Source organism: Pygocentrus nattereri, chromosome 12 (assembly GCF_015220715.1).
Source record: "Pygocentrus nattereri isolate fPygNat1 chromosome 12, fPygNat1.pri, whole genome shotgun sequence".
Classification (NCBI taxonomy): Eukaryota; Metazoa; Chordata; class Actinopteri; order Characiformes; family Serrasalmidae; genus Pygocentrus; species Pygocentrus nattereri.
Genome location: NC_051222.1, coordinates 13,864,024 through 14,008,202, shown reverse-complemented (window position 1 = coordinate 14,008,202; position 144,179 = coordinate 13,864,024). Strand labels below are relative to the sequence as shown.

Genomic DNA, 144,179 nt, shown 5'->3' with positions numbered 1-144,179 from the left:
CCAGCCACATTAAATTACATTAACTTCACTTTCCATAGAATTATGATTCTGCATGACATCACTATGTAAGCCTCTTTGTCTCTTTTTCTTTACTATGAGAAACCAAAGAGGAAAGGCCATGGTGTAGCAATGAGTCTGGCATGCTCTTCATATCATAGCCATCCTTACTTCTGTGACATAATGGACAATAAATGCGCTGAGTCAGTTTAAAAGGGTTCTTCCTGTAACCAACATCTTGCAGCAGGGGTCTATAAACAGGCAAGCAGGGTAAGCAAGCACATATCCATAATCAAACTTGAGATACAAAGGATTTAACCAGGTAACAGCAAGTATATGCTCATGCCATATGCATTCCCAGTGAATATGATTAGTATTGTACTGCAAATGTATTAAAGAATTGACATGCTACAAATGAACATGCTTCTTTAAATACAGTGTCCTTGAGTTCCTCAAGGCTGAATTTTTAATATTAGCTTTTACTTAGCACTGTTTTATCCTGCATGTAAACACAGTTACAAAAGTAGCTTTTTAACATTTGAGAAATATAGTATAGAAATAAAGTTTGGCCTTTTCTAGCCTGAGCAAAGCAGAGAAACTTGCTCATGCATTTAATTACAAGCAGAGTTGATCACTGCAATGCTATTTTTATTGGGCTTCCTAAGAAAACAATCCATCCTCGACAATTCCTGCAAATTGCATCAGCACAGATCCTGAAAAAAACTAAAAAGAGAGCTCATATCCCTTCCATTTTGAAAGAACTGCACTGGCTACCTGCATGTTTCAGGATAGATTTTTATGTTCTACTACTAGTTTTTAAGGCTCTAAATGACCTAGACTGCTTCCATCACAGAAAATCCGTCTTTTTATGTTCCAACATGTGATCTTATATCTATATATACTAGCCCTCTGCCAATAACTTCTGTGAAATACAGAACATGTGGAGAGACCTCTTGGTGGCCTATTATGCTTCTAAACCATAGAATTCAATTACACCTTTTATTAGACAGTCAAGCTCAGTGCACCCTTTTAAGAACATCTAAACAACTTTTAAATTATTATTTGAGGCTCAGTACTGCACATTCTGCTTTAAACTGATTGAATGTTCATCAAGCTATGTGCTTAGGGTTCCCGGTCATGTTCATTGTTCCTGCATGGGTCAAACCTCCCAAACACAAAACAGGAAGAATACTGCCTCCATCATGCCTTGTGATTCAGACAAGACACTTATTTTAGCTTCATTCAGCTAAAAGTAGGCTGAAAGCTTTGAACTGTGAAACCAAAAGATTGGTTTCAGCTTGACCTGGTCAAGTCACAAAATCTTGGTGGTTCCAGGCAAAAGTATCATGTGTACCATAGAAGACACCATTCATCATCTCACTGAGATCTTCCTCTACAAGGGAGGAATGAGGCCATTTCACAAGGAAGTTTTTGTTATTGCCTTTCAAATGAATCATACAACCACCAACGCATATTTGAGTCCTATCAGTCAGACATTTTCCATCTGTCTGTGGTGCCCAGAACCAAACTCATACAATTTCCTCAATTCTTTGACAGGCCTACAACTCCTTTTCTTGGATCTGTCTTGTATCATCCAATACGGAAGGATCTAATCGAGACCTTAATTTGATCGGTCACATATTAACCTACAGATGGCTTATGGGTGATTAATAAACATGGCAAATGAAATGAAAATCGGGGATAGGTTTCGGTTATGGTTATGTAAATAGCTCAAAAGCATGTAGTGAAGGTGGACATGGAGATGGTTGGTGTGAAAGTAGAGGAGGCAGTGGATAGGGCAAGATGGAGGCAGATGATCCGCTGTGGCGACCCCTAAAGGGAGCAGTCGAAAGAAGAAGAAGAAATAGCTCAAAAACATCAATTCATGTACATGAAACTGTGCAAAATTTCACAATTTATTATCTGTAATTGTATGCAGATGATATGTTGTGCTTCTCTGTTGTGATTGGTTTGATTATTGATGAAATAAGGAGAGGCAAGTGCATAAATATTGTGTGTACAATGTTTGTTTCATTCAGCTCCTCACTTCTGCTCTGACTGATTTCATTTGGCAATATCGGCCAATACCGTTGGAAAAGGCAGGCCTGGCTAAGTGATGCAAAATATCTCTTTTTTTGGCAAATTTAGCCACTACTACCAATTCCTACCCACTCACCTCACTCATCATACAATGCTACCAAGCTGGGAAGGCTAACGCATGCCTGCTCAGAGACATGTAAAGCCAGCCACCACATATTTTTGAACTGCTCCTGTGTCACTGGACAGCTTAATGTGTTCAGAGGAGAATGCTAACAGCCAATTCTGCTATTTCAGCTAACAAATGCCTGCATTTGGCCTTGCCAGCATCCCGCAAGAGATGAAGAAGAGAAAGGACCATACTACCCAGAAAGACCGAGGTCAATATCTTGGCAATGGATGGCTGACGCACCAGGGACCCAAACTGCAATTTGTATTGTGACATCTTCCCCAGGTTCCCACGGAAGGTCTTTTATTATGTATTATTTAAGGAATTGCTATTTTAACGTCAGGACATTCGTACATAAACTCAGGAAATTAGACGACGACTCGGTCTTCCTCAGCAGAAAAACATACCGCCTACACACGCGCATCCAGTGTCCACGCGCAAACCATTCACTCACTTTGTATCCAGCCGCTACAACCCAAAAACAACCTCCATTAATTAAGTATGTGTATTGATGCCGTTTACTCTGCTAATTAGTAGAGTTTACAGAGAGAGGTCTCACAGAGACAAACTGCAGGGCTGGAGGTCGCAATTCCGACACATATGCTGACCCAGGACCAATCATCAGCCAGGCAGACCATTAAGAAGTTTTATTTAAACTAGTGTGCACACAGACATGCATGACCATCCGCAAGCTCACAAGGGGACACTCCCTGTCTCTTTTCTCTCACACACACATATTCTCGTAATGCTTCCTTTATGGAGTTTTCTTCCTAAACTATGTCTGTGTTTAAGTAGTGCTTTGTCATGCTTACCCTAAAACCTAATCCTGACCCTAAAAAGATGGGCAATAATGACAAAAGCATGGTGTAATTCAACATTAATCATTTCTCACTTGTAAATTATTGCAGAAAGTGAAGAAATTCTGTTGGAAGATCCTGAAACAAGATTCAATACCACATTTGTATTTTTACTTTTCATTCTAATTTAAATTGAATAAAAGAAAAGTTATTATTGCGCAAATTACCACATTTTATCATTTCATGGCATTGAAACAAATGGAATGAGGTGAAGATTCAAGCCTGTGGGAACAGAATGTATATTAAAAGTAAATGTATTACTTGCCTTATCATTAATATGTACAAATCTCAATTGCAAGAAACGAACACAGTATATGAAATGCTAATAAAAATATTAGCAGTGATTTATAAAAGTCCTATTTGACTTGTATTGAAAACAGTGGAAAAACACAATATTTGATATTTTATCGTCCCAGAAAGTTGGGACAGGAACATGTTCACCACTGTGTTACATCGTCCAGCAACACTTAAAGGTTTGGACACTGAAGACACCAAACGATCCAGTTTTGAAAGTCAATTTCTAAGGAAAGTCCTCAGCAAGTTACATAAAGCAACACGTCACATACTTTCAGACAGGTCTGGATTTAGACGGGCCACTCTAACACATTTCTATGATTATGTAACAGTGCTATTGTAACACCTGGAAGGTTGACTCATCCAACCACAGAACACATATCCAATGCCTATTTCAGGAGAGCTTGAGCCCAGAGAAGTCCGCAGCATTTAGTTCCACTGTGCATTGGACATATTTAACTTGCATTTGCGATTGCAGTGATTAACAGTGTTTATTGTCAATGATCAAATGACAAAGTCCCTCTAAACCCACATGTTGATATCTATCACAGAAGAATGTCAGTTTTTAATGCAGCGCCACCTAAAAGACTGAAGGCCATGGCCAATCACAATCATGATTTTTAGCTTTGCACTTCACACAGAGAGATTTATACATATTTTGTTGGACTTTGTCAGATCTGTGGATAACAGAATTGACTCTTCCCTACTAAACTAAGAGTAAATAAAAGAGGACTAACTTTGTCATCCAAGTTCCTGTTATTGCTTCTTCTTTACAAAAGAACATCTTGTCAAATTCAGTTAAATGAAATTGTGTATTCATTCATTCATGAACTGTGATGAGCACAACACTGGGAAAGGACAATCACTGGCAGTCTCTGGAAGCATAACAGAATATCCAAATTACCCTTCATTAGAATGACCCACTGTTGCTGGATTGTAGATGTTTGACCAGTATGAAAATTCTCTGGATCCAGTAATCCAGTAGTTCTAATTAAACAGTGTTTTACTGGCAGGCATGACTGTCAGTTTCCAACTGTGTTTCCAACACATTTCCAACACATTTAAGTGAGGATACAACTGTTTTTGTTTTTCCACCCAAGATTGTCTTTTGGTGTAGAAATTCTCCAGTTCATCCCATATTGTTGTGAAATTAAGTTAAAAGGGTTGCTTTACATGGTACTCCCCAGGCCACTCTCTAAAGCAGGGGTATTCACCCTGTCTAAAGCAGGGGCATCCAATCTTTATTAAGTAGACCAAGCTAATTAACAAACTGGGTTTGATGGATCAGTAATGGAGGTGGGGAGTGTTGATGCCATGACACAGGATTAGCCTTTGTTTTGTTATTCTAAATGTGAAGTAAATGGACAGCAGTCCCAACAAAAACAATCTGATAATGCTGCCCGTTTCTTAATTTTGGTGATATAGACCAATTCGTTTAAAATACCAAAAAAGTCACAAACATTAGAATCGCAGTAAGCCTTAAACAAAAACACTATTCTAACTTCTATTTATTCAATTAATAATACGATTTCCTCCCAAGCTCATCATCGCATTGCTCTGGCCCTGTACATACATACATACATACATATTTATACACACACACACACACACACAGGGTGGGCCATTTATATGGATACACCCAAATAAAATGGGAATGGTTGGTGATATTAACTTCCTGTTTGTGGCACATTAGTTTATGGGAGGGGGAAACTTTTCAAGATGGGTGGTGACCATGGAAGAGGGTCGAGTGACACATCAAACTTACTGAGAACTTCACAAGAAAAACAAAGGTGTGCTTTTAACGTAACTTTATTCTTTCATGAGTTGTTTACAAGTTTCTGACCACTTATAAAATGTGTTCAGAGTGCTGCCCGTTGTGTTGGATTGTCAACGCAGCCCTCTTCTCCCACTCTTCACACGCTGAGAGCAACACCGCAGAAGAAATGCTAGCACAGGCGTCCAGTATCCGTAGTTTCAGGTGCTGCACATCTCGTATCTTCACAGCATAGACAATTGCCTTCAGATGACCCCAAAGATAAAAGTCTAAGGGGGTCAGATCAGGAGACCTTGGGGGCCATTCAACTGGCCCACGACGACCAATCCACTTTCCAGGAAACTGTTCATCTAGGAATGCTCGGACCTGCCATAATGTGGTGATGCAGCATCTTCTTGCTGGAAAAACTCAGGGAACGTGCCAGCTTCCAAAGTGGATTGGTAAATGATATACACACACACACACACACACACACACACACACACACACACACACACACACACACACACATTATACATACATACAGTACAGTACTATGTGAAAGTTTTAGGCATCTAAGAAATTTTTTTAACAATTTACCTCAGCAGTGAGTTCATCACAATATACATTAGAATAAAGTCATATTCATAATTCAAATCAACATAAAAACAATAAAAAGTAACAAGACATTTTTGCATCCATATTTTTCCTTGACACCTTCACAGCCACCACTGAGACTTGTTAATATCATCAATTACATCATGAGCACAATTTACTGAAGCACTGATTGGTCAAACCAGGAGTTGCTTTTTAACTACATATAATACTGGGCTTCCTCGAGGAGAGGCCTGAAAATGGTTAAACAAACGCACTAACATTTCTTTATTAATTATTATTCTATACATTTTGTTAATTCAAATATTAACAATTTTCTCAGCAAATAAACACAAACTACACAAATAAATAGATTTTGAAAGTGTATCTTGGGTGCCTAAGACTTTCGCACAGTACTGTACTTCTGTAACCGAAAAATAGCTCAACAGTTTGCATTGAGGTCCCTGTAGTTATTGAATAATAGGACTTCATGTGTAAGAAGCTTTAACCTTAATCCTAATACTAACAGTAACCATGAGCTACAGTCAAGGTTCTTAAAATGCTCTTGGTTTGGATGTAAGGCTCTAGGAAGAGAAAAAAAAAAACTAGGAATATTCCATTGTAACAAACCATTAAAGGATCTTTAGGGAGCCAAAAGTGGCACTTTTATTTTTAACAGTAGCTCCTACCCTAAAACAAACACCTTTGTTGTACAGATTGTACTGTATTACGTTTAAATATTTGTTTCACTGTCTGACCATCTTCAGACCATCTATGGTGGACCCTCCAACTGCAGCAGGCCATTTTCACAAAATCAAATGGAGATTTTATGAGCAGAGATGCAAAACAAAAAAAAATAAAAAAGCAGGAGGGTTCAGATTTTCTTTAACCCCTATGAAAGCCTCTTGCTTGTCAAGGGCAGTGACCTCTGACCCTCGCTAATCTCTTCACCACTGAAACTAGAGATCTAATAGGTTAGGGCCAAGGGTTAAAATAACTGTGGCTTGTGGGCTGCTAAGCTATGACCTGACAATATATTTTAAATAGACAATATACTTTAAAAATGCAGACATTAATATGGAAACTACTGTTGGATATTCAAGCATGTTTAGGTTTAGACAGTAGATGCTGTGTGGACGTACGGACCCTTTGAGTTTCTTTTCTTAGATATTTTGAATGCCTATAAACAAGTAAACATCCAGTTAAAGAGTGGAACATAAGCTGCATAATAAGGCGATGACAGTTTAAGTAGAGGATTTTTTTCCCCTTCCTTCCTCGCTCCCTCTTGTTGGGGCTACAAGGAACGGGTCAGGAGCTTGAGTGAGCATGGTAAATGAGATAATTGGCCCCCTGTGGATCAGTTGAGGAGGTGTGCGTAAGGAGGGGTGAAAGAGAGGAGGAAATGTAACAAGTCCAAGAATTTCGGCCTGAAATGCACGCAGAGTTCCTGTAAACTCTCATTTCTAAGTACAACAACATGCTGTGTGCAAACGTCTTGCACAATACAAGTTTATTGAGCTTATGCAATCACCTTTTCCAACCGTGGTTCTTTGGAGCGATGTCATAAAAGAACTACTACTGCTTGCTTTAAGGGACCTTTCAACGGCTCTTTAAAGAGCTACTTTTGTAAACGAGCTGTTTTTGTCCACTAAACGTAAAGGCGCCATATCAATACAATCCGAAGCAATAACCATGATAAAAAGAATAAAAGACCCTTTTTTATAAAGAAAGTAGAGCAGATAACCTTATTTAAAACCTGCTTAAAAATGCTCATTCTGTAACTGCGTCAAATTTATTAAAATTAACATCATGACTAAACTTTATTTTTATTTTTGCTATTTTAATGTGAAATATTTGGCAATTTTTGGCTTTAATTAAATTTTATGTGTGTTCAAATATCTATCCTGGGAGAGCTGATGAAATTTTACTAAAGGCCAATTCTAGGCAGACAACAAACTTTCTATACACATATATTAATCTGCCACTGTATATCAACCACTGTATATCAACCACATATATTAATCTGCCACTGTATATCAACCTTATACCACAGACAGTGATTTTTATGCTTTTTCTTGTTGTCTGCTGTGTCTTCACTTTTATTTGAAAAAGTGCTTCAAACATCCATGACCTTACCCATTCAACGAAACAGGCTACTTAATGTTTGTGTGATTGGCACTTTATCTGTACTTATTTGTGGCATATCGCTATAACAGATATGGTAAGACTCGCACCTGAGCATTTTCAACCAGTACACCGAGCATTGAAGTTGTTCTAGAAGAAATCATATGAATAAATAAATGAATGAACTTACTTTATAACCTAACCTTTGGGAGCTATGAGGTCCTCCCATATCCTTTCCTAAACGCACAATGATGAGCGTCAAAGGAGCCGCAAACAAAACTGCTTCCTCTTAACAGGGAAAAAACAATTTTATGATCCAAGAGTGGCCGGCTAAAGCCCGGAAAGCCCCAAGGGGTCAATTTGTCTAGTAATAAATCCATCATTGTCCATCATTATCATCATCCTAACAGGTAACAGGGTGGAGAGGGTGGCTGGGTGGTGCAATGAAAGACAAGCCTATCCATTGCACTAAAACTAATGGTACAAACGACGGTAGCAACTTGATGTCTAACGACAAACAAATGGTAACGATGAAGATGAGTCTTAACGGCAGGTCTATAGTACATGCTAACGGGATGAAATTGCACTCTATACACTACTGAATATGGGAAGTGGACACGTCACTTGGTCCATTAAAGAGCAGCTAAAAAGGGCTGCATCATGGACGATACGGAAAAGCAAAGCATTGAAAATTTCGGTTCTAAAGTATAAAGTATATGACAGGATTTAACAAACATTAAATGAGAATATCAAATGATGACTCCTATGAATTGCAAAGATTCAAAAAAATATTACTAAACAAGTGAATGAATGAATAAATGAATGGACAAATGAACACACTGTGAAAGAAAATATCAGCATAACTAGAAACATCAGTACAATTTGTGATCACCTATACAATCATGTGTGTGTATCAGGTACACTCTTAAAAATAAAGGTTCCTACATACCACAACTCCCTTTTTGGATCTCTAAAATACTTTACGATGATGGTTCTTTGCAGAATTATTGAGATGTGAGAGCACAAAGAAAAACGTAACTTAAAGAACTGACTGGTTCTTTAAACCTTAAGAAGGTTCTTCATACTCTTCATAAAAATCTGTTGATTCTTTTCAAAAAGTGGTTCTTTTATGACATGTCGTGCCTTTTTTTAAGAGTGTAGGACTTGGCCCATGGTTCTAGAGAAATCTTTAATCATTATAGAACCTTTACATTATGTGGAGGTTCTTTAGGCACTAAAAAGGTTTTCCAACAATGAAGGGTTTCATACATCTCCTTCACACAAGAAGTTGTTTGTATTTTCCTGTGGCATTGCTCAAAAACCTCTTGTTGGTTCCTTAATAAGGAGGGTAAGGCTTGGACCACAAACTTGCATCTCATTTACACACAAATGTTTCTTGAAACTCGGAAATTCTGATTCAAAAGTCCTTTAGGGAGTCAGAAGTTGGTCTCCAAAAAAACTTTATTTTTACGAGTGTATTTGGTTATGTTTTGTCTGAGATGTCTCCAGCCTTGATTTGACGCGTGCCATAATATCTCGGGGGCGTCCAACGCACTCTCCAACCACCTGCCTGTTTTCTCTCTCTCTCTTTCTTTCGGCTCTTCACCAGAGCAAAGATGTTAATTACCGAACGCCTCTCTAACACCGACACACTGCTAGAGGGTGTGTTGTATCACTCGATTGCCCACACAGTAATTACTCTATGCCTCGCCCTACTGACACATGATCACCAAGCAGCCATAAGGCACTGTAATTACAGCTAACACGTATACACACACACCAGCACACATGCAGGCTCCGTAATTACAGCTGACACACACACCAGCACACACACACTTAGACAATCACAGCATCCACTGCCTATAGGATAATTACAGACTGGCTTGCCTCCGTAACAAGAGCTAATCAGGCAGCTAGCAGGTGTGGAGTATCATGTTGTAGGAAAGTCAAGCTCACCGGCATTTCTCCTCAGTGGAGATCAGAGAAGAGACTGTATAGCAGAACACAGGAAACAGCACCTGCAAGCAGAGAAAGTGAAGAAGGAGCTGCATACACAAGGGAGAAGACAAAAAGTGCCAGGCCCATCTGTACAAAGCATCTCCGAGTTAACATGCTGGACTAGCAACACCTTTCTGCTGTCTGCTTTATTGTAGCTATCAATACTAATCAGTGTTCTAACCTGGCATGTCACTATTCATTTTATAGTGATTTTAGTCATCTGAAAATTCAAAATGTAGTGAGTTTGTGAATCAACAAGAAGAGGTAACAATACTATGCATAGAAAATAAAACATTCCAAATGAATTATACACATATAAACATATTTTCCAGAATTAGCAATATAATCACAAGCTTTCAAACATCTACAATCAATTTCTGTAATTTTATGCAACTATAACTTATACAGCGTAGAAGGAAATGATGTAAGCTAAAGCAGGGATGCCACAAGTTTTATGGGAACCCCAAAGAGTTAATATATGAAATGTACTGAATTGTACAGAATTATTTTTCTACAGTAATGTGTCGGGGATTTGATCATCACTTTTCTAATACAAGGCATTGTGGGGGTTAATTGTGGTATCACTTTATTCTCAATAATGCTTTAATTTTAAGGAATCATCTACAGGGTGGGTCATTTATATGGATACACCCAAATAAAATGGGAATGGTTGGTAATATTAACTTCCTGTTTGTGGCACATTAGTTTATGGGAGGGGGAAAACTTTTCAAGACGGGTGGTGACCATGGTGGCCATTTTTTTTGGATCCAACTTTAGTTTTTTCGATGGGAAGAGGGTCGCGTGACCCATCAAACGTGTGATCCAAACTGGCCGGCTTCAAAATGGTCACCACCCATCTTGAAAAGTTTCTGACATTATTTAAAAAACTAATAACAGAGATAATAAAGGAGATGTGATTTGTTGAAAAAGTAATAAGTACACCCCTGGCTTCAATAAGTGTTACTGCCCTCTTTGGTCGAAACTATTTTATATAGATGTTTTCTATAGGTGTCTACCAGTTTCTGACGTCTGCTTAGAGAATGTTTGGCCAAATCTTCAAGCAGAATTCTTTCAACTGTGAAATGTCTGAGGGGTTTCTTGCATGTACAGCATGTTTTAAATGCCCCATGACATTTCAAAGGGATTCACATCTGGGCTTTGTCCAATAACCCTCCATTTCTTCCTTTTGAGCCAGTCCTTGATTCACTTCTTTATCTTAAACTTTTTACAGGTCTCACATTTTCCTCAAGCACTCTCTGGTATAAAAAAAGAATTCTTAGTTGATTCGGTGATTGCAGATTGCAGAGGCTGCAAACTAGGCTTCCTGTTCATGCACTTGTCATATGGGTCACAGTTGTGTAGTTTTTTTCTAATGGTAGATGCATAACTTCTACATCAGCACTGTTCAACCCAATTAAGGTTCGAGTAAGACAGTCAGTTATCCTCAAGGAAGCAGACCAGTAAAAAGTTCTGCTACCTTGTGTGACTGGTTTTATGGTGAAAATCTTCCATCAGGTTACCAATCAATTTCTGTTTTTTTTTTTTATAACCAACAGAATTTTTGGGTCTAACCTGGCTATGCCTTTGAAAAGATTCTGACTATGCCCCTGATCTCCAAACATAAATAATGATAAAAACATCTTTTAATAACTGTATATATATTTCATTCGGTTACATATGCCATATAATATTGACATTTTATTTTTATTGATGACTTTTTTCATTTGGCACTGGAAGTTTAAGAAATGTTTGAACTACATAAAATGGGAATTACTATTTACACAGCCAATAAAAAGCCAATTTTCATTTCTATTCTGGAAAACCGTTGTACTCACATCCTGCCTTCCGCCTGATGACTGCTGGGATAGGCTCCAGCACAACATCCCCCCCCCCCCCCCCCACGCACACACACACACACACACACACACACACACACACCCCCACGCGACCCTGAGGGAGAAGCAGCTTAGAAAGTGTGTGTGTGTGTGTGTGTTGCAGTAACACTGACAGATACAAAACAAACTGCTGAAAGATGAATATGAAGGAGAAGATAGGGAGTGTGTTTTTACAGAATGGGTGTGTGTAACCTAGGCCATCTGATTTGAATACTTGACTAGAACAGAGAGGCAGCTTTGCGTAGTTCAACAGACAGTGTATTCATTTCAGTACCAGACTCACTGAACACACACTACTGCATTTCAGCAGTCCACCAAGAGTTACTGAGTCAACAACCTGGACAGAAATGCACAGTAATAACCCACTTTTAAGAACTTCGACCTGAGAGAACTGTTCATTAGTTAACAAAGATCTCCCTGCCAATGTGAATGAAAGCGTCTACTTATTGACAGAACAGACATAACCTTAATTCGATGTGAGCAGCCAAATGCAAGAGGTAAATACGTGCAGAGATGATGAGAGAAGTGATGAAGATCAGATAAGATAAGCATACCATCTTGTGAAAACTAACATTTCCTTCTTTGAAGTGCTGCATATTTCATGATTAGTGTAACAGTTTGCATGATAAGTCAGGGTATTTCCATCTGAACTCACAGACACAGGCTGAGCTTACACAGCTGGTTTAGGATCAGGTATGATTCGGTGTGAATTGTGGGGGTGGAGTGAAGCAGAGTGGCTAGTAAGGCTTAGGTCAGTAGGTCGGCCATTGTGAACCATTATAGCTGTCTTTAGGGGGCAGTTATTCCACATCTAAAGCAAGTAAAAGGGGAACAAAACCGCATAAATTCAAGGGGTTGGACTGTCCACAGGTTCAACACATAAGAAAGGAAAGAACATGTATGTATATATACTGTATGTATATATACATACATACATACATACATACAACAGCTAGTTCTGGCTATGCAAGCTTGATTGAGAAGCGTTCTAACCGTGCTGTTATTTTGCCATACCAGCAAAGGTTTTTCACAAACACCATCAGTCCGCTGAGATGCCATTGCTAAGCAATGACTGACAGTGGTAGAAGACTGTTAAGCCATTTGAACAGTTTTATTTCTTACTTTGTGCACAAAATGGATACATTTATCTAGCCAATATTTATACCTCGTCTTGTGTTATCGTAAACAACTCCCTTTCACGTTCTATTGCTTAAATATTTGGAAAAGTTAACCATTGGTGAACTCCAATAAATTATTTACGTTATTTAATAAAACTTTCAATAACGTTTGTTTGCAGAAAAAAAAAATACATGTAACAAATCATCAAACTGAGACTGTAGACTACTTGAGTGCAGAATGCCTTGAGAAGAATTCCAACCAGATTGCACTAAGGGTACTGTAAGCGCACAAAGTCTGGGGCTGTTTTTCTTACAGTGTTGGTGAGCTTGTGTTCATTGGCAGGATCATGAAGTCATTTTAGATGCAATCCTGCAAAAGTCTGCAAACAATAACAATCTGAAAAATATTCAGCCAAAAAATTTTGTTTCCTAACTCCTTACACAATTATCTTAAGCGCTACTACATTTCAAGTATATACACACTATATGGACACACTGCTCTATCATTAAATTTAGGTGTTTCATTCAGATCCATTGCCACAGGTTTTTAAAATCAAGCAAGTGGCCATGCAGTCGGTCTTTACAAACATTTGTGAAAAAAAGGGTCATTTAAAGAGCCCGCTGCATTCGAGCATGGTATTATACTAGGATGGCACCATTGCAATAAGCCAGTTCATGACATTTTCTACCCTCCTACATATTCCACAATCGACTTGGAGTGGTGTTACTGAAAAGTGGAAGTGTTTAGGAACCACAGCAACTCAGCCATGAAGTGGCAGACCACGTAAAGATACAGTATTCTGTGGAGTGATGAATCATGCTTCTCTATCTGGCAGTTTGATGGACAAGTCTGGGTTTAGCCAATGCCAGAAGAGAACATTACCAGCCTGATATATTGTGCTAACTGTAAAGTGGAGGAGGGTAGTTTGTTCAGGGGTCGGCCTAGGCCCCTTAGTTCCAGTGAAGAGAAATCTTAATGCTTCAGCAAACAAGACATCTTGGACAATTGTAGGCTTCTAACTTTGTGGGAACATTTTAGGGAAGAACCTTTTATGTTCCAGCATGACTGAGCCAGAGTTCACAAAGCAAGGTCCATAAAGGAATGACTGGGTGAGTTTGTGTGGACGAACTTGACTGGCCCTCACAGCATTGAGCACATTTGGGATAAACTAGAACAGAGACTGTGAGCCAGACCCTCTCATCCAACCTCACAAATGCTCTTCTGAATGAATGGACAAAGATTCTCACAGACACACTCCAAAATCTTGTAGAAAGCTTCCCTATGGATTTAGAATAGGATGTTATAGAAGCTCCTGTAGGTGTACATGTCACAATACTTTTGTCCATATAGTGTATGTATGTATGTGTGTATGTGTGTGTGTGTGTGTGTGTGTGTGTTTTATTTATAAATGTATGTTTTTGTTGTTTTAACAAGTACTTTTTGGAGCTAGTATATAGTTCAGCCTAGATGTGTTTGATGCTTGATGGTTGCTTTAATTTTGCACTGGAGCTACAAGGCTAATGTTGCTACCAAGCACTGTAAGCTTTCCACCAAGTTAGAAACCACAGAAGCAAATCTATTTGAGATTACTCAACAACTTGATGTGGTTAGATCATGACTTAGGCATGCAGTTTCCACATTGGTGGCTATAAGTTTCTATTATGAGTTAGCTATATTAGCCTTGCATTGCTAAAATATGAACTATTGCCAAATTAAGAGTTACACTTATGCTTTATGCAAAATAATTTATATGGAGTAAGCTGTTTGGTTACTTTATCACTCACATTTCCTGGTTTTCTAGATAGGCTCGAATACGCATTATGAGATACGGAAATCATTCATTCCGATATTTTCTGTGTCCTCTGAGGTATATGAGAAATGTTTTGAGTTTTAACCGGTGCACAAAAGTGTTGAATATTCTGCTTAAATAACAGTTTAGAGGAACATTAAAACCTTGTTTTGAACACTAGTTGGATTTTCTCAGGCTTGCACTCTTAACCTTGGCCTCTTTTTCATTATCTCTCTTGTCTTGTTCTCTTTTCAGTTACTATGAAACAGCTCACTTCCTCTTTCCACCAGCGTCGCATTCAACAGCCACTTTCATGCAAAGCACCTTCCAACTGCAGCCGCTCCAGAACAGCTTCAGCTCTAAAAGTGACCCTAAGCCGGTCTGGGAGAGTAATGTGTACTGTGTGAGAGTGGTGTCAAGATAAAAAGGCCTTATGGTGACCTCAAATCATTAGAGATAGCAGACCACTGCATTGAGTAATGATGGTTAGTGGTTAAGCCACTGGATCTTGGGTCATCTTGAGTACTGTACTAATTCCCACACATATACACATCTCTGTCTTTCTCTTTCACTCACAAACACACACACACACACACACACACACACACACACACACACACAGCAAGTAAGTCCAGATAAAGGACTCCAAAAAAGCGTCCAGTCAGCATTAAACAGCAGAGCTGAATTTACATCCACATGGTCCTGATCAACTAGAAAATCCACTATCTATCTAGTCTATCATTTTCAGACACATGCAATGGCATCAACATGAGGTGATGTCTGCATGAATAAGTGTGTCTGTGACTCAGTGTTTGACTATTGGAGCTCATTCTCCCTGAGAGACAGAAGGAGCAGTAACAGTCGGCACCCTAGCCACGTTGCGTCTCAAATACAGTAGCAGCTCGAATAGCCAAAGTAAACAGAAAAAGAAAACTTATTTCAAAACATTTCTACTATCAATATGTCTCCAATACAAAGTGGGTATTGACATACCTGCAAAGTTGCATATAATATAATAAAGTAAAAAGCTTACTTGAGTGCGTAAAATGGTGAATTCCATCAGATTTTCACCTGCATAAACAGGCTGCTCACATGTAAATACAGTCAGCCTAGTAGAGCTTGATGTTAAATGCTCCATTCTACAAAAACTCTATAGACATAGCAAATGAAATAGCTGTATTCGTGCTGTAGACTTCTAGTTTACCATCACTGTAAAGAAATCTGAGTCAGTAAATTTCTCTACAATGCACACCCATGGTTTCACAAATTCTACAATTTCAGATCAAAACACTCTGAATGACTTTGTTTACATCTCACTGATTGAATAATGGAGAAAAAAAATCTGCGGAATTCCTCTTTAACTGTAGCACATGGCGGTAGAGTGAAAATACACCAAGGTTCAATATACAATTCACCTGATTTAAGTATAATCACGTTGACTCATTTTCCAACCAAGCAAAAAGATTTGTTAACTGTAGGCTACACTCTTAAAAATAAACATTTCTAAATGTTTTTGGGCTTAGATTTATGTCTCGAGAAAAAAAAAAGTTGGGATAGAATCTTTGCATTACATGGAGGATGTTTAATCTTTGAAAAAAGCTCTTCATACTCACATATCTCATTTTAGAATATGTTCTTTAAAGAACCACCCACCTAAAAGGTCTTTCAAAGAATCAGAAGTTTGTGTCATCTTTCTGAAGTGTGTACAGTTGCCAAGTAACATGAAGATCACAGTTGTATGCAAAGGTTTGGGAAAATGACATAATTTGCTGATCTTTAAAAGGACTCAACCTTTGCAACAAATGAAGATGTTAATGCTCTTTGTTTGATTAGCTTAAATAGTAATTGAGGCATGTATTGAGAATGTAATGAACTTGTTAGACCTTAATTGACTCCTTAGGCAGTTCAAGAAATGTCATTAGGAACTATCAGCTAATGTCAATTCCTGAGCATAATGAATTCTCTTACCTCTTCAAACCTTCTGCCGGCTGGTGATCTGAAAATGAAGCAAACGGAAACAGAGGCATGAAAAGATGTCAATGTGCTTCCAGCTCGCAATTTCTAAAAAACCAACCAAAACGTCATTAAGAAAAGGCAGTTATGCCATTGGGGAACTGTGGAATTTACGGCAAGATCAGGAAGACCAAGAATATTCTCAGACAGAAATGCAAGGAAGACCTGCAGGAAGGTTTGGCTGTCACAGGAGTGGTGGTGCACTTTTCTACTGTCTATGGTGAAAAAGTAGAAGCATCTAATAAAAGGAACACCTTTCCAACTGTAAGGCATGGGGAGCATTTAAGGAAATGGAAGCTGAAGCTTTGGGAATGGCCCGCACGGTCCACAAATGTGTGGATATATCTTCAACATGCTGTACATGCAAGACAGCCCAAGAGCATCATAGAACTAGAAGCGTTCTACAAGGAATCGTGAGCGAAATTTCCTAAAATGAACAGACTACACAACTAAAAGCATTTGCAAGCTGTGATATCTGCCGAATGGTGTGCGATTATTGGCTTAGGATTTCCAAACTTTTGCCAATTACTTTTTTTTTTTTTATTTAATCAAATTTGAAGTAACTGTGCATAAACATACACAGATGAATGTTTGTTTTAGTAGTTTGATGCAGTGTTTACTGTTTTCCACTTAGCCAGGGATGCTCACATTTTTGCATTCAAATGCATTCCATATACACAGAATTCAAATGATGGCTCAACCATCAGCCATTTACAACCATGTTTTATAATAATTGTTTACATCTGACTTTTCACAGTTTCATCACTTTTCAGACAGTAAAGTCATGATGCCCAAGAGCACGAGGTTACAGCACCAAACCCTGATGCCAGCACTTCAGACTAAGTTTGATCTTGTGGTCACATCACTTGCCCTGTGGTTGAGTCAGAGACACAATACAGTTTATAGCATGGTTAACCAAAGACTTAGTAGTAAAGCCATGGTGGTTGATATGAATACAGACTCAACCAATTCAACCACACTGTTTTGTGTGTGTTGGTGGATTTCCTCTTGTGGTTGGCAAACAACAGTATATAGCGGGAGAGGATTGCTTCCCAGCATTTGCATCAGATTATAAATTTTACAGCAAAAGGCATCAACTGACCCTGACTTACAATGTTATGTGAAACACAAACCTACTAAAACAGCAGCAAAATATAAATCATCTTTGTAAAATAAGAGCTAGAGTGGTGATTATGTACATTGAAATGATGTTGCAGATGGAAGGCTGGCTATTGGCCCTATGAGTCGCATTACCGGAACACCGCCGACTCACTTCACGGCTCATAAATCAGTGCTTGTGTAGGGATCGACATATGATTGCATCATCTGCAATTGTGGAAACCTTTGTTTCTCCATACTGAAGTACCTTCTAGAAGTACCATCTAGAAGTCATCATGTATAAACAGTGATTCAGTGGATTACTCACTGAAGCAATTCCCTACTCTAAAGGTCAGGAGAAGAATAAGGAATTTATTTGGAGAAGAAGACTTGGAAAGTGTTGGTGGTGTGAACGTGTGCCGTTGAGCTCATATTTGTTAAGAGTTAGGACAGACACATTTCATCTGCTTCCTGTCCAGAGAAACTGTCAACTGCAGAAAGTCCTGAGCACAGACTGCCACCTATAGGTAACATATGGAAACACAAGTTCTTTGCAATTGAGAACTATTGCCTTTACCCAGATCTGCACCTTTTACCTAACAAGAAAACTAATTACCAAAGGCTTGAACAAACAAGTAGATTTTTAGCCTACACTTGACCACTGAGTTGAAAGCTGTTCCAAAACTAGGGGCAGGGTGCTGCAGTAATCCACTTTGAGGTAATGAAGAGGTTTTTCCTCATGCTGTAGGGATAGTGTGTATCTCCTTAACTTATCCATATGTTAAAGATGTATTCTAGTAAAATTAATTATGTGTTTATCAAAGAACAGACTGGAATCAATTGTCAAGCAAAAGCTTTTTACAGATGTACCTAATGCAATGGAAAAGCTACACTTAGTTTCTAGCAGCTTTTAGACTAAGAAGAAAACACTTTTTTGTCTGAGTTGAGTAGTAGGAAGTTGCTAAACACTCAAACTTGTATACAGTCCTCAGTCTCAATAAGTTTAAGTTCATCATCACGTTTGGCGATAAATACAATGTGTATTATTGGGGTAGCAGTAGAATTTGCCATAGTTGACCATTAATAGTACCCAGTGGTATGGTATATATAAGATATAATATATCCTAAACCAGAGCCTATATTGACAAACTGATAGTATTGACAAAGGTTCTTTATAAAGTGACAGAAAAGGTTCTTTATGAAGTGATTCTTCTATGGCACTGCTTCAGAGAGCAATTTTTAGAACCGACATTAAAACCAGATTGTACAGACAATTCAATGTGGACATGCCATTATTAAAAAAGTAAGGTATAACCAAATCCCAGGATGAAAAATGTTATGTTACATTTTTTCTCTTCCTGTATTGAGGTAAACTGCACTCCAAACCTTGAATGAATGGAATTTGTGCTCTTTCACTGATAAATTTACAAACTGAATCAAGGAAAAGGCTTATTAGTCCTGTGGTTTGGAGTCAAATCAACCCAGACCTTTTAAAACAGACTACTGGTTGTTTGCAGAGCACAGTGTAGTTACGTTCCTATGAGTGTGCGCTTTGGGCTGACAGTCTGTTGTTGATTAGAGGCTTAAGACGCTGGAAAGAACTTCTGGTAACTATGCTGGAGGAGCAATTTGCTCCTTTACGTCTGAGAAATCACATGGCTCGCATATCTGTCAGAGGGGTGTATAGTCACTCAACTATGATACATAGATGGGTGTGTGTGTGTGTGTGTGTGTGTGTGTGTTAATAGTTGTTCACATCTGGTCACACAATCACAGGAGCTATGGATGAGAAAAAGAAAGAAAGAGAGTCAAATGAACATCTGACAAATGAGACATAGTGTAATACAATGACTGGTTGCAATACACTATGTTAATAGTAATGTATTGAGCAGAACTTGGAAGAAGAGTCCACTGAAAAATGCTACATACAGTGAATGAATAATTATCATGGAAACCTAGCTGTTAGATTGGTTTACAACAGAAATAGTCAAATAATCAAATAAAATCAATTTTAATTCATTCATTTTCTAAGTCGCTTCTGCCTCAGCGTCGCGGGGGGGGGGTAAATAAAGTAAATGAATAAAAAAAAACTTTTTTGCTTCATTAATGCTTATTTGATTTTCATCAAAGCAAGTGATCAGTTAATGTCTGCAAATTGCACAAAATCAATCGATCGATCAATCAACCTTTATTTAAACTAGGAATACATTGAGGGAGACCCTCATTTACAATGTACTGAGTAATACAGGTATCAGTATTGAGACGTTGTACAGTAAAAAAACAAATCAAATGCTATAATTAAAAAATAAAAGTCATAAAAGTAAAATTGTATTAAAAAGGCATTCACAAGGGAAAAAAATACCAAAAACGTAGCCAAGCAAATGTATAACATCAAATTTTACAGCATTACTGAGTCCACACTTAGCTTTTATAGCCTCTAATCTGTTAGCCTCTAATCCTCTAATCTAAGACCTACTTTCAGTTAGAGAAATTTGCAGGGATATTTTTCCATACATCTTGTAAACACCTCTAAAGTTCTTTTAGTTTTAAAGTTTTAGAAGTTGGTTGCATTTTCTGCTTCTCAAGGTCCAAGTGGATTTTCTCATATCTGATCTGCTAAAATATGTCTAGAAAAATGAATAACGTCTACTTGCTAACCTTTGGAACTGGATGATGAATATATGAAGAGTGGTCTCGGACTTCTGCACAGTACTTATGGTGCTGCTAGAAGTAGTTTTGCAAAATTATTAACATGTTATGCTGGTCCTCAAACACACAGCCATTGATGGTTTAATAGTGTGTCTTGCTCCCTGTCCAGCCCTACCCTTCCATCTCACAGAATGAATATAGTTAAAGTAGAAGTAAAGTTAGCATGTTCCAAAAAAAAAATTGTTGTGAGGACCCCGAGGACCCCTGTGCTCTCCAGGCCCTAGACTGGAGTCTATGTAGCTTATACGGTTAAGTCAGCCTTGCAGGCAATTGTTGTTGGGCAGTTTGCATTCCATTCCATGGGGTAGCCAAATAACAAGCCTTAGGTTGTAATAAGCCTGGTAATTAATGCATTTAAACTGCATGACACTGCTTTTAGACACTCGCCCCTTTTTGCAACCTTAAATCTGCTGTTTTAAAAGTTGGAAAACACCTTGACATCTAGGTCTATACATTCTTGTTTCTACAAAAAAAAAGAAAAGAAAAAGAAAAACAGAAACACATGCATCCATTCCTCAGCTGGTAAAACCTCAAACTGCTCCTCACTTCTCATTTCACTTCAACATTTTTGACTTTTTTTCTTCTTCTTCTTCTTCTTCTTCTTCCAACTAACCACACACACGCACACACACACAAACACAAACCTCTCCAACACACAAACACACACACACCACATACACCACAAACCACAGACTGCCATGGAAGGGAGATTCTGTTGAGCCCTTTATTGCACCATCCGTCTTGGTGCCTTGTGGGGTAATAACTAAAGAGGTGCCATGATGTCAGACACCAAAGACATTGTGCAAACAGGATACACTGACCACTGTGGGCAGCAAAGATAGAGTAGATATTGCCAAACAAGAAGGATTCTTTCTAAGAGCAGAATGACCTTTTGTCTGTTATCAGATCCCCCACTCAACTTTAATAGCATACTAACATGAGGTATCCTTCCAAATCATCTCACAGCAGTTCCATTTCCTCACACCACTAACTGTCATTTAGATGGTAATCAGCAGCCCCCCACACATTTCTTCACCTGTCCAGAAGGCCCTTTCTAAAACAATAATATGCGTTTAGGGTCATCAGTTTGAACATGATGGTGTTCGCACTTTACCTTCCCCCTGACAAGTGGTCAAAGAGACTTCTCTGCAAGAAATGTGCCAGACTGATAAGCTAAAACACAAAGGATATCAGCCGTTTCTTCCTTTATATGAACATATTAAAAACTTCATCATCTAAATGATACAAGGCCTTATCAATCTATTGTTCTTACACTGCATAGGCTGAAACATACTGCAAATTGTTGAATGTGCAATGAAGAGTCAAAATCAAGCATAATCAACACCTAGTTAGTTCTGGGCATGGCAAAGACATGGTAATTAAGAATGTTAAAACAAGCCTAAGAATGGTGTTACAGTACTTAACAGGTAGACAAATATCTACAGTTCAACAACTCAGCATTACTACTATTAGCTGTTATTTTAAAGGATGGGTGTGAAATAACTTGTCAGTGGATTTAAAATGTTTCTGCAAATCAAGCATAGCCATAAATAATCCACTGACACTCAAGATCACAGAACATCAGTGAGAAACTTGTTAAGGTGCTGTAGGCGAGGGGCGTCATACTGAGTTCCTTCAAGGACAGTGCTTTGCAGAGTTTTGCGGTCTCCCTAAATATACCAACTCATCCGCTAATTAATAAGACTTTCCTGAGTTGAATTCAGAGTGCTGGAAGAGGGAAGATGTAGAATCTCCTCAGAGCTGTGGCCTAGAATGAATCCAGTTTGGTACTTCTGCTGCAGACTGTCACAAACAGCTGTGAGCACTACGCATGGCTGTACAAATGGCCCTCTGTAAGCTCAATGTAAGTTTACAATATTCATGCATTTTCTAATAGAAACAAAAGTCAAGCACACGCACAAAATAGAAAAACTGCTTTAAGTAAAGATATTTGTATTTATTCATAGATCTATATAGTAAACAAACTGCCCTGGGATTAGGTAGGCAAGTCATCAGTATGACATCACCTATATAGCATGAAAGGCATAGAGGCAAAAAGCAAGGGACTGTTTCCTAAAATCACTTGAGGGCATCTTCTAGGTATACTGTCTGTGTGTTTGCTGTGGTGCTTAACTGACTGAACTACCAGAAAGTATGTAAGAAATGAAATCATACAGTGTTATTTACTTGAAATTCACTCGCAACAACCTTGTATATTTTATACTTAAAACTCACATTTACTTCAGTGTCATAATTATGTACTTTATGCAATGTGTATCAATGTGTATTTGGAAAATAAATAAGTAAATGAAACATCTTCAATAGTAATAAATAACAACATCAACAGGATTCACATTCTGTGCATACAAGTGTGCCTAGCTGCTTAAGCACAATGCCCAGAAAAGACAGATGGCCAGACAGCTACAGAGGGCAGCAAAGGGTAGCAATTCCTTTAGAGGAAGCCCAGGCCAGGTAGTGTCAGGAAGAAGAAGGTGGGAGTGAAGTAAACAAGATGTTACAGCAGAAACTTCTGCATTTTAGCCACATTCTGAGAAACCTACAGAAGATGCCGGTTAGGAAACAGATGATGGACGAGAATCAGATGGTGAGCAAACACAGCAGGGTTCTTTGTTCAGTCACATCCCGAGAAAGCCACAGCAGACATTGGTCTCAAGCCTTCCTGTCAAAATTATAGTTCTCAAATACCCAAATGTTCTGTTTACATGTAGACACTCGACATCAAATTTTAAAACGTGTTCTATGTGTTGCTCGACCATAGCGCACAGTCTCAGCTGAAGTGTTACTATTTCATCTCAGTACAGGCAAATTAGTTTTAAATTGAATTGGTTTAGTGACATCACCTTGTCTCTTGGAACGCAAGGAAGATGACAAATCATTCTCAAGTCAGAATCAAGGTAGCTTCCATGAACTTACGTGACAGAACTGAAGTTAGACACCATCAGTGATGTCCAGAAAAGATCTCAAAGATGTTTAGTGTCTAACAGAACACAGAATGACAAGGTCAAAGTATTGGCCACATTTCCTAGGAGAGTAACAAATCAAGAACTCCAACATGCTGAGATATTCTTAGTTATACTGAATGTTCACTGAAAGCATCCAAGAGTATCATGTTTATGCAACAGACAAAACCAAACCAAAAGATAGAACATTATTGTGCTCTTTCTTCTTGAAAACAATAGACTTTTGGGTCTATGTTGAGAACTAAGCATGGGCAAGGACACGATGGGCCACAGATTGTGGGTTGGTAGTGCCAGACAGTCCAAGGTCTTTAAACACAAACCTTTGTGCACTGAAAAACTGCCTCACCTTCATTCCTGTGAAAAGCTCACAAAAGAAGCTCTCTGACACAAAGTTGCTGATGATGTAAGAATGTATCTCAATGCCACAGAGAGGCTACTGCTGCAAAGTAAGGTAAATGTTGTGGATGAGCATATAAACACGTGTACTTGCAGCGCATGTTCCGAGTTGCAGTTTGTATGCAGCATTGCCAGTTAGCCTCCATCAAAAATCAGTACATCACCTTTGTTAATTTGTTAAACGTTACTATCATTTGCTGACATCAAACTTTATCTGGTTGCTGTTCCTGCAGTTTCCCTTCTCTGTTTTTTTTCTTTTTTCATGAACAGATATTTCCGTAGATCCTATGAGGTGTTTTTCCTCCAAAAGGTACTGGTGAGCTCGTTATGTGACATTATAGCCTGCAATGGTGAGAGTTTAGATCAAGATTTGAGTCATGGCTTGATCTACTAGCATTGTGGTTCAAAGCAAGCTTCCAAATTTACAGAAAAATGATTCACTACTGACCACAGAACTGGGCTTTTGAAGTGGCCAGAAGAGTGGTAGTTCAAAAGAAGGAAGGAAAGGGGAGAGAAGGGAAGTAAGGGCTGGAGATGTCTAACATTACCGTATGTGTTATTTATTATAGTTAATAATATACTTCATGCTTATAAATGTTTAAAGCACCAGAGTCATCCTTTACCACTTGGTCAGTTCCTATTTAGTATTTGTGACAATGTACATCAGAATGTGTTTTGGCACTATTTATTAATGCATTGATTCATTTAATTATACATATATTTCAAACTTCTATGCCATTTTACTTTACTGGCTATAATAGCAAAGACTAATCAACCCTTTGTAATTCTGTCTCTGCTTTTCATAGATTTCTAGAACACAAAAACATCAGATTCATGTTTGCTTTTTCCACCAGAGCAGTCAGTATCAGGAACAAGGGATCAGTTACTAGGAAGTATTACGCCTGAATGTGTCTTTTCACACAGTCTTGTGGTTTTCATGCAGGGACTAGCGTGACAACTGTATGTTGTCTTTATGCTTAAACTTCTGTTTTTGTATATACTCTTACATCACTTTACCATTTAAGTCCACCAGACAAGGTCTCTAACTTCTGCTTTTCTCTTGAGTAGTAATCTACCAAGACACTGTTAAAGTTACATAGACGCAAGAGGACAGTTGCGTCAGTGAGAAATCAAAAATATGAGAAAGTATAATTAGTTTTGATTTGGTATGAAAAAAGCCATTAGATTCATTACAAGGGAAAGATCACCTAGACTGTACATTTGGCCTTTTGGACTATAATATTCACATAAGTGAGAATATATTACTGCGTATTGCATTCTCAGGTTCAAATTCAGGTAAAAATTCAGAATAAAAATGAATGGACAGTAGAACACAACCTAACTCAGTTTAAAACATAAGATTTTTTTAATATAGTTAAACAGATTCAATAAGTGCAGCATTGCAAGTGCAAGAGGCTTTTGGTCATCATGTCATATTTCCATGGCAATGAGATCTGCAAAGTGACTTTCTGACACTGCTTGAGATTCACTTTGAACACAAAAAAGTAACTTTTTAATTGCTTTTAGATAAGTAAGTTGTCTATATAAATCACAGAATGACTATCTATAATGGCTGCAACAGCACCACTTCAAAAACTATTGTAGAACACATTAAGGCCACTACACCAGCTGTGCCATGCCATGCAGTGGTGCACAGCATCACATAGCAGCCACAGTACAAAGCACTACCTCCAGTTAAAAAACAATGGTTTCGCACTTTGGGATGCCTGTGGGACACAGAGACCTTCACTCCCAGAGGTATGATTGTTAAGGAATTCTTACAGATTTGTTTTTTCAAGTAAATAAATATTATAGGAATATAAAAGCAGAGAAGGCCTAATGATTCCTCAAAAAAAAAAAAAAAACTTCTATAATTTTATTTCATATTTTTATTTAATCATCATTAATCATACAGACACTGCCAAACAAACCCTCCTGTTGATTAGGCCTTCAGGAGCTGAACAGAACACATTCTGATTAACCATGAACAAAATAAGCGAGGGATAGTTGAATCAACAGCATTTTGGAATATTCTGCGTAGGACCAGCTTTGCAAGAAAAAACACAGTTAATTTAGAGCCGTGTCCAAAACCACATTCTACCTTCTTGAAGACTGAGAATATAAGTGGTAACCAGACCATTACGTTTCAGTGATTTGTAGAAATTGGAACTGGTGGCAGGTGCTCTATGCCAGGGCTCTTTGCTACAGAAGTAAAAAAGCAACATACGAGGTAAAATCCATGTTAATATCTGTTATTAGCTTCAAATAAAACAAAGAATGTTATTTTCAAGCAAAATGCATATGTTTAAGCTAGAACTGGTAGAAATGTTCATATGCACCACAGTTAGCTTAGCACTAATTACCACATTATTGTCAGGCGTTTTTATTTTTATATTTATGGACCAATTGAAGGCATATTTCCTCTATATGTCCATCACGGATAAATGCAGGATAAATACTGAGAAATCAAAAAAATTGCTTTTTTGCTTCCATATAGAGGGTTAAATGGTGTTAAATTGTTTGTGCTCTTCTTTAAATGAGATATTTCTGAAGAAAATGCATTAAATATACACATTAAAAGAGCTGTCATATAGTTACCCCAGTCATGAAACATATGACAATATCTTTCACCCTGAAACCCCTTTTGCCCCTACCAATCCTCCGACAACCCAGTATACAGATAGTGACAGGCACTTGAGTCAGGAGCCCCTGTTTGAGAGAACATAATTAAAGGCAAACTCCACAAAGAGATACGAGTGGTAACCCAAAGCTGAAATATGTATCTGAAGCATATTTAATAAATTATGCATCCCTTATTTACTAATGGGCTATCGACTGCAGGGACGTTGAGCCTGATAGGATGTCAGAGTTGCGGAGAAAAGGATGAAGCTGTGGAAGAATGGAGGGAGGGAGAGACAGCACTTAAAAGGGTCTCACTTCTCCCTGGAGAGGAGAAAGTAATCTTTTTTTTTTTCCATGCTTTCTCTCAAAGTGCTGTTTCTCTGCATTCATGACACTCAAAACGCAACCAATGAGAACAGTGAAGCAGATCAGGCTAAATATTTATCATATTATTTGTATTATTTTGCATTCAAGAAAACATACTAATGAAAAATGATTAACCTGTGATTTAAATGTACTCAGCAGTTTTAGAATAAACGGTGTTGTCAATTATTTCAATATCATCCTATGTCCTGACCTTCTGCATTCATGAATAGAAGTCTTTTGACATATTGGGACCTTTACATCTTTAAATGGTGCTGTTGTAATGGTGGGTCCAAATAAAGGTCAGAATATATCAAATGTTTATATAGAGAATATGAATGGGTCCTATCAGGAGTAAAGTTAAGGAAAAAAAAGAGGCAGAATCCAAATTTGCGCTTTATGACTGATGCTTTTGTGGCAGCAAGGCATCTCATGTGACACTGCTACACCCTCTGCAGGTTTCTTAGGGTAACGTCATGCACTGTAATAGAATCTGACATACAAAATTGCGCGCAGTTACGAGAAACATCATGGTCAAATAATACTGAAAACTGCATGAGCTATCTTTACAAAAACATAACTTAATAGTACACACAAAGTCTTTGACATTAGAATACAGATTGAATGATAGTATTTTTAGCAATCATTGCTTTTGCGCTCTCCCAGACTTTGAGACGCACTTGGCTGTCAGACCAATGCCGACCAAAGGCAGAAGAGATGCTGAATCTGCCTGCATGGCCTTATCAGGAACAGGCATTTCAGCTGCTTGGCACTGCAGCTGGAAAATCAATGGTATCCAGGCCTGGAGTCTGGAGCGGATCGACACCAGCACCTCCAGGAACAGGACAGGATACACTACCCAAGGACTGCAGACACATTTTGAATACAAGACAGTGGACTTCACTCACAAAGCCCCCCCTAAATGTTAAACCTTAATGGCCCACATGTGAGCTCACATTTCAGTTTCTCACTCTCATACTTTTACTTCAATATTAGTTTCATAATACTTAAAAAAAATAATTCAGATTGTACTTTTAAAAATGAAGGAGTCACAAAAAGGTTCTTTGGAGCAATGCCATTGAAGAACCACTTTTGGGTCCTTGAGGAACTTTTCATTGGAATGAAAAGTTTAAAAGGTTCTATACCCATTTTCCTAGAACTGTAAATGAAAGTCAAGCAACATATAGAAACCTTCATCTAATAAAAGTGTTGTTATTGAATAATAAGAAAATAACTACCAAAGAAGTATTTAAAATTCATATATTGTATTGCTTTCTAATACATTATGACTATTTCAATTATTTTGAGTAATCATGATAAATCACATTCATTTTATTTGCTCACTGAAGGATGATTTTTTTTTTCCATTTAAAAAGCAGTGCATTTTGTTAGTGTTATAAGTGAACAACTTTAGCCTTCTAAGAATTTATTTATTAATTTCAGCAATTAAATAACATTTTCATCACATGAATGTAGAACATGAACATGAAAATCAAGTGAACATTTTTATCACTGATGTCTGAGGAAAGTAACAGTGCAGCATGTTCCAACCATCTCGTTTGGAGGAAAAATGGAGCTTTCCACTTTGCTACTAATTTTGTTAGTTTCTCTCCCACCATAGTGTATGCCAAAGACATCGTTCATTTCACCATGATAGTAGCTAAAAATTACTTTCATTTGATCTAGAAAGCAATCTATGGACATATGACAGAGTCACATAACAGCATACAGCTGCATAAACAGCTGGGCTTCAGGCTGGAACTGAGCGGTTTAACTACAAAACTATGAGGAGGTCTAAAGTATCAAACTACAACAATGTTGACAGCATTTTAAAAATTCTGTTTTAATGCAAATTTCATTTCATTTACAGACTCCGTGTCTGCTTCTGTGGATTCTAGAAAGAGAAGCTTTCTCTACTGTGAGAACTAATGGAAAATCTATACTGAAGGTCAGGCAATGGCATTAAATTAAAACTTTGCAATAACTGCACAGAACAGGGAAAAGAATAAAATTGGCACTGCCGGTTCCTGTTCTCACAGTGATCATTTAAAATCTACTGTCACAAAACATCCCACCTTAATATTTCATTCCCGTATGATTAGGGAAAGATCTGGATAGAAAACCACTTGGATCTCACTTCAGGACTTTCAAGCAGTTGTGCTCCAGTCCTGGAGGCACTGTAGACAGCTTATCTTCATGGTCCACTGATGCTGCAGTCCAGTGTCTTCCACCTCAGACTCTTCCTCACGACCCCCTTCCCCATCCATTTGCTTTTGCATGAAATTTTATTAAAATGTAATGACAGCTTAGGAAAATCAATCAGCAATCTGCCACTGGAGCCAAGAGGTGCAAGAACGCTTGCATATTCACTTCAGCTGACATCATTAAAAAACCATCCATTCTCGTCAGATGTGCCGACTTTGTTTAATTAGTTTCTGCAAAGATATTGAGCAAACATTCAAGTACTCACCAGAATAATGCTGATTTTTTTATGATTACCATAAAAATGTGTGCTGGGTGGGAAAGTTTTCCATCAGCATTATGGAGCCGAGAATTGGTTGCTGCAGTGCATTCTGGGAAGAATTGTAATTTTAAATATGTTAGAGTAAAATAGGTTAGTGCAAGGCAAGGGGCTACAGTGGAAAAAGCATGTAGTTTTAGGCTGTCGCAGCCCCATACCGTTCCAGCTCTCATCCTCTTTCAGTCCTCAATGCAATTAGCAACTAATGTGCCAGTAGACATTTACTGATGTGCACATTATGAGTAGCATCTCTTGACTGGAATAAGAAAAGTTGGAAAATTTCAGTGATGTATATAAGTGTCCATGCAGTATCCTGCACTGAGCTGCATCTCATGTGTCTCATTGACCCCCCCTTCTGCAGCCACAGCGCATCCTGGGAACCATTAAGGAAACCCGAGAACACCGCAATCACACAAGAAACACACAAACACAATCAAGAGGAGAGGATGGCTGACCAACACCCACAGGTCGACCCTGATGTGAAAAGAGAGTGCCGTGCAGAGGCAGTGGTGGGGATACAGCATTTCTATTGCTTGCATTTCCCCCAAGAAGCTCAGAGTTCTGCCCATGGACCAGAGAGGGCACCTTCAATCATGAAAGGCAAACATCCTTTCAGGGTTATAAACGCTTAGAAGCTCAGAAGGTTGATGCGAATGTGAACTTGACCGTGAGTCTGTCTGCAATCTTTGCTGTAATGACCAAGTTTTTGTCCAGTTGTACTTATCCATCTCCCTTGCAGAACCTGGTTCCATGGACCATTAGTGGTCAGGGCATGCTGGTCAGGCAGTCAGCGGTTTAGGGAACTTGTGGTCAGCCTGGAACGTGAGCCGGAGCAACTACAGATCGCTGACCGCAGCCTGCCATTGATCCCCCACTCAATCAGATTATTGTGGGCCCCAAACGGCCGCGCCTGCAGAATCTACAAGGCCTGCTGAGGAAAAAAGCGAGAGGAGCATCAGGCTGGGATGGATGCGAAGCAACAGGGATAGATGGATGTGAAAACGAGTGAGCGGAGTGACAGTCCAGGGACCGATTGATCTTCCCATCATTTCCCTTCCACTCTTCTACCCTCGGTTCTCTTCGCTCTTCACTAAGCCTCTCTCCACATCCAACCCCCCTCCCCACCTTCCTAGCCTGCTGTCTCTCAGTGCACAAATACTGTTGAGCTCCACTGTATTGGATTTATGAGTTAATGGGGATGTCAAGACATAACAGATTGGGAAATAAGGAAGAGGAGAAGAGGTGGGGGGAGCTCTGTCTTGTCTCTGTCTTCACATCCCTTCTTTCACCATCTCTCCTGCCTGGGTTGGGTTAGGCAGAGCATGTAAATGAGTTTTAAAAGGTGGTATATGAAGATACACGGAATAAACTCTTGCTTTTATGCTGTTTTATATGCAAGATTCTACAAGCTGTAACAGAGAAAGCTGTGTAGAGTGGTACTAAGCCCTGCCCTGAGGTCATTTGTTAGTATGTTAGTTCAGTTAAAATGATGAAAACCCCATACCATGCTTAACACTAATTTTTATTTCAAGGACACCTAAATCTAATCTCATAAATGGTAGGCATGCATAGATCTTACGTGCAAAGAACGCAAGCCACAGCAGTGATGCTGCTGGCCATACCCCATTTACTCTTACAATAAATAAATAAATCAATAGGCAATATAAAAATAAGTTCTCTGAAGTCCTAAGAAGAACCACTTGCAGTTCCCTTAAGGATCTTGCCAAAGAGTGTGAAAAATCGCTTTCAAAAACTTCCACATAATGCCACATTATAAACAAATTAAAAGTTTTTCAAGCTAGGATTTGTAAAGGTACTCCCTAGAAAAGTTTACTTATCTGTTTACTATCTAAATGTAGCTCAGTGGAATAAAAATATAAAATAATAAAAAGGGGGATACCAGGCTTCTGCCGCTCTATGTGCCCATCTCAATGAGAAGTGGGGTTGAGGGTCCTGATGTCAGGCACAGGGCTATATCGATTCCCCATCTGGCCAGATCTGGCAGCTGCAGCCCGTCTTGTCATCGGGAGAGGAGAGGCAGCTCCTCTTTCATCCCCCCATCGATTGCCACACAAACAGGCTCTATGTTTCCGGCATGCTAGCCCTGTGTGTCTCAGTACAACAGTATAGGTCCAGTCCAAGCTTCTGACTCCAGACCACCAATGAGATATCTGAACTGTTTGTATACTGTTTGTAAGTTGATTTCACCAGTGAAGTTGTGACTAATGAGTCTCAGGAATTCAGGAGCTAAGTCGGTTTGTGCTGAATGCAGGGTTTTGGCACTTTCTACCTCTCTAGCAGAGGACCACTAATGAATGTCAACAATCAATAGGTTAAAAATCCATCTATTGAATAATAATAGATCAAGGCTTTCATTAACAATGATCTTGGAATTCTTACCAATTCTCACTTTGTTTAAGACTGTATTAGCAAAGCTATTGTGAGTTTTAGTTAGGAATCTTACAGTAACTATGTTTACATGCACACCAATTGTTCAATAGTAGTCTGACTAAGACTGATACTCTAAGCTGTGATCATCTTAACAGGATGGTTTAACTGTCAAAGGCTTTAGTTAAGCCAATTAAGATTTGTTTTCCAGGCTGATAGTGAGATGTCCCTTATGTTAAACATTTTGTCAGAGACGGATATCATTAGTTACTTTAACAGAAGGAGAAAAATATGCTGATATGTCTAAACAGCAGGAAGTTCATGCTTGTATAAAGTTTGCTGCATCAAGAAGGAGGCATTTAAAATCAGTATCCTGGCATGCATGTAAACAGGACTTTAAATGGATTAGTGTTTTATAAAGCTCTTGTAACATCTTGAATCAGTCCAGTTTTTGACACATTTACATAATTTATCAAGAAAGTGATGTAAATTTAAATTCTTCACAAAGAGATGGGTCTTCAGTGAATTGTGAGGGAATTGTGTCCTGTTCTGTTCTGACTGCCACTGGAAATTTGTTTGTTCCACTACCTGGTTGTCAGGACAATTGTCATCAGGTAGAGAGAGGCTGGTCCATTTTTGGGTTTGTAGGCAAACATCAGGGTAGTGCAGGTGAAGGGAACACAGCAGTGGTGTGATAAGAGTGAACTTACAGACAGTGAAGACCAGTGTTGCTGTTGCATTACAGATAAGCTCCAGCTAGGAGTTGCAGTAGTCAAGCCTTGAGATGACGGAAGAACTTGGGAGAGAAGGGACAAATCCTCTGTATGTTGTACAGGAGAAAGCTTCATGAGTCAGGTATACAATTTGAACTGAGAACGACAACTGTTCATCCAGGTGTGGTCATCAACTGTGGTTCCAGGGATATACAGCATCTCCGTCTTGCTAGGATTTAGCTAAAGGTTGTCGTCCTTTAAGGGATGTCAGCCAAACAAAATAAGAAGCAACTGGAAAACTGAGTGTCAGATAATGCAAAGGAAACCCAACTTCAACACACTAGTGAGTGTCTAAGTAGGCCTTTCCTAGCAAGAGTCAGGCTATTTTGTCCATGTAAACATACCACACACTCTGTTTAAGGTAACCAAGTGCTGTTTAATATATTTTTCTCTAATCACATGCGTACTCATGCAAATACAATAAATACTGCAGACAAGTTATAATCTTTCAAACGGCACTACAAGGTCTTCACTACATCTGCAAGTAAGTTATTACCCAAATTGCTCTGTAAGATGTGACCTTTAAAATCAAAACAGTCTGCACTCATTCACAGACATTATCGTTCCCCGTTTTCTCATATTACATTTATTCTGCAGTCTTTGAAACATGCTTGCAAGATCACTCAAGTAGCTTCCTTATCCAAATGCCCTCATAGATAAGGAGGGTTTTCTACAGTGTAAGCCCAAATAAGTTCACATTACCGGGGTAAAACGCTTGCCTAAAAAAAATATTAAGCATTCGTGAACAAACCAGAAAGTTTAGCTTCAATGTTACTTAAGATACTAAACACTACATGTTATAATAACTAAAATTTCTGAGTAACTTAAACACGTTTCTCCAACTCATAAATTCTAAATGATTTTAATTTAACTTTTTGAGTTAAACCTAAAATCCGATTGAATTATATGTTTCAGTAGGTAATTAAGAAACCTTCTTCTGATTATGGGACATTGACCACTTTGTCAAACATTGAAGGGCTAACTCCTAGTATGAATGTGGTCAACCACCAGCACAGATGCACACTCAGCAGCAAAGAGGATGATAAATAAGAGGATTGAAGAAAAAAGAAAAAAGAAAAAAAAAAAAAAACACAAGGTCGGGCACCTGAGTAAAGCATATATGAAAAGCATGCATCTGAGGAAAGGTAGGCTAAATGGAATGAAAACACATTAATAATGAGTAAGGGAAAAAAACAGGGAAAAAGGGAAAAAACCATGCAATATGCAAACAGATTGAACCAGGAGCAAAAGGGGGAAAAACTCATTTTATCCAACAAGACTGAGGTAACAAAACAAACATGTCGCTGTATTTCACTTAAACAACACAGCTTACTAAGTTTTACTCAGCTATACACATTTGCTGAGTAACTTTAATAACAGAAAAAAACCAACAGCACTGCAGTTTCATTGTCTGAATGTGGTGGCTTCTAAGCTGCCATGGCAATAGGCCAAACTAAATTGTAACAAGATGGTTCAACCCAAAAATGTCATGTGAATGTACAAAATCATCAAAAACATTCCCTTAACTTAAAATAGTTGACTTATATGTGGAATATATTCAGTTTTATTTAGACTTTATCATTCATCTGAGTTAAAACAAAACGTCAGATGTAAGTTTTCATCGTATGTCAAGTCAAGTCAAGCCAAGCCAAAGTTAATTACAGAAAAATATAGGTACAAGCCCTCATGAGCAAGCCAGTGGTAACAGTGGCATGAAAAACTACCTTACCGGCAAGAGGGAAAAAACCTTGAGAGGACTCTTTGGTCGACATCAGAGAGCAAAACACTAAATTAGCTATTATATGCACCCACTGATGTATCTATGCCTTCCAGAAGGTTTGGAGTGATATTCTTTTCCTCATGATTGATTCCACCATCACTTCCTAATTATGCTTCTAACGACTGAGGTATTCTGTCCAAGAGTGTTAGGAATGCTAGCAAACACTTTTAGTATATAAAAAGGTTCCTAACTACTGGAAAACACACTTTAACAGGTCCCTGTGTAGTTTACAGGATATGTAGAAATGGCTTACACAGTCCTCGAGCACTTTATTTGCAGAGCCCATGTGTATAGTGAGACACAATAGCTATATAGCAACTATATATATGTTGGAAAGAACAATTACTGCTAGCCATCCTTCTGCTGTGGTCAGTTTCTGACCACAGGGTTCTCTTAGCTAGTATTTTTACAGGTGTTGAAAGCACACTCAGCCCAGCAGTGACACTGCAATAGGTAAAAACCCCAAAATGATGATGTACTTGCCACTACCATGTAAGTAGTTACTATTGTGTTGAGAATGGTCTGCCAACCAAATAACATCTAGTTAACATTGGTTAGAAACTAACCAATGATAAATGAGGTGAAGGTTGACAAACTGTGCATGATTACAGACAGGCTCTGTAATTGTGTAACTATATAGTGGACCTTTAATGTACCTCATAAAGTGCCCAGTGAGTGTAAGTACAAGGTAGGTGTTTTTAATAAAGTTATTTGTTTATTGAGTGTATGTCATAGTATCAATTTCCCCCCCCGAGAACTATAGGTGAATTATTTATTTTATATTTCAATGTCATTTACTGTATATGTATGTATATTTGGTAACACTTTATTTGAAGGCTACCTACATAAGGGCTTCATGACACATTCATAAGCGCACTAAACATATTTAAAACACTATACATAACTATTTATGTCAGCATTCTTAAGACGACATTGTATTAATATCAGGTGAAATATGCCTGGAAACCACCCCCTCTTCCCTCCATGGCGTGGATAAGATGATTGATGCAATTATGTACAGTGTTTTAAATGTTTAGTGCTGTAAATATGTTCAATGTTTATTCATATTATGTCAGTACAATGTCATTTATTTCATAAAACATCTTATGTCAGGTTGCGAGAACTGACATAAGCACTTAATAAATGTTCAAGTAGTGCTTCATAAACACATTATTCAGTGCTTATGAATGTGTTATGAAGCCCTTATGTAGGTAGCCTTCAAATAAAGTGTTACCGTATATTCTGATCTAGGCGTAATCATTGCTTAAGCCTATATGTGCTTAGGCTTACTGGTTATTTCAGGCAAACATGCTAGCTTTGTCCAGAACTATGAATATAATTACATCAAGGATGGCATATTTTTTGAAAGACCTTTCAGAATTATACAAGAGAATGACAAAGTAGTAGAGGGTTAAAAGACAGCTGAGAGATTGCAACGACTTTTTCATCAGGAGGGTCAAAGATGCTCACATTTGTAAGGTCCGGAAACACAATTGAAAATTCTGCAATATAAAGAGGCCTATCTGATAGTAATGTCACAAAAAAAGAAGTGACCAAACCAATGAAACGAAAGATAGGGTACAGTTGCCCTAGTATCATTTTCCAGGCACATTAGCAGTTATTATAGAGCTCACCTAAAAGATAACCGACTATATGCAGAGAATAGGAATAGAATTACAGATATCAGAGGAAAAGGAAGGATATTATAGATGAAGGTTACTGAGTGTTCAGAGGTCCTTGCTTTTATACTGGATGATTGTTGGATAGCGTCTTGCAACAACTGTAAATCTAGAACAAACTGTACAAGGGAAAAATTGTTGCACTGTACCTGCTGCAGACATATAAAAGGCAGTAAGATTATGCATGTACACTTTGCTAAATAGGTGCAAAATATGAATTCTGTAGGATTAATCAATACAGAATAATTAATTATTAATTATAATGCGGAATTTGGTAGGATTCAAGAATTCACAGAATTTGTGCTCATGTTGAATCCCAACATATACGTGTAGAACAGCAATTTGGCCATATCCTAGACCATGAACTACAGCTGGTATTGCAAAGACAGCTATTTACACAGTATGTCAGTGTAATAATTAATATCTAGTGCATGAACATCAGCAACTGCTCAGTGGTTTATGTCAAATTATTTGAATTAACCTGTTTTTCCTTTGCTAAGTACATTCAAATTAGAGTAGACTTAGAAGTAGAAATTGTTGTCTGTAGTAATCTAGATCTACAAAACTGAGGTAACGTATACAAATATTTATAGATAATTTGCTGTTAATTGAGATTATACTGCTAATTATTGCTGACTATTAAATGAACCAAATTTACTGTATGTATTAAAATAACTGTTTTATCAAAACGCCTCCTTAGGATCATGTCTTATTAAACAAAGCTTTTCGACTCTTGCATCCAATCCATCTTGCAAGACCAAGATTATTGCACCTAGCATGGTATAAGAGGTTCTTATCAGTGGAGTCCATGAGTCCATATGCAGATAAAGATAGTTGTTTTCTTGTCGAAGTCTGTGTTATCTGGCAGGCTGACTTGGCATAAGTGCAGTGCACATGTCACAAGTGTGTGACATTCATTATTTATTTATTCTTTTTTTCTTTAATTGTTTGGATTATTAAAAGTAAATAAGTAAGCAATAAAACAAAATCAGCCTATCTGCTTTGTAATTTAAAAATACCTAAAGTCCATTTGTCAGGGTACCAGCTCCTGCATATTCTTGTAGCAGCTATTAAGGGCAGGTTTTTGAGTCTTAGTACTACATCTTTCAATTCTGGCACTGACCTCCACTGACCCCATAGCTGCCTCGCTCCTTGAACCATCTATCCGTCTGTACATTTATCTACCTATGCATTTATACCACCAAAAAATTCTCCTCTCATAACATTCACCGGTCAATGCATTTTTTTCATAGAGAAATTAAAAATGCAAATCTAATCTGGTGGGGTCGTAATGTGATCAGTGTGACGGCCGATCAATGTGCCCTGCCACGCAAACTGGAGGCAGTGATGTATGTCAGAGCCGAGGAAGGAGGGGGTGACCACTCTCACTTTATCACTACTGCAGGGCCTTCTTTTGAAGATAATGTCCTGTACATCTTATCTTGCACTAGTCGGTATTTCTCAGGTTGGTGTGTGATCTCCACTCGTAAAACTCTGGTGTGTGTAAGCTCCACACAGCTGGCAAACACAAGAGGCCTGTAACCAGGCGAGGAAAATACTAATAAGTAAGTGTATACCATATAACATACTTTTTTGGCCTGAAATCTGTTAAAACATTTGTTTTTTACTTTTATATATTTTTAATGACTTAAGCTCCATACTCCCACTTTCAATTGATTTTAGCACACTGCCTATAATTTTACTTAAGCACAGTTTATTGGTACAGGTTTGCCTATTTAAAGTGATGATTCGGGCCAAATATCAAATTAAACTTTTCCCCTTATGCAAAATTATGTGATCAGCCAGGCTTCTTTGGTATCTGAAGCTTGCCTTTCTACTTTTGCAGTGGAGCTGCAGGCTAATGTAGCTAGTAATGAAAGTTTACAGCCACTCTCTTCAACTTCATGTGCTTTGAGACAAGAGTGTCATGACTTAAGAATGCAGTTTGCACAGCGTCAGCTATAACTTGCATTATTTACATTAGCCACATTACCAGGGACTACCACAAGCTGTCTAAATTATGTAAAATATGCAACTGACTAATGTGTTTATTGTTATCTATAGCATCCAACAAGCATTTACTTTGTCCCATGACGCAGTATTTCTTGCTAACCCAGCAGCAGAGCTGACAGTGTTGCTTTTTGCCATTATAAATACTTTACTTTCTACGTTTTTAGGTAGTGCGCTTGCTTTTTCCTTCTTTGGCTGATCCTCCTCATATTTCACACATTTGGCTATTCATTCTAAAAGTCATGCTTTCATGTGCACAATCTGGATTAACAGAAAAAAAATACTACTGCTGTTATGAAACAAGTTAACTGGGTCTGTGTTTCTTAGGTTTTGTAAAGCTGAAATTTAGTCAAAAGGCCTTTCTAAGCTTCATTAGACAAATCCTAGATCCAGTACTTCTTGTAATCAATCTAAAAATTGGCACAAATCTTAATACCAAATAAAAAAAAATCCCAAAACATCCCTTCATCTTTAATCTTTTTGGGTCCAGATGCATACTTTCTTTTTTGAGATGTGATTAACTAGTTTGCTTGTTTCAGAAGTTTGCTGTGGGAAAAAGGCTGTGGGGCTCTAAGCAGCTGCTCATGTCGGTTATCAGGTACAGCCAGCACTTGTTGATAGCTGTTAAATAAAGCTGTTGGATATCATGATGACGATATGAGAAGCAATACATTATTCTTAAAATAGTGTGCCTCTTAAAAGTGCTTTCCTTAAAAGTTCCTCATGATGATAACGCATATTTATTTTGAAAGTATTCAATGCATTTTACACACAAAACTGGGAGTGAAGTCACCATGTTTTAAGCATTTTTACAGGCTACTTGTTCTGGTTAGAGTAGTCTTGAAGCTGTGTTTTCTTTTCTTACTACATGTCTGGTAATCTAATTACATCACTAACTCTATATTTTATACTTGGATGAAGTGTGTTAGACCTGGACTGGAGCTGAATTTTGACGGAAAGTAGATCTCTATGAACAGAAGTAGAGCCCACTGGTTTATGAAATTCATAGCTACTACACTACACACACACAACGCTGTACTAAATCATACTGCATTCAAAGAGATACAGGGAGCTGAGCGAGGTTTGTCTGGCCCTTCTATCGTGTTGACCACCCATCTGACCGCAGTGAGAGATTTATTAAGCCCAAGCCGTGAGCTCTGAAAGCCGCATAGGCCGCAAGAACGGCAGCCCGGTACATCTTCATTAACAAGAAACATTTCTATTGATTTCATTTTTCCAGCGTTTCGAGTTACACATAAGAAATATGTATGGCGGGGTTAAATGAGTTATCCTGACCTGATTTGTATCGAGCATCGTCTTTATGATATTATCTATGGGATCGGTTAGTCAGTGGGTGTCAAAACTGTTTGGCAGTAATAGGATAATGCACAGCTGCAAGCTTGATGGCCCTGAAACACAGGGGAGGCTGCAATTGAATTGCATCCTGTAAGGCAATAGGCCAGGTGAGTATGGGTACAGGAATTAAGAGGAAAAAAGGATATTGAGAAAAAGATTGTGTATAGGGGGAAAAAGAGTAAAAATAGAAGAGAGAGAGAGAGAGAGAGAGAGAGAGAGAGAGAGAGAGAGAGAGAGAGAGAGAGGCAAGAAAGTAAAAGGAAGAAAAGAGGAAAAAGGGGGAGAGAAAAGAAAAAGAGAGCAGCAGAGTAAAACGAGGTGAAATCTTGAGAAACAGAAGAGAAAGAAACGGAAACATTTCTTTGCAAGCGCAACATGTTCCTTCAGTGAACGGTCAGTGGCAATGTTAAACTGGCTAAAATGCAGCTGCTATTCATCATCACTTTTAGTGATGAGACAAAACAGTCAACAATTCATTAACGACCACGAAGAGCCTGTCACAATCCATGACCAGCAGTCCTCCTTTCTTCTCTATTTCACCTTTTCTCCTTTGTTCACCTGTGTTTCTCCTTTTCGGAGATCTCCAGAGGGTGTGCTGATCAGTCTTTAAGCATAATGGCTACTTTGAGAGGAGATGGCAGGAATACACAGTAATAAATTTTTCTTTTTTATTCATCATTTACCAGTTGAATGCTTGTAGGAGCACAGCGTTATTCTTCAGAGGCCTATAAATGGGAAAATAACCAGTGTCGTCATTTAAAGGATGGGGGACCGATACTAAAGGTCCCTGGTGTATTACTGATCTCACTCTCTCTGCTCTCACAGAACGAATCTGTCTATGTGTATCTCACACACATGCATTCTATGTAGACTCCACCTTGTTAACCTTCTCAGCTGACCTATCCATGCTCTACCCATAAATGCATTCTTTGATGCCAACTGATGCCAAGTCACATACCTTTTACAGAAGGTTGGCAACAATTCCCCATTCACATAGGGTTTGTGGGTGAGGGGGCTTTGTAGGTGAAGGAGGTCTGTGTGCAGTTGAGTAGGCTTTGTGGGGGAGGGGGGTTTGCAGGGAGTTCAAGTTTGGGTGGTCTGCTTTACACAAGCTTCACTGCTACCTGTAATATACCACATATATATGGCTATTATAAACTACATGGAAAAAGTCATTGTTTTCAAAAGGCAAAAAGGCCAAAAAAATGAAAGAAAAAGCAAAGCAAAAAAAAAATCTAGTGCTTAACAAAGAACTGCAACTGTACATGAACAAGTCTAACCCCAATAGTAGCGAGGGATGACGTTATAAGCGATCCCAGCCACTCTTCTGAAAGATGAGATGACTGACTCTAATACAGATGGATGGATACAGCAGCCACTGTACGCATCCATCTTTCCTGGCGGCGTGTCAAAGCCAGCACAAGGCCCTTCGCCCGTCCGAAACAATAAACCTTCACATCCAGCTTCATTGGGCCAGAGCTAAAATCAAAGCGGCCCTGACATGCCTTCCAAATCCAATCAGAGGTCAATAGCTAGGATGATTGATTGGCTTCAAATCCAATTGGATCTCGACAGGCGTGTGCTCGGGATCCTATTAGGGATTGGCATTGGCAGGGCCTGTCTTGGGAACCCCCAACTCTGAGGGAGGTGTCTGCCTGCCAGCTCCCTCTAATTGCCTTGTTATGGCAGCAGAGAGACCCAAGCTGGACAGTACTTATCAGCCTGATAGTGCTGGTGCTGGGTAACTGAGCAAAACTTAGCTTAAAACTCCCCAGGCTTACTGAGCAAGCGCTAGAGGGAAATAACGCTACTGTGCAATAAGGGCCTAATCAAATATTGTGGAGTGCTGTGTACCTCAGAGAATTAATTAAAAACTGTGCAGTAAATGTTTTAACGAATATAATGTTTATTTTTTTCTTTTTAAAAGGCCCTTTTTGATGGGCAACACAAAGTTGCAGTACAGGGAGCAACAATTAAACAACAAAAAATGGTGTGCCACTGCAAATGGCCAACTATTACAGCTAGGCCCTCAGCTTGGAACAGAAATGTCAAAAAAAAAGAAGAAAAAAAAAGAGGGGAAAAAACACCTGTAAGATATCATTCCGCTCATTTCTGTAAGTGGTTTCTCATACTATGTTAACACTAAGCTAAGACATGATCTACATTTTAAAATAAAACACAGAAATTCAAAGCTTATAAACAGCATTCTATGGTTTAAGGCTTGTAACAGACATATACACAAACTTTACCTTATATGTTGCAATGTTCAGAGAATCTCTTAGTCAAGAACTCTAACACACAGCTGATCTCTAACTACTGACTACCACTTGTATTCATAGTCAATGATGCATTGAAGGATGTAGAGTCATGCCCCCCCCCCCCCCCCCCCCCCCGTTTCTACTCATTATAAACCAACACATAATTGTTTGATTCCATTGTCACTAATTATGCAGTCACTAATTAAATGACTAATTATGTAGGCAGTTAATCTAATGTGGAAGGCCTTCAGCTCAGCTCCTGAAGGCCTAATATAAATTCAATTCAAGTTTATTTGTCTAGCGCTTTTTACAACGATGTTGTCACAAAGCAGCTTTACAGAAGTTTGAAAGCATACAGTTATAACACATCCCCCAGTGAGCAAGCCAGAGGCGACGGTGGCAAGGAAAAACTCCCTCAGTCTGGAGGAAGAAACCTTGGGAGGAACCAAGACTCACAAGGGGAGACCCATCCTCCTCTGGTCAAACAGTGTTTACAATTTAATAAGCTAAATACCAAATAAAAGCTAAGAGGATCTCTGTTTGAAGACTGGATGATAAAGTTTTAGAAACTGGTAGAGGCAGTTTCTGACTGAGGCGGTCTCTGGCTGAGGCAGTTTCTGACTGAGTCTTTATGAAAAGTGGGAATTGAGCTGAAACAGTCCCATCCTATCTCAATGCTGGTACATCTGGATGGCACAGTGATGTAATTGAGGGTGATATAAAAGCTAGCTTGGCTGTATTTACTTAGACAACACTAGAAAAAGATATCACGATCGGACAATTTTTTGCTTGGCATTTCAAGATTCAGACCCATTTTTGGGATTGCACAGACATGTATTTTTTAGTTCCCAGAAGCCACTAGGTTTTTCCACTGACAAACCGCAATTCTATATCATCACAACAAAAGTTATGCAAGTTACGTATTTGTTCCCTAACAGCCACACAGAGGGGACAGGTGGTTATATAATATGCTATACCACAGATTGCTTATTATCTCCATACAGGCCAATCCTTAAGAAAGCAAAGATAGAAGATGCAAAACAGATCAAAGGTGTTCACAGCCTCATCTCAGCACAAGATATGGCAACATGTCAGAAAAGTGTGATAAGATCCTCAAGTTGGCAGAGAACTGTTCTGTACTTGTTCATAGCATGATTTTGAAGCTATAGACTGCAGCGCACTAGAGCAGTATGCATTTTTCCTTCTGATATAATCCTGAATGCTTAAGAATGGGGTAGATATATATAAAATTTGCACTGGCCACTGGCCAATGTGGCCACACATTGGCACCACAAAGACAACGTGTGGCCACATTGTGGCCAAAACAAAGAATTTCTGGTTAGAATTATACAAAACCTATTTATCATATACACATTAAATTTACAGTCAACAAGCATGTTTCAGTGCCAAAAAACAGGTTTTTCCACCCTCACATTCACTCCATTTTTCATTCTAACAGTCATACAGAATAAATAATAGACACTTGGTGGTGTCTACCTGTCATGGAAACTGAAGACGTGCTTGACAGAACATCAAAAGCTTAACAAAACCCCTCTAACCACGAGAATTCTTTGTTCCACTATTGATTCTTCCTAGTTTTTTCTTCATAGCTTTGCACCGAATTTTCTTCCCAAAGTTAGTCATGGTCAATTTCACCCGCTAGCTAGGTCTCCCCATCACGATGCTACCAAGCTGGCTAGCACATGCTTCCTCTAAGACAAGGCACCGCATCTTTTTGAACTGCTGCTAATGCAATGTAACTGGACATTATGCTCTACATAATTGCAGGAAAATGCTAACTGCTATTATCTAACCGACATCCACAGTAACTAGCATTACACTGCGTGATGGGGGAGGAGGGAGGGCCAGTCTACCCACTCTGAGAGATAAAGGCTAATTGTTGTCTCTTGGTCTCCTGGCCATAGATGGCTGTGGCATCACCAGGAATAAAACCTGTGACCTCCTGATTAGTCTAATGCTTAGACAGCAGCACCACTTGGGAGCCCCTGTGTGATTCCTTTCTATTTGTCAGCACTGCCACTGACAGTATAGACCTTTTTTAATAACCCAGAAAGTTGGCACTCGCTACAATGTTAGATATCCCGGCTGTAACATTTCAGCTGGTGAATACTAGCAGAATCCGATCTGATGCGATTAGTTCCATGTCTGACCACACAGGTACAGGATCAAGTGGGAGGGTGATGCTTAGGTGTTTTATAGATATTTATGAATGTGTGTGGGGTTCAAAAGGAAAATGTCAAAAGGACATTGCCACATTGGCTCTGCATTTTTAGGGGTCAAACTGAAATGCTGTGGCCAGGGGCAGTGGGAAACAGACAATGCTGACCCCTGCTTAAGTGTTTGTTTCCAATTTTGTCAAGCTGTGCTACAAGGAGTTAAAGAGAGCTTTAATTCCATGGCTGGTCAAATAGAGTAGTCTAAATTTGGTTTGCTTTGGACAGCCAACATGTTTTAGCCTGCAGCTAGGCACCTGAGAAAAATCAGGCAAGGTAAATAATTTATTTTGACAAATCTGTTTCTACTCTATGCCTTGTGATGGACTGGCGACCTGTCCAAGGTATATCCTGTCTTCCACCCAATGACAGCTGGGATAGGCTCCAGCACCCCAATGCGACCCAGAAGGATAAGCAGTTTAGATGATGTGCATGTATGTTTCTATTCTATATCACTGTGTATTTTAAGTGAGTACATGTAAATACTTACTATTTAATTCTAGTAAGTATAAGAACTATGACTGAATATTGTGTAAGCTACACCTGTGGATTGTTGCCATTTTTCATCCTAATGCATATAAATATTAAGGAGGGGGAATGTCTTATACTAGAACACTGAGAACCCTAATAAATATGAGCTCATGTCCAAACTTAGCTGATGTAGCCATAAATTAGAAAGCGTCCAGAAACGTAAATAAGTTTGCAGAGATAGAAACTAACTGTAGCACATCACTAGGAAATTCACAACGCACAGACATTCATGCTAACTTAATTTCCAGTGTAAAGAAAGAGGTGTAAAAAGATTAAGTAATGCCATTAATGGTTAACATGGCCTAGCCCGATTGGTGGTCTTCTTGGCCTGTAGCAGCTGTCATAAAGATAAGTGCTGTTCAGAGTACTGCAGTCCAGAGGTTGCCTAAGAATGTCAGTGAAGAACAGCATGTCACAGATCAGCTTTTAGTCCATTTGAATGGAAGCAGAGCAGAGAGAAAGAGGGGAAGGAATCAGGTGCTTACACATGTAATGAAAGGTAAGGCCTGAGCATCAAATCTCTTTTAAAACTGATACTACACTCTTCAAAATAAAGGCTCCTAATCAGCTCCTGGCTTAGAAATCCGGTTGTAGAAAAACCCTAGGACCACACTTCTCTCTAAAGAAGAGATGGTTCTTTAAAGAAAACATCCATTGAAATATTCTTCAGACAATCAACAGTGGTTCTTCGATGTTATTGCTCCAAAGAGGCCTTTTGCCACCTTTATTTGCAAAAGTCTGTAAAAGAATGTTTTATTTGTAAAAGAAAAAAATAAGACAAAAACAGCTAAATTGTTTTGAATCAATCAACTAATGTTTTTAATTAATAATTTTGGAAGGATGCTTTCCGTTTGGGTTCAAATTGAATAGTCTAAAGGCTGGTTTGCTTTGGAGAGACTCTTTGCTTGAGCCATTGACTTACACTTCGACTAGGCACCTGAGACAAATTAGACAGATGCAGCTACAGCACAGAGAGACTACACACTGTATTACGGCACAACAGAATGGCTACTAGTCAGTCTCACATAGAACAGCAGTGAAGCGCTCGAAATGTAAGACATGGCACATGAGCCAAATCCAATAGAGCCGGCATCCCAAGCAGACAGCCTAATAGCTCTGTAGCAATCCTGTGAAATTAACAGATCGAGAGAACATCTGTAATTAACCAGCAATTAACAAACTGGGGCTTAGTAATCTGATACAGACTGTACAAGCACGCAGAGAAAGAGTGAAAAAACAGAAATGAAGAGTGAGGTAGAGCAGAGGGAGAAATTAAATGAGCAAGTGAGGAGAAAGTAGAGGAAGAAGTCCGTCAAAAGAAACAGAAGCATGTAGTACAGCATGCTGATCTTAGTCCAGTTATAGAAACAACAATATAGGGTACATAAACATGAAATATGGTGATGAATAAACGGGTTAATTGCTTTATTCATTAAAACAGGCAAAAAAAAAAAATCTAATAAAGTGAACATCCACTATTGCACTCTTTGCTCTCTCTTCTGCTCCACTCAGCCAAGCTCTCACTGAGGTGTTATCTCTCTCTTAAGCGGGAGCAATTACTTGTCCCACACATTAATAATTAATCCCAGTGAGCAGTTAATTATTCATGTTAATTGCTGATTTAAGTTTCCTTCCCTCAACACAAAAACACAAGGGGAGGGTTAAAAAAAAACAAAAAAAACCAACAAGAGCTAAGGTCAAATGATCATGCAGTACCGTGGCAGACATTTCACTTCAACAGTTTAGACCTGCTTCGTTAAATAGCGGGGAATGTGCCACAAGGGACCAAGAGAACAACAGACTTACACCATTGATTGTACTGTACACTGTAAACTGTAACTGTACTGTAAATTAGAGTAACAGTTATGAGAATCAAGACAGAAGCTACAACATATAACCTGAATAGATGTGATGTTAATGAAACTTGCCAGAGATTAATTCAAGAAAGGGAGAGTTACAGAAGCACAGTAGGTTATTTAATTGTCCTGTTTTTCACTGCTTTGTTTTTTTCTTCTCTTTTGTAAGGTCATGGAACTCATCAGTGACTTCTACAGAATATTTGAACTTCTGCTGTCAGTAACAAGGATTCATCCTGTTGTGAAGCACAAATTCAACAGGAAATCTCTGTTACTGGGGGTAAAGGATCAGTGACTAAGACCTAATGGCTGACCAAACAACATGGCATGCCATGTTGAAGCAAACGTCTTAAACCTCTTCATGTAAAAGAAAGATGTCAGAAACGTTTACTTCTGGTTACCTAAATGAGATGTGCGAGTGCAAAGAGCACAATGCAAAACAGCTGCACAAAATTGGACTTATGAGAATATTTGGGGCAGTCGTGGGCTGGAGGTTAGGGATCTGGCCCTGTGACCGGAAGGTTGCCGGTTCGATCCCCATGGCCGACAGTCCATGACTGAGGTGTCCTTGAGCAAGACACCTAACCCCCAACTGCTCCCCGGGCGCCGTGGATAGGGCTGCCCACCGCTCCGGGCCAGTGTGCTCACTGCCCCCTAGTGTGTGTGTATTCACTAGTGTGTATGTGGTGTTTCACTTCACGGATGGGTTAAATGCGGAGGTGGAATTTCCCCGGTTGTGGGATCAAAAAAGTATCACTTAACTTAACTTATTTGATTCAGGTACCCTACCTCAATGAGAGAACGAAAACTTTTCGAAATTTATTCAAAATTTTATTCCTTAGTAAAGACACTGATCATCTTAATAACAGTGAATACTCAAAGTAAGATCTGAACGCATCAATGGTTCTTTGAATGATTAAACAGTTCTTCTCTATGATGGACAACATGTTAAACATGGTTCTTTAAAGAACCCTTCTTTAAAATAGGTTAACTAGCATCAAAAACAATTGTTATTAGTCACAGAACCCTTTTTCATATTACACAGAACTCTTTTTGTTAACACTGTATCAATAAACAGTTTTGCCACATTTGTATAACCATGCCAAGAACTGGACAACTTTCAAGAAGAGGGAACATTTCTAATTCTAAAAGAAACACCTCTTGCTGTGTAGTCATCACTTTATTCTCCATATTGCACCTACATCTCCTCTCTCAAACCTTCCCTGGTCTCACCCCACTAGTTCCTGGACAGGGTCGGCCCAAGAGAGGAGGCAATGAGGGAGAGAGTGTTGTTGTTTACCTGTCATGGCATTGCTGGCCTCCACTCTTCATCATCATTCCCTCGGGACCTGCTGCTCTCTCCTTCACGCACCATTCCCACTGTAACAGTCCCAGACCGCCTGCTTCTAATACCAGTGGTGGTCTCAGGAGGCTCTCAATTAGCTGGCCGAGTAGCATTCTATGGTGAGCAGAAGGCTATGGAATGGAACGAAATAAACAAAGACTATATTAGAGTAAGTAGCTGCAATATGGTAAACTTCTCTTCCCAAAGGATAATCAATGAAAGGTATACAGAGAGAGCAAAAAAGTATATAGCAAGTCTGTTGTTAAACACCAGCTTTGTTTCAAAAGGTTTACTTGAACTTAAAATTTAAATACATTTTGATTTAAAGGGATTTTTCTAAATCAGATTTTTTTTTCTGAGTACAATGACAGCTAGTTAGCGTAGCGTAAAAATGTACGCAAGACCTAGCAGAATGGGGGACACATCCCTGTGATGAACAAATATGAGGGAAGTGAAATGAACTGTTTCATTCCTGGTATCATATAAAATAATTAACAACAAAGGATTTAGCTATGCAACTACGTCTTAACTTATTATGTCTCAGACAAACACAAACAATCAAATTGTGATGTCAGATTACAAACTGTAAAAGACTATTTTTAAATTTAATTTTAAAGTTATTGTAGAGGAAATCTGATTTGATCCAAGGAGTAGGTTCCTGCACCTCTTTTACAAAAACAATGTTTTATGAAAAGGGTTCAGTTTGCACACTGATACAATAAAAGCTCCCCATACAAGTATAATCAATTTTACAGTAGCATATCACCCATAATAAAACAAACTGAATATCATTTAAAATTGTGACATATTGTTTTATTACATATTTCATATTTCAGTATATTACATATACAGATTTTTATTTTGGCTGAACTGTGCTGCAATTTTGTGATGTAAATGTGTGTTGTGTGTCATGTTATGCAACTAAGCAAAGAGTTTTCTTTTATTTATCTAAACTGCCAGACTGACCCATTAGAAAATTATTTGTGTGTGACATTAGCTAAAGAATCTGTTCATTTATCTTATACAATAAGAGTTTTGGGTAAAAAAGCTGGGTAAGAAAGTGTGTCCAATTTGGCTATAAATACATCACCATTATACATAAAAACTCATGCAAAATTACATGTTAGAATAGTTTAGGTATTTACCACAGGCCTCACTGTACGTTCACACCAGCAGGCCACAAGCCGCTTAGGTCGCAAGCTTGTCTCTTGTGGGTGAGGTGGAACAATAAGAACAATACCCCAAACTCATTGTTTCCCCAATTTTTCCTAAAAATATGTATATTTAATAGCCAAATTTAAAAGAAATTAAGTAATCAAGATAAATCAATAGAAATTAGATGTGGCGAACAGTCTAAATTATGTGTTTTACAGTTTGTTAAACACTGACCAGATCCCATCGGAAATGCATTTGGAGGAAAAGAAAAGGTAGAAATGCAAGGAAATTTCATTCAGCAACTAAATTATGACTTTTGTCAACTGTTTGTATTTAACTATCTGTGTTTAAAGACCACCCTTCCTACAGACTGGGAAAGGAAGTCTCTTTAGCCACTAAGTAAACAAACTAGCCTGTAAGTAGAGCTAACTAGTGAACACGTTTATTCGGCCATGTTAGTTACTTCAGCGTTAAATCGTTAAACGCGGATATTGTGGCACCTTATCTATACCCAGATATCAGCTCCTAGCTTATTCCTGAGACCCTCACCGCACCTGCAGTTCAGACTGAGGCGACTAGAAGCTTCGAGCTACAAACCCGGTCGATCCGTTCGAAGCGTCGCCTAGTGAAGCGGAGGACCAGCGGGGTGAGACGGTGGAGTGTTTACTGCAGCACTGCACTTTCGCGCTAAGCAAAGACATCACGAAATGCGAGGAATTCAAAAGGTTTGGGAAAAGAAAATTATTTTCACGGAAAACGACAGAATCTCACCCCTTTAATATGATATAGGATAGAATCGATTCGACGAATCGACCACTGCTCCTTAGCAGTGCACTATACAGGGAGCAAGGAGCCAACTGAGACTCAGACAGGATTTCACACGTTTGCTGACGGAAATGCCAAATTTCCCGTTTGTAAAATGCACGCAAACGGCCAACAAAACTGTTTTAAGAACTGGCGAGCTCGGGATGATGGCCTACACGAGTTTACGAGATATGACGTACAACGCGACCTATAACGTTACACCAGTGAAAAATGCTGCTGAATGCGTCACGTGACGCGCTTCGATTAGATCTGTGCGCTGTGAAACACAGCAAAGGAAAAGAAGCATCTAATTTTTTTATCCCCCTCGTGTCAAAGCTGCTTTACAACTTCGATGAGAGGATAAAGCGGAACTATCGATCAGGAAAAAAAAGAAGACAATGGCTGTGTTTACATGCAAAGATTTTTGCCAATCCGATTTAATACACCCGGATTACAGATTCAGACTGAGGTGTTTATTCTCACTCTGTTCAACAATCTGATGAAAATCCTCGTTTACAGCTCGCTGCAAGTAAGCCGATGCAGAATGACGCGCATGCGTAGAGCAGCGCTGAGAGTAACCGTTACCATGACAGCGAACATCACGTGAGGTGCAGTCGGCGTGAGACGATTTTCCAGTTGGTGCGTTTGTGTTTTTAACTGCTTTAAAACTGACGTCAGACTCAGAAGAACGTCCTTCACCTGTACTTATAAAGGAAGACGTCGTGCTCTGAGACACAGAAGCTGGTCGTCCGTCCCGCCGCCGTCTTTTAAAGCTCAGAGTATAAACCTCGTCTCCTCTGCAGACCAGCTTCTGCTCCGCCATGCTGAACGGTATAGACCTCTCGCGACACGCCGCGCATGCGCAGAACGGTCTCAGACGATCCGATTGTAGTGTAATCGGATTCAGGCGTTTACACGGATATTATTCTTCTATTTAACGGATTATTTAGAGGTTTACCCTCCTCGATCAATCGGATAGAGATTGTATTCCGATTGGCCTCAATCGGACTAGACTATTCCGGTTGAGGTGTTCACATGGACGTATTCTATTCCGATTGAGCTATTAGTCGGATTATTAACGGATTATCAGGCTGCATGTAAACGTGGCTAGTGAGGATGAATTGAAGGAATGGCAATCGGGTGAACTTGTGTTCTCTCCTCTCTACGTTTTTTGTCAGCAAATAAAAGTGAATGTGCATTTAATGACGCCAGCGGGCAAACGGGTTTGCAAACTGCAGTCAGTAAAATGAGCTTGCGCGAAATGAAACTGGCACTTTGCAGCAGCAAATGGAGATACATCTCATAGTAAATAATAACCATCAAATATGCAGCCGAACCATAACATAAGTAGTATTTTACATTTGAAAATGTATTAAGGGAACGGGCCTGATGTCGCTGATAAATTGAATAATAGTATTGTAATAATAGTAAACGTCTAAAAAAACAAAACGTTAACACAGTTTCGAATGACATGCCCAGAACTTTCCTATAATTTTAGAAAGTAGGATATATTTCACTGAAAAAAGCAAAGGAAGTTACCTGTATATTCGTTTTTTTCTACAGCAGCTGTTCACATTCGCTGAAATCATAAACGTACTGGCGCACTATTTTAAACTTCTATAAATCGAGTTTAAAAGCTCTCAAAATATAACAACAGCGTTAAAATGTTTCATGCTATTCTGTGTTCAGGTAATGAATGCATTCATTTACATAAAAAATGTTTAAACATTTACAAACTATGACTTTGCTGAAGTGCTCCATCTTAACCCATTCATTTTGGACTTGCTCGGGGGCGCCGTCTAGCGTTTGAGAAACCCAGAAGACATGCCAGAGTGATATTTTTCCTCTCTACAAGTTCTCTGGTGTGGCTCGGCAGAGGGTGACACCCAAAGGCTCATGGAGGCACGCGCCCTCCAATGAAGTGTTTTTGTTGTTTGTTAGTTTAACTATATTTCGTATAGTGTATTCTGCCATGTGCCTTCACACGCATATGAACTTGAGTGACGTCCCATTCTTAATCCTTAGGGTGTAATATGATGTAGGCCCACACTTTGCAGCTCTAACAGCTTCAACTCTTCTGAGAAGGCTTTCTGCAAGGTTTAGGTGTGTGTTTATGGGAATTTTGACCATTCTTACAGAAGTGCATTTGTGAGGTCAGACACTGATGTTGGACGAGAAGGCCTGGCTCACAGTCTCCGCTCTAATTCATCCTAAAGGTGTTCTATTGGGTTGAGGTGAGGAATCTGTGCAGGCCAGTCAAGTTCTTCCACACCAAACTCGCTCATCAATGTCTTTATGGACCTTGCTTTGTGCACTGTGGTGCGCAGTCATGTTGGAACAGGAAGCAGCTATCCCCAAACTGTTCCCACAAAGCTGGGAGCATGAAATTGTCCAAAATCTCTTGGTCTGCTGAAGTTTTAAGAGTTCCTTTCACTGGAACTAAGGGGCCGAGCCCAACTCCTGATAAACAACCCCACACCATTATCCAAACTTTAAACTTGGCACAATGCAGTCAGACAAGTACCGTTCTCCTGGCAACCACCAAACCCAGACTCATCCATCGGATTGCCAGACGGAGAAGCGTGATTGGTCACTCCAGAGAACACGTCTCCACTGCTCTAGAGTCCAGTGGTGGCGCTTTACACCACTGCATTAGATGCATTGCATTGTGCTTGGTGATATAAGGTTTGGATGCAGCTGCTCAGCCATGGAAACCCATTCCATGAAGCTCTCTACGCTGTACTTGAGCTAATCTGTTGTCACATGAAGTTTGGAGGTCTGTAGTGATTGACTCTGCAGAAAGTTGGTGACCTCTGCGCACTGAGCTCCTGAGAGTGACCCATTCTTTCTCAAATGTTTGTAGAAGCAGTCTGCATGCCTAGGCGCTTGGTTTTATACACTTGTGGTCATGGAAGTGATTGGAACACCTGAAATCAGTTATTTGCATGGGTGACTGAATATTTTTGGCAATATAGTGTATGTGTTACTTGTGTTGTTCAGTGTTGAGGGCTGTGGGTTTTGTTTGTGAGGGAGGCTAAACCCTGGGGTTAGAGTTTTTCCAAGCAGATCATGTCTAGTCCTGTTTTCTCCTATATCTAAAACTTTTCAAATGCTTTGCTTAAGTTTGCTTAAGGTGAGTAAATATTGATTGATTGATAAATATTTGTTTCTACCTCATTCTGTTCTGCAAAGTGCTACATAATCTTAGACCGACAGATGGAACAAACTGTTTTAAAGGAGGGAGGATTGTAGTGGGAGCACTGAGGTGTCAGATGTGTAGTAGCAAATGGTTTACCTGGCTTATGGATCAAGTAGGAGGGCCCCTTTGTGGATTTTTCCTGTGGGCCCCAGGGAGGACTGGCTCTGGGTGTTTGTATCTATGAAAGAGCAGCCAAACAGAGTTTATTTGTATTTGCATGCTTACGACATAGGAGATCATAAGTAGAGCTGCCAGGTTTGTGGTTTTCTTGCCGCTTTGGGTTTGTTTGAAAAAGTGAAAATGTTGAAGTCGCAGGGTGTGTTTTTCAGTTACTGTCAGAATAAACCATGACTCCCTAAAAGATTGATTACAGAGAGTAGGAGATGAAAACGAATAGTGTTATACTCATATACATTGTATATTGTTCCGGACAGGCAGGTATAGTAGAGTGCTGCATTTGATGGCAAATCATTGATTAACATTCTGAATTGTGTGTGGACATGCGTGTGATGTTAGGAAAACAGACCAGTATCAAATCGACCGATATGGGTTTTTTAATGGCCGATGCCGATACCGATATTTAGACGAAAGAACTGGCTGATGGCCGATATATAAAGCCGATAATACCATTTTTTTACAACAAAAAAATATAATAATAATAATAATAATAATAATACAACAAAACAGAATTAATGATCTTAAATAAACATTTACTTATCACTGTATACTCACACCCACCCCCAGCACAAGAACTTTCAGCTCACACCCACCCCCCACTGGTTCTTCTGCTGGTTGTCGTAACACCCCGTTCACACATTTGGGGCGGCAGCATCTCCACTGCAGACAGGCAGAAACTGGACAATCTGATCAGGAGGGCTGGCTTGGTCCTAGGGACTCCTCTAGACCCAGTGCAGGCGGTGGGAGAAAGAAGGATGCTGAACAAGCTTGCATCCATGCTGGAGAATGACCCCCACCCCATGCGTGAGACTCTGGCAGCACTGGGCAGTTCATTCAGTGACCGGCTCCTTCACCCCAAGTGTGTGAAGGAGCGCTATCGCAGGTCCTTCCTTCCTGCTGCTGTGAGACTGTACAACCAGCAGTGCTCCCAGTAAACCACACACACATGCAATATACACTTACATTCAGAATGCGAACATTTTTCATTGTGCAATATTTAGCAATACAATATTCCTATGAACTCTTATTTTATTTTATTTTATTATTATCCTTATTTTCCTGTAAATAGTCTAGAGATTTAGCTTTAATTTTTATTATTTATAATGTTGATAATGTTTATACTGTTCCTTATTTCTATTACTGAGTGCCTTACTCCTGTTACTCTGCTGCTGCTGTAATACTGTGAATTTCCCCGCTGTGGGACTAATAAAGGATTATCTTATCTTATCTCTTCTTGTTTGCTCTTTTGGCCGTTCAAAAAATTAAATAAAAAAAAAAAAACTTTAAATAAAATACAAATTATTTCAAAGGTTTCAGTGCACATAACATACACAAGCAGATAGCAGTATCTTTTTGTTTTTAAGAATGAACAAACATGCTTAGTGAAGACAGTTGCACATAGAAGAACTTCTTTTAAGGAGCCATTTTTTAAGCACCAAACTGTGTGTGCATTGTGTTTGAGCATTTAGATAAGTAATCAAAATATAAATAAAATATTAACAAAAATATTTGTGAATAAAAAAATAGTGAAGTTAAAGTTAAAGTGAAATATTTGAAAAAAAAAAGTTGTAAACTCTGTCCAAGTCAAGAGCAGCAAATTGTAGGAAACAGTTTCCAGTCTTGAAATAAAATGGAGATGCAGGCTTCTGCTTTGCTCATCTCAAGAGTCACCCAGTGTGTCGACCAAATTTGAGATGATATCCCATTGTTCTGCGGAAAGACTTGCAAACTTCCCATGTTCTCCTGAATACACACTCAGGGCACGCTTCTGCTCCAGCATCCTCTGCAACATGTGCAGAGTGGAGTTCCAGTGGGTGGGAACAGCTTGAATGATTCCATGCTGAGGGAGGCCAAGGTCTTCTTGAATGGCCATAAGACGCTGTTTTGCTAGAACCAGAGTGGCTGAAGTGTGTTGCACATGTCTTCACCTTGCTTATAATGTCTCCAACTGCTCTCTGACTGTTGATGCCCTCATTTACCACAAGCTGCAGTAGGTGTGCACTGCAGCTGAGGTCCGGTATCTCTGCCAGTCTGATACCTCTGATCATGTTTGCACCACTGTCTCTGAGCACAAGCACCACTCTATCTAGGTCAATACCCCAATCACCCATCATGTCAAGAAACAGCCCACAGATATAGTCCCCAGTATGGGAGCCAAACATGGCTTTGACATTCAAGACAATTTGTTTCCTTTCCCAGTCTCTGTCTATGAAGTGACATGTTAGACTCATCAGTGATTCAGTTTCTCCTGACCAACAGTCTGTAGTGAAAGACAAACGGGGGCCAGCATTGTCGGGTGCAGTCAGTGCTTTGATTTTCTTCACAGCCTTTGTATGCACACTGTCCAACATCTCTGTGCGGTAGTACTTCTCACTTTTGAGGTTATACTTTGGTTCCACTACAGCCATCCATCGTCTAAAGCCCACACCTGAAACAACTGTGAATGGCTGGTTGTCTGTGGTTATCATTTCAGTTATGAAAGTGTCGATTCTTTTTGACCTGGGATCTGACTTTATCCATTTTCTTTGAGCATCAGATAGCTGTGTTACAGTGGGCTGAAGTAAGTCTTGAGAAGCTGCATCTTCTTTTTTCTTCTGTGTCTCTTTATAAACAGGGAGGTGGTGATGCTTCAGGTGATTCCACATGTTTGTTGTGGGTTTTTTTTCCTTCCTTGTTTCAGACCCCATGCTTACCAATTCACTGCAGATATTGCACTTTGCCTTTCCTGGTGCTGGCTCAGTGAAATGCTGCCACAGAACGTTAGATTTCTGTCCAGCCATCTGAAATGATTAAAACAGAAATATTGAGGGTGAGTATTTGGGTAAAAAAATTTAGAAATCCTTTTTTCCAAACAAATTACAATTAAATATACATGGTTATCTGAGGATAGCCATTATAGTAAGATATTTAAAAAATATATTAAGATAATAGAAAAATACATTCAGCAACACTTTCAGAACTTGACTAGAGAGCAGAGTTCAGCACGGTTAGAAATTACTCAGCTGCATTATTCGACACGCAACAATACTTGATAGATTTAATACTAGCCAAAGATTGAGTAGTGATTTAGGATGGCAGGAAAAAAACTATTACCATTAAAAGATGACCATGGTAACTGAAAATATATTAAATTATTTTAACAAGGTGCATGGGAGTTACAGTACAGGGCTCTATAACTAACGTGTTTCACAATCTTCCCAAGACATTCCTAAAACAGATATTTAGACAGATCAAATCAAATCAAATCAAATTTATTTGTATAGCGCTTTTTACAACGGATGTTGTCACAAAGCTGCTTTACAGAATTTCAGAAAAGACAAAGTTTCCACAGGACTGTAAGAATGTACAGAATGTACAGAAACCCCCCAGTGGGCAAGCCGGGGGCAACAGTGGCAAGGAAAAACTCCCTCAGAACTGAGGAAGAAACCTTGGGAGGAACCAGGCTCACCAGGGGGGACCCATCCTCCTCTGGTCAAACTACCTGCAAGTGATTATACTACTAATATTATCAGCAGTAATATTGATATTAGGAATATCTAGGAGTCTATGAGAACATCAGCATCAGATATTCAGATTACAGATATTTATTGTTGAAGTTTATTTACCCATTCAGTTAAACACACTCACTCACACACACACACACATAGGGACAGGCTAGAGGAGGTGCTTCGTTTCCTAATGATGTCACGCTAGCTTTCGGACCCCCGTTGATGTAAGCTAACAAGTTAGCCATAGCAAGCAGAGCCGACTCGAAGTACTAAATAACGTTGGGTATCTTGGGTTATAACTACCAACTCAGTCCTTTATGATAGCAGCCTGTTGAGGTGAAAAACACTTTTGAGCCCTGTAAGCTAGCGCTGATTAGCGTTAGCTCGCCAGTTTAGCTGGTCAGAGGGTTGCTAGCATTTACATTTCCAAATAAGATTATTGGCATTTCCTCTCTACATGACAGAATAGCTCTAATTACTCAGACACTTTATATGTTACAAAGAGCAGACAGTAACAAGCGCTAACTAGCCGGTTTAGCTGGTCCAAGGCTTGCTAACATTACAAATAAGGGTTACAATTGGGAGTGACCAGGCTGGACAAGATTAGAAATGAGCAGATCAGAGGGACAGTGAAGGTGGAGCAGCTAGGTGATAAAGCCAGAGAGGCCAGGTTGAGATGGTTTGGACATGTGTTGAGGAGGAATAGTGGATATATTGGGCAAAGAATGATGGAGATGGAGCTGCTGGGAAGAAGGAGAAGAGGTAGGCCTCAGAGAAGGTTTATGGATGTAGTGAAGGTGGACATGGAGATGGTTGGTGTGAAAGTAGAGGAGGCAATGGATAGGGCAAGATGGAGGCAGATGATCCGCTGTGGCGCCCCCTAAAGGGAGCAGCCGAAAGAAGAAGAAGAAAGTTCTTGTGCATTCACTGATGTCTGCCTGGAGAGTGGCAAAATGGACACACGTTGCGCTCTAACAACGGCCAGACCAATACAGTCACTGAGCTGACGGAGGCAATGTTTAAATATCGGCCTTGTGCGCACGTATATCGGCCGGCCGATTAATCGGTTGATCACTAACTTAAACCACTATGAAAACTAGAATAAAGTTATTCACGAACTACGAACTGGCACCACCACTGTTCTAGAGAGAGAGAGAGAGAGAGAGAGAGAGAGAGAGAGGTGCAAGTAAACATCAGCTAGTAAATGCAAATAACTGTAAAGGTTAAGATTTAAGAGTGTAACTATGTCCAGCAGCAGTATTTTGACAAGTGGTATGTAGCCTAAACCCATAACCAAGTAAAGGATTGTTACTTTGGTGAAAGAATGAAGCAGTTCATGTAAAAGTGCCTTTAAAAAACAAAACTTTAGACAGCTGCGTACATTTAGCCAAATGCCAAATCTCTTTTTGATAGACATATTATGCACTGTTTGAGTAAAGGAGCTATACATTTTAATACATGCATTGTGCATTATGTAGGGAAGAGGGAGCTATTTGAGATTCGTTCTAGGTATTGGATGATAACTGTACATAATGAAGTTTCTTGAGACATGGTTAACACACTGAGACACAAAAAAGCATGATGAATACATTTGTATATAATTTTTTATTCTAACAGTTTTAAACAATTCCTAACCAGATAATGAGATTTCCCCCCGATTTCCTAAGAATTTTACACAGTACTGCATATATGCAAATTACAGTCTGTTTCTTTTGCCATGGAATATTTCAAATTTTGGACTAGTTTCAGCTTTTGGTGGACGAGTTTTAAGCACAATTTTGCCTGAAGAGTCACAACAACCACCACCCTGTGACCAGGTTGCACACATTTTTCTTTTTACATATTCAGTTTGTCATATTTGGCACCTTTGTGATCAGATTTCAAATCATTTTAAGAGGCCCTTTTCATGACATAGTGAGAGTCACGTTGTTAATTTGGCAGCTCGTGAGCAACAATCATGTCCTAGATAAGATAATCAATATATTTGTTGGCTTTGAGACTAAATGCTATTGTTTTTAAAGCTAAAGTTTAGACACATTGAATTGAATTGTTTTTCATTTTGATTGAAATGAAAATATCTGAAGGCTCACACTTAAATACCAATCTAAATTGTAAATTTGATGCATTTACATCCAAAACAACAGCAGGTACTCAACATATACTGCATATTTAGCATAAGAAACTTTAGTTCTGTTAAAAAAGCATCTCAGGTGGCTGCTGATGAGGATGCTGAGAGTGCCAAGAGTGTGCATCAAGACACAGGAGGATCCAAAAGTAGAAGATAATTTGGACATATTTAACATTTTTTGCTTTTTGATTCTAAGTGTTAATTTAGCTTGTGCCTTGACTATAATTATAAAAAATTGGAAAATAGTTCCTACATGTTTTTTATGGTAGTGTATTCAAGAACAGGGAGAACTTGGAGGCAGCAAATTAGAGTTATCATTCTGTATCAGTAATTATACTTTATTTAAAATATTATATTACTGAAAGTCCATAGTCTTAAAATGATACAGTGGTCCTATGTTAAATAGGTTAAATGAATACATGCAATAATAAGTCTAATTCTAGACGTATTAAGATCTGCATAAAGTCTTCATCCTGTTTTTATTAACAGTAAAAGCTAGCAGGATAGTCTAAGAAGTTAACAGGTGTTTAGTGGTCTGAACAGCCTTCTGGGAAGCTCAAAGTTTCCCTTGAAGGGAATATTACACCAAGCTTTATTAAACCAAAATGGCTGTTCATATCTTTTGCAAGTAAATTCCACTCAAAACACATCAACAGTTCAGGCTCTTTTTGGGCCTCCAGCTACAGGCAAGGCATAGACTACCGATGGTTTATTATTTCTATCCTTTTAAAAGCTCATGATTTGGATCCGAATTTCGGAAGACTTGAATGGGGCCTCAAGAAAACCACATATATTTCATATAACATTTCTACTGTTACACTTCTTGTGAAGTTTTCTTGGTCTTTTCTTTTCCCCCCAAGGTAGCAATGCTTTTATTACTTTATGCGTTTATTAGGGTGACATTGTGTCTCCAGCTCTTAGACGGCATGCTAAAGTGTATTGTTTCTGGAATTGGGCTTAACTGAACTCTTGGAGGTCACTCAAGTAGACCACATTCTTCTTTCAAAGTGAACCATAAATCAGAGTGGCGACATTGTCATCTAAATAGATTCTAGAATGTGTTCTTAAAGAAGCATAAATGCAAGCCATGCAGTCTGGCTATGACTGAGAGATATAGGGGGAAAATGTTGAGCGAAGCCATTTTTTGGAATATGAAAGTTTTCTCCCCTAAAATAGAAATAAGTTCTAACTTTGGAATATATACTGTATTAAGGCAAGTGTAAATACAGATTCTTAAATAAAAATCACTAATGGCTTGATGTAGCAACTGTATCTGCAATGATAATACATGCAAAGGGCTACCTGTTAAGTCATTGTCTGTAACAGCAAGATCATGTGGGCTGATTTTATTTTATGAATATATGATAGAAGGAGAAGAAGATATTGGAGTTGAATCGCTGCACACATGCTGGGAGGGATCTCCGGACATACCTTGTGTTATCTAGCGTACGTCCTTACTTGCCCTTTAAAGCGTTAGAAATACAAAGATAAATTTTTTTGAAAACGAATGCTAAAATAAATTATTCACATTTTCTTTATTACTTAACTGTCACATTGCAATATTAATAAAATTCAGTGTCACAATGTCTTCTAAATATATTACGATGATATGTGCATCATGTACATTTATATTAATAAAATGATAAAACACAAGCTTGCTGAACACTGCTTGTTTTCAAGCGTTTACATGCCAAATACAGTAAGATTTATTCAGACATCAGTCATTTAAAATGTGTACAGCTGATATCTTGCATATGAGACAAATTTTTAACAGCGAAAATCAGACGATTTGTTTGATTTTTGCAGAAATTAACTCATTGGACCAATCACTGTTTACTTATTTATTTCTTTACCATTGACATGTCGATGACCCAGATAAAGGCTTGGTGGTGTCTCGGCAACTACAGCTTTTTGGCAAACTTCAGAACGATTAGTTTGTTTTCTGTTTGTTAATATGTCGAAATGCATTATGAGTGACCGACTTCAGAGCTGTGTGTGAAAGCACTCGTGTTTCCTTCGGTTTCAGCTCCTAAAGTGGTGAAACTCTCTGTTCTCCTTTTGCTTTTCCGAAATGGAAAGTCGCCCACCCAGTGGCTATGTCTGTTCTTTAGTGAGGAGTGAAGGATGTCAATGCGTCACATTTTGACTGTTCATTCAGTGTTGTTGTTGTTGTTGTTGTTGCTTCGTGATTTGAACAAAGCAGTAAGAAAACACACCGGATGCAGTGTTTTGCTGCATTCAGTGTGTATACTCTTGGGTAAGTGTAGATTAAAAACTTCAGTTACTTGGAATGTTGCCATCAAGTCGGCTTTTACAGTAGTTACTGTTGGCAAATCCTGACTAAATCTGATTTGTTGCAATAGTTTATTGTCCAACCAAACAGGCGGCTCTGGATCTCGCTTAGGGGGGCGAATAGTAGTTGTTATTTGTTATTTATGATGAATATTTGTGAATGTGTGAAAATTCACCTGCTCTGGTGATTTGCCAAAAGGGGGAAAAAAATCTCAATGCCAAGTGACCATACAGGCCACAGGCTCTGCAGTTTTAGAAGCAAAATGCAAAAGGTTGTGGATGTGTGAGCTTCTAGAACACATGAAATGTGGCTGAGGTGCTTCTATCAACATTTTACAGTTCTAAATGTTTGTATTGAGTAGAAATATGTAAAATCTCACAATGTGATATAGAGAAATATGAAAACGTTGAAACAGTCTGACTGCTGTATCCAATGAATTCATCATAGTTCGGTCTGTGGTCAACTTCTAATTGTAGGTTTGAGGTTAATGGGTCTGAAAGCAATCGCTAAAGGATCATCGACAGGGTAAATTACTTTTGCTTCATCTCATTCTATCCACTCCATTTACAGAGTTGGGCTCACTTCAACATTAGGATAATGTTGTCATGTTGTTAAAGAGGCCTTTAAGTGCTTCAATGTCTTTGCAATTCAGCCAGTGTCCCCATTACCTTTCCCCCGACCAAGAACATGCATCAATCAAGATATTCTGTAATCAGTGGCATTAATGTCCCACCCGTTCCATTTTTCATAGCTGCGCCGCTCATTTGGCCTGCTGCTTTGCCAGCTGATATAAAGAAAGAGAGCAAGAGAGAGATAGAAGGGGAGGCAAAGAGGAGGAGCCAAGAAAAACTAAGCAAAAGACAGATAGAAAGAAAACATGGCATTAATTTCATTCTGCATCTTCCCTCTTCTATGTTTGACTTTTATTGAGGGGGATCAATAGTGTAGGAGTTCCAGGCAGCCCTGAGATGGAGAAGTCCTGTAATCACTGATGAAGTATATTGGCTGTCATCGTAGTCACCCACGTCAGAATTTGAGACTTATAGCCCAAGCAGAATGTTCCATCCAGTGCTTGCAAAGCAACCCAAAGACCCTGATCTTACATAAATTCAGTTATGTCAAAGGTAGTTGAGGAGACAAGCAGGGTTTTGTTCATATTTGAGAGAAGGGAGCTCACTGATTCTTTACAATTTGTTTGGTGAAGAAGAAACCCACCACAAGACTGGCAAAGTGTAGAAACCCATCACAGTCTGTCAGTCTTTCGTGACTCCTCCTTTACAGTGACCTTCTTTCCAACTTGCTTCAGTGTCCACTTGCATGTTCTTTACCCCCTGTTTCACTGTCCTTCCATCACTCTACATGTCTGTGCATACCGTTGTACTGAATGTATAATTCATACCTGCTAATGGGGGCCTAGTGCTATAGAACCAGTTCTCCAAGTATCAGATCTCATTCCTGGTCACCCAACACTGTGCTATGAGCAGTAAGATATACTTTAATTATGGCTCCAGTGGAACCAGCATGGAGTCTGATGTCCTGTGCCTTAGGGGCCATCTCAGTGGTGTGGGAGAAAGGATCTTGTCAGCTTGGATGGGTCCATGTGGATGACTATGTATAGCACCATTTACATTTACAGTCGCATTTATTGCATGTGGTAAATGCTCTTATCTAGAGGCAATTACAAGTTAATCATGTTACAGAGCTGTTTGAATATAGTATTAGCAGTCTTGCTCAAGGACTCAGTTGGGTGTAGCATAGTGTGCTTACCCAGGGAGTTAAGGTAACACCAGTTAGCTACTACAGTTTACTAACTACAGCATTTTCTGGGCCTTAATACAAATCAAATATTCATTGCTCTTCCCAGTGTGACTGCAATAATTTGAGGCCTAATTGAAATTTTCTATTACTCTTTCTGTGCTTCCCTCACTAATGTGTTTTCTCACAACAGCTGTTCTAAGTTTTAACAAGCTTTCCAAACGGCCGGCAAAATCCCATTCAAACTAATGGATTTAAGACTGGAGTTTAGATTGCTAGATGTTGAGGTTCCAGTTTAAAAAGCTACTCTACCTAGATGGACTGCGTTGTTGTAGTTTCCTGAAAGCATCTTCGCACATGATGATTCTTAAATGACAGAGCATGTTTCTCACTGAACACAAAAAAAGCTGGGAACAGGTCTTAAACAGTGAATTTGACTCCATGCTAAAGTTAGCTACACAAAAAATGAGTTACAGAAAAAAATTCAATTTGAACAACATTGCTTTCAGCTGTTGCTGACAGCTAATTGTAAGTATCTTGTCAAGAAAAAGGTGGAAGCCTAGTGGCATGCTCCTAATTTACCAGTAGTGAAATACCTTTACAACCCACACCAAAAATGACTCCCTGAGTTGCAGCAAATGCTTAATTTGGGGGCTTTGTTTGTTTATCTATTTATTTTGCTCAAGTATGCCTCATTTACAACAGACAGGGAATTGCAAACAGGATTGCAAAAAAGCATTTCAGTGTTGGCAGATTTGGAGCATTACAACGAGGAAGGGCATTTGAATTGAAAGAAGAATTGAATGAAAGATACTTTGCTTTTCCTTTTGAAATTTGGCACTCAGGGTGCACTGTTGTAAACAAACATGGAAACATAAATACACAGTTGTGGTGTGGTTTGATTTATGTCTTAAACGATGTGCATGTTAAGACATATTGATATCGACAGATAACTACTTGAAAAAATGTATGTCATTGGACAGGTGATTAGATTTGACTGATATTTCAAACTGACATTTGATCATGTATTTATTGACCTCCTGGAGATCAGAATGTTTAGGCCAGAGTTGTCCAGTTATATGTGCTAAGGGCTGCCGTGTCTCTGGCTTTTAATTCAAACAAAGCAGGAGCACCTGCAGCCAGACCAGCCCTTTATGGATAAGACTGGACACTCCAGGTTTGCTCAATACTGGGCTACTGTGCTAATATGGCTATATTTTTTTCATATATCTGCATCCCTTTTTGTTACCTTATAGATGTAAATGTTTTATTTCTCTCTAATGCTAATCCAGGCGAATCCATCAAATGTTTGTGAATTGGCATTGGCAGACATGACAAATATCAGAGATCGGCCTGGGCGCAGAAATACCATATTGGTGCATTCTTAGATTTAATTAGCCTTTTGAATAAAATCTGGAAAATACTGCCATAAGTATGAATGTTGAAGGCGATTTTGTTAACGACTGCATTTTTCTGTCTGAAAGAAATCTACCAAACATTGTCATGGCAAAAATAAAAAGAGTGAATGTATAAAAGTCCTTGAAAAGAAGAGCAAAAGCGAAGGAAGGAGGAAAAAGTGAGGTAATCTCTTTTTCTTTCTTGCATTCTTTTTTTCCGCCTGTTTTCTTTTTTAAAGCTTATTAAATATTTAGCGAGCTGAGGGAATCCAGTCCGAGTGCGATAATGATTGATGGCTGGACGGGAGTGCAGCAGTTAGCACTAAAAAACACGCGATCAAGTTACAGTCCTTATCGATGTCACACCCATTAGAGTCTGCTAATAGTAACCAATCACTTGTACTGTCCTCCTCGATTTCCTTCAGGACCCATCCACACTTTCAGCCCTCTCCTCAGTTCGCTCCTCTCCTTTCATCCATCCGTTTCCACTCCTCCTTGATGTTTTCTCATTGGACACCATCTTTGCCCCCTTCGCTAATCATATTCAGGTCAGAGATGAAAGACAAGCACCTATCATATTGTGGTCGGTTTGATGACTGCTCAGATGATACTGGCTCCAAAGGGAATGTGTTATTGTAGTGTATAGTGTACTTGAATGTGGCATGATGCTGTCATCACACTTGTAACGGGTAGCCATGATGACTTACGTCTTTGACTGATAGTATATAGAAGTATTAAAGTGGAGCACCATCTATGATGTGTACATTGGTCTTATCTAATCTCCATTCATTGTATAGCATTCTGATGTGAACAAGTAAGGCATGCTGTAGTGTAGCTGCACAATGTTATCATCATTGCATTTTGCAATGCTGATACGGCAGAAGGCCCAGTCATAGGTCTAGATGAGTGTTTATTTATATATAACTGTACTCTTAACAGTAGTATTTTGTCTATTTGCTATTTATTTATACATGTATATGTAAAATGTAGATCTGTCACGATTACTGGATTACAATAAATAATAATAATAATACATTGGAAAATAATACATTAAAATCGGCAGTGATTACTTGCCAGTTTACATGATTTTTAATTTTCATTTTTTTGCACCCATTTTTTTTATACAGTTTTTGAAAAATTTGATCACTTAAGTGTACCAGTGAAATTAACTGGTAGATTGCTAATTTTTTTGGTAGAATTGCTAATGTATTTGATAATTACAGTGCCTACTATGCATTTATATATTGTATAAAGAATGTTTGTTATGCTTCAGTGGTGGGCACAAGGTAGGACCAGTTTCCTTAACGTGTGATGAAACTGTACTATTAGTTGTGTTTCACCATTCAAAATCCTTTTTAGGCTTAATCTGGGCTGAAAAGGTCCCTCAGGCCAAGCACAATATTTTCCCAGGTCATTTTTTATTCAAAAACCTTATCTGCATGCTTTTTTGTCAATGCAACTTATGTTTTTCGCTGGCAAGTTACGTAATGATGAATTTTGAACCACCGTTTTTCAGAGCTACGATTATTTGCCAATATTTAGCAGTTCAGGTCGCCTTAAATTGCATGTGCATGAACTGTGAGATCATCTCTCTCACCACTTTCCAAATGCAATATGTAATTACCAAAAAAAAGCAAATTTGAAATAAATGGTACTTCACTTTGTAAATGTTTTTTAAAGACATTTACCTCTAGCATAATGCTCATTTCCACCAGTGCTTCTATGGGATGTCATGCTAGCATTATGCCAACAGTGGCTAACAGCATTGCAATAGCATAAAGTTCGATAGATCTAGAGTCTGTTGCACTAATGACGACAATAACTAACGAATGAGCCATTTAACAGTAGCTAATAGCTCTTCTCAAATCATCTATAAAAGACTTTATTTAATTTGTAAATTAAGTTTAAAAACTGCAGATTGTATTTAAGTGATATTTTTTTGATCCCACAACTGGGGAAATTCCACCTCCGCATTTAACCCATCCGTGAAGTGGAACACCACATACACACTAGTGAACACACACACTAGGGGGCAGTGAGCACACTTGTCTGGAGCGGTGGGCAGCCCTATCCATGGCGCCCGGGGAGCAGTTGGGGGTTAGGTGTCTTGCTCAAGGACACCTCAGTCGTGGACTGTCAGCCCTGGGGATCGAACCGGCAACCTTCCGGTCACAGGGCCAGATCCCTAACCTCCAGCCCACAACTGCCCAATAACGGATTACCCTCCGAGCTGAAGTCGCTCTTCAAGCCGAGCGTCCTTCTGCCCTCGCAGGAGTTATCCACCTACCGAAAGTGGAGAAAGGTAGGAGCCATTAACTTATCCATTACTGGAAAACAGCAAATGTGAACAAAAACACTCCCTAGAAAACACACATATTATCAACAGGTTGCTTTCTTACATTACTACAACTTTATCAAAAGGTGGTGCTGTTTACATTGTCAGAGCACGACTGTCACAATGTTGTCACAACCTCATTATTCAGTAATGTTGCCATATAGTGTAATTTACAATATAATGGAATGTATATAGATTCTAGGAGGTTGTGATAATGTGGCTGCTATGCTGTCATTTCAATGCTGTGGGCACCAAAACAATAGGTTATCGCAATGCAACTAATTTTCTGGGTCCTTGCTTCTTCAATGCGATGCACACAAGTCACTTCCAGTGTGAAATAGCAAGAATTGTGGAGACAGTGGAGACTTCTGGTGTATTACTCTGAATATTATTGGAGGAGCCTGTTAGGCTGATTAGCTATCTGCCAAGCTGGTTGTTAAATAAAGTCATATTCTTATCTAGGGTTTCAACATTGTTGAGACAACGTTGAGAAAGTCAACACTGTAGAAGGAAAGTATAAAACACTCATTTTAAGGACGTTTTGGGACATCTTTTGAAGGAGAGGGAAACAGTTGTATGAAACAGTTTGCTGAAATCTTCATTTCTGACAGAAATTTTGCTATTTTTGCTAATTGCCAAAAAAGCATGAGGTTATGGATTACATATCCAGCTAATCCCCATCCAAGAGTGATACTTTTTCCCCAGAGTCTAATGTAACGCTATGGTTTGTACAGTAGCTGCAGTTGCTCCGGCAGCGGGATGGCACAGTTCTAGCCTCTTTTGGCTCTCGCCCACGCTCTGACGGCTTGGGTGGCCGGCCTGCTCCTGTGGTTAGAGGTTTCAGACGTTTCCAAACCCTCGCTGAACCACACTGGCCTCTGGTGAGCCACAGCGTCCGTGAGGTGTAGAGTGACAACACACAGGCTGCCCTCAGCGCCCAGTGGTCGAGGAGAGAGCCACTCACACACACACACAAACACACAGAGAATGACATCAAATTTATTCACGCACATCAACTCCTCTTTCTATATATTTTTAACGTACAGTGGTAAAAACTGTGTATTCACATTATCAAAGTGGAAACATGTTTTTGTTATGTTGAAGTTTTTCTGTGCGCAGTTTCTGTGCGCACTCTCTCCAAGACTCTCTCTTGCTGTCTCTCTCTTTCTCTCTGTCTGCTACCCCTAATTATGTGTATTGTATAACTAAATATAACAAATTCCTGTGTTTAATTTGTACAGAAGAATAGTTTTTGACTTTGTTAATTAACAGTTTGGTTTGCTTTTGGTTGCAACCTCATGCCTTCACAGTCTCTCTCTCTCTCTCTCTCTCTCTCTCTCTCTCGCTGTCTGTCTCTCTCTCTCTCTCTCTCTCTCTCTCTCTCTCTCTCTCTCTCTCTCGCTGTCTGTCTCTCTCTCTCTCTCGCTCGCTCGCTCGCTCTCTCTCACTCACTGTCTGTCTCTCTCTCTCTCTCGCTGTCTGTCTGTCTCTCTCTCTCTCTCTCTCTCTCTCACTGTCTGTCTCTCTCTCTCTCTCTCTCTCTCTCTCTCACTCACTATCTCTTTCTCTCATTCTCTCTCTCCCTCTCTCTCTCTCTCTCTCTCTCTCTCTCTCTCTCTCTCTCTCTCTCTCTCTCTCTCGCTGTCTGTCTCTCTCTCTCTCTCTCTCTCTCTCTCGCTGTCTGTCTCCCTCTCTCTCTCTCTCTCTCTCTCTCTCTCTCTCTCTCTCTCTCTCTGTCTGTCTCTCTCTCTCTCTCTCTCTCTCTCTCTCTCTCTCTCACACACACACTCCTTGGGTCGTGCCCTTATTGTGTTGCATGGCTTGGGTTTCATCCTGACAAGTGGTAATTGATTCCGCTGTAGGTTGCGCTGGTGGTAAGTGGGGGTGGGCTCTCCAGTTTCACTGAAAACAAATCGCTCTTTTCTGGGACCTGACCTTCTCCCCACCACCACCACCCCACCCCACTGTCCATCCTGCTTCTCCTTCACTCTTTCATCCTTTCTTGATTTCTTCTGTTTCTTCCTGCGCCACCAAGTTAAGGTTAAAAGAGACACTTTATGTATGTAAGTAGATATCTACATATCAGCATGACGTAATCTTGAAAGCACAAATGACAAATGTCCAGGGTAATACTGCCAAGGAGAACCCAATTTAGCAGTAGTATCTTATTTTTCATTTGCATTTCATATGTATTATAATACATTACATTGTCTAAAGATTGTGAGTTGTATCCCTGGGAGAGGAAATAAAAAGGATAAATCACATATTTAGCGTTTTTAGAGTTGTCATGACAAATAACCTCATGCAAGTCCATCAGAGTGAGGTAAATAGTGCGTTGAGATAACTAAATATGAACTGAACTATTCAGATAGACAGTCACTAAACACAAAACACACATGTACACAGCAGAAACACTACTCGAGTCCTGAACTACTAATGTGTAAAAGTGCTTTAAACTGGATTCAAATGTAATAAAAATGTGTCATGAAACCTGCATCAACATAAGGATCATTTTAAGGAATTAAATATATGTGGAAATGTATATTTATACACATAGTTAAATACACTTTGATGGAGAAGTAAGATTTGTGTTAGCATCATACATAAGAAAAAAACAGGCAGCATCTGAATTTGAATTGAATTATAATTCATTATTTCTCATATCGTCATTGTAATACCCCAAAATTCAAACATCACATTTCATGTCCGCCTTGTGCACCCCTTATCCCTGGCCGTTTTTGGCTGTGAGCCCAAGATAGCATAATTGGCCTCACTCTGTTTGGGTGGGTTTTATGGCCTTCTGTCTTTACCCCCAGTCACTCAGAGTAATGCTAGTTGACACAACATAATTGGTTGTTAGCACTTTCTTCCAAGCCTGTTGACTTGACACTTCACCTGGTCCTCACATGTCTCTGAGTGAGCGTAGCCTTCACCCTTGCAGGTTAATAGAGTTATGTGATGGTGGGGACTTAACTAGCAAGTGGAAGTGGTAATGACTAACTTGGGCGGTACACATTAAAAGAAAATTTTAAAAAAGAAAAGAAATTCTTAAGAAATAGTTCATATACATAATTACTGTTGTAACACAACCGTCCCAAACACTGCTTTATTCACAATAGTGCATTCTCTTGAGTTTATGGTCATAACATCTAGGCTATGCCCTTGATCAAAGACATCAAAACGTCTCAGGGAAAAAAGCACGCCCTAACAATCATGAACTCATATTCCAGGGATTCGAGTTTTCTTCCAGCTATTTCCCACCATAGACAGGGCTATGCGTTTGAAATGTCATATGCTGTACTAGAACACCATCTACTGTCAGCTTTGTATACTGCAGTTTGAGTCATGGGCTGCAAAAAACAGTACTGAGAAAGATGGTAGGCACCTGACAAAAAGCCAACTTCAAACCATACTAACATTATGGTAAATATATATAAACAATTTAAAAATACATTGTGGTTTTACGTTTATCAGTATGTAAGCTTAACCCAGGAGTTATCCATAATCTTGTCCATAAATGGTGGTGTGGCTGCTGGTTTTCATTGCACGCGTGATCAGTTGTTTGGTTGAGACCTCCTGATTAAATAGGTAGAATCAGGTGACCTGCTATCTGTTTGGAATTAAAACCCACAGCCACACCAACACTTTGCAGATAAGATTGTAAACCCCTGGTTTAACCATTTCCAAAGATCTTGAGTCCTAGTTTATATCCAGTCCCTAATTTGGCTAATCAGTCCTTAATGACTGACAACTGAACTGAACACAACCATGCAATGACTGGAGCACTCCACAGAGGCACAGCCATGCCTGCACTTCTCTCCACCCTATTTACATAAAATGAGACGGAGAAGCGGCTTAGAAAATGGATGGATGGATGGATGGATGGATGGATGAGACCACCTTCATAAAGCAGTCACCAGAAAAAAAAGTCCCCTACCCTGTGTGAATGGTTATGTGGTGCAATGATTGAAGTAGCTACCAGTCAGTTATGAAAGTATGATGATGATGCATTTAATAATTACCGTTTCGTGCTGTGATGGGCTAACATGCTCATTGAATGTGCACTGGGTCAGCGGGGCTGCTGTGTGTTCATCCTGTTTACTTTTTACAGGTGAATACATGCATGTGTAGTAGGCTAGATTCCATCTGTGAAATAAGTTTGCGCTAAAGCTTGTCCAGCCTATTGTCTCGTTATTTTACTCCACACTGTCTGGCAAGCTTTTTAATGCCAATGACCTAAATGAGTTACTTCTATGGCCTATCTACACGAAGTGGATTTCTTAAAGTTGTGCACCAAAGAAAGTGATCAGTATTGTTGTTCATTTACTTTTGGTGGTAATATTGATGTTCACTGACATTTATTCATGTAAAAATGATGGCTAGATTTTGGCGTGTACAGGAAACCAACACATCACTTTTAATGTCATTTTATGCCAGTAGCAGTATTTTATTTAGTTTTTTGGTCTTGCAGAGGGAATGTATTTACAAGGAACATTTAATTATTTGTCATGCAATATACAACCCCAATTCCAATGAAGTTGGGACGTTGTGTAAAACATAAATAAAATAATAATCATAATAATAAAAACAAAATACAATGAATTGCAAATCCTTTTTAACCTATATTCAACTGAATACACTACAAAAACAAGATATTTAATGTTCAAACAGATAAACTTTATTGTTTTTTGTAAATATTCACTCATTTTTAATTTGATGCCTGCAACACATTCCAAAGAAGTTGGGACAGGGGCTTGTTTACCACTGTGTTACATCACCTTTCCTTTTAACAACACTCAATAAGCGTTTGGGAACTGAGGACACTAATTGTTGAAGCTTTGTAGGTGGAATTCTTTCCCATTCTTGCTTGATGTACAACTTCAGTTCAGCTCAACAGTCCGGGGTCTCCGTTGTCATATTTTGTGCTTTATAATGCACCACACATTTTCAATGGGAGACGGGTCTGGACTGCAGGCAGGCCAGTCTAGTACCCGCACTCTTTTACTACGAAGCCACGCTGTTGTAACATGTGCAGAATGCGGCTTGGCATCATCTTGCTGAAATAAGCAGGGACATCCCTGAAAAAGACGTAGCTTGGATGGCAGCAGATGTTGCTCCAAAACCTGTATGTACCTTTTAGCATTAATGGTGCCTTCACAGATGTGCAAGTTACCCATGCCATGGGCACTAACACACCCCCATACCATCAGAGATGCTGGCCCAGAGAAGCCGGTGGCATTTCTGGGTGTTGTTGCTATCTGGCTTTCACTTTGTATGGCAGAGTTTTAACTTGTACTTGTAGATGGAGTGACGAACTGTGTTCACTGACAATGGTTTTCTGAAGTGTTCCTGAGCCCATGTGGTAATATCCGTTACAGAATGATGTTACAGAATGAAGAATAATGCAGTGCCGCCTGAGGTATCGAAGGGATCTTCTTCACCTCTTTTCTACAATGTCCATTGCTCTGGATGGTTGACCCAAGATATTTGAAGTCATCCACCTTTACGACCTCTACTCCTTGCATCTTCACCTTTCCACCTGCCTCCCTCTCATTCACACACATGTATTCTGTCTTGTCTCTACTGACCTTCATTCCTCTCCTCTCCAGTGCAAACCTCCACCTCTCCAGATTCTCTTCCACCTGCTCTCTACTCTCACCACAGATTACAATGTCATCTGCAAACATCATGGTCCATGGAGCCTCCTGCCTGACCTCATCAGTCAACCTTTCCATCACCATTGCAAACAAGAAGGGGCTCAAAGCTGATCCCTGATGTAACCCCACCTTCACCTTGAAACCATTTGTCACTCCAACTGCTCACCTCACCACTGTCTTACTATGGACTGTAGATGATGATATCCCTAAATTCCTTGCAATTGCACATTGAGAAACGTTCTTAAACCGTTGGACTATTTGCTCACGCAGTTGTTCACAAAGTGGTGAACCTCGCCCCATCCTTGCTTGTGAACGACTGAGCCTTTCAGGGATGCTGCCTTTATACACAATCATGACACTCACCTGTTTCCAGTTAACCTGTTCACCTGTGGAATGTTCCAAAGAGGTGTTATTTGAGCATTCCTCCTTACTTTCCCAGTCTTTTGTTGCCCCTCCCCAACTTCTTTGGAACGAGTTGCAGGCATCAAATTCAAAATGAGTGAATATTTGTAAAAAACAATGAAGTTTAACCGTTTGAACATTAAATATCTTGTCTTTGTAGTGTATTCAATTGAATATAGGTTGAAAAGGATTTGCAAATCATCGTATTCTGTTTTTATTTATGTTTTACACAACGTCCCAACTTCATTGGAATTGGGGTTGTATAATATGTTCTAGAGTCATCACGATTACTTTTGACTTTTGATGTAAAGTATTGATTTATGTTAAAGTCAACCTGAAATCTGAACTGACTGTCTTTTTACCTTAGTTCATGTCCATGATTCACCATATCACATCGTTTAAATCACAAAATTATTTTTTTTCCTGAAAGAAAGCTTTGAGTCGTCCCTTGCCAACTGGCCAAGGTACTGACACCAAACCTTATTAATATTCATGACAAAAAAAAATCAAGCAAAAAAAATAAATTATTGGGAGGAGGGTGCCCTTTTTACATCTTTCTTTTCTAAATAATCTTTATCACTTAATAAATATGACCAGAAAGCTTTGAAGGAAAGAAGATTAGATGAGGGCTATATAGGGCTACATATGTGCCGCCTTCAGCCTGAAAAATCATAGACATGTCTTCTAATGTCTTCACCATCTGCATACTCCAAGCTGCAGCAGCCGCATTTGTAAAGGACTTTATTAGAATTTGTTGTGTGCATTGTCTTTTCAGTACCTCAGGGTTTGAAACACATCGCAGCTGATTGAGTAAAACCTCTGACACCCCCATCAAATAAGAGAAAACATACGTTGAATCCCAATTAAACAAAACATGTCATTCAACCCGGAAACTGTAGCAAAACAGCGTAAAACGTTTTGAGGTTGAACGTGCAGTTATTCTCCAAAATCTCTCCCTTAGTTTAGTCATGAGGCCATTTTAAACTCATAGCATGCAGAAATGAATCATTTCAATGTAAGATGTAAAAAAAAATAGCTTTGAGAACTGACTGAAAGACACAGTTAGTTTAACAGCTAGTTTAAACCTAATTGGGGCAAACTTTGGAGCACAGCTTTTATGCATGGATGAATGAATTAAATTTACATTTAATTTATTTGCTTGAATGTTTTGTGGAAATCTATGACATGACCTAAGCAGAGGTGTCAAATCCTGGTTCAGAAAGTAAAAATCCTTCCCAGGATTTTGTTCCAACAGGCTGGCTTCTCTAGTTAGATCACACCACCAGCAGAGCTGTCCAGCCTGTTGGAACAAAATCCTGGGAAGGATTTTTACTTTCTGAACCTGGATTTGACACCTCTGCCTAACAGGGCCTAGATGTGTAGCCATGGAATGACCCATCCACCCCCCACACCCCTTCAGCGCTTACAGGATACGCATCCAAGTAAAGTTAGAGAGCTATGGGCTACATTTCTGTGCTAGCTCCTTAGTAACTAAATGCCATTGCTGTGACCCACTATCACCTTGTTAATGTTTCAGTTAGTCACAGCTGCCCTTACCCGGGTTAACTGGCTTGTTAAGATCCTAGAAGGGCTACGTTCCTCATGTTCATCATCATTTGAACTCAAAAGAATCTGTGCTCTGTGTAAAATTAGGGGGCTCCGGAGAGAAGAAAATAAATAATCTTGCTGCATAGATCACAATAACAGCAAGCTAACAAAAAAACAAACAGTGGCACTTGGCAGACTTCGGCACACTGCCTCATTCTAAGGTATAGCTAGATCTAGCCTTGTCTAGGTTACCGTGCCAGGGAACTTGTAAAGAGAAGTCCGACTTTGCAATGTCTTCCCGTTTTCTCAAACGCTAGAGGGCGCTAGAGTCCAAAATGAATGTGTTGATATGGAGCATTTGAGCAAAATAATAGTTTATAAATGCTTAAACTTTTTTTAATGTAAAAGAACACAATAAATTCATGAACACAGAACAGCATAAAACATTTGAACACCGCTGTTATATTTTTAAGAGATTTTAAACTCGAGCTGTAGGAGAGTTTAGAACTGCGCCCCGTGTATGTTCATGACGTCAGTGAGCGCGAACAGCCAATGAGCTGCTCCGCTCGCCCATCAATCATCGCGCTCTAGCAGTAAAGCCCGCCTCCCGCAGCCCAAAACCAGTTTGCTGTCGAAAAAAGGAAATATATGGGTGAGTTTTCTTTTTTTTTTTTAGGGAAATACATCATTCTACTTTCTAAAATTAAAGAAACGTTCTGGGCGAGTGATTAGAAACTATTTTAACTGTTCGTTTTTAGTTATTGAGCGCCGTTTACTTCCATTCATTGAGGACTCACTCGCGGGCGCCCTCTGCCGTTGTGCAGTCCTGTTTTGATATAACGGGAGGAATAGGGTGGCCATGCTCCTCATACACCGGCTCTGACGGTACCTGCTAAAAAAAATCAATGATAAATAGTGTTACAGAAAAATGTTGAGAACAGTTAGCTAAGTAGCTAGTTTTTCAAACTTTTTCTAGTTTTTTTTCTAACTTAGCAACTGACAATTATCTTGATAAATCATCCAGAAAGCAAGAATATATCAGTCAACTAGTTTGATACGGTAGGCATCCCTCTGACTCTATGCTACTGCTGGTCCACCCTTGGGCTACTCATGTTATTGTCCTGCATTCATGATCTAAATACATTTAAATGTACACAGGCTTTTGTAGAATAAACTAAAACAATTATTGCAAGCAACTGAGAGAAGAAAAAATGAATGGCTAGTTGGCTGGTTGAAAATGTGTTGCTGAAACTGTGCTAGATTGGTTACAGTCGTATATCTGGCTTTAGAAAGGATAAAGAATGAAATAAATGAAGGAAAAATACACAATGTGGACTGTGGGTGCATTTTGCCACTCTGCTCAACTGCCAGTGAGCTGCCTGCAAAATGGGAAATTCCAGCTTCAATCAGTCAATCAACCTTTATTTAAACTTGGAGTACAGTGAGGGAGACCCTCATTTACAATGTAGCCAAGCCAATACAGAGATCAGGGATTAAAAAGTTAAATAGTAAGAACACAATAAATGCTAAAAAGTAATAATAATCATAGTAGTAAATGTAAAAAATGTCAATAAACCATTAAAATGACAACAATACAGTAACTTAATAAATATGATTGAATAAAAGGATAAATTTTAAAAAATAATTCTGAAATAAATAAAGAAATAAAAAACGAGTGATGGAGCATCATCCAACAGCTTTAGGATGAGCTTTTGTAATCCAGAACTAATCATCCAACATCAGTACCTAAGCTCACTAATGATCTTGTGCCAGTGAATGCAATCAAATTCGCACAGCAAAGTTCCAACATCTAGTGTACAGTCTTCCCAGAAGAGTAGAAGCTGTTATTGCAGCAAAGTTAGAACGAAGTCCCTTGAATACCCTTGATTTCAGAAGAAACACTAGATGAGCAAGTGTCTATAAACTTTTGGACATGTAGTATAACTCTACATGAAAGTGCACAGTGATCTAGCTTCGAACGACTCAGCCCCCAGTAAGTCTGAGAGATACCGATACCTTACTCAAGTCTCAGTAAGCCGCATCCAGCATTTTAGTCCTTTTCATATTAATAGCCTTACCTTGTATCGTATTCTTTTCATTTCATTGGGCATCTGTAAAAATACGACAAAGACCTTTTGAGTTTACTGTATTTCACCTAGTTCTGCTCAGAAGTGCTTGTCACTTCTCTGAGAATTACAGTCAATTGTCTTTATTCTTTTTACATTTTCATACAGGACCAAGCAACACTAATCAAGAATAAGAATGGGCTACACAATAGCTACGTAAACACCCACACATACCGCAGAGCGTGAGTTGGTATTCAAGTGTAAAAAGGCAATGAATTACTAAATACTCATAGGTTAAGTCTTGCCTTCCCAGCAACAGGCTTTCAAAAACTCCATTCATCCCATTCCGTTCCTCTGTCTCTTCTGTTGTCTGCTCAGCCCAGATTCCACATCCTTCTCTCCTGACATCAGAGTGCCAGCAAATAGGGACTGAGACTTCCTGTATAATAAAAACTTCAGTCACTTTCTCACCCATGGGTTCTAACAAATTTGGACCACTCTAAATCAGGGTTGTTTTGCTTTTACCAGGGCATTAGCATAGTCGGCCCCTGTTCGCTTTTTTTTTTATTCAAGGGTAATCACTGACTCTTCAATACTTGAAAACATATTTTGCTGCTGTGAGACGAAGAGGGCAACCTTTCTTCAATGATCATTCTTCAAGGATCAATTGGACATTTGCCAGTCTTTAGGCTGCATATTGGGCTCAAAACCAAGTCTCTAAAGCTACAAATAAACACCACCTCCCTGCCAACCAATAATTTGTGTGAGAGAAAAAAAGCCTTTGTCACCTACAGTACAATACACACCACTGGTACTTTGATAGGATGGTCAGATGGGAATGGTATGGCTTTCTGGCAACAAATGCCTAAGGTAAGTTTAGCATAAAATGAAGCATAGTCCTTGACATGAAGTTCTGTGGTGGATCTGTGATATGGCTATTCTTCTTCTGACGCCTTGTAGCTTGGGACTGTCATCTTGGGCTCTATCAAGATGTGAAAAATTGCCTAAATTACATTTACCTCTGCTTGAAGGCTGAAACAGGATATACTTAGATTCTTGAGCAGGACAGAAATCTATAATTCCAAATATAATTTCAAAAACTGAATCAAACCTTTCCATTGACTAGCATAGTCCTCAGTCCTAAACCTCTATGAAAACCTATGGGCTGAGATGAAGAGGTGATACCACCTAAGTTAGTACCAGTTTTAGTTTAGTGAAATCCATACACGTCAATCAGGATTGCAGGAGCATATTCAGCACCGTTATGTTGATATTTATTAAGTGTGCGGTACTGTGATTATTTATTTTAGTGTAGAATTTGAATAATAAAGTAACAGAAAGGGTAGATTTTAGTCATATTTTCAGATCAAACTGATAAATAAGAGTATACAACCCTGTTTCCAAAAACGTTGTGTAATGCTTTCCAAAATGTAAATAAAAACAGAATGCAATGATGTGCAAATCAATTAAGCCCTAATTTTTGTTAAAAATAGTGCAAAGACAACATATCAAATCTTGAAACTGAGAAATTGTATTTTTTTATTTATGTCCATTTGAATCTGATGCCTGCAACGCATTTCAAAACGTTGGAATGGGACAACAATGAGTGGTAAAGTTGTGTAATACTAAAATAAAGCTTGCAACATATCACAACTAACTAGATTCATTTGCAATAAGTCAGTAAAGGGGTTAGGTAAAAAAAGATTCTTTTAAAAGTAAAAATGAGGAGTGGTTCACCACTCTGTGAAAGACTGCAAGTTTCCCAAAATAAAATAGCAAAGAACATGGTGATTATATCATATATGCTATATAATATCATTAGATGAGTCAGAGAATTCGTAAAAATCTCTTTATGAAGAAGCCAAAGCCAACAGGCCAAAAAACAATATTGGATTGGGCCTCAAGTGGAAGTGCATTAAAAACAGACACAGTTCTATAGTGGAAATTATTGCATGGACTCAGGAACACTGACAAAAATGATTGTCTGTGAGCCCAGTCCATCACTGCATACACAAATACAAACTCTATCATGCAAAGAAGAAACCATGTATAAACATAATCCAGAAACACCGCTGCCTTCTCTGGGCCTTAGCTCATTTAAGATGGACTGAGGTGAAGTAGAAAAGTGTCCTGCAGTCCGATTAATTGGAATGAAATTCTTTTTGGAAATCATGGATGCCATGCACTCCAGACTAAATAGGAGATGGACCATCCGGCTTGACATCAGGACACACTTAAAAGGCCAGCATTGGTTATGGTATGGGGTGCACATGACATTAGTTGCACATCTATGAAGCCACCATTAATGCTGAACAACATATACAGGTTTTGGAGCAATGTGTGCTGCCATTCAGATGACGACTATTTCAGGAAAGGTCCTGCTTATATTATTAAGAAAACTCCAAACCATATTCTGCAAGTATTATTACAGTATGGCTCTGTAATAAAATAATGTAGATGCTAAACTGACCTGCCTGCAGTCCAGACCTGTCACCCATTAAAACCATTTGGCACATTACACAAACATTGAGCAGCTGAAATCAAGCAAGAATGGAGAAAACATTTTACTTTCAGAAGTATAAGAATTGGTCTCCTCAGTTCCCAAATGCATATTGTGAAAAGAAGAGGCGATGCAGCAGAGTGGTAAACATGCCCCTGTCTCAACTTTTTTTAAATATCTCGGTAGAATTACATTCAAAATATGCCTGTATTTTTCAAAATACAATAAAATCTCTCAGTTTCAATATGTGATATGTTGCCTTTGTAATATTTTTAATTAAAATAGGCTTTGAAAGATTTGCCCATCATTGTATTCAGTTTTGATTTACATTTTTGCACAGCATCCCAACTTTTTCGGAAAGTTTTATAATAGTGTACTTGTTTATTAGGTTTTGCCAAGCATACCACTAATGTGGAAGCACAAAAGCCAGACACTCTCAGTATAAACCCAAACAAACCTTATATGATCTCATGCTATCTCTACCACCAGAACCTGCAAACACCTTCTTCACAACACCAGAAGAATATGACCCTTCCTGACTGCAGAGACTGCTGAAATTTTTGTTGTTTTGAAAGCTTTTGTCATCTTCAGACTGGACAATTGAAATGATCTTCTTATAGGCCTTCCTCTGTAAGGCTTTCCTCATCTACAGAGCATTTAGTATGCTGCAGCTTGTATGGTTCATAACCTCTAGACGATGTCCTCTACTGAAACCACTTCTCTGGTTTTTCATATTCTTTGGTGCAGTGTAGGACCCACAGGGCCAATCTAAAACTTATTTTCATCACAGGTTTGGAATTTTACTAATTTTACTACATATAGCGTGTATTTAAGTCAATGGTAATCAGATCAGATCTTCTAGATGGGTGGAAGCATTTTATTTGCTGGACACATGCATCACACGTTGTTTGGATTTTGGAGGTTGAAGACTGAGTGGCCAGGCGCCCTGCTGTATAAGCAATGATAAGGCGCTTCTTAATGTGTTTGCACAGGGGCTGAAGGAGAAAGGGCCTCTGACGCAGAAGGGCCCGTTGCCTGCTGCCTTCTTCACAATGGAGGGCCCCGACGCCAAACACAGTCCTAAATGTCACACTGACGCCCAGCCTAAGCAGGGAGGGGCATATGGCCGGATTGGACGGTGCTAAGGCAGGTGGTAACTCCACACCCATGCCGTGTTTGGTTTAAAGTGCCTGATGGAGACTGCGTGATGATCGAGAAAGCGAAGTCCAACACTGACACATCCCCCACACTCGACAAGCCTTCTCATCGTAGGGGCGCATCAGCGTAACAAGTGTGGCAAGTGTGTGTTTCACACGAACAGATGAGAGATTAAGTATAGAACCTAGAAAGAATACGACTAAAATTTAGACTCTGCAGTGCTTTTGCTAGGTGTGAGGAAGCTAGAGGATCCTAAGTTTAAAAAGTTAGACTTGCATATCTAAACGACGCAGACATGCAGAAGGGAGAGATGCTGAAACTAATGACAGCAGTAACACTGTTGATTTCAGCTCCAGCTATGGATGCTGCACCATGGGTTTCAGAGACACCAGATCTTCAACAGGTACCATTGAATAGAGGTAAGTCGGAAAGATCTTAAGTTTTTTTTTTTTAAGTTGGAAAGTCTTGGAAACATCTACTAATACTTTTCTAGTACTTGTGGACAGAAGTCCAATTAAACATTGCCTACCTAAGTGATCAGTTCTCATCCTTAGTCTATTCAACATATGTGTTTGGAGTATTTTGACTTTCACATAGTTTTGTTGCCAGAGAGAGGCACAGGCCCTAGACATCAAATACCACTACTGGTGCCTGATGTTGAAAGGCCTTAAATAGCCAAAGGTTTCATTGTGGTGTGGTATCATAAATCTATCCAGAACAGGAAACGAGACTTCTTGACACAAACTGGCTAATTGATTAAGATTTGGAGTGGATTACATAATAGATGAATAAGACCACTGCAGTATGTCTTTCAAAGGCTCTCTAGAGCAGGGTTACCCAAAGGGTGGGCCAAAGCTGGACCGTGAGGATGTTTGATTTGGCCAGAAAGTTACCCTTCACTGAATAAGAGAAATGAACCTACCCACCTTCTTTTTGAATATTGTTTTGTCTTTGGCCAACCACAAACAACACATTTTGGTTCCCCAAGGCCAAATGTTTGGGAACGCTTGTTCCAGAGTATTAATAAGGAACTTAATGAGCTCTAAATTAAATGATTTGAATGGAGTAGTTGTAATGGTGATGCTGTAGATTGATGCACAAAGTTACACTGTACATTAGTATTCTTCACAAGTAACCGAAAAGGGTTCCCTCCAAGGACTGGCATTTTCAGCAAGAACAGGTTGTGATGTGCAGTCTTGACCACAAACTAGCCTGTGACGCCATCAGGTCCATCTTGCCATTTCCCATAGCAACTCCCTGACATCCTCTAAGCCACCGTCAGCAAGGCTGTATGTACATTTCTTCTTATGAGTGTGTACAAGCAATTTGTCTTTGTCTACCTCTAGTATGGTGAAATAGAAAAGGTTCAGAAGTTCTTTTGAAAGTTTACAAGACATTTTGGCGTCTGTCCCCATGTACTGAGCACCAGGCCTGTTTTTCTTTTTCCGGGTAAATTAGAAATCTTTTAAGCTCCAATAATACATATTTTGAATGTTGAATACATCATACATAATAGCAGAGAACGGTTATGTTCAATATAATTTAAAACATATCAAAACTACTTTGTTTGATGTTCTGTGATTTATTGAAGTTTTTTTTTTTTTTTTTTTTTTTTTTATTCAAAGGTGACCAAAAATCACCAGACCCTTGGACAAGTGGTCCAGATATCAAGGAGATGACGGCAACAGGCAGTTTTGCTAAGCTTCTGAAAACAGGACCAGTGATGATGTTTTCTAGTGGGCACAGAAAGACAGTAGGACCTTCACATAGATTAGACAAAACCACAAGGAGTCCAAGTTACATGGACAAAACCATGGTGGCAACTAATAATCTAGGCAGACAATTGAAAATTGCTTCACTGACAATCGATTCAGATGAACAGGAGAAGATTGTGCCAGCAATGAACAGCTTTGATGGAGGCCTTAAGATGGATGACCCTGAAACAAAAGAGCACACCACAACAGAAGGAAACCGTTTTTACAGACGACTGAAACTAACGCCTGTGACAACTGACTCGAATAAGCAAAGCAAAACTTTGCAAGCCACCAAGAGGGCGAAGATGAGTAGGGCCAGTAGCAGCCCAGATAGACGAGAGAAGATAATGAAGATGCTAAGTGCTCTTGAGGAGCTTCACAGGTCAATGAATAGCACACTAAGCAGCCGCATCACTATCATACCTAGAGGTAAAGAGAAAAGGGGGAGTTTGAAGAACAAAGCAAAATTTGTGACCATGTTAAAATAATTTTGCTGTACTAAGAATATATTGATAATAAAGTAACTAAACTGCATTAACTAATTTGCCATGTGACAAAATTGGAGCTCCAATGGCACCTCATCCTCACCAGGTACAAAAGAGTAATACTATCTTTTCTGGTCTGTTTCAAGGAAATAGTAATGGTCGAAGTTCAGGAAAGAAGAGTAAAATGGTATGTTCCTGTAAAATTGATTATACACATTAATGGATATGTAACTAATCTAAAATTAACTGTTATTTATATATATATATATATGTGTGTGTGTGTGTGTGTGTGTGTGTGTGTGTGTTTTCTGATTTTCTGTCACCATTACAGGTAGTGACGGAGGGGAACCTGAAATCAACTACTGTGCCATCTGTGGGCAGCAGTGGCACCTCACCAAGGACCAGCACTGACCAAGCCGATCCCAAACTCCTGAATGGGAAAACATTCAAAAAGTCCTTACCATCAACTCCCAAGAAAACCAACAAAAGGGGTGAGACACAATTAAGCTCACTGTTCAGGGTGTCGTTAAAGTAACAGGGTGCACAACAGAATAAGTTAATAACATAGTAGAGTTGATTTTTATGTCCACTTAATGCAAAATAATTATACTGACTTGTTATTCTTTTTTTTCCCATTTTACAGTTTGCTTCTGGAAGTACTGCTCTCAGAACTAAAGCTTCACCATTGTCCACACTTTCTGCCAGCATCTAATGCTCATAAGCAAGCAACTCTAAGGGCACTTTTCACTGACACATCAGTAACATGACTTAATCCTTGACCTCCCATGACGTGTGTATGCTTATTGCACGAAACCTTTTTAACCCCCTCCATCTGCAAGTGACTGCTGTATGACATCCAATAAAAATTTACAAGCATGCAAAAACAAAAGCCCTGATAATAAAGAGAATTTTATTTTTGTACATCCCTTTCTTGGTGATCATTGTGACATGATGAAGGAACTTCATGAGAAGTTCACAGAGGTCAGGTATGTGTTGTGTAAACTAAGTCTGCTCTTTTTCTCCTGTTCAGCCCTTTTTACATTTTCTAAATGTTTGCTCAAGCTCTAGCCCAGATTCTCTTCGTGGAGGTCTCTGTGGTGACAAAGTATATTTAGTAACCCATAAAGCCAAGCTGTTGATATTATGGCTTTAAAAGTGATTTGATTGTTCAGAGGACTGCTAACACGGTCACCTCGACAACCAGTTAACAAGGTTCTTCGAGTCTATGGGAGAGCCGGTCGAGAGGGGAAAAAAAGAGAAAACCAGCAGGATAAGTAGAGGAATGATGAGAGGTTTGGATCCAACGTGTCTGCCGACCTTTCTTCCCCTCTTTGTCCCGTCTCCTCTTCTCCTTTTCCACTCTTGGTTTGATACAGGCAGCATAAAAGCGAACTGGACTGAAGTGGGACTGAAATTTCAAGCAAAGCTCAAACTCTCAAGGAAACAAGATAATAAATACACAACGCTTTCTAAAATGTTTTGAATCGGTTTAATTAAAGTGTCAATTTCAAAGCTCATTCCAACAAGATTACAGACTTGAAGTAGGTATTAACAAGCATTTGCAAAGTAATAAAAAAGTATTTTTCTCTCTCAGCTTTAATAGACAAAACAGTAGAACACAAAGAAAGAATCAATTTTCAGAAACTAAAACGCAGTAGAGCTGTCACCTTAATATAAAAGAGTTATAAGGAAAATTAAATGAGTTATTGCATTAATGCATGACAATTATTATGTATGAAATATAAGTAGAAAACATACAGGACTATCCAGGCCTGACCATAGAAGTAATACATATACTCATCTCACACTTACATCTAGCTTCAGATAAAAATACGTAGACAAATACTAAAACACAACAAATAGTGAGACAAATGCACCAATTGGCTAGCATTATTGGTCATGAGAGTACTTTTGTACAGAGATCAAGGCATTGTACTTTGAGTTAGTACGTTGGAAGAAAAACAACAAAATGAATGACACTTGACAAGTCTTAGTACTATGCGCAAAACCTAATGTTTTTAACTTGGCCCTGCCATTAACTGAGGAAAAAACAGCAACCTCTCTACATAAAAATGCCTACAGAAACTAATCAGCACATGCAATATAGTATTTTTAACAATGTAACCCCACCAGTGAGTGCACTCTCTCCCTCTCGCTTTCTCATTCACACACACACACACACACACACACACACACACACACACACACACACACACACATACACACATGTACCAATTCACACAGTAATCTAAATTGCACATGTACACCTTAAAAATAAAGGTTCCTAAATGGTTCTTTGACATACAGGTCTGGGAAACTTTGTTGAAGACTCCTTACATTATGTGGAATTATGTGGTCTCATTTACAAAGTGGTTGTGCGAAAGACCATCACTTTAAAAGTTCTTTGTATGTGCGTAACAATTCATAGACTTCCCAAGGAATGTGGTTCGATATGAAATGGTGCCTTGATTTATTTTTATTTATTATATCAGCCTTGTCTTAGTGGTCTTCAACGTTCTTCCTTGAGATCTCCTCTCTAAGATCTAACATGCTGCTACCTCCCTTTCCAAACACTAATGCAGCTGACCCAGACTTCTGAAGAAATGAATTAGCTGGAGCAGGTGTAGCTGAAGGTACATTTCCAGGACCAGGGTTGGTGACCTCTGCCTTATATTAATATTATCCATTTTTAAACTATTAGAGCATTCAACATGATAAAACAACACTTGTGATTTAGAATGGCACTGTGGAGTTCGCTAGAAGTACAGAAACACTAACAAGAGCCCAATCTCACGCTCTAGCCACAAGTGAATATGTTAGCTAATACAGTAGCCACAAGCTAACTATTTTGTGTTGTTACACTAATTCTGGGGACCAAAAATGTTTTTTTTTTTTTTTGTGGCATCGCTATGAAGAATCATTTATGGCAACTGTATTTTTAAGAGTGTACATCTATTTATCACATTTATTTGATCTTTTTGGCGACGTCCAAGTAGGCAAACTCAATCTCTCGTTCTGCAGGGCAGGTGTTGATAAACTCTTCTCTCTGGTAGGCAGAGTTCAGGTAGCGCCAAATCCCTTTCATATCGGCTGGAATCTCGAAACATCTATACTTCTTCGCAACAATCTGAGACAAAGTATAATAACACAGTGACTAAGAAACATCAGAATTGCATGTAACAATTTCTCATATCTGAGGAGAGATGTGCACAAAAAAACATAAAACATATCTAAAACATATAAAGTCAACATATAAATACAACTGGAGACATCTGATATGAATTTGAACATGTTTCTAGACAAATCCCACATTTTACTGTGTCCACATCAAATACCTAAAACTAGTAACTTTGGAGGCAATGTATCCAGTGCAGGGCCTGTCAGTATGCAGTGCCCCTTGTAAACATGAGCACAACAGGGTGCATAAAAAACTCTTTATTGCTTATCCTTTTGATCTTTCATTTAAAATGACCAAAATCTAAAATCTAACATTTATTTAAAGTCCAGTGAAAGAAAAAAGCTAAATCTTTTTCATTCAATATTTTTTACCTCAAATCTACACGTGCCACAGTTGTTTATGCCCATTCACTCAATACGTTGTGTAGCCTCCCTTTGCAAAGTTAACAGCTCTGAGTCTTTTACTATAACGTTTCAAAACCTATAGACTCTGAGGACCATACTTCAGCTGATTCCACAGGGTTTCTATGGGGTTGAGGTCAGAGGACTGAAATAGCCATAGCAAATCCTTAATTCTGTGGGCAGTGAACCATTTTTGTGTTGATTTTGAACTTTTTGATCATTGTCCTGCTAGAAGATGGTCCAGATTAAGCTGTCTGAGGCAGGCAGGTTTTGATGTAATATGCTTGTTAACTGCTGGTACTTCATTCAGTCATTAATACCATGTATCAGAAGTTGTTTAGTGCCTTTGGAAGAAAAGCAGCCCCAGAACATCACGGATCCATCACCATACTTCACACTAGGCATGACACATAGGTATAGAGACAAATATGTATTTCATAACAAGATTTAGGTTGTTCTTTCTGTCACTATATGTCAAAAAGCTTATATTTTTGCTAGTATTTTGAATAAAAGATCAAAAGGACAAGCAATAAAGGATGTTTTACAGCTTGTTTTGCTCATGTTTAACAGGGGTGGCAATATTTGGGGAGGGCACTGTATATGTTGAACTTTTAAGATTCATACTTATCATAATTATACATCATTATTTGACACTGTATATATCTAAAAACATAGCAACAGAAGTACTGTAAATGGTGCATTAACCAGTCAATCAAATCAAAACGGTCACTCAATGTGTGGGAAGACGAAATTCATTCTGTAAAGACCTAAAAACAAAACAACTTGAAAAGTGTTCCATGATCCTGCTCCTGGCAAGGTCTCCCAGATTTGCACTATGATTTTTTTTTAACATTGATGGAATATACAGGTGCCCTGCGATGGACTGGCGACCTGTCCAGGGTGTATCCTGCCTTCCGCCCGATGACTGCTGGGATAGGCTCCAGCATCCCCCCGCGACCCTTACGGAGAAGCGGCTTAGAAAATGGATGGATGGATGGATGGAATATACAGGATGATTAAAAAAGATTCATCTGATTTCAAAGCACCATATTTTTACAACTGTGAACCTTGGAACCAATCACATACCAACTGAAGGACAGGGTCATAGAGTTTCTGACTGTCACTGGAAGACGGCTACCTCCAGCCTGTGAGGAGATTGCAACCCCTGGACAGAAAGCGTTTTGTGTTCTCCACTTCAATAAAACTGAATCCGTCATAACTATGCAACATGATTTTTATCGACAGTGAACTTCCAGCAGCTCAGAGCGTTTGTCATTGGTTCCACAACACTGGATGATCTTTGAATTCGCGTTGAAAGAGCCGTGAGTACAGTGACACCTGACCTGCTCAATTGAGTATGGGCTGAATTTGACTACTGCATTGATGTTGTCTGTACAGATGGAGAAGCTTGTATATTGTGCGCTTGTAAAATTACATAATACTTTCCATTGCTCACTTTCCATTTACAATTTAATGCATTGTTCTGTAATGATTTACAAGTGAAATAAATCATTTTGAAATCAGATTAATCTTTTTAATTAATCATTGTTTCGTATTTTGTATTTCGATGTAAATGTGTAAGTAATCTGTCAATCCATTTATGAATTAAATCAGTGGATGCTGGGGATTGCCACTTTACTACTCCGTGGTGTAATCACAGAGAATAAGATGAAATACCTTGATAATGTGTAGTTTTGGAAGTAGGTTACAGTCTGCCAGAGTCAGGTCTGGTCCATCTAGGAAGCTGCGTGTGGATGGTGCTGGGTCATCGGTGCTGTTGGCATCAATCTCCTCTGACAAAGGAGACTGTAAATACTCATCCAGTCTCTTCAGAGATTTCAACAGAGCCTTTTCCAAGCCTAAGCAATAATAAACAAGAATAAGACTCTAAAACATATCAAAGACATAAACAGTACTGTGCAAAAAGTGTTTGACCACTTCTCATTTACTTGATTTATCAGTCAAAATGGTTATTTTTTAGATATAGGGATTAGATATAAGATATTCCCCTTATATAAGAGAAGGAAATGAAAATACATACAATACATACAATATAAGGTAGCATAAATTATTAAAAAATACAGAGAAATTTGGATTCCTAACAACTGTACAACACCAAAGTTATATAAGATAAATAATACCTAAAGAGGGAGTAAATCAAACTACACACTTGCTTCAGATCCTTTCACTGAGACAAGACTGCTATGAGACTGAAAGGATGTGTAGCTGCCAAGAAGCTGATAGTGGGAAAAGGAAACAAACAGAGAACCTGCTGATGTTCTCAGAACATTGGGCTGTGCACCCCAGAGCCCAGACCAGAGCCAGCCCAGCCCAGATAACTGTAGGCATTTGGGATTTCTTGGATTGTGAGAAGAGCAAAATACAACAAACTTCTAAGGCTTTGTAATTGTGGAAAAAAAAACTGCCGATTTCTTTGAAAGCAAGTCTCGCAAAAAGTATGAAAGCTGCAATAAAACTAAATTCCTGCAGTCTGGATACTGAAGATTTTTTAAAATGATATTTAGTTATTGAAGCTTTCTGTTAAATATGTTAATTTCTTTTCCTAATGCAGAAAAACACATACCTTAATTGCAGTTTTGATTGGAAATTAAATAAATGAAGCAGAGTCTCTGATTTTTGCCCAGTACAATTTGCATACTTTTTTGAAAACTTTGAAATCTGGGCTATTAAAGATTACAAAAGAATGGCTAGCCATCTTGCTCATCATAATTATTTACCATCATTTGCTTCTTTCCGAGGGTTCTTGATATAGGCAGAAAACTTGGCAAATACGTCTATTCCTGCTGTGTTTGACTCTGGGTGCTTGGCAGCCAACTTTGGGTACCTTTAGAAGCATTGATAAGGCAAGAAGGCATTATAAGGTAAATCAGAAGACCGTAAAATTGGGCAATGATGTAGCATTCATTTTCATAACAACAGCACAGTAGTGAAAATTTGTATGAACAGGAGAATTTGGTCCAGTACCTTGGTGGCACAAGCCTTTCCTCAAGAAATTCCTCAATCTTGATAACATCCACCAGTACTTCACTATTAAAGGTCATAAACGGTGGATTGGTGCCTGGGGCAAGGTCCTGCAGGTCAGCTGGTTTCCTATAAGACGCACATCAACAAATCCGTCCATCAGCACATCTAACAAAGCTCTAACAAACATAATTCACCTCAAGTCACAGGATCTGCTCATGTTGCTGGGACAGAGTGTTCATTCTGAATATTCAATGGCAGATTTTTTTTAAATTAGAGGCAGTTGGAGAGAAAGTGAAATTACCTCTTGAGATCCACAGTAGTCACATTGAAAATGACTCCCTTTAGCCAAAGGATCATAAAGAGCCTCTGGGAGAAAGGACAGTTTCCAATACTTTCTCCATCACTTCCTGCCTGCAAAATGTAATACAGTAGAACCTCAGTGAAAAGGTTACCACGAGAAGTCAGTGCAGATCACAAGCTTTAAGGTTCTCAAGGTAATCTCAAATGTTAGTTCATAAACAGAAGATGACATTTTATTACGGTTTGAATTTGATGAAAAGTTTTTGTAGGTACAGTCTTGTAAAAAATGGCATAATTTACATGTTTGCAATGTTTTTGTCATGTCTTAAAGTCAACCTGAAATCTAAATGGACCTGTTTGTTCCTGTCATATTAAGCATGAATCACTATGTCATTGTAAAGACAAAATTTCTGGGTTTCCTGTAATCAAAAAGGAGCGACTAAAGGAAAGAAGTTTCACCTCCTCCTCCTACCACCCTGATATACCATCACGCAACAACACTCAGCTCAGAGAGACCTTCCCAGATACTGCATTTCAAGTCATGGGCAAATGAGCCTATATGCCAACACATCAATCAGTTCTTCATGCCCAGATGATTCAGTGTCTGAGTGAAAAAAATCTACTCTTTTGCTCAGTCTAGACATTTTGAGCCTTTAGAGATGACATGTTGTGTAGGGTCTCTGGCTATTTACTTAGGTTTATTTTGAGCGGTAACCCTTGTCAACCAAAAAAAGCACAGCTTCTTAAATTTCTTAAAACCTTTATGTGAATAGAGGGCTGTATAAAACAGCTTAGCCTCTTGTCAGACCACCCACTGACATAACCATAGGCTTATAACAATTAGCTTTATTACATTTTTCCAAATAACTGTCGGACTCTGTGTTTTTGAAAGAGATTTAGGTCAAGTCAAAAAAGCTAATTAATTTTCAAGAATATATATTGCCAGCTTGATAATCTAATGTTGTGTTAAAGTTTAATTCATTGTAATTCTACCCAGAAATGTTCTGTAATCATATCAGTCTAAACAGATTAAAGTCACACTGGTAAGAAACATTCAGAAAAAAGTTCAAGAACAAAATGTAGTGCATTTTGGGCCCGACTTGCTAGATGTCTCAATAAACTGGGGGTGAATGATTCTCATTAGAGCTCCTCTGATATCCACTTTATTATATAGGTTTAATGTGTATAACCATTTGACAAATTCCTGGGGAAAAAAGCATCACTTTCCACTTAAATTCTTGCAAACCATTTTTGTCCATCCTTTCATTTGAGGCAAATAAGCCTGTGCATGTCTGACTACATAAAACTGCATTTGATCTCAATGTTAAAACCCCTGCCTTACTGAATGTATTCAGTATAAGGAACGTCTTACCTTCACATACAGTTCAATAGTGGGAAATCCAAACTTTTTAGCTGTTATATCAAACCAAGCCATTGTTCAAGGTTTCAAAGTTAATGTCATTGGAGGACACATTGAAGTTGTTTCTTCCTCACATCAGACCTTTTACAGATCCCAAATTTTACCACTATCACATGGAATAGTTTTCTGGTTTGGAAAAAATTAAGACTCCCATCCTTTCTATGCCTTTCTATACTGTAAAAGATCAATGTCCAAAAAATATATTTTTCTTATTGTTGCTAGTGGTGTCTGTCCTCATGTTGTACTGCTTTAATGCTCTCCCATGTGAAGTGGACTAAAATATGCAGTCTGAGACAGCTAGATGCCTGGATAAAACACTTGGTCTTTGTTATTGCATACAGACATCAATAGTTGGCTTGTTTATGAGCTACAGTCTTGTGAACTTTTCATGTAGGCAAGTGGAATTCGAAGCTTGTTGCACTGAAATAGACACACAGGAACTCTATCACAGCTTGGTACTGGGCCCATTTTTACTACACTGCGTCACTGCAGTTTCAAAGCTACAGCAACTTATTTTTTATTCCACTGATTTTAAAACATTTCTACATAAACTGCTGAGATGTAAATATTCATAGTGTTTTGATGTGAAATGGTGCACTACAGAGAAATGTACCAACTCTAAAGGTTTCTTTACAGACGTGATGACAGGTAGTAGAAGTCACAACGTCTACAGCACAAGTATAGCCATTATAATTACTTTCCAGAATAGCAAAGCTACATGTCTTCTGTGACCATATACGTATGTAGCAAATCCCTTCAAGGACCTCTCTACAATGCAGGATTGATCAAAAATATTTTAGGCTAAAACTTTATATAATGTTTATTATTAAAGGGCCCGTATTCTATATTTATCACATTAAAGCGTAACATGTCCGCTTATAACGTTAGTATGGTTTTATATACCAAAAATGATAGTGATAATGATAATTATAAAATAATTAATTTTTTTTCTTGACCATTGTTACTGTGCCTATGTATGTGTAATTGAGCTCTGTTCTAACTGGCTGCCTTGTATTGTGCCTCATGTAAAAGCAGAAAGGCCTGAAACACTTGAGCATAAATGAGTGGGGCTAAACTCCTGTAGGCTGTTATATGTAAATACGTATGTGTGTGTGTGTGTGTGTGTGTGTGTGTGTGTGTGTGTGTGTGTGTGTGTGTGTGTGTGCGTGCCATATGCTTTTTCGTATCATATGTCACATCTTTGAAGTGGTGAAATCAAAATGGGATAATGTTTTTGCAGCCAGGCTTTCATACATGGACTGTATGGACTGATGAGTGAACGGTATGTTTTGAAAGTTGATGAAACACTTTAATATCAAGAAAGTGATCAAAAACGTATCCATTTTTTTGTGCTATGGGTCCTTAAATAATCATTACTGTAAGTGACATGTGCAAGAAATGTGTGAGGAATTATTTTAAAATATAATGAACATCCACATGATGTAGTTCGTATATTACTCGAAGATTTTTCCTAGAACCATACAACTAGGCCCAGTACCATTTAGAAAACCTGTTAGAAAGCCTGTTTGAGTATTTTTAACACGCCCTCGCCCACTTTTACTGACCACTGTGTGTCACACATTACACTCATGGCAAAAGGGGAGGATGGAACAGCGAGGAGCGGATTCAAACCGAGCGCTCTGGCCCGTTAGCCATGCAAACTTGCAGCACGAAACATTTTTTTGAGAAAATTGAACAGAACATACATAAAATGTGTGAATCATGTCTTTGTCTGTGAGGAACCTGGTGTTGAACTGTAGCGTAGCGCTTTTCTGTTTTCTTGTTGTTAGCCTTTAGCATGCTTGCTAACCAGCTAGCTGATGAATCTGATGAAGTTGTATCGGCGGTTATGTGTAAGAGATGGAGTAGTTTGTAACAAATGAAAGTTTTCTGTTTGAAATCTTAAGCATTTTAAAGTACTTTACTGCTTTGTCCTATAAACAGTTTTGTCCGCTATTACTTTCAGGTTTGAAAAGGGAAATGTGTCACATCACAGTGTTTTCTGGGCAAAGATCTGTTGCTGAAGTCGACACTTGTGTTCACTTAATCCCTCATCTTACACCCTTCACTTGAACTAATAAAGTAATGACACCCTTACGATGGCACCCAGGGATTCCCCTGAGGGGAAATGACGAGGGCAAGTGGACGAGGGCTTGTTCAAACTGAAATGGGCAACAGAAGTGTTTGGAAAAGGTCACACACAAGCTTACGATCACTGGAGGCTGAGGAAATGACTGTAAAGCCTGACACTGAAGGTTAAGCGAGCTGCAGTGACAGTCTAAAAATGGTACTCAAGACTGTACGGTACAGAACAGGTGCAGTGAGCAACGGGGGAGGGGAGGCTAAATGAGCCATTCTATGTCAAACCAAGGGTCACCAAATGGGGGCACTGGAGAGTTTATTTCCTTATCATTTTAGAATCTATTCTATGAAAGCATGCTTCAGATTCACTACAATACTATATGTTATGTATGTGTTGTGTACTTTAAGGTAACACAGGCTCATCATGGATCAGCAGCTTAACTCTTTCAAAACGCCTTTAACTCATAAGAGGCTGAAAATCTCAGTGGACTCAATCAGTGCCTGCTTGTCTGTGTGTCAGTGACAAGCTCATTTGAGCACACGGCAAAATCCTCAGCATTGGCTTAACACCTATAGTGTTGAATTAACACCTAAAGTGTTCACGTAAATCCAGCAGGACACAAATAAATACAGTCGAATACTGTAAAAGTTACTTCAACACCAGAGCCTTTCCTGTTCAATATAGCTGCTAACAGCAAAACTCACACATAGAACTTTGCTAGCAAGAGGTCTTAGGTAAAGGGTTAGACCCCACCCCCACAATCACCCACTCCATCCCATAACAGGTCCAGACCAGCAAACATCTTAATGAGATTAGTTTAGAGGCATGCAGAGCAATAGAGAGATTAACCCTGTACTCTTCTGAGCATTTTGCAAGGGACTCCTCAATGGCTGATCTTCAACAACCCAATCAAAGGCATAAAAATGAACTGTACAGATCTGCGCACAGTTCTTAAAGCAGGGTTCCAGGCAGCCAACATAGTTTCCAAGTTATGTAAATCCTCATATAATTGCATTGATTCATTGTTCATTTTAAGCGACACTACTTTGTGACCGTTGGGTGAGGTTGTTAAGTACATGATGGTAAACAGCTAACAGGTCTGTAAAGGAGGCCTTAATGTCAGTTTGGTCTCCAAGCTAAAATAAATAAGTAAATAAACAAACAAATTAACACAGACAATAGACGTCTTTGTTTTGGGAACCGCTTTGCACAGACCCAAGTTAAAGTTTCTTAGGACATTTTTACTAGGCTTAAAATCCTACTGCTCAGCCACTTTCATTTCACAGGAATTTAGCTCTCACATTTTTTAATGAGTGCAAGGAACCCCTACAGGGTGAAAATTAAATGTCATACTGTGTTTCCTTGAAGAGCATGTTTAAAGTGTAGAATGTACAATTAGTGTATTTTGAAGGAAACAACCATTCAAAGTATGCTTGATGTGAAATGCTCCGTTCCACAGAGACATGCTAATTCACAGTAGTTCAGAAATGTGGTGATCGCCTCTGTAATGGTACCTTGCACAAAGCTTTCACTTGAAATGCATATGACTATATTGCCTAATGACTGAGACTTTGTTTTAACAACAGTTTTGTGACAAATAGTGCCATTTTGTGTCATCATCAACATTACATATCAAAAATCTGTAGACACATGTAGGTCCACTAGTCATATTGTATAGTAAATGAAATGGCTATACTTGCATGCTAGACATTGTGACCCCTGGTTCCCATCGCCAACATTTGTAAAGAAATTTGTTTCATTACGTTTGTTTACAAAGCATCATTTCTCACTCTTTCTCCACTCTAAATGAATGTATTAACATTTTAGTTAATTAATTGTTCAGAAATTCAGGGAAATGCGAGGAATTTGTCTTCAATGAATAATTACTTACACTGCAGTACATTCGAATGACGGTGTCAAAAAGAGCTATTTGAAGTGATGCCATAGAAGAACAACTCAGTTCTTTTTAAACCGTTTTCCACCTAATGTAAACACTGCCAAGAACTTGTCTAAGACAAGAAACATTCAAGAACCTTGCAGAGGTTGAGTGTAGAACAACATTAGCTTTGATTTATTGACTACTTATAGCATAACTAGCCTTGCATTTTCCCTGTTGTGATATAAAGTTTGACCCAGGTAAACATCAGTAAACCATCAGCTAAATACTGTTGGTATTTGTGTGAATATTGTCAGATACAATTCAAAGCGCATCTTGGAAGAATGACCTGTACTAGTCATTATATTACAGTGTAAAACTCGTTATTATATATAACTTTTACATTATGACCTTAATGTTGAAGCCCATTCCTGCCAGGCAGAGGAGAAGAGAATTACCTATTCTTTTTCTCGTTCTGTTTCTGGCAGCAGCATGTCAAATGTTCAGCTTACTATCCTGAAATAATGACATACTATGTCAAAATAATGACACAGTATCATGAAATAATGACTTACTATGTTAAAATAATTACTTGTTTTCTCTAACTGTTGACTTAATTTCCCAAAATAATGACATACCACGTGAAAACACTATACTACTTTTAAAATTCAAAAAAGAAAGTAGTTATTTTGGGCAAATAAGTCATTATTTTCAGATAATACATCAACATTTTGACATATTGCTGCTGGAATCAGCATTCCTAATCTACCTAGTGGGAGTTGCTTCCATACCTAGCCCTCCCTACATGTTAATTAGTCAAAGTGGGCCAGGATTTGGATGGATGTCTTACCAAGATGAGATAAGAAGATTAGTATGAGATCACATGAAAATATACTCTCAAGACCTGCTATGCTGATCTGTGAACCATCACAGATCCTCCTTAAGCTTCTAAGCTTCAAACATTCATTGACTTGTGGTAACAGCTACACTCTGCCATATGCTTTTATTTACATTATGTGTATCACAACAATCATAATATAATAGCTGATTTCTAGTACACTTTTAGTGTATTTATTAAATCAAGTCTAACAAAAGAGGAATACGCTGAGTTCGCTGTTTGTTAAGTGACCGTGGAAAGTAACAGATTGCAGATACTATTATTACTATGATTGAGTAATATTTTGTATATTTATGACTTTCCATTCAGTGTTGTCATAAAAATAAAATACATTTAAAAACACTTAGAACAAAAGTTAGAAACTAAGCATATTCAGTTTCAAAGGTCACACCAAAACCAGAATAAACAAGGGTGCAGATAATTGGTCAGATACTCGATTCTATGGCTCAGTGCTGTTTAACATTTTGAAAATGTTGTATTAAAATTTCAAAATACAATGAATAACATGGTTCCATCTAAGGCAAATGATGCTCCATGATTCACCTAGATTTGTTATGCCATTATCCGGAACATAAAAATAAAAGAATATAATAGAGCAGATTATAAAGAATATAATAGAGAATATAATAAAGCAATCATCACATTTTTCAAACAGATTTAACTGCTAGTTGTTTTACACCTATTGTAGATTGTGTTTATTCTGCTTAGTATTTTTTTTTTATAGTTAATCAAACATGATACCTATGTAGAAATAGACGAAAATAAAAGCTACTATGAATGGAACACTGTGGCAGCACTTATGAAAAGTGCTTGGATACTAAAAACATTGAAAATTAGAGAACTGTCTCTGATAATATAAGACAAAACAAACACCTATGCAAGACTAATTCAACTGTGAATTTCTTAGTATTTAAGGAAAAACAGCAATTTTATTTAAATACTACTGACGTTCTTCCACTTGAATGGAACATTTCAGTACACGTTCCACTTCTGACTTCAAGGTTAATTCAGCTGTACTGCATCTGAATAATCTATGAACATATAAAGTTTTTAATAACACTTATGCACATGTATGAAAGTATGCATATAAAAAAGAAATGTGTAACAGTTTATATTCTATAATTAGCAAGATAATTTTATCTTGGGGAGCACAAGGCGTCCAAAATAATATGATATAATATACCTCACAACCCAATTATACACTTATTATACAAGGCCCAACTTTGAAGTGAGAAGCAATTCAAATGAAAAAAATGTTTAATTCTAAATAGCTTTTAACTTAGGCTATATAAAACAGCCTATCAGCTAAAAATTTAAAAGCTAGGTAATAATTTTCTCTTGAACTCTGGATGGAAGTCAAGCAACGACCTTATGTTATTACATTCTACTTAAAACTTAAACTACATATATTTCTCTATCTTTTCTACGTCTTCCTTAGTCTCTAGGCTTAATCAGGATCTGTGAAGCCTGTCACAGATGTATAGTTTATACTGGGGGTGTCCAATCCAATCCACAAAGGGCCAGTGTGGATGCAGGATTTCACACCTGACTCCACTTGTTTAATCAGTTGGTTCCAGTCCTTAAACTGAGATCCTGCTTTGTTGGAGTGAAAACCTGTAGCCTCACAGGTCCTTTGTGGGTAAGATTGGGCACGCCTGGTTTAAACTATGTAATTCAGGTTTTGTTTTTTGTGGCTGGACACCCCAAACCCCCATGGTACTTTTTAGTGTCTCACTCACAAATAAGCCATGACAACTGATCAAGACAGTAAGACAGTGTCAACAGCAATATCTCAATGTGTACTACTAAGTAAGAGGAACAACCAATACAACAAAGTAGTTGCATACTAATATGGACCCTAAAGACATAAAAAAATGATTTAGTTCCAACTAAAGCATGCTATTAAATGATTTTTGCACTGTTAAACTTTATGTCTATAAAACTGTATTTGACTGTTGCTGGGATGTGTCTTCTTGCATGTAACTGAAATACAAAATAAAAACCAGGCTTCTTTTCAGTTTCTCAAAAAATTTTTTGATTAACTTAGCAGGTATCATCAATGAGCTTAAGGGCTCCAGTGCAAAAGACAAAAGGCCCCTCTTATGAAAATGATCTTGGATTAATAAAAATAAATGTAATTTGAGTCTTCTTAACCATCTCAACCAAGTTGGTGCTCTACTATGGGCTAATGGTTGAAGTAAATACTTATCGGACTTACCTATAATTATAAAATTGTGTAAGTAGTGATATAAGGGGCCCAACTAAGACGTTACACAATACAAGCCATAGTGCAAATGACCTGCCTGCATTGCCAGCAGTTACGCCACCTTCCTCATCAATTTAACTCTATATTTTCTAAAATAAAGGTGCCACAAAAAGTTATGTGAGCGATGCCATAGAAGAACCACTTTTGGTTCCAAAAACAATTGTGTCTGAAATTGATGTGTGTGTATCAAGTCAGGTGTGGAGCTCTTCCTAGAACCTTTACACTATGTGAAGTATATCTAAACATTAAAAAGGTTCTTTTTAAAGTTTAAAATCACACAAATCATTTACAAAAATGGTTCTCTAAATTCTCTACACTTTGAAATGTTTTCATGGAACAAAACATTGTTCTTACAAAATAATGGCATGGGGCGAAGAACCCTATTTGGCACCTTTGTCATTAAGAGTGTATATAAGCAGGCTAAATTTTACCCTGATGATTTTACTCTTTAATTGTAATGTTTGAGAGTACCTTCACATAGAGAGATATCTCCCATTCAGAAGGATCAGTACTGTAAATCTTCTCCTCCACCCGCTCAGCTGGAGTCACCTTTGGAGGATTCATAAGTTCCTCTTGCATCACAGTTTGGGGCAAGTTCTTCAGCTGAGCTGCCTCCTTCACCAGCGCAGGCCCAGGGACCCCGTTTTCCACCATGACTTCTTGACCTTTAATCTTGACACCGATTTCTCCTTCACGTTCCATGCTAATGTTTCTGGGGCGGCTGCCAGTAGGTTTAGGTGGCTCCTGTACCTCTGAGGTCTCGCTGGCAATCAACCAAGCAGGTATCATCACTTTACGCCCTCCCTCTCGGCCTCTTTTCTTTGGCTCATCCTCGATGACAGCCTTCTGTTGGGGCTGTTCTGTCCCCTTACACTCGGCCCCCTGCGCAGCTTTTGATAGCACTTCGATGACTGGACTTGGCTGTTCTTTTTTTGTGCTCTCTCCCTCTGCTGCCTTCTGCTTACTTTCAATCACTCTCATCAGCTGTTCTAGCATTAGCTTGTTGCCTCTCCTCTCCACCACAGAGGCTAGCTCATCCTTCATGACCTGCCCTGGCTGTTCTATCTTCTTACACACTCCCTTCCCTGGCTGCTCTATCTCATTACACGCTCCCTCCCCACTGACCTGCTTTAGCGCACCTATATCCTCAGTCACTCTTTCCACTACTATGCCTATGTCATCCTCCATGTTTTTACAGTTTGCTTCCTCCTTACGTGTTTCATTATCTCTAACTTTGCCCTGTTCTTTCACTACATCCATCTCAACCTTCTCTTCCTCTTTTTCTTCTTCTGGTCGATCCACAGTTGGCGGTGTGTCTTCAAGTACTATTTCCTCACATTCTGCAGCTAATTCCAGACCAGTATCATGCATCTTTTCAACCACCTGTTGTGGTGGTTCTCCTTCATTCTTTGTAGCCTCTAGTTCAGCAACAGGACTAATGCTATCCTGATTCTGCTGAACTGTGACATTAGCTTCTTCCTCCTGACCAACCTTGTCCTTTACTGATACTTCACCTGTAGTGGCTAGTTGTCTTGTCTCAGGCATATGTCTGCCAACGCACTCAAAGGCATTATCATCTTGAAAGGTTTTTGGTGGTTTCTGAGTTGCTTGGCAGGTCTTTTCTGCTTCGCAAAAAGACACTTCTGGTATAGCTGCTTCTTTTCTAACTTCATCACATACAACCTCTTCATCAATCAGCTCAGTTTCATTCTCTTCAAGGTTTTCTTTGCCAAGACAACTAATTAAAGGTTGTTCAAAATCAGTTTCCACTTTCCCCTCTTTTGTTTCAACTCCATCACTGGATGAAGTTGGTTCCAGTCTCTCTTCTTTAATCTTTCCATCATCTCTACTTATTGCTGTAACTTCTTCTAAATCTTGTGATGGCCCCATTGGGATATCTCTGACCTCAACACTGGTGGCCAAATCAGGTTGCTTCACTAGCAGTTGTAATATTTCATTTTCAACGTTATTTACCTCGGTATTCAAAGAAACAGGAACATGTTTCTCTGGCTGTGGAGATTCATTATATTCCACTTCTTTTACATCATAACAGTGAGACTCAGCTGGTTGATCATCCACCACCACTTCATCAACCACCTTTACTGCAGGAATATTATATTGCCCTTCAGATTGCTCTAATTTATCCTCTTGTTCATTATCAGCAGTGGCCTCCGTCAGGTGCCCTTCAGCTACATTTAAACCATCATCAATTATCTGCATTGCTTCATCTACAGAGAACAAAGAATTAGGCCTGTCCTTTTTTTCTGGTGTCTGCTTCTCTATCATTCCTACCTCTAAGGATGCCATCACCTGTTCCATTTCTGTCTCTGCGCCAAGTCCCTTCTCAGCCTGCTCCTGAACACCTGACCTCTCCTCCATCTTCACCAAACCTTTTTCATTTGTGTTTTCACTGAGAATTTCTGAATTCCTGTCCTCTTGCTTTTGTAGAGGTCTTGGCTCTGCCTCCTGAATTTGTTGCTCTAGAACTAAACCTGGTTGTTCTTCATCTTCCCTGTTGGTTACAGGCAAAACCTCAGCAATGGTCTGTGCTTCATTTCGAGTTTGCAATGCTACCTGAGTGTATAGTTCAGTTGGAGCAGTTGGTTCAGTTTCATCTGTTGGTTCAGTCTCATCCTGTGGTTCACTCACTCTGTGGTCAGCTTGTTCCAGGTCTTTCTCAGTCTTTTCTACCTCTTCCTTCAGCTCCTCATTTGGAGCTTCTTCTCTGGGTTCTGCATCATTTGTGCTCTCCACATCCATTTTTCCCCAAGCGCCCTCGTTTTCATGCACTATGATTAGGGCCAGTTTAGGTTCCTCTGGTTGGCCAAGTGGAGACATTCCATTGCCACATGTCTGCTTTTCTGTTATGCCATCTTCACCTGCCATCCCAATATCCTCATCCACTTCCTCTGCTAGTTCAATCTCTTCCTCTTCTTCCTCCTCATTGCTTCGGTGGTCCAGGTCCGTACAAGGTTCCACAGTCGAGCGGATGGTTGTGTCATTGGAAATCTCAGAGTCAAGACCCACGTCACTTTTGGCCTGGGCCATAATGCAAACAGAGAAAACCTAGAGAATGTTGAGAATGCGCTAAAACTGTGTAACTTCAATCCTGTACTACACTATATGACTGTCTCTCCAGCCTACTCCTTCGGCCTTTCCTGCACAGACTACGGCTTACTCTCTCTCTCTCTGTCTACCTACCCCCCTTTTCTCCGGAGGATTATGGTGAATTTCGGATCCTGATCCCCACATGACTTGCCGGCTCTCCTAAATCCGCTCCACTGGGAGCCAGGCTGACCCAGGCTGATCGGTTTAAAGAGCAGGACACGCCTTCCACCTAACCAACTTGCCATGGTAGACAATCTGCAATCCCTCACTCTTTAAAGGAAATTTCTAGGAATGTCTCAGAGGAGCCTGATTCATTCTATTCACCCTCAAAGGTACAAAAGTGCTCTTAGGGTACTTCTTTTTTCCTGGAAGAAAGGTTCGTATTTGTATGTTTTCATAACCTAATACTTTAAAACAGAACAATAAAACAAAAGCTTGAAGTCAAGACAGTGTGTACAGAGTCCATGCATTTTAAAAAATGATAACTGAAATGAAATGTGGTACAATTATGTTCCTTAAGTAAACAAGTATTGACCACACAAGTGACGAGAGAGAGACTATCCCAGTAATAGTTTTCTGAGAATGTAGGGATACAGATTTGTATCAATCTCAGAATTAAACCACAAGACAACTCTTAAGTACTTGCCTGTTCAACTTTAGAAAGAAGTTGACTTTCAGAATAGTTTTCAGAACAAGGCTGTTTCTAAACCTCTGGAGGCCATAAACAGCATCCTACCTGGTCTGAGATTGATCTGAGAGCATGCTCCTTACCTAAAACCTAATATTTTTCATTAGAGTCGTGATAGAAACCAGGTGTTACATTGTCTGAAATGCTAATATACCCATTTTATTTATTTTCCAAATCGGGCCAGTGAACCTACACACATCTTCTGAGCTTTTATGTGTCATTTTGATAATAATACAATAGTGATAAAGTTTTCTGTGTGGACTATTTTGTACGCTGCATAAATATTTCTGTCAGAAATGTTTTTTTTTAATATATTTTAGGCCAAAACTGACATAAAACAGTATCTATGTATTTGCAAACATTTCTCATAATAGCTTTCTCTGAGTTCGCCTTTTCTGACGTCTGAACAAAGACTCAAAGTTTTTCTAGAATGGCGCATTTCCCATGAATTATTGTCTATTATAATATTGCACATTGTAATATTGTAACTACTTAATTATGCAGAAAAAGAATTGATATGCTTCAGTTGTGTCACCAATCTCAAGAGCACAAGCACAACTATCCTGTAGGCCTATTTGACTGTCCTGTTCAATCTGAGAAATAAGTTTGAGTTTCAGATTTAGCTACAAGGCAGCAATTCTTGTTTACTTGGTTAGTTATCCCTGTTGAAAAAAGATGCTTAGAATATCCACCAGTTTTCTGTCGGACATCTTTAGGTCCCATTAAGAAATAAAAGTAGAGCTGGGCAACATAACAATATTTATCATTATGGTGATAAATTAGGTCACAGTCGTTTTTTCTGAGAGACTTGTAAAGTATAATTTGGCCTATTTACACTGGATGTCCTGCAGTTTGTAAAAGACGGAATAAAAAACATTATAAATGTTTATAATTTGTTCCAACATATTAAATCTCAGAAAAATGAAATAAATATTGCGCTTCATTTCATGTAGCACGGTATTTTGCCATGTCGCCCACCTCTACATCAAAGACATCTGGATACCTATTAAACCATTATAATGCTTTACACTGTGATAACAACTCATCAGGAAAACACAAAGTACCATTACTGGCTAATGGACTCCACCAGGAGCCAACAGAAACTTTCAGTGGTTGCTATGATTTTTATTTTTTCCAGCAGAGATTGCGGTGCATAACAAATAACCACCGAAAGAGGGCGCCAGACAACCGCTTACTGAGCCACCGTCGCCTGACAGCGCTGAAATACTCCGGATAAACACGGTCGCTGTAGGTCATTCGCGCTGTCCGCCCAGCACCGGGCCGCATTCTGTCGCACTGGTCAGTTTGCAGGACCACTCGTCGTCCTTTTTTCATTACATCGAAAAGATAGACTGACCAACGGCCGCGGGCTGAGGGTGTTCGTACGTCAGCGGAAACCAGAACGTCATATCAGCTGTTTTCCTTCCAGCGTAGCAGGCGTCATTTCCGGTTTAGAAAAACGATCCAATTGGGCTTTGCTTTTAAGTTTGAAAACATTTCACAATTACACGCAAAAAAAGGGCAATAAGCGCAGCGACGGGGCTGCACTGTCGTCCCAGGCTGCATGGGCGTCCTGTAATGTGCATCAGTGAAGCTGATGTCGGACTGCTTTGTTGTCGCGCGACAACACCCCGGCTCCACTGCGGCGGAGGGCTGTGAGCGGAGGAGCAGCACGGCATGAGCGCAGCCCTCCGCTCCGTTTGACGCCACACATCATCACTGCAGCGCCCAGCGCGTCTCCATCTGCCATGCAGGAGCCCGAGAACGGAGAGGGAGAGGGGGCGGCCACGGCCGAGGTGCAGGTGAACGAGCAGCCCAACGCGCTCATCGCCTGCAAAGTCCCCGAGGAGGTCTTCAACGCCAGACATTTAAAGGTAAACATCCGCTGCCCTGATCCGTCTTTAGCGTTGAACCCGTGTGACCTGCTGCAGATCGCTTAGTCACCAAAACCTCACAGCCCACGAGGCAGTAGCTGGGTTTCTGTGACAGCTTCACAGGTTAACTGGGCAGTGAATCGTCATCATCTGTTCGTGGACAGAGGTGCTGGTAGAAATAGGACGCCCATGAGGCGTCAGGGGTGCACGATAATGTCATTTCACGATACACGGTATGTATCACGATATTTACATACTGAGGTTTGATAGGGTTGAAAATGCTCTCAGATTTGAATAAGACTTAGAGCTGGACTAAATCCAATTAAATAGGCCTAATTATGGTTTCTTCATAAAAATCATGAAAGCGTAATTGGACGTAAAATGACATACGTTGACACGATAATTATGAATATTGTCACACTGGCCCAACAACTAAGGTAACAAACAACACCATATTACTGGAACACAAGGTGCCTCATATTTTTAACCATTCTGTCTACCATTACAGTGAAGCTGGGGCAGAATGACACACATTGCTCAATAACAGACCAAATGAATATCAGTTGCAAAACGATCATAATCTCTACCCTTCTGTAAATTTTCATTTAGGCTCAGTTGAGTTTGTTTTCGTAACAGCCTTGACATGCAGTTAATCATCAAATGCCAAAAGTAAGATTGATCTTTCAGTACATTCAAAGGTGAAAAAAGAAGCCTGCAGGTATTCAAGTCGTTGAGCTTTAAGACAGGGGATGATGATGTGGACGTTTATAAAAGCTTCATTGTGTGGTAAGTCAACATTTGTGGATCTGGAATGCTTCTGATGATGGATTGATACCTCACCCAGATTCCTACAGGCCCCAGGATTGGAACTTCAGAATAGGGATGTGTCCAGCCTCCCAGCTGAAATGGAGATTTTGATTTGTCTTGCAAATGAGTGTGTGTCACGCTATTTATCCACAGTGTCACACGCTAAATTCAAATGCTTTTTGAGATGTATTTTATTCCCCAATTCATATTAACGTATGATTAAGTTTGACGGACTCTTCATCATCATCATCATCATCATCAGTTCCTAGCTAGCATCTGGACAGGGGCAATCTCGTACACAGTACGCTGCTGTGGGTCCCACATGATCCCGAACAATGTTTCTTCATCTTTTATGATTCATAGCTAACGTTCTTGTTTGGTTGAGATCAGGATGTTGGTTCTTTAGGTTTTCCTCGATTTGGTTATCCACATTTTCTTTGGTGCAGTGCGTTTGCATTGGATTCTCCGTTGAGTTTGATTTTCAGGTCACAGGTGTGTAAATAGTTATGAAACACATTAGTACATTAGGGCATTAGTGAATTACATTCATTGTCCTGTGTAAATGAATAGCTTACCATAAAATGCTTGAGTCTGGCAGTGGAAAAAATATAATGTCGCTAATAATATATTAATATACATAAAATATAATGCATTGATGTGTTACTGACACATTGTTCCTGTTGGAATAGACATGTTGCAGTAGGTCAGCTTATTCTGGAATCGCTTCATTATAACTCAAACTTGAACTTACACTGTGTGGTGGCAGATTGGCTCTTAAGGTAGCCACCCCGAATGTTTTGTACACAGAGTGTAGATTTCTGGCTATTCCTTTGGTGCCATGCTTTCTTTTTTGGTAGAAAGGAACATATAATTATAAGAATTATACATACCAAAGCTCTAGAAATATCCTTGGCCTCAATTGCTCTAGTGAACAAAATCCCCTGCTATGCTTTTTCCAGTCACAATGAGGTCAGTGGCCATTCGCTTTGCACCAAGCAAGCTCATATTTGCCCTAAAGGACAGGCTTGTGTGTTTTATAGCTTCTTTTCTTCTTCTTTCCGTAGTGTTTATATTGAGAAAGCCCTGATTTGTTATGCATTGAAACGTGTTTCATCGCTGATTAGGCTTGTGTCTGGCTCCACAGCATGGTGTTTTAGTGCTTTTCCTTCTGTAATGTGATTTCAGCTTATGAACTTCTTGATACGTACCTGAAAAGTTAGACTAGACTAGACTAGTTAGACTAAAAACAGGAGAAACACTAAAATCTGAAGTGCTGTGACCTTGCAGACCGAGGTGTGATGTCTATTGGCTAGTCTGCAATAGCTCAGGCATTGATGTTTGATTTCCTTTTCAGGATGCGCATCATGTTTAGCTTCCTTTCTGAGGTTTGTGGATGACTCCAGCCAGGCAGTCTCAGAAATAGATGGCTTGGACCTAAAAACATGCTGTAAAAAATCTACTTCAAAGAGAGCAGTTTCATTCTGAATATTGAGTATGATATAAGCAACACAGCAGAAAAAATTCAATTCAGGATTAAAGAGCCAGGCTGGGGCTGTGAGGACCAAGTGATACAGCAGTGTAAATGTGGTTACAGCCTATTTGTTTAAATCTTAAAGGTCCATTTCAGTCATGCACTTTTAAATACCATGTTAACAAGCTTACATGTAAACTGAGGCAGAGCTTCCTGTATCGAAACAAAATGTGTTTCCCAATGCATACAAGAGGAAAGACACAGCTGTCTGTTCTGGATTATGGTGGTGTGATTTACAGATATGCATCCACAACTGTTCTCAAATCTTTAGACTTTGTAGACCACTCTGCTTTGTGATTCATCACTGATTACTGGTGAGTCCCATTACTGTATGCTTGATCAGCTCTCTTGGTTTACTCTCTTTGGTTTTCACCAGAGTTTCTGGTACTTGACTCATCTGTCTGTTGAACATTGTGACAAAAGCCTTTGTCCTTGCCTAGATTTTAGCAAATTTTAGTCTTGCCCTGATGTTCTTTTTGAATAGCAGAGGCATCGTCCTGGCGCACCCCCCACGTAGGTAAAATTTGTGTAATTTTTTTTTCCAGTGGTGGACGCATCTACCTTTACTTCAATGGTGGCAAGAACTACCTACAGATCCCTTGGGGATCCAAGAGACTTCTTTTAGCATCTCATGCTCTGCTTTTGGGTTAAATTTGCTGGACTTAAGTTGGAAGTGGACTTAAATCTTCTTTTCTTGTAGATGGTCTTCCAGACAAAGGAGTTTACTTATTTTCATGCAAAACAAAATTGCATTACTGTTCATTTCAATGATGTAAAAGATGACAGAATTATGTTGAATTGACCTTTTATTTATCAACACTGCTTATCGGTTTAAATGAGGTTTGGTTTTGATATCTGTAGCACCAAATATGTTGAAAAAATGAAAGTATATTTACTTTTTCACATGACTGCTTGTATGGTTTGCTCCTGTTGAATTATGTCTCTTTAATTGTTTGGCCTCTTTAAATATCTAACTGCTGAAATCATTGTCTAAATAGATGTTATATTAGCAATTAAATCATTGAATCTTCACTTGTAGCCCTAGGCGGTAATGGCTAAAAGTGAAATCAGTAATCAAATGTACAAGTGGAGAAGACAGTGTTTGAGAAGTATGACAGTATTTAGTGTTATTGTAATTAATTATGTGACATTGTCACTGTATGCTTTTCTGAGAATATCAAAGTCAGAATGAAATAATTAAGACTGCTTGATTAGATGTTTAATTACAAAGAAATAATAAGAATTTCTGGTGCTGTGTGTTAAATAAAATCATAGTTTTTGATAGTGGCACTGCTGGCTTTTTTATTTTGTGGTTATGTGGACATTCCATGTTCTGTACCATGAAAACTTATCGAACTGTTGTGGAATTACACCAACTGGACACTTCATTAAGGACACCTTCATGTTTCTGCTCTCATTGTCCATTTTATCAGCTCTATTTACCATATTAGGTGCACTTTGTAGTTTTACAATTACAAACTACTTTTGGTATATTGTAGATGGTAACACCTGCCTTCTATGCAGGCCTTCGTCCTTGGCCTGGGAAAGCACTCTACACTATACCAATAAGAGTCCTTGGACAAGACTCCTAACATTGCCTTTGCATATCTATGTAAAACTATCAAATTGTAGGTCGTGCTGGAAAAGAGCGTCAGCCAAATGCCATGAATGTAAATGTTGTGTCTTGTTCTTCAATTGTCAGGAGTAGGTATTATTTGGTTGGTGGCCCATTCCATTGCAATTATTATCAGTGACTGGCGCAGCCTTACCTAACATCCTAAATTTGTCTCTCAGCTTGGACCCTGTTCCAAAGTTATTCAAACTTGCTGTAGCAAAACCTCTAAAGAAACCAACATTTGACCCCTTTTGACTTTTCTGTGCATAGGTTTAGAGAAAATTGTTGTCCAACAGCCCTGTTCTTTTCTAAGTAGGAATAAGATGCATGATGTGTTCCAGTCAGGCTTCAGGAAGTCTCATAGCACAGAATCAGCAAATCTGTTTAATAATCTGCTGTTGGCTTAAGACTGTGGCTTTATTCCTGTCCTGGTGCTGTTGGGCCTGAGTGCAGCATTTGACACTATTGTGCATGACATTTTAGTTGATGGGCTTAAAAAATTGGTTAGTTTGGATGAACAAGTTCTGTTTTAGACCCCCTCTACCTACAGTTCCTGGGGGATATAATCCATGAGCATAACATGACCCACCACCTAGATAACACCTGGTCTGTGATGGTCTATGTGGGGTCCGGAACATTGAAGAACAGTGTAAAGGGTAATTATACAGAGAAACAGATGGACTACAGTCTGCAATTGCAGACACTACAAGGAGTACCTATATAGTAAGGAGCTGATAAAATGGACAATGCATTTATACAAGAAGGTGTAGTAAATTAAGTGCTTGGTCACTGTGTATTTTTGTCATTTTACACACCCTACCAGGTGCTTTCCATATAAATGTTTACCTAATTATTTTTAAATTAAATATTAAATATATCTTTTCTCACTAAAAGCAAGGAAAGGCTCTCACTGTAAATCACCTGGGGTTTGTTAGCTGGTTATTCATTCCACATTTAAATCTACTTCCTCTCTGGCATCTCTTAAGGAAATGAAAAGCTTAAAACAGTGCATGTATAAACACTAGCATAACTCTTGTCATCATTCCTTCATTATGCTGCTAAAAAGGCTGGCCATATCACAGCTGAACTACTTGACTTGTTACTATCTTAGTTGTTTTTGAAGCACTAAGCATCTTTGTCTTTTTCCACTGCACTCTGGAAAAGCATGTCATGCATATCTTTGTGTACACAACATTCTTTTGAGTAGTCATGCATTTAGAACATGTTTTTCCACCTCGTCTGCCTGCTCTTAGCATCCTGATAGGACAGCTGGTCAAGAGTTGTGTTGCTGAGTGGAATAAATACAAAGCAGAGGCTTATTATATTAGTTGCGTGTGTATAGAGTAGAGAGATGGTTCAGGGGAAAGTAGCAGTTGCAGATATAAGTGGCAACATGCAAATGAAATGAATAGATTGCACTGTTTTAGATATGCTTCATGTTTGAACACTGGATAAAATCCAAGATTCTGTTTTCACCTCACGTTTAAGATGAAATATAAATGTTCTCCTCATTACTACTCCAGTTACTACTGTAACTTATTAATGATATTAAGCTTTAGGAAATGTAAGTATTTGAACAACAGTGAAATGTATTGGCTTCTTCATGTCACCTAATTGTCTTTTCTAAAATGACGATCAAAAATATAGTCAAAATATAAATGTACTACAATAATGTTGCTGCATACTGAGTGCTGGTTATTTATTACAGTTCCTGTAACACTACACCTTCGGCTCTGTTTCCAAATGGAAAATATTACTAGCCTCTGTTGTGTCCTGTCTCACAAGTCTAGGTTATGTTTGTCCTTCTGTGTGGAAACTTGATAGGCATCAGCTTTCACTCTCTACATTTTAATCTTAACTCATTTTTAATCTTAACGTGACATCAGCACTCTCGCACTTGTTCAGTGGGTGGCTGTGTTTGGTATAGCTGCCTTGTAACAGCAATATGAATTGAATTGAATTTATTTGAACTATAATAGGGATGTTGCTATCAATTATGTTTGTAATCTACTAAATACTTTGATGATTAATTCATCTGAATTTCTAAAATGACAAACAACAAGAACTGATTCACCTGAAGCAATAACAAGCCATATGTTTGATTAAAGCATTATATGAAAAAGATAAGGCCTGTGGATTCCCTGCCTTCTTAGTACTGTGCTATATCACGATGAATATTCGTTTATTAAGTAGTGACAAAAAACACACGTTGTTACTGAGGAAGAGAACGTTACTGAGACATAAGGAAGGAAGTGCCGATCTCTTGGGGTAAAAGTGGCCTTTAATCTTGGTTTAACCTGTAGCATACCAGCCTGCTCTTCGGGCTAGCCCCGCCTGCATCACGTACCAGCAGGGTCTCACGGTCTTTGAGAAACGACTCCACTGCTACTGCTGGCAGTGTGAATGACTAATATTTACTAAACTGCAGAGTTTTCACTCTGAGATGTAAGCACAAGTGTACACAACACACGTATCAGACAAATGACTTAAGAAATTCGGATGTTTTTACCGAGTCAGAGGAAATGCTGCATGCTTACACGTATAGACAGGTTTATCCATATATTGTTTTGTTCTGTCTTAAACTAATTTGCATTTACTTTAATTGTTAAATATGGTTCTTATTACTAATTATATGGTAAACAAGAACAGATTAGTCTGTTTTTTTTTAGTCTGGCACCTGGAATGGTTTTCCAGCATCGGTAAGGAAAAAGTGTAATAATGTAATAATGGCAGCCCTAAACTATCACGCAGATGGAGAAGATGACCTAATAGAAGTGGGAAATGGTATTTTCTACCAATGCAGTTGATTACCTGTGAGCAGAGAACATGTGGAAATTGTTCTACCTGTATGTTGTGTCTGATTGCCTTTTGGTTCTGACTGACTCAGTCCCACAAGCATGCATACAGCACCTGTTTGAATGCTGCAGTACTCTTAAGCTCTTTGTTCTGTATTTGACTTTGATGTTAGGTGAACATATGTGTGAAGTGGGCTTTGTAGTTGGCAGCAGCTGCTCATCTTACCTCAGTAGATTTGTATGGGTGTTTTGCTTTGAGCTTGCATACTCAAAGGTGCACTTTTTGTTGCACTTTGTATTTTTTAAGAAACGTTCAGAAATGTTCAGCAAAAAAGAGCATAGATGCTTGTAAGGTGAGGATGATACTATTTAGACAAGTAAACTTACAGAGGAATAGTAATATGGCACCATAAAAGTAGAAATGTATTTATTTGAATTAGTATCTCGGGTAGAACCAGCTTTACTCTTTAGATCTCAGTGCCAGACTAAAAGGGTTATTTACAACTTGCTTTTTCTCTGTTGATGTACACTGTGTGCACAATTATTAGGCAAGTGAGTATTTTGACCATATTATCATTTTTAGGCATATTTTCTAACTCTAACCTGGGTGTGGGTGTGGCCTAAGGAGGTTAACACCCTATATCAAGGTGTGCATAATTATTAGGCAGCTTTTTTTCTTTAGGCAAAATGGGCCAAAAAAGAGATTGAACTGACTCTGAAAAGTCAAAAATGACCAAAAGTCTCTCAAAGGGATGCAGCACTCTTGAAATTGCTAAGATATTGGAGCGTGATCACAGAACCATCAAACGTTTTGTTGCAAATAGTCAACAGGGTCGCAAGAAATGTGTTGAGAAAAAAAAGACACAAATTAATTGCCAAGGATTTGAGAAGAATCAAGCGTGAAGCCACCAGGAACCCATTATCTTCCAGTTCTGTCATATTCCAGAACTGCAACCTACCTGGAGTACCAAGAAGATGTTTAGTGCTCAGAGACGTGGCCAAGGTAAGGAAGGCTGAAACCCACCACCACTGAACAAGACACGTAAGCTGAAGCGTCTAGACTGGTCCAAGAAGAATCTGAAGACAGATTTTTCAAAGGTTTTATGGACTGATCAAATGAGAGTGACTCTTGACGGACCAGATGGATGGGCCCGTGGCTGGATCAGTAACGGGACAGAGCTCCACTTCGAGTCAGACGCCAGCAAGGTGGAGGTGAGGTACTGGGCTGGTATTATTAAAGATGAGCTGCTTGGACCTTTTCGGATTGAAGATGGGCTCAAAATCAACTCCCAAGCCTACTGCAAGCTTTTAGAAGACACTTTCTTTAAGCAGTGGTCCAAGAAGAATCTGCATCTTTCAAAAAGAGAATAATTTTTATGCAGGACATGCTCCATCACATGCATCCAAGTACTCCTCTGCATGGCTCGCCAGTAAAGGCATTAAAGATGAAAAACTTATGACGTGGCCCCCTTCCTCACCTGACCTGAACCCAACTGAGAACTTGTGGGCAATTCTTAAACGGGAGATTTACAGTGAAGAAAACGGTACACCTCTCTGAACAGGGTCTGGGAGGCTGTGGCTGCTGCTGCACAAAAAGTTGATCGTCAACAGATCAAGAAACTGACCAACTCCATGAATGGAAGGCTTATCACTGTTATTGAAAAGAAGGGTCGCTATATTGGTCACTTTTTTTTTTTTTTTTTTTTTTTTTTATATGTCAGAAATGTTTATTGGAAAGTTTTGAGTTGTTTGTTTATACTTCTCACTTGAACAGATGAAAGTAAAAAAAAGTGAGATGGGAAAATGTGTGTTTTTCATTTAGCTGCGTAATAATTCTGCACCATTATAGTTGCCCAATAAATGTGCACATATAGAAATTCTCCAAAACTTCACTTTATTTTTCTTAAACATTCATGTTTGAGGTTTATTAATATTTTGGATTAACCGAGCGCACTGTAGTTTGTGATTGATAAAAATAATCCTTAAAAATAAGACTTGCCTAATAATTGTGCACACAGTGTATTGTGAGAAGAATTAGGACTGTTGTAATTTATCTTTAATCAAATCAAATCAAATCAAATTTATTTATATAGCGCTTTTTACAACTGATGTTGTCACAAAGCAGCTTTACAAAAATGGGAATCACACAAAAATGGGAATCACACAAAAATGGGAATCACACAAAAATGGGAATCACACAAAAATGGGAATCACTTTAAAAGGGATGTCTGTTTAAACTAATAAGTATCAACTGTGGAGAAGGAAAAAATCAATGGCAATAATGGAACAGATTTTCGCTGAAGTGTTATGTTAAAATTAGCGTAACCTATTTAGAGATAAATGCTGCATCTCTCTGTTTTCAGTCATGTCCTTAACAATGCTTCCTTAGCAACATCCCTATGTTAAGGCGCTCCCATTTCACAGAATCAAAGTATAAAATACTCCCAAATACAAGCAAAACAGTTCAGTTAAGTATCACTTACATTCTTTTGACAGTAAATCCAAAAAGTTTTTAAAGATTAATAGAACCCAAACAGAAAGATTTTAAAGTACTTTATAAGGAAAAAGGATGCTTTAAAGTCTTTTAGCTGGAAGACCTGGAATTATTCCTTATCTCTCTACCAGTTTCTTGGGTGATGATTTTCTCCTCGACCAGTGGTGAATATTCAGAAAATATCCTTGCAATCAGAACAAAATGATACAATACAGTACGAAACAAAATAAACAAATCAATGTGAAGTTGCCGCTGTCATGTGAATTGTATGTACTCCCACTAGAAATCACATTGTGTGGGGCAATGAAAAGTGATGATACACATACAGTGATCCAGAGATGAATGCAGATATGATCATTTTATATATGTTTCCAACAGTGTAAATCTCACACAGTTTGTTATGCATTTGGACTTTAATGTCTTGGGTGTTTATGTTTTCAGTGGTTAAAAATATCCCAGAGCTTATCGAACAGCCAAACACCTTTTGTCCCATATCTGCTACAATTTGTTTAGCATCCATTTGATTCCTTTGCGACTTTGCATTTTTTTACGCCTCCTTATTTTGGTTTCATATTTCCATTTTTCCGTTTCCTCACAGAGGTGAGGGTTTGTTCACAATGGTCTCTTGCTCAGACACACACTCCTGCTGACACACTGAAGTTTAACTGAATGAAACATGGTTCTGCACTCACAAACTTAGACACACTTAGATATGTCCAGAAATATCTAGACTCCCCTTCTACTTGGTTAGTTCAGCTTCTATAAGGTGCACGTTTTGCTGACACAGGCATTCAATTGTGCAAACCAATACAGCTTGTATAATCTCTATAGAAAAGCACTGAGAGTAAAATTGGATGTGCTGGAGCAGTCAGCATAATCATGCCCAGTGCCAAGTGTCAGCAAGAGAAGTATAAAACTCCCTAGCATTTAGGATGCAGGAAAGTGGGACTGCATTCTCTGACATGATAGAGCATTGAATACAAGGTTGTTCAACTCCAGTCCTATCCTATCTATAGACTTCAGTACTGGTAGCAGTTTCTGATGGGGTAATTTAGGTCATCAAAGTATCCTACCTACAGTTTTATGTGGAGCGCTACCTAAAAATATGTGGTGTGGTAGGACATGTTGACAAGGTAGGACATTTCGTCAGAACACCGGTGCCCGGCAGAGTTTGATGATTTATCTACTCAAATACATGTTAATTGTTGTGGGTGTATTTGAGTATGTGAGTGATCAGTACCTGATTTGATGTTGATCAGTACTTGACCTTAGCAATGCTCTTGTGGCTGAATGTCATCAAATCCAAAATTCCAAGAGTTCCAAAATTTCCCCAAAGGGGAAGGAACCTGCCCGTTAACTACACTGCTCTAGAGTCCAGTGACTGTGCTTTATGCCACTGCATTCGACGCTTTGCATTGCTCGGCCATGGAAACCCATTCCATGAATCTCTCTGTGCTGTTCTTGAGTTAATCTGAAGGCCACATGAAGTCTGATGGTCTGTAGTTATTGACTCTGCAGAAAGTTGGTGACCTCTGCACACTCTCAGCATCTGCTGACCCCGCGTTTTTACATGGCCTACCACTTCGTGACTGAGTTGCTGTCATTCCCAGTCGCTTCCACTGTGTTATAATACCAGTAGCGAGGAAATTTCACAACTGGACTTGTTGCATGGGTGGCATCCTATCACATTACCATGCTGGAATTCACTGAGCTCGTGAGAGCGACCTATTCTTTCACAAATGTCTGCAGTCTGCATGCCTAGGTGCTTTGTTTTATACACCTGTGGTCATGGAAGTGTTTGGAACAGCTGAATTAAATGATTTGGATGGATGAGGGAATACTTTTGGAAATATATAAAGCTGAAATTAGCCAAACGGCAGCTTTTTCATTTGAATTTTCTGTTCCACCTTAAATGTTGCTTCAGTTACCCTGATGTGCCTTAAATGTAGAATGAATTACGAAAGTTGGCAAATACGACGCTGACATCAGCTCAATCAAGGCATTAATTACCACAGTAAATGCATCCTTAATCAACAATTACCTTAAACCTTTGCTTGGAAATGTTTAATGAGCAGCTGACCTGCAGCATAGCAGAGCAGCTGTTGAGCGTGTCTCACGGGCTGATCTAATACCGCATCCCAAGCCACACGCTTCTGGACTTTACCTACTACAGTAATGAGTGCAGGTAAATGAGTATTGATGCACTGTTTTTACACATGACATTGTAATCTGTGGTGAGAGTAGAGAGCAGGTGGAAGAGAATCTGGAGAGGTGGAGATTTGCACTGGAGAGGAGAGGAATGAAGGACAGTAGAGACAAGACAGAATACATGTGTGGAGCAGTTTGGAGATAAAGCCAGAGAGGCCAGGTTGAGATGGTTTGGACATGTGTTGAGGAGGAATAGTGGATATATTGGTCAAAGAGTGTTGGAGATGGAGCTGCCGGGTAGAAGGAGAAGAGGTAGACCTCAGAGAAGGTTTATGGATGTAGTGAAGGTGGACATGGAGATGGTTGGTGTAAAAGTAGAGGAGGCAGTGGATAGGGCAGGATGGAGGCAGATGATCCGCTGTGGCGACCCCTAAAGGGAGCAGCCGAAAGAAGAAGAACCACTAACACGGTGGGAAATCTCAGCCATTTAGATTTCAGCTTTCATTTATCACTACAGCAACAAATCAAATAAACTCAAGGCTCCCTTAAATAATGTGACAGTTAATAGCTTTATCTCATCACAGTTTGTCGCTTCTAAGTTTGTAGCTTTATCTCATCACAAACTGCCACAGCACTGCTGAATGAACCTGATGTTACCTACCAAAAGATGGATGGATGGATGGATGGATGGATGGATGGATGGATAATGCAGTGCAGTAATGTAGTAATGTCTTTTTAAGCAGACCTCATTTAATTTCTCTATTTCTGGAAAATAAAGGGATATGGCTCTTGGCTTTGTGTTCTCCCCATTCATTCTGAACTGGCTATCAGTACTGCCTGTTTATTGCACATGGAAAAAAGAGAAAAGTTGCACATATTATTCAAATTAGTTTACCTTCCACCCAAAAACAGGTGTGCAGGATGTATTGGCCAAAGCCAGTGAAAGATAAGAGTGAGGACTAATGGAAGATGGACAGAGAAAGGGTACTAGATTAAAGTGACAGATGCAAAGTCTAGATGATATCACAATGGTCTTAACCAATGTGAACAGTTCATAAGAAGGAGAAAAGGGCTGGCAAAGAAGAGAGAGGTTTCACTGGAGGATTTAGAGCAGCTGCCTGTTGCAGAGTGATGTCATTAGTTTCCAGTGGCTCACTGTCTACCACGGTTGGAGTAGTCAGATTCAAGGAAAGAGAGAGAGAATGGAACATATTGCAGGCATTAATTTCAGAATGAGTTTGTATTTATAAGAAACAATGAATTTGAAAAGGGGAGCTGAGTTTCCAAAACAGCAGTGCAAAAAAAAAAAGATTGAAAGATATAGAAAACTGGCATACCACCAGTTCTATCACCAGCTGCAGATAGTGTCTTTGAGATATAGGAGTAAGTCAAGCTTCCCTCTTGCTTTAGATCAGAAAAAAATCCACAAGTGTTTATGTCTATCCATCCACAGTAGGAAGACAACACTATGGGTCTGAAAGGATGTTTAGCTGCTAAGAAGCTGTTGAGAAATGGGAAAGAAAACGGAGAAAAAGAAAGAGAATGTGCAAAAGAAGCTGCTGGTGTTGTCAGAACAATAAGTTGGCCACCCTAGAACTTAGACCTTAATATTATGGAGCATGTTTGGGATTACTTGGGATTACATAAGAAGCACATTTAAGCAGCAAAAATGCAAAAGGCTAAAGAAAACCAACACAAGAGACAGTAGTGAAACGTACATGGATTTACATGGATTATTTAGTATGTTTCATATATGGAAGTCCTGGATACAGTTTGAAATTATTGCAGTATTCCTGAGTAAAAGAATACATTAAGTTTAGTCTTTAATGGAGAGTCCCATACAAGCCAAGAACATTCCGAAGTTTGCTGATAAACGGCATAATCATTTGCCGTCAAAGCCGTTATGCAGTATTCAAATTTCCCAGCCTGTTGAAAATAATGAGAAAAAGCACTCAGGTGCCCGTATTCCAAATATTGTTACTGTAGCCTCTTTGTGAAGCTGAATCATGGGTATTAGTTGGCTGAAAGAGGGAGGGAGGGCAGGAGGGAGTGAGAGGGGCGGTGCTCAACAGTATCAGCTCCATTATAAGCAGAGGCAGACACTACTAAGCCTGTGACCTACTACAGCAGCACATATCCTACAAGAGGTTTCTGTTAGCTGACATGTGGAGTGTGGGAGACCGTATGGATCTGAATACATACCGAATTTAGAATTGGAATAAGTCAGCACCAGCCTATGCCTTCAACTTAAATGAATAAAGAAGGGGAAGGATCAGGCTAAAAGAAAAGTTTCACTACTGGAAATAACACCTTCCATTACATTTGTGCTGGGAATCCTATTTGGCTTTGCCTTCCCCACTAAAGAAGAAATCAGTGTAAAACTGCGTTCCTTCAATCATGCACCTGAAGATAACAAAGTGCAGTCGTTTCTGTCTGGTGACTACACTTGTGGACATAGCTGTGTTCACCCAGCCAGAGACTCAGGTAAGATTATGTATGATAATGAAGGCAAGAAAGGGTTGATGTAATATTTTGATGCTTCTTTTTACATAGAAAGTGGCGAAGGTGTATTTCTTTCCTGTTTATTATGTGATTGTTTCTATGTACATTTACTTCTTTTCTAACCTATATTCTGTTGCTTTTGGAGGAAGCCCAAACATAATCACAGTCTGTCTTGTGCCATCATGAACACAATACATTTTGATTTGACAGTGTAATACAATGGAGAGCCTTTTTCACGTTTTCCACAGTTTAATGATCCTTCACATGATGTAAAAGTTGTACACCAATTAAAGGTTTTTCTCTCCAGTCCAACTTTCAAGCCGTGAACCACTTACGGAAGATAAAATTTCATAGTATTGCAACTGTAATATGCTTTTTGTCTTGTTCTTCAGGATCAATTCGAGGCGCTCTTTCGACAGTTTGATGCCAGCGCGTCTTTCCAGTTCTTCAAAAGCTTCCGGCGTGTCCGCATCAACTTCACTGATGCACTGGCTGCTGCTGAGGCCAGAGTGAAGCTCCACAAGAGTGATTTTAATGGCAAAGAGATGCGCCTCTATTTTGCTCAGGTATGCATACAATTATAGGGCTGCATTCAATATAGAGTATTTAATTTGCGTGAATATTGAAATATATCAGTATATAACCTTTTGTAATGTTATATATTAAAAGAAAAGAAAAAAAAACTAAATTGATAGGAAATAATGGAGTTAAACTCTTTCCTTTAAAAAGATGCCCCTCCCAAAAAAAATGTGAAGAAAGATTGTTACCTACAGCTACTTGTAACTTCAGAATCCCACCCCTTTTACCCAGAGCAATTGAAATTCTACTGCTGTGTTTTGGCTCTTAAGTCCGATATTTTAGATCATTTTAGGCTACAAAAACAACAGTCATTAATGCAGAAGTCAGATAGTCCATGGAAAGACACACAAGTGAAAATGAGTGATATTTTCCGCTTTTACTGGAGAGCTTTAAATGATTTATCTCTTCTCACTGAGACACTGAAGTGTTACACATAGCAGTGTGAGTCACGAGAGCTTGGCTACAGACAACACAACAGATGACAGAAAAGGAATATTGGCTCAGTGTCCTGTTTTTTGCATGGTACAGCTGAATTTTGCTTAAAGGAAACGTTCACTGAAAAACAAAATGTACACAGTTTTACATTAAATCTTTATATTTACATTACATTACAACTTCCATCACAAGTTAAGAATATTTTTTTTCTTCTTTTGGACCAGTGATCATTTAGGAGCTTTTGTTCCAAGAGCAATGAAATCATATTCGTCTTATAGTTCCAATACAAAACTGATAAAACAAACTTTCCAAACATGCATTGGTAAAATAAAAATGGAGCAAATTAGATTTGTTTATGACCATTTTTTGACTGACATATCCACACTTCACCCACAAATTAGTGCTGCAGCCTAATTATAAATTATTGTTAATATCTCATTTTAATATCTCCTATTGTTAATTCTCATTTATCTCATAATATCTCATTATTGTTAAAACACCTACATTTAGAGTGTGTTATTAGTTTCCAGTTATATTTATTTTGCACTTGTGTTATTGGGTGTGTGTGTGTGTTGTTGTGTAATTGAGCTTTAGTTAGTATGGTGTCAGATTCGTTGTTGTCATTTCCAGCCTTTTAAATTCATGTAGCAACTCTAAACAAAGATTATAGCAATCCCATGAGTTTAATTTACATGGTATGACCGAGGAATTGTGAGCTGCAACTTCTCATTAGGTTGAATGGGCTTTCTTTCTCTTCTCAGTCTGTGCATATAGGCAGTCCTCGACTAGAGCCCCCAAAGCCAGAGAAGCAGTTCCTCATCTCTCCACCTGCCTCGCCTCCAGTGGGCTGGGAGCAATCTCAGGACGCTACACCAGTCATTAACTATGACCTGCTCTGCGCTGTCTCCAAACTCGGCCCAGGTACAACACATAGTGCTATTATTGTCATGGGAATAATCCAGAGGTATTACAAAATAAGAGACTAGATTTATTTTAAATATCAGAATTGCTTGCTAAAGTGGTTTTATAGAGTTTAAAATATTTTGACAGGGTTAGGGTTAGTAATTGTTTTACAGCACTTCATGAGTTTCACACACACAAAAAAAAATGCATATGCCATGTGTTATTTAATTTCAGTGTTATTTGCATAGCACATTTAACAACAGACACTGCAGACAAGCAGCTTCACAGCAATCCAGTTTCAGATCTCTAATAAGCAACGGCTCCTTCTGACTGTAAATTCAGTCCATGGCCCATCTGCTGTTATGCACAATTCGTCAGCCATTCCTGCGTCATTGGTCAGTTTCTGACAACAGGACTGATTGTGACCAGATATTATGTAGCTTGACCGTTCTCAATAGAACACTGAAACACCCATAGCAGTGTCTTGCTGGCATAGTGTCCACCAGTCAGCCAAGAGCAGCTCTGTGGTCAGAAATTGACTCTTGAAAGGCTACAGGATAGAAAACAAAAATTGTGACTGGACAAAGATGAACTACAGTCTAATTGTACTCTTATATGGTAAATGCTTCTAATAAAGTTGCCAGTGAATTCTTCACTGCCTATTTCTGTATCATTTAAGTTGCTATTAAATTGAACATTAATCATGTTCATCAGTGCCGTTTACCCATGCAAGCAAAAAAGTAAAGTTCAGATAGGCATGGTTAGCTTGCATATAGGACATATCTAGTTGGCCTGGTCATTATCCAGAAATAAAGTGCACAATGTTTTGTAGTTTAAAAAAATACATCACACCATATAAGCTTCTCCAGGATATTCCACTTTTGGTGGCTAAAATTAAATTGCTGTCAGATGTGTTCTTCAATAGCACACCAACTTAAGCCCATGGTCTTTTTTTGTCATTTTTTTGGAAGCAGGGCTTGTGTAAAATAAAGTAGTTTTAAATAAATGATAAAATTGGTGCCGTGACCCTACCTGGACTAAGGGGTTAACGGATGATGATGATGATGATGATGATGATGATGATGATGATGATGATGATGATAAAATTGGTGGTATAATAATTTATTTTCAAAAATGTATTTTATAGCTTTACACTATAATTTGTTACTACAATATTTAAAATATTTAATTTTTAGTAGGAAGTGAGGATTTGATCAGTTTGACATAAGTATATGTTTGTTCTCTCATTGGGTGAGTGGGTGGGGTTTGGGTGATTTTTCTCGCAGGACACACTTTGAGCAGCCTTGCTTGAAGTTCTGCTGCTAAGTTTATGAACTCCTTTTCAGGTGAGCAGTACGAGTTGCACACTGGAACCACCACCACCCCCAGTGTGATAGTCCATGTGTGTGAGGATGATAGCTCGGGTGGTGAGGAAGAAACAGAGGGAGGGAAGCGTGCCCGACCCAAAATCATCCAGACCCGGCGCCCAGATTATGCCCCCTCTGTCAAACAGTGAATGAAGAAGTCTATGACATTTCATCTAGTTGACCGTCCTGGCAAGCTCCAGGATTTACAGTCATGCAGTTTGTCCTCCCTACTGCCAGGGGGCAGCAAGTGTCTGATAGGGAGTTACCCATCTTCATCATCTCATATGGGTTTGAATTCATACTGGTTTATTACAATGGAACCAGAGGTTTAGAGGTCTGACTGTTTTTATTTCATTTAACAAATGTTTCTTGGGTGTACTTAAACTGAGAAAGTGACATTTGGGTGTGCTAGCCTGTTTTTATTTTTTTCCACTTGAATTGAAAAATGTTTTTGTCTAGCACAGAGAACGTGCTCTTGTCTGGATGTTGACTGTACACTGTCAGGGGCTAATTAGTCCTGCTAATTGTCATTATCTGTATAGCCTGTTGTCTCTGTCTATGTTGACTCTTGTCTTTGCAAAATTGTTGTTATTGTTGCTGAAATTTCCACAATCTCCTCTGAATATTATGCACTTTAAGAATAGAGCCTTATAATGTGGTACACCTAACATTATTAAGTATTTGTCGCAGAGTATTGGCTATGTTATCTGCATTGCTCTGTTGTGCTTTACTGTCTGTAGAGGTTGCGTTTGTCATCACCAATGTCAGAGGATAAAGAAAATTTTACAATGGATCCTGTGATTTTCAGCAAAATTAGCGTACTGTATATACAGTATTTGTTGTATTTGAATGTAGCCCATATTTGTTGAATACGCTTCAGGATTTGTCTTGAATGAAGTAATCTCATTCTTAGGCTGCAAGAATATGAGCTAGAGGGAACATTAGCCTACTGTTAATAAAACAGTACTGACCAAACTGATGCTGATTATTTTTTTTAAGAATGATCTTGCTTTGTTGCTTGCTAATTGTTTGATAGTAACCAGGCAGGTTAAGCAGAGAGAATTAAGGGAGTAGCCTGTATTTTGTGCGTTGTCAGTCATGAGATTCCAGTGGAACAGATGGAGATGTTCAGTTTGAACGAGGATTAAATTGCTTGCCACCAAAACTGGTTCCTCTGCTCCATGTATAGTCAAGCTAATGTATTATACTGAACTTTGATATTAACATACATTACAATTTTTCCCCAGACAACAACTTATCAGATTATAACCTATGGCCATAATATAGACTGAGTTGTTTATTTATTAGGTACAACTCACTTTCACACAAAATGTACATTTCAACAAGTCATGTGCTACATGATGGCAGTGTGTGGTAAAAATCAGGCAGACCAGCATTTCTAGCATCAGTTAGCATTTAATAAGTTCAGAAATGTGCAAAACAAGTGAGGTAATGACTTTAAACCTGTCTTTATCACACAGGCAATTAAAGCTTTGTTGAGAATAGTGTAAAAAGCACCAATTACAAGTGATTGGGGACCCTGTGGACAATAAGAGCTTGGAGATCAAAGGAGAATGTCTAGAATTGTGCAAACAGGGCACAACCCTTTTTGTTAGAATGCAATCATCTTTCTAATCACAGAACCGTTTCACACCTTCCCTTTCTAGCTGAAGTAATGGAAAGAGTGGTTGCTTCCCAACTCCACACATTCCTCAGTAATGCACTCTTTGAGCCATTTCAATCTAGTTTCTGTGCTCACCACAGCACTTGGACAGCTCTTCTGTGTGTGGTTAATGATCTTCTCTGGTCCGCTGATAGTGGTTCTCTCAGTATTTGCCTTCTCTTCGACTTAAGTTTAGAATTTGATACTGTTAATCGTGATGTTCTCATTTATTGTCTTTTTCTCTATTGGTATCACTGATACACCTTTGTTCAGGTAGTATCTTACAGACAGACAACAGTTTATCACACTAGGTTCACACAAGTCCTCCACCTCTCCTGTTACATGTGGTGTCCCTCAGGGCTCAGTTCTTGGACCCCTACTTAATCTACATCTCACCGCTTGGCCAGATCATTCATAGCCATGGCCTTACCTTTCACTGTTATGCTGATGATACCCCCTCAGATTACCCTCCCAATACAGTAACTGTATTTCTGATTTAAAGCTCTGGAGGCATGTTAACTTTCTCATGTTAAACACTGATAAAACTGAAGACTTACTGCTTGGCCCTACTCTCACCGGCCACTTTATTAGGTACAACGTGCTAGTAAAAGGTTGGACCCCCTTTTGCCTTCAGAACTGCCTTAATTCTTCGTGGCATACTTTCAACCAGGTGTTGGAAACATTCCTGAGAGATTTTGGTTTGTTATTTGAGTTACTGTTGCCTTTCTATCATCTCGAACCAGTCTGCCCGTTCTCCTCTGACCTCTCACATCAACAAGGTATTTTCATCCACACAACTGACACTCACTGGATATCGGACCATTGCCTGTTACCCCTAGAGATGGTTGTGCGTGAAAATCCCAGTAGATCAGCAGTTTCTGAAATACTCAGACCAGCCCGTCTGGCACCAACAACCATGTCACGTTCAAAGTCACTTAAATCACCTTTCTTCCTCATTCTGATGCTCGGTCTGCACTTCAGCAAGTTTGTCTTGACCACCTCTACATGCCTAAATGCACTGAGTTGTGGCCATGTGATTGGCTGATTAGCTCTTTATGTTAACAAGCAAGTGAGTGAACAGGTGTACCTAATAAAGTGACCGGTGAGTATATCTTTACTATCAAAATCATCCAGTTTTTCTGTTAGTATTCATTGTCTTTTGTTAAACCTGCACCTGTTGTCAGAAATCTTGCTACTGTACTCGATCCATCACTAAATTGTTATCTACGTATCAGGTTCCTCACAAAGACTGCATTCTTTCACTTATGTAGCGCTGTTCCTGACTGCTGATGATGCACAAACTGTGGTTTCATCATATCCCGTATTGATTACTGTAAATCCCTCTTTGTTGGTCTTCCTGTAAAGTCTATACAGTACATTCAGAACTCTGCAGCGAGAGTTCTCACCCATGCTAAGCATATTCAGCTTACATTCTCTATTAGTTTCACTGGCAAAGCCCTGCATAACCTTGCTCCCCTCTAGCTCAGAGAACTCCTGACCTCTTACACTCCCTCTCACTCTCTCAGGTCTTGTAGTAACTTATTCACTGTCCCACGCACCACACTTTCCACTTTGGGAGGTAGGTCCTTCAATGCCATGACCTCTGGAATTCTCTTCCTCAATCTCTCTGTGACTGCTTTTCTTTTCCTACCTTTAAATCTAATTTAAAGGCTTTTCTTTCATGAACATCTTCCTCCTTCACTGCTTTTTTTTTTACCCCTTTGTTATGTAAAACGACCTTGGAATAGTGAAGGACACTGTGCATCTCAGAACGCATCAGATAAAAACCATGTCAGAGGCCGATGTTGCCAACAAAGGACATGAAAGTCTATTGTGGGCACGGGACTGGTTTAACAGTGGAAGTGATATCACCTCAGAAGCCTCCTTTCGCAGCATGCTTGACTGAGGCATCACAATTTGAATCCTGTTGTCATCAACGGTATAGGCCAGTGGTGGCAGTTTGGTGGTATGTTTTCCTGGCACACTTTAGGGCCAGTGATAGCCACGGAAGAACGTCACAGCATATATCTGGACATAGCTACTGACCAATTGTCTCTTTTCATGGCTGCAGTAGCATTCCAGCAGTATGATGCACATTTACATTTACGGCATTTGGCTGACGCTCTTATCCAGAGCGACTTACAATTTGATCATTTTACACAGGGAGGCCAAGGCGGTGTTAGGAGTCTTGCCCAAGGACTCTTATTGGTATAGTGTAGGGGGTTTGCCCAGGTGGGGATTGAACCCCAGTCTACAGCGTAGAAGGCAGAGGTGTTAACCGCTACACTACACCAACCACTACACTAACCAAGCACCGTCCTACAACGTGGTGACCAAGATGGCATTATGTATAATCTGCTGAGCTTGTGCAGTGCTCTACTCTGACTATACCAACAAAGGTTACTTTGGAAGTGTAGCAATAAGCCTTTTGCTTTTCTCCCTCTTTTTGTGTTTTTCTGCTGCACTTGGATCTCTTTATTAGATTTTCCTCTGAAATTCACACAAAAGAATTTCTTTTCCGTCATAACTCTGACCAGGAGGTGGGGCTGCACTGAAAAGACTGAAATTAGCCGGTAGATATTTTAGAACAGGTTATTTAATATGAGCACATACAGTATTTTGTATCTAATGGGGCCCATGGTTCAAAGTCCAGCCCTGAGCAAGAGGTAAAAGTGGTTAGTAGATAGCAGCAGCCAGCCCCCTCTGTTGGCCAAAACAGGCACAACACAAGGCGTCTGCCTGTCTGCTCTGCTGCCAGGTCTTTCTCAGAACTTTCCGGTGTGTTTTTAATTGACAGTTAAAAACAGGGACATATCTGGGCACGGCTCTAACCAGGGACATGTCTGGGCACAGCTCCAGCCAGGGACATATCTGGGCACAGCTCCAGCCAGGGACAGGCCACCAAAAAGGGGACTGTCCCCAAAAAACCCTATTTTACAAGGCATGTATTTGTGGTTTTAGTTCTCAAATAAGCCAGAAAGTTTGATGCAACTCTGCAAAGCCATAGAGAAATGATTGCATTGCGTAAGTGTATGGTCCAACATTCCTGCATCCAGCATCTCGCAGAATCAATGCAAGTAAAATTTACAATGTTATGAAAGCCGAGGCACAGACTGGTTGGTTTTATTGAGTCTTCCAGATTTATTGACAATGCTCTTACACACACACACACACACACACACCTTCTGATGTCAGTTGCTTTGACTCACTCTTTGCAATACACCTAATGAAGCAGCACTACTCCACAAATAATATATAGACGGTAAAAATTTGCCCTGTAGTGTAATGAAGATTAGGAGTTTGGTTGACAGGCCAGGAAAAAAAATCTGAAATGAACACAGCTTGGAATTTCAACTATTTCACATGCTAGCTTTTCATATGAAGTTTAAAGGAATTGTTTTTTATGCAATGAAATCCAAATTAACCATTTTATAAAAAAGAATGGGTTTGATTGGTTCAGATATCCCTCAATATTGGGACAAGTGGTTTTTGGTAAAGAGGCACTTTTTGTAGACATGTTTAGGAAGCACTGCAACATGATAACAGGTGATTAGGTTCGGTGGCTGCATTGACATCTACCTTACATAGCATTGTTAGCAAAGCCACCTGTCTATTTATTTTTTAAAAATCAGGTCAAAAGTCAGAGCATCCAGGATTTTACAGGGCTCAAGTGGCCATAACCCATAATGCCTAAGCTGGAATGTAAAGTGTCAAACTAAACAGTAATATGCCAAAGTGTGTGGAACAAAAGCATTACATACAGGGTCATGGTCACCGGTTTGATCCCCTGAGCCGACAGGACGTGACTGAGGTGCCCTTGAGCAAGACACCTAACCCCCAACTGCTCCCCCAGGCACCACAGATAGGGCTGCCCACTACCCTCTAGGGTGTCTTCACTAGTCTGTATGTGGCGTTTCACTGCACGGATGGGTTAGATTGCGAAGGTGAAATTTCCCCATTGTGGGACTAATAAGGAGCACTTAATCTTAATATATCAGTATTTGCACTGGGAAATCTAAGCAAAACAACCAGAATGGAAAGGAAACCAGGCACATACTCATACCGGTCAAAAGCTGTTCATTTCAAAGTTGTGATAATTCCAGCTGGGGCATTCAAGTTTCTAGGCCTTGTGCAAATGCTACGTGAGCTTTCTTCCCATCTTTTTTAAATGTCTGAAGATAACTGCATCAACTACATACAAACCCTTGAGAGTCTCCTCCATCCAGGGACCCTGGGTAGTAAGCCCAGCTATTCCAAAATACCACACTCCTGGCTTATGATTCAGGATTGCAGTGTTAAAAAGAACATTTTTACATTTTGGTTTTACATTTTGTAGACATCCATTTTATTCTCAGTACACAATTTGTTTTACCTGCTCCAACACATGCTTTAATGGAAGAATTGAAGATATGACCAGTTAAATCTGGTAAAAAAATAAACACAATTGTTGGGCTTGGAAAGACAAACACTGACCTAACACAAGACAAAGCAGTCTGCTTTATGTTGCCATCTGGTTGTAAAAATGTGTTTTATTAAGAGAGGCAATTTATGATAAGCTGTAAGTTATGATCAGCAAAGAATGGCCAAAGTTATTTAAAAGAGTGACTGCTGTGTTATGATGTATTTGGAAAAACAAGGTCTAACAACGAAACAAGATGAACATAGTTAGGTTTTCAAAATATAGTTTGATATATATATAAAATAAAATAAAATGTTAGGAGTCCAAACATTCATACATCCTAATCAGCATTCACTATTCAGCAGAAGTGTTATCTGAAGCCCAATGATAATTTAGGTGTACTAGATTTGATTTAGAAGGATAAATGCACAAAACTGGAGCACCTACCCCAAACCTTTTCACTGGAAATGTAAGCAACAAATTGACACACCTGTACAAAAAAAGTGTTTTTTATTTACAAAGATGAGGTATTAAATAGTATTGAATAAGACACTAAAAAAAAAAAAAAAAAAAAAAACCACACACACACACCACACTGATTAGCTCAGCTGCAGGTAAAGTAGTTAAAAGCTGCAGTCCTGTCTGCAGAATCTTCTAAAAGTTTGGCACCTTTGCTTTTGTGTGTAAGTGAAGCATGGAAACACGGGTAGGTGCAGATCTCTGGGAGGAAAAAAGAAAGAAAGAAAAGCTACTATTAGTGAGAGCAAATGCACAATTATTAAATTATATGCTATATAGTTTATTTTAAAAAAATGGCTTACTGACGACATTAATTCAGACATCTGAACTAAAGAATTTATACACAATAGATACTCATTTTCCTACTTTTCTGTCCAATGATGCTTGAAGGAAAAATATGAACTGAAAGCTTTAAACACATCAGTGTCACGGCTGGACTGAGGATAGTCCCAACCAAAAATATCCAGCCAACAACGTCCTGTGGGGAGCATCCTGAGATCAATGATGAAGGACTAGAGGGTGACCAAAGCAAACTGGCAGCAACAGGTGAGCTACTGTTTCTGACTTCACATCTACAAGGTGGCCCAACAAGGTATGAGAGTCCAACATTTAAAGTTTAGAACTCCAGCAGCACTGCTGTGTCTGATTCACTCACACCAGCACAACACACACTAATCTGCCACCATCACATCAGTGTCACTGCAGCGTTGAGAATGCTTCACCACTCAAACTCACCTCCTGACTATTAAAGAAGGGTGAAAGCGGGCTAACAAGGTATACAGAGAGGTAACATAGTAAAGGGACCAGATAAAACAGACAAAGATCTACGTAATAAGGTGACTGGTTTTTGTACGCATATACAAGTATGCATGAACTTTTAGCTGAAGATGAACGAATTTCAATTAACATATTTCTTCTGAATCCCAACTACAATAACACATTCTGCTAGTTGAGACAGACCCAGGATTGTGAAAGAAACAACGGTGAAAAATATCTAATCAGACGATTATGTAATAAAATTGACTGTTAGTTCACTCAAAGTTTGATTCACTTCAATAAAGCTTACAATGGGACCCATTTTCTCCAATGCACCCCAGCATTTAGTCATCCTTCTTGTTGTCAAGGAGTTCCTGCGTTTGCTGAGCGAGTTTTCTCTTCATCTCCATTTGCTGTTTCAGGGCTGCTTCTGCCTTCTTCTGCTGGTACAGCTTAGCTCCAGCAAAGGCAAGACACAGCAGCAAGGTCTTAGCTGCCAGGATGTATAAGAGTAGGGGAACATTGTCCAAAGCCTAAAACAAAAACAGCCAAAACATAAAGAACGAATACCAATATACTACTACAGGAAATGTCCTCTCTAGAAATATCTAGAACAGCTGAGGATAATATGACAGGGGGGTGGGGGGGGCAGAATCGCCACTAGAGGCACCTGAGCAACTACAGGCCTATGCATATTCAACCAGAATCAATTAATGATCAATATTCAGCTAAACTAACAGGTGGCAATGCAGTCCTGGTAGAATACGAAGCAGTATGCCAAGAAAGACACCTAACTGCACTGGGAATTAAAGTAGAAAACTCTCTTGTGTCTATATCCCTGCTGACTCTTGGAGACCCTCTTGAAATGTCCAGAACAGCTGAGAATATAATCTGAGGAGGGGGCAGGGAAGCGCCGTCCGGTATAGCACAGCAGCTGTTTATACACGTGTAATAAGCGTCAGAGGAGCCTTTTCCTTCACAGTCTACCGATATATGGAATTAATACATCTTCAGACATACAGACCTGGAGATATTTCAACACGTGATAAGGCACAAAACACTTCCCAGACCACATCGACCCTCTAATATCGATACAGTAAAGTCCGCCTGGGCTGTAGAGGGAGAAGCGAACTGCTCCCGTGTTCAACACGCTTAACCCAGTCGCCGAACCAGATTCTTACAGGACATAGGAAAACAGTCCTTACCCGCCAGTTAATCATATTGGCTCGCTATTGTCACGTCTTCCACAAGGACCAATCTAACATGTTCACGTTTGTTCCCAGAACTTAACTCCTTGAACTCGGTTCAGTGGGCGGGGAAAATGTAGGAATAACCAATAAGGAATAACATCCAGAGCACCGCGTCGGGTCGGACCAATCACAGCACACTTCACGATTAACCGATAAGGGATGACATCCAGAGCACATCGTCGGGTTGGACCAACCACAGATCCTTCTAGAAGTCTACTGATGATGGCTAGACCTGTCCGGCGTATGAGGAGCCTGGCCATTCCCCCCCTTACCCGCATATTTTCCCCTTTTACTACACTAAACGGGTTTTGAGCGGAAGAGCGCTGGGTGGTGATCCGCGCTCGCTGACGTCATGGACGTACATGAGGCGCCGTTTTAGTTTAAAAGCTCTTAAAATATAAAAGCAGTGTTTAAATGTTTAAATGCCATTCAGTGTTCAGGACATGACTGCATTCATTTACATGAAAAATGTTTAAGCATTTATAAACCGATTTAGCTCAAATGCTCCATATTAACCCATTCATTTTGGACTCACTCGGGAGCGCCCTCTAGCGTTTGAGAAAACCGGAAGAGTTTGCAGAGCGGTAATTCTCCTGTCTGCAAGATCTCTGGGACCAACCACAGATCCTTCTAGAAGTCTGCTGATAATAGTTAGATCTGTCTGGACTCATAGTTCCTGCAGGTCAGCTAGAGATGAATGACCACTCTGTAATATCTCCCACAGTTATTGAATGATAGAATGGGTGAATGAGTTAAGATAGAGCATTTAAGCAAAATGATAGTTTATAAATCGCTGCTGTCAGAAGAACACCTTGTATCTCCACTGTCCTTTTTCAGTTTTTGGCTTAATGTGAAAGTACTTGTTGCTCTTTACATTGCTTGGCAATGACTTGGCAGTAAATAGCAGTAATACCAGTGTTCTGCTGCCAAAAAAACATTTCCTGTAGAAAAATTAAACATAATGGTAAGTTTTCTTTCCTTTTTTTAGTGAAAGACCTCCTTCCCATTTCTAAATTTAAAGGTCTTGGCAAGTGATAAGAAACTATTTTAACTTTTCACTTTTAACTGTTTAGCTCCATCTACCCCATTCATTCAGGACTTGCTTGCGGATGCCCCCTGGTGTTTTGCAGTCCTGTTTCTTGATGTAACAGGGGAAATAGGAAGAGGTCCAGCTCCTCATGAACCGACTCTGCGCTGATCTCCAAACAATAAGTACCAGCATGTTTAACGTCTACTTTGTTTATCTCCCTGCTGTGGGTGTGACTGATCAGACTTCTAGAGCCATCCTCTACTCAAAGGGACCGCAGAACTCCAAGCGCTATTCCAATTTTGCAGTCATATTTGCAGAATTGCCCAGCTTGAAATATAGCTCTGTGCTGGCTTTTAAAAATATTTTTATATTTAGGGTTATATTTTTATGGTGGTTGGTTAGTGTAGTGGTTAACACCTCTGCCTTCTACACTGTAGACTGGGGTTCAATCCCCACCTGGGCAAACACCTACACTATTTAAGAGTCCTTGGGCAAGACTCCCAACACCGCCTTGGCCTACCTGTGTAAAAAAATGATTGAATTGTAAGTCGCTCTGGATAAGAGCATCAGCCAAATGCCATAAATGTAAATGGATCCTGTACATTAGTCTGAGAAATATTATCCAACAGACTGTGTACCAGTTATGCAATGATATCGGTACTATCATTATTGGAAGATGATTGCTTAAAAATATCAGCATCAGACAGATATCCCTACTTTATGAAAATGCCTTTGTACAGCTACCATGATCTAAAGGTTGGTTTTGTCCTTTCATATAGCCCAGAAAAGTAACTACTTAATTTGAATGATAATACTGCCGAGCAAACACCAGGGGGCACCAACTACCATCATAAGCAACGTTTACTTACTGTACAAAAGTATTTGGTCATGTGCCTTCACACACATGTGAACTTGAGTGGCATCCCATTCTTAATTCATAGGGTTTAATATGATGCCCCCCCCCACACACACATATATATATATATATAGTTACATTCCCACAAAAGGCTACGGTCCAGGGGAGAGTGTGGGGACAGTAACATGTGCGGTGTGAGTAGGTGGAGATGGCCAACCAGTGAGGAAACCGGAATATACAGAAAACAGACTTAATTCAAAGACATCCACATTGATACACAATAGTATACGAATGACACAAATTAATTACAAAACACCTCAAGACAACAAACACTAAGACGTTGAAGAACTGGACCAGTTCAACAATGACAACAATACAAGTCATAAATTTAACGATAACAGCATATACATATAACAGCAAAGAGCTAAACTGAGACACAAACAACTTTACAAAACAGCCTTATCTGAATGAGCAGCACAACATGCACTCTATGGGAGGCAAATCCTGCCAAAAAGGAAATGAAAATGAAAACAATAGAATGTAATTGAGTTACTGACTGTCCACCGGTCCGGCCCAATACTGATGGATGTCCCACCCTCAAGTCCCCCTGTCCCCCTGATTGACCAGACTGATGGAAGTTTCTGGAACGCAGCTTCTCCACTACAGATCACATCCAAATCTATATGAACTCTAATTGTTTCCACTGTTGATTATACACACCTGAATATATTAGAACTGCGTGGATGTAAAATTGACTTTTCAATGTTTAACTTATAAGTTGTCTGACCAGTGGTAGGATGGTCCCCCCTTTAGATGTGAGTCTTGGTCCTCCCGAGGTTTCTTCCTCCTCCAGCTCTGAGGGAGTTTTTCCTTGCCTCAGCGCTCACGGGGGTTCTGTATATTCTGTATATTATGTTCAGTGTTTTGTCTGATTCTCTGTGCTGTGATTCCCATTTTTGTAAAGCTGCTTTGTGACAACATCAGTTGTAAAAAGCGCTATATAAATAAATTTGATTTGATTTGATTAATAATATTAATAATAATAATAATAATAATAATAATAATAATAATAATGAATTTTATTTGTAATGCACTTTACATTTTAGGCAAATCTCAAAGTGCTATACAGTAGAAGTGCTATACAGTAGAAGCATTTCAATGAAATCAAAGAACTACTATAAATCATCTTTACACTCCATAGGAAGATTACGGGTTATAAGTTCTGCAAAGAGAAATGTTCTCACTCAACTGTGGTGCCCTCAGATGGTCAGGGAGAGCATTCCATAAGCGAGGAGCAGCAGAACAGAAGGCCCGGTCGCCCATGGTATGGAGTTTAGTTCTGGGGGGGAGGAGGCAATTTGTGTTCATAGAACGAAGGGATCGTGATGTAGTCAGTGGGGTGAGGAGTTCTTTCAGATATGTAGGAGCATTGCCATAAATGCACTGGTGGATGAGGAGGGAAACCTTGTATTCTATCCTCTCAGAGATGGGAAGCCAGTGAAGATAACAGAGGATGGGTGTGATGTGTTCATATTTACACACTCTCATCAGGATCCTAGCAGCGCTGTTCTGAATGTATTGTAGCCTCTGAAGACTCTTGCCAGGAATCCCAATGAGAAGTGCATTGCAGTAGTCGAGTCTGGAGGAGATGAAAGCATGAACCGGTTTTTCAGCATCAGATACAGTCAGAGTGGGGGCGAAGTTTGGCAATTTTTCTGAGGTGGTGAAAGGAGATCTTGCAGAGGTGTTTTATATGTTGTTATAAGTTGTACATCATCAGCATAGCAGTGGAATGAAATTCCATGGTGACTCATGACATGGCCAAGGGGAAGCATGCATATAGTAAAGAGGATGGGGCCCAGGACTGACCCCTGGGGGACTCCACAGGTCACAGTGTGTGTCTGGGATCTTGCCTTTCCATATGTTAAGTATTCTGTTCTGTCAGTCAGATAAGACTGAATCCAGTTTATGGCGGTGTCCATGAGACCAATGGTGTGATGAAGCCGATTGAGGAGTGTGCCATGGCTAACAGTGTAAATGTAAATGCAAACCTCTTTTTGCCATTTCTTTTTCCAAACATCAGCACAAATATCCTGCCAAAACATGAGCACGAGCCGTTTGTGACAAAAAAAAATTGAAAACGCCTATTTGTCATTTCATTTTAGTGGTTATTCTGGTTTTTCACGGTCAAATCTAAAATGAAAAACCTAAAAGACAAAAGAAAACACAAACTTAACTTTGGCTTTGGCTTTTTTTCATGAAATACGTGTCAAAACTAAAATCAAAATGCAAAGTTTACTTTCTTATTTCTTTTTCATAGCGATCGGCTGCAAATCTGACAAAATTAAAATTAAAATGCAAAATGGATAAATCAACAGCAAAGTGACAGTTCGTGATTCCGTTTTCTTCGTGGATGCGCTTTAACTGTCAAAATGAAAAGGAAAATGAAAACGGACATCAGCGCCACCTGCTGGAGATTCACTTTTCATTTTCCAGTTTTCTTTTTCTAACAGACCAACATGCAAATATATATTAATTAGCACTAGGCAGGGCTACGGGGCTGCAGGATATTTGTGCAGATGTTTGGAAAAAGAAATGCAAAAAAAAAAAGGTTTGCATTTACATTTTATTGTTTTCATTTTCATCTTCATCTTTCATCCTCGGCGAGGTCGGCAGGGAGAGCTGCGAGCGTGGAGGAGGCGGAGCGTAAAGCCCGAGCTCTGCTGCCCGAGCTGCCCTGTTACGCAATGAGACCCGCTTCACTACACCACACGTTCGACCCAGGCGGCCAAGCTGCCAGCTGGGGTGGTGAGGAGGAGGGGGATCAGCCAGCTCTCCTTCCCTCTTGGCTGGGGTGCTCACTTAATGAGAGCCAGCTGATGCTGATCTGGCTGGCGGCATGAGCGCCTTTTAAAAAGAGGTGAGGGAAGAGAGGGAGAGGGACGAGTATCACCACCAAGCGGCTGAAGGGCTGAAAAGCTTGAGGAAGAGACTTAAAAGTCTAGCTAGCTTAAGCCACTGAAAAGTGGCCAGCTTAGCTTAGCTTAGCGTTGGTTTTGTTTGTTGTCTATTTTGTTGTTTATTTTGTTGTCTTTTAAGTTGTGGTGAATTAAAGTAATGGCTGCTACAACTCTGAACCCTGCCTTTAGCATCCTCCTTGGGCCCGGATTAGCACAGGCTGTGCAACATATACACATCAAAGCAAATTAAGGGTCATTAAAGAGATCCTAAATTAATTGTGATGAGCCCAATTTTATAGCAGTGATATGAAAATGATTTTCCATGCAGAAGCTCCAGTTGACAGTATGATTGTGTCTGAAAACAGATATAGTGTGTGTGAGGAAAGCGTCCAGGTTTGTTTGTTTTGATGGGGGTTTTTTGTTATTGGTGGACTCCCAGGGATATTTTAAAGTGGAATCTAAATGGCCTGCTGTTAATGAATTGGCTTATTGTGATAAATTCAATGACTATAGTTAAAGCATGCAACAATCTGTTTATTACAAATTGCTCCATAGAGTCCCAAGCCCTATACTGTGCTTTAAAATGTCTTTTCTTGTTTCCCTAATTTTGTTAAATGCTTGCATACCTCCAACCTTTTCATTTTTATACATGAAAGAAAAAGTGTGTTAACCAGCAGGGGGCATGATAGCCCAGATATTTATGATGAAAGGGTTCTCTCTCTTTCTCTCATGCTCAGCCTACACACATACGCACAGAGTCACATGCCCAAATAATCAGCGAGTTGTGACTGAGTTTAATCTCATTTGTTTAGGCGGAGAGTGATTGCACACATGCACAGGACTCAATTGTATGTGGCCTACTCATCAGTTTCTGACAAGTAAGATCCTCCTGAGGAGATAAAAAGCATAACTAACAAACTTTTAGCATTCCACCTGTATGATTAATCTGGGAAAAGTGTTCATTTTTATTGATAGGATAAACTATGATTTAATTCATGTTCAGCTTGAGTAGAAATTGGTCAAACAGTGTGACTAAAATGTCATTTAAATAAAAAAATAGGCAGAATCTGAAATCTCCCTAAATGTGAATGAAAGCTCCTTAGTGTTCACAGTCTTCTCAGCATAGCATCTGACAAACGTCAGTGTCAAAAAATGCTTAAAACACAGATTCGTTGCTTGAAATTCAGAGGAACAGAGGTCAACAGGGTCACCCAAGTCATCTCAGCTGCCACTTCTTGTGGTGCTTGCTCAGCTGCATCAATGCAATGAAAAGTGCCAAACAGTCTTAGGGATGGGGGTTTAGGGATAGGGGTCGTTTAAAGGTCATGGCTTGTCTTCATGCTAAATTTAACCAAATTCATCTGGCTCGTAATTCATACAAAATGTCCTTGTGATCGAGTCATCTTGAGCAGTAAGTGTTAAAGTGTCTTCAATGCTTAAAAATTATGCCACAAAACATATACACATACATACACTGCTTATATTCATACATGCTGCTGTACAATGTGGCCTCTACTTATTCCCAACTTCCCTTGTTTTACACTTTTTTTCTAAACAGCCCATCATAATTAGTCATGCTCCTGAGTAAGTTTCTATAACACATCACCTGATTGGCCGGTTATAATTTATTATAATAACTACTTTCATAACACTGATACACTTTTAGTCTTTCCACAAGCACTAGTGCTCACATTTTCAACACAGCATGGCTTAGCCTGCATAGAAGGCAGAACCATGATGTGACAAGTGGGCTGATCCCACAATAACATTTCCATGATTTCATCTTTGGTCTACAATATGCATTAGATAATTACTTGGAATTATCAAACTGTGACAAACACGGATAGATTTGATTCAATGGAACAACAAGGCCAGTGATTGGGTGATAATTAAATTAATTTACAAATATAAACAAAATTATTAAGGGATTTTCATTAAGCAATATGCATTCCTAAGAGGACAAGCCTTTTTTACTTGACTTTTTTTTATACTGCACTGTAAATAGTGTCATAGAATTATTTTAGGAACATTATCTTTAGACTCATGTAACATGATTAGCAGAACAAATGACTCCTAATGAATACATTCTTAAAAATAAAGGTGCCAAGAAAGGTTCTTTAGATTCCCACCACAGAGGAACCAGTTTTGTTTTATACAGTGTGTTGGATGGATAGGTGAAAGAACTTTAAATTGTGTGATGATGGAGAACCTTACATAGTGTAAAGGCTTTATATACCAATTAAATAGTCTTCTTAGAACCATCTGTCTAAACCAGAATGGGTATTCTAAAACAAATTAAAAAACCATCTAAACACAGTTGGAGATGACTGTACATGTGTTATAGCTCTCTTGTGAATCTAATTTAATCTGTTTCCACTTATGACAGGGGTCAAGCTGCTTCGTAGCTCATGGGAAGTCAGGGTGAGTGAGAAGAAGAGTGCATAACTCCATCTGAACAAACACAGGCAGAGAAGTGAGGTGCGTGTGGAATGTCACGCCTCCTCTGCATGCTGGCCCTCCCTGCTCCCCTCACTCCACAGGCCTCCTCTCCCAACTGGAAGACTAAACGCTCAGCCTGCTGGGTAAAACAACACTGGATTCTGGGAAACTGGGGCCTTTTTTGGACCTTTCGTAGAACAACACCAGCAAGCTTGTGCAGCTGAGTAATTGTGTTTGTCAAGGAGAGCAGTGAGGGGACTGGAGTTTGGAGTAGTGGAGTTTGTAGTGTGGAGTAGTGTACTAGTTTCGCAGTGGGTGGGAGGAGAGATATTATGTGTTACATTGCCAAACAGGCTCAGTTGCTGGTGGTAGACCAGACATTTCACATTTCTTGTAGATAAGAAAATGTGCTACAACTCTGAAGAGCATCATTTGGATTTGCTGCCAGTTGCATTGCTGCCAATTGGATGTGTTAATGCTGAAAGTCAAACAATCTAGGACATTGGTAGTGATGATCATCCAAATAAATTTTCCTAAATGGTTCTTTATTTAGACATTGATTCTAGGAAAAGGGGTGTCCAGTCTTATCTGCAGAGGGGCCGGTGTGGCTGCAGGTTTTTACTCCAACAAAGCCGAGGTCACTTGATGAAATGTTTGAAGGCTAAGGCCAACTGATTAAACAAGAGGAGTCAGGTGTGCTTCAGCTTGTTTGAGTGAAAACATGCAGCCACACCAGCCCTTTGCGGATAAGATTGGTCACCCCTGCTTTAATAGGTATAGAACATTTATGTGATGTAAATGTTATTTCTGAGAGTTTCTTAACTTAACTCTTATTTATAAAAACATCCATTTTCTGATTAGATTCTGGATATAATTAGTACCTACAGAATACAGAGAAACTGCATGTTTCATTAAAAAAGAGAGCATAATTGGTTCTGTTTAATTGGTTTCAGTTCAGTACAGAACGTGAAATGTTGAACCAATCAATCAATCAACCAACCTTTATTTAGTCTTGGAGAACATTGAGGGCGCCCCTCATTTACAATGTTGCCGAGTTAGTACTGAGTAAGGGACTGGTGATGTGTAAGAACGTATCAGATGATAAAAGTAAATTTAATAAATGAAAACTCAGATCAGGTAAGTATAAAAAGTGAAACATTAATAATAATAAAAAATACATAAAAATATAATAACCAAATAAATAAAAAAACAGAAATTAAAACATACATAAGATGTAAAGGTTAATAAAATCAAGTTAAAATAAAACTAGGAAGATGAGATAAAAAATAATTTAAAAAAACAACAAATGTATTAAAATGACAAATATTGATAAAACAACAATTAAAATAAGAATATGAATAATAATAATGGATAAAATAACAAATAGATAATAGAATAATGAAAATAAGATAAAAATGGTGAAAAATCAGGTAAAACAGCTGCAGGCAGAGTGGAGGTGGTTAGAGCATAGAAGTTTAAAATGACCAAGTGCTCTATTATGTTCCAGTTCGCTGGTGCACTGTAACTCAATGCAGATTTTCCCAGTTCAGTAAAAACCCTTGGTACCTGGCATGTGATCCAGCCACTGGATCGAGTCTGATAAATATCATTATTTACAGATATCATGGAGGTAATATATTCTATCATAAATGAAAATAAACCAGTGTGTTTCCCGCCATGTTGCTAGTGAAGGCCAACCAACTTTCTTATACAGTCTGCAGTGATGAGTGTTATAAGGGTCTCCAGTGATGAACCTCAGTGCCGAGTACTGGACTGAATCCAGTGGTTTGAGGGAGCTAGCAGATGCATGTTTGTAAAACATCACTGTAGTCCATGTCAGATAGTCAATCAATTGTTTTTCTAGCATACACAGGGATTTATTTCTATATAGGTAACCAAGCTTCTGCCTACATTTGCTAACCACTTTATTAATATGGGATTTAAAAGTGAGTTTATCATCCAGACATATGCTAAGGTATTTATACTCTGTGATTCTCTCAATGTTGGATCCTATCAGGGTAGTGATATTTACAGAATTAAAATCTGTATTAGTTATCTGGAATTATCTGGAAAATTGCATGAACCCATGCCCATGCAGTGATTTTCTCTTCAGGTCAGTGCTGCCTGAAGGCCCAAAGGTCATAGCCAGTAAATACTGGTTTTTGTTCTTGTCCCTTTCATACTGAGATTTCTCCAGATTCTCTGCAATCTTTTAGAAATATTATGTACCCTAGATGATGAAAAGCAAAAGTTCTTTGCTATTTTACATTGAGAAGCGTTATTCTTAAATTGTTGCACTATTTGATCATGCAGTCTTTCACAGAGTGGTGAGGTTCTCCCCATCTTTAGTTCTGAAAGACTCAGCCTCTTTTTATACCCAATCAGGTCAATCAACTAACAGATGTTTTTTTCTAGCATAGCAACTTTACCATTCTTTTGTTGCTCCTGTCCCAACTTTTTTGGAAGGTGTTGTTAGCATCAAATTCAAAATGAACATATATTTTTCAAAAAACAAAAAAAGTTTCTTAGTTTCAACATTTGATTTGTTGTCTTTGTACTAGTTTCAAACAAGCCTAGGGTTTAAATGATTTGCCAATTGTTGCATTCTGTTTTTATTTACATTATGCCAACTTTTTTGGAAATGGGGTTGTATATATGTATATTTGGTATTCAGTCAATTTAAAGTTAAAATAATCAAATGTTCTATTTTTTTATGACAATGTTCAGATCGACAAGAAGGGACAATGTAGTTTTCACGATTGGCTCCTCCCAGTCCTGTCCATGTGCTTGTGTTTACCTTCAAGTCCTGTCCATGTGCTTTTGTTTTCATTGAGTTCTTCCTGGTCCTACCCCTTGTTTTCAGGCCCTTGATTACTTCCACTTGTGTCTGGTTAGCCACCTGTGTCTTGTTTGCCTGTTGTATTTAAGCCCTGTGTTTGTCCTAGTTTGTTGCTGGTCTTTGTATTCTCGTGTGGTGTGTTACCTTGTGGTCTTTGTTCTGTCCTGTGGTGTTTTGTTTATTTCAGGCCTCTGTGGTGTTTCCAGTCTGTGTTTAGTTAAGTTATGTCTGTCCCTCGATACCCCCGTGTTGGCTCCTTGACCCTGGACTGTCTTGACCCTGAGAATATATTTGCTCATAATAAATCTCGCTTATCTCAGCATATGCGTCCACCTCATCATTGCTCCACAGCGTTACAGTAGTTGAATGATAGTCCAATGTTATTTATTAATGCTTTTATGTCCAACATTCTGAAAAAATATTAATCTAATCTTGATCTTGTCTCGGACTGGGCTAAATCCTGGTTTTGGCCTGGACTTAATGTGTTCAGGCTTTGACTCAATCTCCCCTCTAATAGTCTCTACCACAGGCTTTATTGTTGCCAATTCCCAATTCAATCAGTTTGTCTCCTGCTACAAGCGCCAAATTGAGAGTGCTAATGCACACATTTTCATAATGAAAGTAATGCTGGCCATCACAAAAAATATGCCATGCAGCATTGCTGAGCTCATCAGTCTGCATGAAGGGTACTGCTGAGTGCTTGAACTCATATTTGTAGACACATGATTTATGATGAGGAATGCTCACTGAACTGGTTACGGATAGCACATGTCACAACTGGGATACAAACCTGAATTCCAAAGGTAAAGGTTTACATTTAAGCATGCTGTGTCCACCATCCTGGTGCCATACTTGAGCTCTAAAAGGTGAGATATTGCGAAAGGATTCTCAGCGATCCCTGTTCTTTTTAAACTACTCTGACCTGAATCTGTCATAAGCCCCTCAAGAGTGCAGCAGCTTATTGAATGATCTGTCTGTGTTACTGTGTAATAACTCCCTGGTGTTTCCAGGGAGGAAGTCATTTAAGGACTGCTTTTACAATGTTCAGATTTTGATTTTAGAAATGTATCCATGACAGTTTTTTTTAAGTGTAATGGGAATTACAGGAAACCCAAATGTATATGGTTATCTGGCTTAGCTTGTTTGTTGCTGTAAAACATGGAGGTATAGGACTTGGAAATGATTAGCATTAGTATTCATTTCAATGGGATTTTGCTCCTCGACCCCCATTATCTTTGCTTCTCAGGGACTTTCTACAGGGATCAACATTTATGTCAGTGACATAAGTTGGAAAAATACATGTGACTCATGAATTGACTAAATTGACTGATGACATCTTCATGACAATAGTCAAACTTGGTTGCAGGAACTGTGCCCTGTGCATAAGTAGTGACACAAAAGAGACAGATCTGAGCACTAAAGCTAGCAGGACACATTTGACAGGCTAAAACCTTGGTAATCTAGTCTTGTGGAAATATATAATAATGCACTTTTGAGATTTTCAAATTTTATTTCTTGTAAAAAAGCACAATTATTTTCCAGTGGACTAGATAAAATTACTTAACACAAGTATGAAATGTCCCAAAATAAATTCATGTAATTCATGTAACTTAGCCTAATAATTTTATTACATATATATGATTGCATCTATGATGATTTCACTTACCAAGATATCATTTTTGCAGTGCTGGTGCAAAATTCTGCCCTTTCTAATGTTTGAAGGCTTACTTGGTGCTTAATTAATTAGCTTCAGCAGTTTCTTCTTGACAGAGAAAATTCCCGAATGTCTGAGATTCTCAATAAGTCTTCCAGTCTTCCATCACACAAATGGAATTTTAAAATATTATTCCAGTGCATCAATGACATTTGTCTAATTTACTGTCCAGGTTGAAAATACCACTTTAATCTGAGAGAATAAAAATATGGCCTCAATTATCAGAAACTAAATAAAATCCCAGTGCACTCCAGTGGTCTGTGAAATAATAGATTAGAAATAAGGGTGTATAGGTCTAGACTGTAAACTACCATATATTCATATATTTATGTCTTTTCATTGGCTTTCACTGTAGAACCCTGAGGCTTGATAATTCAGGAGCACATACCATATGTTACTGCTCATTCACATCCTCACACTCCACTCCACTTCACTGCACTTCAGTCATTTTCGAAATCCATATGCAAATTAAAATCTAACCATTTACTATGCCTACCAAAACCAGCCTCGGATTAAATTAGGGGCACTTCAGAATCTGGAAAGCTCTTAATATAGTGCTGACTTGGTCATGAAGAGTAAAGCTAAGCCCTGAGGAGCATCAGTTGGTAATGTATTCATCCAGCAGGTGTACCATCAAAATTAAGTATGAAGAAGAGGAAGTAATGAAAAACAAATCCAGAGAGGTAGTGTTCTAGCCTCATTTGGAACATGTTCCTGTTAAGCCTCATCTTTTGAAATCAGATTTTTATTTATAGTTAGATACTACTTTCTAATAATTTAACCTATCCGTGCTCTGCCCACAACTATGTCTTTTTATAGCTGATCTTGCTAGTCGACATGTACCAGTATTCTGTAATTTGGGAAGGCACAATGGCGGCGCGGTGGCGTGGTGGGTAGCGCTGTCGCCTCACAGCGAGGAGGGCCTGGGTTCAATTCCCCGGCTTTGTGATCAGGGTCCTCTCTGTGTGGAGTTTGCATGTTCTCCCCGTGTCTGCGTGGGTTTCCTCCCACAGTCCAAAGACATGCAGTCAGGCCAATTGGACAAGCTAAATTACTCCTGGGTGTGAGTGACTGTCTCTGTCTGTCTGCCCTGCGATGGACTGGCGACCTGTCCAGGGTGTATCCTGCCTTCCGCCCGAAGACTGCTGGGAAGGCTCCAGCGCGACCCTGACGGAGAAGTGGCTTAGAGGATGGATGGATGGGTATGGCACAATGTTAAACAGTCACAGTAACCATGACATCACTGCAGTGTAGCCAAATAAGTTTGCCTTTCACTGGAGATTTTTTATGCACAGATCAGTCCTGCTTTCACAAGCTTCCACTGTGCTTTCTTGCTTTGATCATGTGATATGCTCCCTCATTGAGTGAAACTTGCAAACAGTCTGCAACAGCATAGCAGAAGGAAGAGCAGACAGAATTTTTTCTCTCTCCAAAATATGAAAACTCATGTCACGCTCAGCTTGGAGAAGGAAAACAAAAGCTTAATCTCACAAATAGGTTTGTCACAAACTGTGTGTGAATGGAGTAAATTCACAAACAAAGACTAAACAAAGTAAACAAGAACTTACCTAAATTTTACAAACTTGGTTTGCCAAAGTTTCAGACTCAAACTCTAGTTTTGAACCCAGTGTGGGAAAAACACTCGCATATACCAGCTATCACATGTGTTTTTAGATAAAGAAAGCCTACAAATTGGTTAAGATTCTCCAGATTTAACACTGTTATCTACTGAGATGTGTGGCCTGTTCATGAAGAGCACAGGTTAAGGCCTTTTCATGGAGCCTTGAGCCATCCATGCTCATAAAGGACGAGGCCATTCCTGGATGCTTCTTTTATACCTGTTTAAGATATTTTATGATCATTGCACAATGTTAATAGCCTTAAACTGCCCATGTCCCAATGTTTTTGGAATGTGTTGCAGGCATTCATTTCAGGATGAGCATATATTCACAAAAATCAATGAATTTGAAAAATTAAAATCTTAATTATCTTGTCTTTGTACAGTTCCTGTTCAAATACAGGTTAAAGTACATTTATAAATCATTGGTTTCTGTTTTTATTTGCATTTTACCTCCTGTTTTGGAATTGGGTTTGTATGTTAGTTCAGATTCACAGGTCTTGGTAAAGGGCTGAGTACTGTATGCCTGTCACAATTGGCCCCTCCCAGTCTCCTCATGTGCTTTTGTTTACCTTTTAGTCCTGTCATGTGCTTTTGTTTTGGTATCCCTAGTCCTGCCCCCTTGTTTTGTGACACCACCCCTGATTGTTCCCACCTGTTTTCCACCTGCATCCGGTTAATCAGAAAGCAATTTAATCAGAGAGCACCAGGTATTAAGAACTGAAAAAAACTCCATTGTGTTCTTATTTTACCTCTATTGTCAATGTTTTGGTTCAGTCTGTTCTGGCTTTGTTTACCACTACTTAAAATAAGCTTTCACTGGTGATTTGATGTGAGTTATCCACTCAAAAGTATAGCTACCATTATGTTTACAAACATTTTAATTTGGTCTATATGAAACTTTTCAACACAGTTTTTGTTAAAATACCTACATTTACATCAGACCAGGTTTTCTTGTTTCAACAACGCAGTGCAGTATGGTAACAGCATTACATAGATCACTTATTAGACAGTACTTTCTGACCATTAACTCAAATCTAATTTTAAAAGGTGAAGATGTTACAATAACGTACACCAAATGTGACTAGATCACTTTGATAACTGATGGTCTTTCATAACCTATGTACTTGCATTTCTCCATTTGACTCACTTTGACCTCCCTCTTCTTTGGTACAATTCCCAATGCGCATCAACAGATGGTGATCCGGGGTATGACCGTCTAATTATGAGTCATGGCCAGAGCAAAGTATATTGGTACACTAGCCTTTCTGATTATTGAGTGTACTGAGTGTCAAGTGACTTTATTTTATGTTTAAGATTTTTACCTTCTGTCTGCAGAAAGTCTTTTGGTGGTGTTTTGTCACTGCTTGAGCTATATGTATGTGTGAAAACCTGGTGCAAGCTGTATTCAGAAGATGAAGAGCTTAATTATTCAGCTTTGACAGTTTTTCTTTAGGCCACAAGCCCCTAATTAAAGTTATGGAGTGGAGTCTAATTAGAGCTGTGGAAGGCAGACCTTCGTTACATGTGCGAGTGATGCATAGGCTCACGTGCCGGTGCACCAGATGCAACTCGACAGCCCCTTCTGCTGTTGTGGCCTCTGGTGTTGTAGCGCTTAATTAGTGATTGGTTATCCAAGTCATGTCCAGGAGCACCCAGAGGGCTGGTCTGCAAGACTATATGATATCAGCGATCAGGTCACTTCAGACCACTGAATTCTTTTTACGGTTCTCACAATTTAAAAAAAAGATTTTTTTGATATTAGGAACCAGTATCTGAGATTTAAAATGTGTTTTTGATTGATTGATATTGACATGAAAATATTTGAATGAGGCAGTAAATGTGTGGGATGGTTAAATATTTCCAAAGTAGCTTTGGCTAGATAATACTATTTGAATTGTAGGGATACTTGTCTTCACATCATGGGACATCAGTATCTTCAAAACATAAAACAAATATATTGATCAACTATACACTGATCAAACACAGATTTCTTTCATTGTATCTTCTCAACAGAAATGTCTGTAGATGCTTGAGTTAAAA

The 144,179-nt window shown here is 39.1% G+C and overlaps 4 protein-coding genes and 1 pseudogene across 7 annotated transcripts; 2 read left to right on the top strand and 3 right to left on the bottom strand.

Annotated features, from left to right (window-relative positions):
• Positions 1-54,458: 54,458 nt before the first annotated feature.
• Positions 54,459-55,654, bottom strand: LOC108429785 (annotated as a pseudogene).
• Positions 55,655-79,667: 24,013 nt separating this feature from the next.
• On the top strand, positions 79,668-82,729 carry urp2 (urotensin II-related peptide). The gene is made up of 5 exons (XM_017701806.2): positions 79,668-80,020; positions 81,227-81,784; positions 81,987-82,027; positions 82,172-82,331; positions 82,484-82,729. The coding sequence occupies exons 1-5, from the start codon at positions 79,897-79,899 to the stop codon at positions 82,513-82,515; spliced, it is 915 nt and encodes a 304-aa protein (XP_017557295.1). The 5' UTR covers positions 79,668-79,896; the 3' UTR covers positions 82,516-82,729.
• A 523-nt stretch (positions 82,730-83,252) lies between these two features.
• LOC108429863 (chloride intracellular channel protein 4) lies at positions 83,253-100,615 on the bottom strand. 2 transcript variants are annotated; one of them, XM_017701921.2, is made up of 6 exons: positions 97,719-100,615; positions 88,706-88,815; positions 88,405-88,530; positions 88,158-88,264; positions 87,097-87,278; positions 83,253-84,967 (listed from the first exon to the last, which is right to left on the bottom strand). In XM_017701921.2, the coding sequence occupies exons 1-6, from the start codon at positions 100,293-100,295 to the stop codon at positions 84,806-84,808; spliced, it is 3,264 nt and encodes a 1,087-aa protein (XP_017557410.1). In that variant the 5' UTR covers positions 100,296-100,615; the 3' UTR covers positions 83,253-84,805. The 2 variants fall into 2 exon arrangements, with proteins under 2 accessions (XP_017557410.1, XP_017557411.1); XM_017701922.2 differs by lacking the exon at positions 97,719-100,615 and adding an exon at positions 90,077-90,569 and having other exon boundaries at positions 83,254-84,967.
• A 1,920-nt stretch (positions 100,616-102,535) lies between these two features.
• rcan1b (regulator of calcineurin 1b) lies at positions 102,536-121,072 on the top strand. Of its 2 annotated transcripts, none has more exons than XM_017701923.2 (4): positions 102,536-102,917; positions 117,202-117,375; positions 118,585-118,744; positions 120,073-121,072. In XM_017701923.2, the coding sequence occupies exons 1-4, from the start codon at positions 102,792-102,794 to the stop codon at positions 120,240-120,242; spliced, it is 630 nt and encodes a 209-aa protein (XP_017557412.1). In that variant the 5' UTR covers positions 102,536-102,791; the 3' UTR covers positions 120,243-121,072. The 2 variants fall into 2 exon arrangements, with proteins under 2 accessions (XP_017557412.1, XP_017557413.1); XM_017701924.2 differs by lacking the exon at positions 102,536-102,917 and adding an exon at positions 116,437-116,791.
• Positions 121,073-126,077: 5,005 nt separating this feature from the next.
• Positions 126,078-128,764, bottom strand: LOC119264604 (small integral membrane protein 11A-like). Of its 2 annotated transcripts, none has more exons than XM_037543173.1 (3): positions 128,636-128,764; positions 127,741-127,963; positions 126,078-126,875 (listed from the first exon to the last, which is right to left on the bottom strand). In XM_037543173.1, exons 1-2 carry the CDS (start codon positions 128,648-128,650, stop codon positions 127,775-127,777), a joined length of 204 nt encoding a protein of 67 aa, XP_037399070.1. In that variant the 5' UTR covers positions 128,651-128,764; the 3' UTR covers positions 126,078-126,875; positions 127,741-127,774. The 2 variants fall into 2 exon arrangements, with proteins under 2 accessions (XP_037399070.1, XP_037399069.1); XM_037543172.1 differs by lacking the exon at positions 128,636-128,764 and adding an exon at positions 128,455-128,629.
• Between the last annotated feature and the right edge of the window lie 15,415 nt (positions 128,765-144,179).

Excerpts from the sequence above, each read along its gene's own strand:
- urp2 (XM_017701806.2), top strand. The coding sequence starts at position 79,897 with ATGCAGAAGGGAGAGATGCTGAAACTAATGACAGCAGTAACACTGTTG. Across the intron at positions 81,785-81,986 it reads CATCACTATCATACCTAGAG|GAAATAGTAATGGTCGAAGT; the intron begins GTAAAGAGAAAA and ends GTCTGTTTCAAG. Across the intron at positions 82,332-82,483 it reads CAAGAAAACCAACAAAAGGG|TTTGCTTCTGGAAGTACTGC; the intron begins GTGAGACACAAT and ends CCCATTTTACAG.
- LOC108429863 (XM_017701921.2), bottom strand. The coding sequence starts at position 100,295 with ATGGCCCAGGCCAAAAGTGACGTGGGTCTTGACTCTGAGATTTCCAAT. Across the intron at positions 88,816-97,718 it reads AGATATCTCTCTATGTGAAG|GCAGGAAGTGATGGAGAAAG; the intron begins GTACTCTCAAAC and ends TACATTTTGCAG. Across the intron at positions 84,968-87,096 it reads CAAAACTACACATTATCAAG|ATTGTTGCGAAGAAGTATAG; the intron begins GTATTTCATCTT and ends ACTTTGTCTCAG.
- rcan1b (XM_017701923.2), top strand. The coding sequence starts at position 102,792 with ATGCAGGAGCCCGAGAACGGAGAGGGAGAGGGGGCGGCCACGGCCGAG. Across the intron at positions 117,376-118,584 it reads TGCGCCTCTATTTTGCTCAG|TCTGTGCATATAGGCAGTCC; the intron begins GTATGCATACAA and ends TTCTCTTCTCAG. Across the intron at positions 118,745-120,072 it reads TGTCTCCAAACTCGGCCCAG|GTGAGCAGTACGAGTTGCAC; the intron begins GTACAACACATA and ends ACTCCTTTTCAG.
- LOC119264604 (XM_037543172.1), bottom strand. The coding sequence starts at position 128,505 with ATGTGGTCTGGGAAGTGTTTTGTGCCTTATCACGTGTTGAAATATCTC. Across the intron at positions 127,964-128,454 it reads ACGTGTTGAAATATCTCCAG|GCTTTGGACAATGTTCCCCT; the intron begins GTCTGTATGTCT and ends TTTTTGTTTTAG.